General features: G+C 34.0%; 2 protein-coding genes, 1 long non-coding RNA gene and 1 pseudogene across 3 annotated transcripts; 3 read left to right on the plus strand and 1 right to left on the minus strand.

The window, feature by feature from the left end:
• Positions 1 to 4,351: 4,351 nt before the first annotated feature.
• LOC149413616 (cathepsin O-like) lies at positions 4,352 to 21,548 on the minus strand. Its single transcript, XM_089644673.1, has 5 exons — positions 21,238 to 21,548; positions 13,691 to 13,965; positions 7,695 to 7,827; positions 6,955 to 7,151; positions 4,352 to 5,983 (listed from the first exon to the last, which is right to left on the minus strand). Exons 1-5 carry the CDS (start codon positions 21,421 to 21,423, stop codon positions 5,677 to 5,679), a joined length of 1,098 nt encoding a protein of 365 aa, XP_089500799.1. The 5' UTR covers positions 21,424 to 21,548; the 3' UTR covers positions 4,352 to 5,676.
• Positions 21,549 to 26,891: 5,343 nt separating this feature from the next.
• Positions 26,892 to 102,189, plus strand: LOC149413617 (putative cytochrome P450 301a1, mitochondrial). The gene is made up of 12 exons (XM_089644737.1): positions 26,892 to 27,110; positions 49,092 to 49,383; positions 81,577 to 81,742; positions 82,554 to 82,634; positions 82,772 to 82,888; positions 88,798 to 88,874; positions 90,735 to 90,930; positions 99,183 to 99,345; positions 99,860 to 100,029; positions 100,170 to 100,248; positions 100,520 to 100,768; positions 101,313 to 102,189. Exons 2-12 carry the CDS (start codon positions 49,128 to 49,130, stop codon positions 101,421 to 101,423), a joined length of 1,665 nt encoding a protein of 554 aa, XP_089500863.1. The 5' UTR covers positions 26,892 to 27,110; positions 49,092 to 49,127; the 3' UTR covers positions 101,424 to 102,189.
• LOC149413618 (uncharacterized) lies at positions 64,530 to 66,776 on the plus strand. The gene is made up of 4 exons (XR_016304217.1): positions 64,530 to 64,707; positions 65,978 to 66,063; positions 66,393 to 66,483; positions 66,588 to 66,776. It is a non-coding gene; the product is annotated as an uncharacterized LOC149413618 (long non-coding RNA).
• A 39,897-nt stretch (positions 102,190 to 142,086) lies between the features above and the next one.
• On the plus strand, positions 142,087 to 143,725 carry LOC149413619 (uncharacterized; annotated as a pseudogene).
• Positions 143,726 to 144,179: the final 454 nt, after the last annotated feature.

Here is a 144,179-nt window from a genome sequence, read left to right on the forward strand (position 1 = left end):
CATAATATTATTTAAGAAATCAATGTTCAATTGCCATAAATACAATCGTTCCACTTTGGACAGTGTGGACTCATCGTTTGTTTGTTGTTTTATATGTGAAGTGAGATCCGAAAAACAGTAATGTTTAATGATTAAATACTAAAGTTAATTTGGGTTCATAACAGGTGGGGAAAAAGTAATGTCATAATTCACATTATGAATATTTACTATAATATTATCTTGCATTGATCTTTATTCTGATCATAGACAATCGAAACATATACGCAAGCGTACCAACTGTCGCCGAGCTAACTGTCACAGGCTGACAAGGTGCCGCACTGCCGTGCGTAAATGCGATTTGTAGTAGTATGGGTAAACAATGTTTGCGAGACTTCGTGTGCGCGGTTTCATACTAATAATGGTTCATTGCCCATCTTCCTTGTTTTTATTATCTACGTTAAACTGCATTCTTATTCATGCTAACAAATATAAATACATTAAATAAATTTATATTGTTGAATTACTTTGGCATTACATCTATATTATAAATGAACGTCTGAGGTACTCATTAATTAACATACTTAACCCCTTGGGCAATTTTGGGAGATATTCTTCACAGACAAGAAACAACTGTAGAGACTTATTGGGAGAAATATCTCTATAAAGTTATGCTATCTTATTTCGTAATATGATTTAAGCAATGTTAGAAAGAGAGAACACAGTGCTTTCAGTTTGCACTATAAATTTAATATAAATGTTCCCGAAAAATTAAAAATAATTCCATGAAACAACATGTAGCATTTGAAAAATGTTTGTCAAAGTTTGCAAAATTCTTAGTAAATATTTTTATATTACATAAGCGAAAAAAAATGAAGTGACAATAACTTTTATAATATTTTTATCTAATTAAATGTTTTTTAATTTCGTGCAAAGCAGTAATTACAGTTTACATAATTAAATCATTGATAAGCAACTATAAAAACTTGTTTAAAAACCTTTGATTGCGTTCAAAATTTGAACATTTTTAATTGCATTCGTTTGATATGTATTGCTAAAATCTGAACGAGTCTTTTATTTGCTATTAACACATTGTAGTCGGGCGCTTCAAACAATAGACTCTAGCCCATAGCGGGTGTTTTTCGCGATTAGCGCATAAATATATCGCTTTCCTAAAATTGACACAATTTCTAAACCAAATAATATTTTCAATTGAAATTTTCAAAGAAATCATATATGACATTTGATCATCAAAAATAAATTATACTTAATTGCTTTGATTACATCATAATTTCACCACATTTCAAAGCCGAATATAAAAACCTGATATTAATTCAGTAAATAGAATTCAATATTCAATATTTGAAAATTCCAAGTAAAAGATAACATGTTTATTCATACCATATAGTTATATAATAAATAATAATATATATTTGCCATGCCCGCAATTTTACAATCGCTGGATGTGTGAAATCTGATCGCGTAAATTGAACAGTGTCGCCTAAGGTCGAAGGCGCACACTCAATAACTCATATGTTTAATTGCTTCTTGTCAAAAAAGAGTCTTTTGCGGTTGTCTCGCCTAATTGAAGAGCCCATTCCACTTATGAATCATAGTATTTCACGCTGATAACAAAACTGTATAATGTCGTTTCCCGCCAAAAACCGACAGTCGACAAAAACGGCATTTGCCGTGTCCCGCAGTTGACCGACAGTCCGCGAAAAATGGCAAATGCCGTATCCCGACGACAATGTGTTAAGAAGAGTATTTTATTTTGAAATACGTTAAAAAAGAGCAAATTTATCTGAAATTGAATTTAATGTGAATTTTTTATCTGCTTTCTGACATCGCAAAATGTCATAGGCTCTAGGGGTTAAAAATGAATTCACAAATAACATCAACCATAGTTCGGATTGTTGAATTGATTTAGCTGTAAGTTATTAGTTATTATCCAAGGTACTTTAATAAACATAAGCAATATAATATATTTGATTTCTAATGCACTATTATAAGAATAATAATAAAAAACTGTATTTTATTTTGTTCATAAATAAGTAATAAATAAAATGTAAACATACCAATAATTTTAATCAATTAATTATATTTTCATATTACGAAGGTCAAAAATTATAATTATAATGATTTTTTTATACATAAAGAAATCCTTACATATTCAAATACAATAAATAATTAATAAATTCACAAATATACTACATAATATAAAAAATAATTATCTAATTTTAATTTCACAATATTTCATATTATGTATAATAAGATTCCCGAGCAACTTTCCTTCTGAAATAATCTAAAATAAAAGCACTTCTAGAAGGAAAAAATTATCACATTTACAGGGGCCACTTCATTCTAGTCTTTATTTTTTTATGATATACATACATATTACATTATAGAAAAATTAAAGGAAAGTAAAAATAAAGAATTATTAATCTAATGATAAGCTTATATATTATTATAACAAGACTTTTCATTGATTTGTGATTTTGAACAATATTTGATTAAAATATTTTGTTCAATAATAAAAATAAAAATATGTTGATCTAGTTACATATATACAAAACGAAAAATTATTTTACAAAATAAGGCATTGTTCTATCACATAAGGCAACTCGAGGCACAACTAGAGTTTGTGATTAGAAATCTAATAAATTTTATTTTGAGAATTATCAGATTCACAAGGGCAAGACGTGTATATTTAAATGAATGGAAATTCTCAAGTTCACAGGGGTTAATTACAAGGCAATATGATCACAGCTGGAGCACATGCTATAGCAAAAAGGTTTATGTTACATATATAATATTATTTATCTAGTAGTTTATAATTTTTTTTAAATATTCCAAAAGGAACTGGTTCCATAAATAACAGGTACCTCAGAGAAATAAAACATCGACCGTTCCGGTGACAGCAATTAGAACTGCTTCCAAGTAACCGGGACAGATATATCGATCATCTCCAATCTCATTAACTCTTTACGCATGACATTTAAATGATGTGTTCGCAACTCAACTGCTCCGCATACAAGGGGTAAGTTTTATGGATGGAAATTCTTGGACGCAAGTGGTAAGCAACATAAGGAACAGTTACAGCAGCAGGGCTGTGATCGTTAATGGATGATCATCCAATGTCGATGAAATCGGCCGGGGAAGCAGAGAGGTAAACATCCATATTGGGTGTCGGATGACGATTGCAGTTACCTAATGACTAATTATATATATGATTCTTGCTCGTCTGATGCTTGCTGCTGCCTAGTTGCTTTAAAATGATTCTATACGGCCTCCAGGTGATAGATATCCTTAAGGTTAAACATAACAAACAATATAATCCACGCGTTCATAGATGGCGTTAATTTAATTATTTTACGAAAATACACTTTTTGCAAGTTATGCTTTAATATTAAAAGGAATTATTTGTTTGTGCCCGTACTTACATAATAAGAATATGATGAAATAGTTTTATCCGTATAAAAATTCAATTCTTTCAAGAAAAGCACACAAAAACAATGTTGTATCGGTGATTCAATTCAATATTGTATTTGTATGCCTTTTTTGAAAGAATTGAGTTTGTATACGGACAAAACTAATTATTGATAGCACAAAGGATAATAAATTATTATAAGCAATAATTAGTCCACTGTAATACATCAGATGATTTCCAACTCACCAAATAATTCAATATGTACTAGTACTTCCATCAACAATTACTGCTTATTATATTTTTACTACCTGTAAACAACCAACTTTATTTTTGTAGGAAAGGCTTTGTTAGTGTTAAATTTCCCACTAGATGGCGTTGAGACATATTATATCTACATTTGTTGGTGAAATATTTTGACTTGTCAAATATTATTATTTTTTTAATGATAAACTAATGTTTATAAGACAAGGTTTTTTTAGGATAATAAATTATTATAAGACAGGATAATAAATAATTGTCAGAAGGCGCAGGTTCAATTCCCGTCGGCGTCATTTATTTTTACTCGGGAGATATTTTCAATTTGTATTGATATTACAGGCGACTAATTATTGCTTATAATAAAAATTTTATTATTTAGAAATAGCAATGTTGATTTTAAACACATACACACCAGAAAGATAATTTTATCTAGTTTCAAAGACAGTATTTGATTTAACTTTTAAAATAAGATGTACATATATAGCGCATTTGAAATACACAGAAAACATTGCAAACTGAACAAATGTGATGAAAGTACTGAAGGGTTAATTAGAAATATTTTTTGTAGGTCTTCCAATATATCAGAAGTAGTAGGAACAGAAGGACAATCAATTTTTTTATGTTTCAATTCATTCTCAAAGACGCGATTATAATAATAAAATATTTTAATAATCGATACAATATTATTTGTTTTTAACGTCGACCGATTTTGAAACAACCATTTCTTCCTCACGGCAAAATATATATATAAAGTAATATTGTTTCATTTATTTACAATGGATAACCACATTCAAAAGTATATAATATTTTAATGAATATCATAAACATAAAGGTTATGTCCCCAGTAATATACAGAACTACTACATATAAACAGATTAAAACATAATATATGATACCTACACCAATACATATAATGATACGTATACATTGGCAAACCGAAACGCGAACTGAGCCATGAATTATGGGAAAGGAAGCAACAGCAAATGAAGGGAAACACCACTTGTAGTGAGTTGAGGTTCAGTTCGGAAGTTTGGCTCGTGTATGTATACATAGCATAACATACCCTGTACAGAATGAGCAGTTTACAAATTATGGCCATTTCACATTACATAGTAATTTATTCTAAATATTAAAAAAAGAAACAGTCTTTTATTTATTGCTTAAACACACACTTCCTACATAATAATATACATACATTTAGGGTAAATGGACAAATCAGAACGGTGACAAATCATTTCAGTTTTGAAGTGATATGGTCATAAAAAAAATTGCTTTGTCACTTCTGATTTGTCATGGAACCACATTTACGTATCGCAGACCTCAAAAAGGATGAGACTATAATAATTATGCAAAGTTATTGAATATTAGTGATTCCTCCACATTTTAAATATTTATCATTTCAACCGGAGATCTCAGAAATTGCAACTGGCACAGTCTGTCTAACTCTGGAAGATCTCCGAGATGTAACAGTCTGACATTATGGACTAATTTAGCATTAGAGAGGTCTCCAAGAAGTCACAATCTGACTTTGTGGACTAACCTGTCATCAACTCTACAAGGTCTCTGAGAAGTCTCATTACCAACTTATACGTGGACTAATCCATCAATAAGTCTGCAAGGTCTGTGAAATATCTCATAACTAACTCTGAGAGGCCTCTAAGAGGTCTTAGATTGGGGGCTTTGAAACTCCCTACAATACGATGACTATTAAATCAAAGATTAATGCCATTACGAATTTTTAACATTTGAACGCTCCTCCTTAAACAGTCTGTTTCAGCATTTGAACAAATTTGAATCAGTTTTGAATTAGCATACAAATATGACCTTATGCTTGACAGCTCATCACAATTTGTACAAAAGCTGAAACAGATCTAAAATCGGTATTTAACTGAGACTATTAAAAAATTTGAAAGAGGCGCCGATTTTAGATGTAATGTTCATCAAAAAAGGGTGAGTTTGAAAAAATCCAATGTAAGTCTCATTGCTCTGTTTCAGAACATACGTAATCAGACTTAAACAATATTAATCATGGACACCTCATTAGCAAGTCCGCACATATTTCCTCCAATCGCAAGATGAATATATCCATCTAGCCCAAAGGTAGGTCCCCAGGAGTTCTTGGCTATGAAGAAGGGGACCTCGGCAGTGAGGTCATAGCCGATAATCTGCACGGCGTGGTTGAGGGCGGTCTGTGCACCGGGACAGTGGTGTTGCACCACACCACCGAGGTAGTTCTGCCAAGAGAGGGCGTTCACCGCCACGGCAGCTGGACCCGTTTCGGCCACCCAGCGCACTATGTCCATCTCCCTGCCAACGACCCTAGATGTTATGAGATTAAGTGTAAAAGTTATATCAAATGTACACAGGTTTAAAAATATACATTTACATATGATTTTGCACAAGTATTCCAATTGCATGAAGAGGGTGTGAATATGGTATGTGTTGTAACTCTGAAAAAACTCCGGGATCAACAAAACATTGGAGACTGTTATTTGATGGATAATTGTAATCGAGCTTGGTTAGCCTGCAGGCCAATATCCTAAATTAGCAGGCAGTAGGAATAATTCTGAGCTCGAGACCTTCAATAGCAATGGTATTTCTAAACCTCTAAATCTCTGCATTATCGACAATTCTGCATTTCGTTACAACTACCATCTGTGATGAGCACATCTAACTAAAATCGAAGATGTCGTAAGTCTGAAGAAAGTGGGGAGGGTAAGAAGATACTGCCAGTATCGTCCTCGTGAAAGACCATGAATCGGAATCGAAGTACTGTTTGAAATGTCTTTAGCCGTGTTTAGTGACCAGATCTGAGTAGACAGGCACTTCTAATATTCTTAACCTTTCTCTTTCCTCCCATTTTTCTTATTTGTTTCAATTTAAAAATGTCTCTCAAATGTGGAAGACATAGTTCCATTGGCTCTGGGTAGTTGAACTTTTCAGAATGGAATCACCTAACATAGGTAAAGCCATTTAAAGCAATGTTTTTTTTCATAATAATTGTCTTTTAATTGGTAGCTCTCCGCATGGGTGAATTCAAGTACAGATGTGTGCAAGTTATGTTATAAAATAGAAAATGATGACATCAACAAACAAACATTAGAAATCAGTGGTAATCAAGTCAATATTGTATATAAAAAAATTAAAAACAGGAGCAGTACCAAGACAGATCCTTGGTGAACTCCGGACAAAACGAAGAACAATTAAACAATACCCAATATTGATCGTGTTGAAATCTGTTATATTTTTTTATTGCAATTATTGCAAAATGAAACTGCAGTACAACTTACATCCCACAAGTGAAATCCTTGATCCTAACTCCCCCGGCAGTCCCCTTGGGGGCCCGGCAGACGCTACTCTTGCCTGTGGTGGGGTAGTCAAGTGCGGAGCCCATGCTGATGTCATTCTTCGTCAGCCAGACCAGCAGGCTGCAGATGTCACCGCCCTTGCAGCCAAAGTTGCCATTGGTGGCGCAGTCGATGATTTGCTGCAGATAAATCATTTTAACAGATAGATTCTTAAATTAAATTTATAATGCCCTAGCGGGAGAAAAAAAAAATCTGGGTGTTTTTATATAATAGGCTCAATATAATAGGCCAATAATAGTCTAAAAAAATAGTTGAAATGTTCGCCAATGTTGCTAAGGCAGTTGTCATTAGCTAGAAAAAGACGGAGAATTTTTAACTTCCAATTTAAACAGGATTAAAGCCATACAGCAATAGTAGCCCGCTCACCGGGTGAAAAGATTATCTCCTCATTTATGCACCTCTATCCACAGTTGACACAAGAACAGGGAGAAATGTTCCCTGACACTGTTTACAAATGTTACAAATACTATAAAAGGGACATAATGGGAGAACTCGTGAGTGTGTATATCAATTTATCTCCAAGATTTAACTGTTGCGTCCAGTTGAAATCATGGAGCAAAACATAGAACGATTAAATAGTTTAGTTGCGGCAACAATTTAGAGCATGCTCGTATATTTATGGGAACACTTTTAAAGGTAAAAGTCACAATGGTTAAACGCACTTGCACGCTAAGGGCGGTGAGGTTCCCTGCCCTGCGAGCGGCCATTGCTTCAGCGGCCTGCACCGTGCTGTAGGCCCAGCACGCCCCACAAAGGCCCTGGTCCGCTACTGGACTGATCACACCAAGGTCTCGCCTGGAAAGAAAATAATCACATTTTTCAGAAAAGGTATTCAAAATTGCGAACAAAATATAATTTATGTTACATATACGTTTAATTAAAAATAAAACACTGTTTTTGGATATAATTAACGTACTTCAGGACCGATGGTCCCTTCATCAAGATACATTGTTAACTAAACTTAAATTATGTGTAGACATATTACGGACTAAGGGCATTTTTGCCAAAGTTTGTAAATTGCATTTTTGTCAGTTCCGACCGCTTTTTTGTAGTTACTGGTGTAGCGAAACTGTGACTGCACTGTATTAGTTGGGGTTAGAAGGTTCTGCTGGAGGTCCTATGCAACACAGCCGAATAACAAGTCCCAGAACTACATTCTGTCCAAGTTAAGAACAACCTGCTGTAGTACGAAATTAGGTATGTCGTCGCATTAATTCGTAGACTGCATAACTCCAAATTTTTCGAAAATACGTTTTTAATGCCATCTGGTGTTAAAATTAGACCCGCATCGACTAGTAAAACTCGAAAATTAAAAAAAAAATTAACCTTTTAGATAAACACAAATTAGGAAACTGCGTAAAATTACGGTGCCATTTTTACTCGCGAATACTTCGTAACTCCTTAATTCAGTATTGGCCAGTGAGCCGTGCACGCTTGTTGTGTTTTTGACTGAGGAAATTTATTTACGGTGTAATAGTTTTACCGTGAAATTAACTGAGATAAGTTGATTAATCAATTTTGAACATTTTATAACCTTAATTTTAATTGTGAAGTCACGAATAGTGTTTTGTATCTGTAGTCTAAACTGACGTCTTCTGCACCGTGTGACGATCTGCCGTAGCTCTCTTGTTTTATGTGCCTCTGCGGTTTCGTAAATACCTAATAGGTCCTTGTTCTGTGATTATCTCTTCTTCAAGGTCACCATCTCTTTGCAAGTGGATCTCCTCCTGATGCATATCCGGATCCGGTTCTTCACTGTCCTATTCAAACAAACCCAAAATATTTACGGTGGAATGTGCGGCAATTCCATCTCGTCTCTCCTCAGACACAGTCCGTTCTCTGTCAGGCATCTTCTGCGGGTCAAGCACATGTCTTGGTATGCCATCTACTTCGATGTTGTTGACTGAAGTAAGTCCTGTCACCCTTCCATGCACGATGTGCATCTCCCATCTACTGGTTTAACCGCAAGAAGATCGCCCACTTAGAGCTCAGTCAATACTTCCTCTTCTATATTCACTTGCGCAGAAGGGTGTCTCCACGAGTGTGAAGTGTGAACTATACTAGACAGCGCAATACCTCGATCATCCTGACTTTTTGCAGCCAAAGATTGTACCGAAACACTGCCTGCAGGGGATCGCTTCCACTTCTGGCTGCAGTTCTCTTTATTGTTTGATGATGTCGTTCAACTATACCGTTTCCAGCTGGTCGGTATGCCGCGCAAAATCTTTGACGAACATTCCATCTCTTACACTTATCTGTAACACTGTAGGAACAAAATGCAGTACCATTGTCCATGAGAACTACTTTGGGCGGGCCTCTTTCCCGAAACACTTCTTCCAAATGTCTGATAATCGAAGCTGCATTATCTGACTCGATTTCCTGCCACACGGCAAATCTACTTGGACCGCAATCGATAAATGTGAGTAAATTTCCTACCGAAATGAGTAACATCAACTGCCAAGTGACTCCAGGTTGTCACAACATTAAGATTACCCGCTTCATGGGATGATGGTGGAGGGTCAATTGTCCTGCATTGTACGCAGGAACGCACGCATCTATCGACGTCCTTTCTTCTCGCCTCGGGATCGACCAGCCGGGCAAGATGAAGCGTTCACTTTACTTCAAAGTGATGCTGAGCATGAAGAGTTTCTACGCTTAAAGCACATGTTTGCTCACCAGTTCCACTTTCAAGTCTCTCCCACCTATCTTCACACTCTGAGGAGTCTCTTTCACAACGTTTCCTGTCATGGCTACTCTTTGCCCGGGTCTTGCAAACCCTAGTAAGTACATCAGTTTTATTTCTACAGGACAACAAGGGTGATCGACAATGTCAGATCAAATTCTTCTACAATCTCCTTCATCAACTCCAAGCGTCACTTAACGATCATCTCTGACACGACTACTCCCGGTCAGTGTAGATTTCACCCAGCACAAAACCGTCGCCGAATCTGTAATGATCTCCAGAGTTTGAAGATTTCACTTGAGAGTCAGATTTAATCCCTTAAGGAAGGAAAAGTACCAGCATTTACAAGACTTAAAACAGACATTAGAAAAGGATTACCACTCCTTTAACGATAACCTTCCGCATCATTAAAATGCGTTAATAAAACACAACATTGTTGTGTTTTATTTTGTAAATGTAAAATTCCTATCTCCCAAATTTTCCGCTAGGTTGTTCATAAAACTGTTCGCAGAAAAGTATGTATCTTTTGTAAAATGCGTATCTCCATTCTCGGTTTTTACGTAAACTTCCTAACTCCGATTTGAAATAGAAAGCCTTAACTTACAAAAGTTTAATGATTGAAAATAAATTTCCAAATATATTATATGTTCGAAACATAAATAAAAAGAATAAGCCGTCTTTCATTTTTTTTCACTACGAGGTTTTTTGTGCCTCCTGTAAAATTTTACATTTGGGAGTTACGCATTCTACGAATTAATGCGACGATGTGTTGCACATACCACCCCTCCCGCTACGGTCCTTTCACCACCACTCAGCCGCGGCAAATCACTCCACCCCCAATTCATTATGTCGTTGACTGTCATGTTGTGTGCCCGCACTCCGAGATATTAACCAATTCAGACCAGGCGATAAAATGGATGTTCAGCCGATACGTCTAAATTCATTATCACCAATTACGAAGAACAAAAAATGACAGGTAAGCATTAATTAATCATGTCTTATATGTATAGCTATTCGAATTGCAACAATGTATTTTTATAAATCTAATGTTAGTGTTGATCAGTTTAATTTATCTTTATAGGTGGTGAACAAACCTGAACACACAATGATAATCAATATGTATAAAAAAATTATATCTGGAACCCTAATATCTCATAAACATGTGCCATTCATACTATTTCTGAGCAGGCGGGTATTGGGCTATACTCTGTAAATTATACAATTTTACGGTATACAAGAACCGGTGAAGTTGAATCGCCAAATAAAAAGAGACAGCGACTCACCTTTTTTTCGAAAATCGACGACTTCGATAAAAACGCAATCAGATCACACTTTTTACTTCTCAAAACCATATCCCACAATAAATAAAGTTTTGAAGGCTGTCAATAACGAGATTCCTTGCCAATTTAAGCGTAGTTCTTTCCATATGGTAATCAATGAATTGGGTTATTAATATTGCTATCTAAAAAGGGGCAGTTCGTTGTCGAAGCGTGAAGACTTAATTCTTTGTGGTAGAGATTATTTAAGAGCTATCGAGAGACACAGTTTCGAATTGTATGTGAATTGTCGCTTTCATTTCACTTTTCGTGATAATTTAAAAATATTCAAGAAGCCACTTTATAACTCTCCATTAGTATTCAACAATGAGAAGTACATGTTATGGTAGTTAGTCCCAAAATTGCTGCACTGAAAAAAAAATCCTGACTTCTAGAAATCTGGTATTGGTGAAAATTTAAAAATAAAATGTAAAAGTAAAGGAAAGAAACGTGTAAAAAAGGATTAAAATGTGTACAAACTTTGGCGAAAATGTCCATGCAAAAAACTGACAAATGGGTTTTGCATAAATGTGCATAAAATTCCCGTGGACAACTGATTGTGGTCAGAATTTATTATGATTCTATTTTCATGATAACTTACTTGTTTTTTTGCAAAATGATGTTTTCGTAAATTGTACCATCTTATTAGTATGTAATCTACCTTAAGGCGATGCACTACGTCGTGTAACATTTTAAATTGAGCCGCTATCAATAACAACCCTAAGTAGATGGCGATAAGGTTTAAATTCCTACTTAACACCATCCGCCTGTTTTGATTTATGCAAGAAAAAAACATGGCCAAAAAGTGCCTTTTATTTTATTTTGTGGATGTTCAGGCATAAATATTTAATTTTTTTCCGATCATTTTATAAATAACTTAACATGCCACATTATACAATAAAATCATAACCGAAAATGGGTTCGTAAGTAGGAGAATTTGAACTTTAAAGCAGTTTTCATAGGCCTTGTACATAATTTTTTTCTGGGCTTATAAAAAGACTTATTAAAAAAATACTCGCTTATTTCAAAGGCCAAGATGTATTCTACTCGCAGTATTTAATTAAAGCATCTGAAACATTTCTAGGTGATCAAATTTTCAAACCAAAAACACATGATTTTGCATTGCTACGTATGGCATTGCCTTAAGAATTTTCTCCAGAGTAGCTAGTTATAGTCCAAGAAATGATTTTTTAATAATAATAATAATGTTTCTTTATTTTATTTGAACAGAGCTGAGAGTGCAATACTCTGTCTGCCATATAAAAGAGTATGTCTAAATAAATAAATAAATTACATGATATTAGGTTCAAAAAAAAAAGAAACATATTTATCACTTGTACTATGACTACGGTGGCTTGAGGGAAATTCTCCATATACGGTGTAGGGGTGCGCCCTGCCACTGGGTAACAGCCTGGATAAGAGTGTTTTCCGATATCCGGTAGCGCTGACTCTTGGCGCATCAGGGCAGCAAACCCATGCACCCTTCCCTCTGTGAACATTTGTGAGGCACTTCATCGCTAAGGGAGACCGAACACCGCCCTGTATGCGTGGTTATACTGTACTCGGAGTGCGTTCATGATGCCATGTGTGTACCTTGTCCATAGTTCGCTAGTGTAAAACTCATGCATCATGTTTGGAATAGTTGCTTCACCGGAGGACTGCACCTGTTGAATCTCCTGTCAAGCATATTCGCTCACACGCTCAGTACTCTTCTTTGGCGTTGTATGTCCGGTCGGTGGCCGAGTTGACATCGCGCTTTGGTCCCACCCAGGCGTAGCGTGTTCAATTCCTCGGCTGGCTAAGTCCTCCATCACAACACAAGCAACATTTTCCGCTTTCTGTGGTGGTAGTAGGAGATTTTCAAATATTGTCAGGTTATTCGTAACACGGGAATGTTTGTCTTTCTTTTAAAAAAAAAAAAAAAAAAAAGTCATTTTTATCATTTAGGTCATCAGTGCAAAATGCCCCGAATATTTTATTTCATTACATATATATAAAAGTATCCTTAAGGATACGCTGGCGAATAAGAGGTTAACCAAGTAACTTTAACCCTTTCCGGTCCTATGTTTAGTATGTCTAGACACATTTCTTCCGCCAACTCCTGTCTCTCTTAAGTCTAGCTCGATATTACACAAAGCAATTTCTAAAATAACTTTTAATACGAATTGTATCTCAAATTGAGAACGACAATAATCTTCATTAATTAACTATTTAGAAATCAGTGTTGGGTAAATCAACAATAATTAGGGGGGCTTAGGATCACAGGGGCCTAGCTCCAAAAACTGGTGTTTTGAGTTAAGCTTTGTTTCGGTAAAGACATAATCATATTTATTAGTGACACAAAGCTCTATCTCATGCAAACAACTGCTTAAGATATATAATTGGGCATATCAGTTGGGCATGCAGTTGGGCATACATATTAGCATTCCAATCTTTATTTTTGTTTATCTCAAAACAATGTTTTTGTAGATAAACCCCTGTTATTCTAAACCCCCCAATTAAGGATCGCAACGGGTTGTCATTGGGTATTTGGTGATGTCCCCTGATTCTGATTTGAGCCTTTTTCCCATTACGGCGGGGAAATGACACCTTCGACGCATTAGATCACTGTATGATCCAAATTATAAAATACTGCACTGTGAAATTTCAAGAAACTTACCAATCAAACTTCAGAGGCAACCCACTAGCCTTTGCTGCCCTTCGCGTTCTATGGCCTTCATCTTCCCCCAGGTTCCACCTCTCCGGCACCCCCTTCTCAGAGACCTGCGCCTTGTTCTTGAGCTGGTGCTTCCGCGACAGCATCTTGACTCGGTCCAGATGCAACGCCAGGAACTCATCTTCTGTCAGGTCTGAGAACTTGGTCAGCCCATAGTTTGCCCCCAGGTTACTGTTCAGTTTTCCAGAGTTTAATTCTTGGATACGTGTGAGGGTTCCCTAGAAAAGAAGGTTGAAGTTGTTATGAATACATAGCAGCAAATAATTGTTTACTTGTTAAATGTTTAGGAATTAAACATATTCTAATGTGTGAAAAAACCCTATTTTAAAGTGTATTAGTGTATGAAATACAAGGTGTTCCGGGGCATTTTCGATACAAACAATTCAACTTTTGTACCTGAAAAACGTTTAAATTTAGAAATAGTTATAAATTTTTTTAATCGCACTATCATGTAGAATCAATCATCTCCCAAAGTTTGTGTATTTTATCCCCCGACACCTTGTATAATACGAAATGTGAAATAATCCTCCAGTTCTCCAGTTGAACGGTAACCAAAATAATACATGATTTTTAGAAAACATAATTTATTTAACCCTTCAAGCCATGGACATATGAATATTAGTAGACCTGCCCTAAGTGATTAAAAGCGTATTATTCCCCACTCCCCATACCGGTTCCATTGGAGCCGGCTGGGCTCGCGTATGGCTTCCCGTGAATCTTGAGAATGTGACGTCATCATTCATGTTCGAACTAGCGTCGAGCTATGGTCGAGGCATTTTATGAAATAACACGGCAAAATAGTGGCTTGTGATGTGAAAACTTGTAAAAATAGATGTGTAAAAGAGAATAAACCTAATTGTCGTATTACATTCCATATGTAAGCATCATTTTAAGCTTATTCACGTCGTATAATATGAATCAGTTGTAGAAACATATACTATCACATCGAGCCAACATTGGTCGAATGTAGCGATTCTCAAGTGTGCGCATCGTTGTTACTGGGAAGTAAATTATGAACACTTATAAAAGTGTCTTAACTAAATACGTAAACATAACGTGGCGAGTAATTTGCGCTCCCATGTAAAAATGTCTATTCATTCAAAAGCAGATTTTACTTTTAAGAACTAAATGTTGATATTATAATGCGAGATGCCTATATACTGTCAGATTGATTTATTGACGAATCACAGTCAGCTTTACCCCCTTCGTTCTTCAACAGTTGATCTTACCCCTCACCTTTAATTTCTAGTCTATATATTCATATGTCTGTGCTTCAAGCTAATTTGTTCAGTTTTGCGAACAAATAGCGGTTACCCGCAGAGTCAATTTGTTCACTTTTGAGAACAGTTCATGTACTGGACAATTACGCCAATGACATAGACTGTAAAATGCCGGTTTCCTCTCGGGGGTACCTTAAGGAAGGATTTGCAATTGAAACACAACTTTGCGAATGTCGTCGGACAACTGACTGTTTGGGTCAGTTGTTTTCGTATTTATTGGTTTAAAATTCAACAGTTTCTACATGTGTTAATGTGGAGCAATTATTCTTATCTCTAAACAGGAAGCACGAAAACTTTAAGGAACCAAGAAAAATAACCGAAATTTAATTACTACGGTTAAATCCCATTTGACACATAATACGTGTCCAGTGACATAAAGGGTTCGGCGTTGTTAAATGTGTGATTTCAGAAAATATTAATTTCCTTAATTATTTCAATAATTACATATTTACTCCCAGCCGATATATTTGCGGGAGTAAGGCAAGGAGGGTGTATGTCCCCCATCCTATTTAATGTATACATGGACGAGTTGTCAAGTCGCCTGGACATCAGAGCGGGCTGTCGTGTTAACAATGTATGTATAAACCATATAAGCTATGCAGACGACATGATCCTCCTAGCTCCGTCGATCAAGGGATTAAGATTACTTCTAAACATTTGTGAAGAATATGGAAAACAGCATAATATGATGTATAACCCGAAGAAGACGGAATTGATAGCGTTCCACCACGGAAAAAATCCAGATACAAGTAAGATGCTCCCCATATACCTTAACGAGGCAAGAATAAATACATGTTCGAACGTAAAATACTTGGGGCACATTATTAATCAAGACCTATCGAACGATGGCGATATTGAACGACAAAGGAGAAGCCTAAACATAGTGTCTAATATGATTGCCTGCAGATTTTGCAAATGCAGCAATACCGTTAAGAAAATACTGTTCAACGCATTCTATACTGGCCTGTATACGTGTGAGACATGGTGTCACTATCGAACTTGTTCGATGGAACGACTCCGAATTCAATATAATGACACATGTAGAATCATATTTGGATACCGAAGATACAGCAGCGCATTGACAATGTTCACGGAATTAAAACTAAATGGATTTGCCGGCCTGATGAGTCACCGGGTCACTGGAGCCAGGATGCGGCTAATGGCCTCTGCCAACACGTTGGTGACCGCAGCCTACCAGCACCGAACGTCACTCCTGAGTGACCGCTGGGCCCAAGCTCACCCGAGACCACGCCCTGCATAGTTGTACTCTGTTGTTAATTTATTCTTCTTCATATATTTTTCACCTATTGTACAAAAAATATGTATATATATATGGGACGTGTGGGATTGCACTAACCTCCCCACATCCTGGAATAAAAAATATTATTATTATTATTATGTACATCCACCTGCTGTCCAGTACAGCTCATATGTTCCCATAGAAATCGTTGTTTCTGTAATATTAGAAATGTGATCTTAACGGTGTTAGAAAGAGAAAACACCACGATTTATATTCAAATATAGAGGTTGACCACGGAGAAAAATTAAAATGTACACCCTGATGAAATATAGAAAAATTAAAATGTACACCCTGATGAAATATAGAAAAATTAAAATGTACACCCTGATGAAATATAGAAAAATTAAAATGTACACCCTGATGAAATATAGAAAAATTAAAATGTACACCCTGATGACAAAAAAGTGAGGTAACAATAATGTTTATAGTACATTAATTTGTCAAATAATTAAAAAAAAAATTGTTTTCAGTAATTTCAGTTCAGTTTTTGGTTGAAAAAACGTAAGGTGAGTCATTTTTAAAACTTGTTCACTTTCAAAATAATAATATTTCAAAAATTATATGTTTATATCCAATAGTAAAATCTGAAAGCGTATTTCATCACCTTTAAAATATAGTTTTTACACAGACATAGGAATTAATAGACGAGAAGATAAAGGCGAGGGGTAAAATCAACTGTTGAAGAACGAAGGGAGTGAAGATGACTGTGATTCGTCAATAAATCAATCTGACAGTAAATAGGCATCTCGCATTATAATATCACCATTTACTTCTTAAAAGTAAAATCTGCTTTGAATGAATAGACATTTTTACATGGGAGCGCAAATTACTCGCCACGTTATGAACAAATTTGCGAAGTCCAAATTCGGCAAAGTAAGGCAGCTTCTATATTCAGAGTCATAGTTAGTTCAGAGTATTTAGTTAAGACACTTTTATAAATGTTCATAATTTACTTCCCAGCAACCAACCAGCTTTGTGTTTCGCGTCCAGACGTTTCTCGATGTGATAGTAACAACTGATTCATATTATACGATGTGAATATGCTTAAAATAAAATAAAATAATGCTTATATATGGAATGTAATACGACAATTGGGTTTATTCTCTTTTTTCGCATCTATTTTTACCAGTTTTCATAGTACAAGTAAACATTTTGCCGTGTTATTTCGTAAAATGAACCGATGATGCCTGGACCATAGTTCGCACAAGAATGATGACGTCACGTTTTCAAATATCACTTGAGGCCGTACGCGAGCCCAGCCGGCTCCAGTGGAACCGGTATGGGGAGTGGGGATAATACGCTTTTAATCACTTAGGGCAGGTCTACTAATATTCATATGTCTATGAGTTTTTAGTTTTCAGATACATCCAGAAAAAATTCCATATATTTGGGTTTAATTGCAAAGCGAAAATACACAAAAATTCTTCGACCTTCTGACAGCGTCTTCAAGAAATATAACGGTCAATATGCCAGAGGCCATAAAAGCCTTTAAAAAAATTAGCTGTACATAATTAGTACCAAATAAACTTGAAATTTACCATTTACAATTCTAACTAACTAACTAACCATCTAATTTATTAATTTGCTTTCACTTCATCTGTTCGATCGCCAATTCCTATATAACCTAAAAATATGTAAAAATAATTGTTTATCATAAATACTCTTCTATTATTCTGACTATTGACATGGCCCTACTTAAGTATCTGATTCACTTGATCATGCCATGTCTTCCTCGGGCATCCCCAAATTCTGCTACCATTCACATTTGCGTCATAATTCAGACATAAATATCCACATAGAGCTTACTGCGGGACAATGCATTATTTTTATCAATATTTGAAGAGCTATTTTTATAAGATAAATCAAAAATTACCATTACAACACTCAGATTTGGCATCGACCATATATTAAATGAAGAGACCATTTTAATACATATTCAATAATTCCGTATATTAAATGAAGAAACCATTTTAATACATAATCAATAATTCCGTATATTAAATGAAGAAACCATTTTAATACATAATCAATAATTCCGTATATTAAATGAAGAAACCATTTTAATACATTAATAAATTAGAAAAAAGACAGTAAACACAACATAAAATAAATGCCAGACAACTTTAAAATGCAAGTAGGTACTCATTTAGTTACAGAAAGATTGCAAGAAATATATATTGTAAAGTGAACAAAACATACAAAGCATGTTTTGTGAATATTTTAATTGTTCAATCTGCAACTTGCAAGTGCCGTGATAAAAAAATTGATGTGTAATACACTAATATAAAAATGACTTTCTTAGGTATTATTATTATAAATTTATATCAGCCAATTCACATTAACTGTTTAGCTGTATTTGCATGCATATACAATACACTGATATGATTCATTAAGTGCAATAAATTAATAAACAATACTGATAACTAAGTCCGACTGAGACCTTGTTTTGTTTTGGAACACAAATCAATGTGTGTCATATTATTATTTATAATACAATCAATCAAAGCCAATACCAATTGAGATTTGCACACACACTAAACATCAAAAGTTAAGGCGATGCAATACGTCGTGTAATATTTTAAAATGAGCCGCTATCAATAACAACTCTTACGTAGATGGCGATAAGGTTTAAATTCCCGCTTAACACCATCCGCCTGTTTTGATTTATGCAAGAAAAAAATATGGCTAAAAAGTGCCTTTTATTTTATTTTGTGGATGTTCAGGCATAAATATTTAGTTTTTTTTCAATCATTTTATAAATAACTTAATTTGCCACATTAAACAATAAAATCATAACCGAAAATGGGTTCGTAAGTAGGAGATTTGAACTTTAAAACAGTTTTCATAGGCCTTTACATTATTTTTTTCTGGGCTTATAAAAAGACTTATCTAAAAAATACTTGATTATTTCAAAGGCCAAGATGTATTCTACTCGCAGTATTTAAATAAAGCATCTGAAACATTTCTAGGCGACCAAATTTTCAAACCAAAAACACATGATTTTACATTACTACGTATGGAATCGCCTTAATGTATTATTCTAAATAAATTTGAGAGGTTCAGGTGTATGGTTAAAAAATATTTTTATTTAACCGTTAGGAAAAGGAAATTCCTGTACCGCAATATATTATCATCTTGTAATAATTTTGACAAAGTCGATTGCTCGACAATAAAGTAGTGTTCTCTTATACTTTCTCTAAGAGATTCATTTTAACCATCAGCCAGAGGGAAGCATCTAAAATCATTTCATCCCAATTGCCTCTCAGGCGGGAGCTGTCTTAACTCATTTCTAGGTTTGAATCCTCGCTGTATTGTGTACAAGCATGATACAGAAGTCAAATTCATTTCTAAAAATTACCTTCTCATATCTCTAGCAACATCCCTACAAATATGTTCAGTAAATTTATTTGTTTATCTTGGGTAAGGATATAAAGGGCCCGAGATAAGTTTTCTCTTTCAGCTCGTTTCAAATTTGCAGCGTCGGTTCAAACGGTTTTGTTAGTGATGCATGCGCAATAGAATAGTGAGATATCAGTGGAACTGTGTGTCACTTTTGCAACCAGCGTATGCTAGAATATTGTTTCGTAATTTAAATATAATATTTTAACTAACGTAGTGCCCAGAAAACAGAATTTTAATTTGATTAATATTTAAAAAAATATGATTGTTCTTTCGTTGTAAGGGAAAATTTTTATCTTTATTCTCGAAGCTAAAAAAAATACTTATGTAAGATTGCATACCGTGCAAAAATGTTCATACACAAATATTTATTTAATAAAAACACCAGTGATATCGGCGCATAGATCAAATAATGTGATATAAAAATTCAAACTTAAACAGACGTAAGTATCAGTCGGTAAGGCCCAGTTAGCGTAAATATTCAGTAATGTTTTATCTGCTCGGTAATATTTAATTTTGTTTATATAAACATCGCCCGATCCAATTATTTTGAGTTATTCAAGATATGGATCGTTAATTTGAGCGAGGTTTACACAAAGAATGATCTTGTGAAATATATTTAAATACAGTTTTAAAAAGTATTATTGGTTGGCGAGACGAGATGAAAAAATGTGCCGCATGGAGTTGAAATCACCCATACATTTGAATGCAGCCTAAAGGTTGAAGGGGGTTGGATAAAGAACAGAATAAGGGTGATTCTTCATGAATCTTTTGGCGTCTAGTTTTGAACATAACGTTTTAAAGCTGGCAGCTCTCTTCAAACCCCCAACCCATACATCTGTGGACAATGTCTTCTTCAATGGCTTCTCTTTCAAAACCAAGGATGTCATCCAGTGATACTTTGATTCCAACAGACATCTGGCATAGCTTCAGAACAGTTCCATTTGAAGTGGGAGATTGTGTTGGTAATGTCACCCTCTTTAGTCTCGCTCCTTACCCACCCAATCTACCACTCGGCGTTTATTAAACATTAATCTAAACCTTAGAACCTAACCTAAACATTGCAGTAGAGGGATAATATTTCCCTAACCGCTGCACTTTTAATAGGCACAGATTATGGAAATTACACTTCCTTTCAACTTAATTACTACAAGAAACAAATTTGATCACTTGGCTGCCATTTTGGACTTTTTCTGTATGAAATCACACTTGCAAAAGTTTCGTTTCAATTTAAACATGCATAAATGATTTAATTAACCCAAAATAACAAATTAATAACCTATTTTGTACTTGTAAATAGTTGTTTCTTGTAGGAATGTTTGAAGCAAAGTGTATTCCACAATTTGTGCCTAAAAGTGCGGCAGTTAGGGAAACAATTACCCAAAAAACAGTGTAGCATTTAGATCATTAATAATTTTGTTGACATTTTTGCACTAAATCGCGATATTTTTGTGCGTAATAGAAACTTCTTAAGGTTAATATTACGAGATATTGTGGAAATTTATTCTTACCTTAAAATTATTAAATCTATTCGTATATTCTTCAGAATCGGGAAGATACGTTTTATTAAAGGTGTGAATATAATCATCAAATTCTTTTTGAATATCGGCGTCAGGGTTCTTTATCCTGATCGGAATACCCAAGAATAACAGGAATATGATACCTGTCCAATTGCAAACAGTTTTCCATGACGGCATTCTCAACTAAACATTAACAGGTAATTCTTAATTATTATGACGAAACTCGACTTCAAAATAAATTTAATAACTCCGAAATAATATTCCTATCAAATCACGAGTGATTGCTCCTGTCACTGTCATCCGCGGATTTGCGCGGATTCATAGTTCATAGCATAAATATACCACTCTCTAGATCGATATCTTCCGGCTTTTTGTATCCAACAGAATTATACAGTACTTAACCACAGATATACAAGCAGTACCTACCGTGCGGAGCAGAGCAGTAGACAAGGTAGAGGAAACTCAAGGCCATTTAAAAAAAGATGCGAACATAGACAACATAATTGCTCTCAGCCTACTCTATTCATTCACTAGCCCAAAAAAACTATTATAAAAATAAAAATGTCCTTGAAGCAGAAAAATGTCGAAATGTTTTCCAAGGGCAAGGTTCATCTGACTAAGAAAATAAACTTTTACAGTGCATTTCCTTAAGATGAAACTTGTTAATCTGAGAAGAAGAAACCCAAAATGACAAGAAATTTGCAAAAACACTGAAGAAAATTTCCAAAACATGATTGTCCGACAGTACGACGAAAAATTCCGACATTTTTCAGCCTCATGAACTCATGGTTACATATGTTTAAAAATCTTTAATTTCACCAAAACAATAAGATAATACAGGATAACACTAATCAATAACATGAATAAGTTTATCGATATAATAAATAACATTTATACGTTGTGGAGGAAGACATATGTCAAGTATGAAGCATTGTTCAAAAGACCGAACGAATAACCTAAAACTGTTAATTCACTTTAAACTTGAACTTACGTAGGTAGGTTGAATATAATATGTTTGTAACTCGCTGACACTATACTGGCTTATATTGTATTTTTATCACGAACAACTTTAACACGCAATATTTTCGACGGAAATGATAGTATTTCGGCAGCAAATGACAACCCGCGTGTATAAATAAACCACTCTCATTTTGTTTGAATGATTTGAAACTGTCAAACGGGAAAATTTCGTCATCTCTTTCTGTTACACGAGTCATTATGGTAGAGAGCGAGAGATCAAACCAATCCTTCTGTTCTCACCAATGAGATCTGAGCTTTTAGCCATATTATTCGTTTTCTATAAGAATTTTGAGGTGGGCGTGGCGGTTTCAAATGAGTTTCAAGGCCAAAGCTTAGTTAAATGCCCCTGGTTCATAGATATCATGAATAAACCTAGATATAGTGCGCGGTTTGCTGCGATTTTTTTATTCGTAGACGTAGACTGTTCAACGTGCACGACTGGGAGTAAAATAAACAATATGGGGTACTATTGAACATAATGAATACGTATTCGAATACTTCAAAAAGTTTGATAACTCTAGTTAGGGAGTTCTAATACATTGTTTATGAATGCATAACGTATGAACAACGTCAAAAAGAGAAGCCAAGTAATTGATAAAAAGAAACCATTTATTTATTTTTTACATTAGATACATTTAAAGCAGACATAACAGTAATAATATAGCACAATGAGAGCATATATTTAAAATGAGTAGGTACAAGTGTTATTACACTTATTACGTTTTGTTAGGTCGAATTTAGTTCCTAGCTCGGCAGATTGCCTGTTCTAATTCTAACAATACAAAGTAGTAGGATTAATATTTGATTTTAATGGGGTTTATCTTAACTAGATACTTAATTTATTTTTAAAAGTATATAGTCTTTGTGCTTAGTGCTTAAAATGTTTAAGCATTTCCCTTTGTGATGCTGTCGTCTGTGAGTCCGCACGTTCACACTCACTAACTAGTTATTCATGTTATGAGTCGGTGACGCAAAATGCACAAAGTCCAGAGATGTACAGGCTCGCGGGTCGGACATGGCAGCTTCCTCGTGGGAGTGGAGATCAGGAGCTTCCTGGTTGGAAGACTCGCGGTAGCTCCCGTGGGCAGCTTCCTGGTCGGAAGGATCGCGGCAGAACTGAGGAGGGCCGCTTCCTTGTAGGAAGGCTCGCGGCACAACTGAGGGGCAGCTTCCTAGTCGGAAGGCTCGCGGTACAACTGAGGGGGCAGTTTCCTGGTCGGAAGGATCGCAGCAGAACTGAAGGGTACGTGCAACTTCCTGAGCGGGAGGCTTGCGGTGATTACTTAATTATAAACCACATATTTAATGTAACATTTTAAAATTTCAAATAAGGAATCATACAATTGCTAAAGAAACGTCACTATCTCTTAAAAATATAGTCAAATACCTCAGTCAAGGATTACAAAAATTAAATAATGTGATGTTTGTGAATGAAGCCAGGAGTTAGTGTCAAGACCATAGACATCCAAATTGAGAGATTTGCCCTAACATGAAATCCGGGAATTATTTCCACGAGTTGGAGGCAAACCACGTAACCATATTTTTGGCAACAGGAGGGTTCGATAATGTTTTGTACAATCAGTCAAAGAACACCGAAGAGCGCACATTGAAATAACCGGACCCTGCGCAGAAAAGTAAAGATTGCTAAAGTAAGGTAACGGTTTGTGGGGGACTTTTCTGCGCAGGCTTGAAATGTTCGTAAAAAACCGAACCAACTTCAAATCGGACGAATTTAGCGACGCTAAAAATGAGTGACGTAGGTAAATAATAATACATTTATAAAAGTATCTAACTAAATAATGTAACGAAATAAGCAGTTTCCAGCCTGTCAGTCCAAAAGTTAGTCATACAAGATGGCTGTCAGGCAATTTCCCCTCACAATAGATAATTGTGACCTATAAAGCCTTAGTACGATTTTGTATGAATGGCATTGAAGTCAAATCTTGGAAAAATTGCCTGACAGCCATCTTGTATGACTAAATTTTAAAATTAACTATTCTAATTTTATTTTTGGTTGTTAATGCAGTTATAACGGCTTATGATTTTTTTGGGAATTTGACGAGACAAGGAATAAGACACATAATTAAAAAAATTAAGAATGGTTTGTCATTTTTCATACATCTTTCCTCTCAGCTTCAAATTGTTTTCGAATAACTTGGGCTCAGGGCTTTTTAGGTTCATATCAACGTAATATATCATGTATCTTCTGAGTGAGAGAGAACTTCAGAGAACCCTGCCAGTTATAAATTGTAAATATTACGTAAAAGTTTATTATAACATCCTATTATTATGATAGACATAGCACAAATTGTTATAAAATCTACAAATATGGGACCTGAAGGGGCCGATTTACCAAAAATAGAATAGGATATGTTTTTGTGCAAAGCGTAAAAAGGTCCTACTACAAAAATGGTTGCCTATTTAAGTTCTTCGAGATGGGGTATCAAAGGTAGTGGTTCTTGGGCGAACGACCCGGTTAAACTGGTTTGTAAATAATGACAACATAAATTTGACTAATTAAATTGCAAACCGAAGTCACGAGGTTCCTTATTTGTTTCTCTAAAAAAATTCTAGTCACAACTTGTAGCAAAAATGTTAATTATCTTTAAATGTTTGTTACGAAATTTTCTACTCAAGCGAAACGATAGGAAAACCTTCATTTTATCTAAAGCATATTTTTTGTTATTCATAATGTACACCAATTCGTTATAAAGATTAATCAAAATAGTGATTTAGCATTAAGCTTCGCCTGAAGTTAAACAAACAAATGTAAATAAAATGTATTTATTAATAATAATTAAATAGTATAAAATAAAGTCGCTATCCGCGTCTGTATGTTTGTGCGCTTAGTTCTTCTAAACTGCTTAACGGATTTTGATAGGGTTTTCACTATTATTTAGAGAATTTCTTCCGGAAGTTTTTGTTGTTTGTTTTTGGGGTGTTATGCCGTGTTGCGCTAACTCCTTCTTTAGCCGACGTTTCGGACAGCGTTGCAGTGTCCATCATCAGGGCAGATCCGGTAGATCCGAAGATGTGAGATGTGATCACATCTTCGGATCTACCGGATCTGCCCTGATGTACTAGGGAATTGTATATCTCAAAAAGGCGTACAGAAAATTCCGTTCTGGTATATGTCTATCTCGTAAGGATATCACCCAGAGACGCCTGGTACACGTCAGCTAGTTAAGAAATAAAAAAAAGAAAAGTGATAAAAATAAAATAACGAAGTCAGTTAATTAAGCAATTTGTATGTAATTATTGATCCGGTTGTCTATAATATGTGTACTATGTACGATTTTTTTTGTTTTTCATTCTTTAATCCGTATCTTTATTTAATATGTAGCCTTGCATTATTTGCGAATCTCCACATTTCTCACACGATAATACATGGTTTTACCACACATATGCCTCAAAAATCTCATTTCTACAGCATTCAGTGTACTTTAGATTTTGCTCTGCCACTTACATGACTCATTGTCATATATCACTTTAAGTTCTAGGTACCAGCACACCATTATGGACTTCTAGATTCGCTTTTTGGGAACATTTGAAAATTTTTTTGTCAGCGCCAACTGCGTTCTGTCCTCCATTAATGAAGTTTCCTGCATTTACCCTTCTTTCAATATTCCTATCAGCCTTTCCATCTCCCTTCTCTCGTATTAATCTGAAATTAATATTAAGTTAATTTCATAGCCGAAATGAATATTAAGTCAATTCCATAGCCGAGATTAATATTAAGTTAATTCAATAGCCGAAATGAATATTAAGTTAATTCCATAGCCGAAATGAATATTAAGTTAATTTTATAGCCGAAATTAATAGTAAGTTAATTCTATAATCTAAATGAATATTAAGTTAATTTTATAGCAGAAATGAATATTAAGTTAATTCTATAGCCGAAATGAATATTACGTCAATTATATAGCGGAAATGAATCTTAAGTTAGTAAAATATTATTGAGTTCTTCCAACAATAGCAGTCAAGTGTAAAATATTGTCGGTAAAATCGATTGATCACAATGTGAAAATGATCGGGACAAGCGGTGAATGTTGCTTATGCAATGATGGAGGACTTAGCTAGCAAATGAATTGAACGCGACGGCTGGCTGGGAATACTGTAAAATAATTAAAACTATGGCTGAATGATTTAGATGTTGACACACAATTTCAATAAATTCTACGTAAATTTTTATGTTTCACTTAACTACAATTAAGGACGGATTGTTTCACAAAATTTGAATAATTGCTCAAATTTCAAAGTTGTGAAGGTTCTATTCAAGTTCTGTGATTATATCATTATGGACCAGTCGTTTTAAAAAACTGAAATATAAACAGAACTTGAATAAAAACAAAAAATTTTAGCAACCAGAAATTTTTTGACTCTTCAAATTCTGCGAAACATCCCGTCCTTAGAGTGCATAAACATACAAACTGTAACGTCAATAATTCTGTTATATTGTTATTGTTTTTTTTTGTACTAAACTCTGAGAGTTTTAAGTTGGTGTTAAATAAGACGCCATCGCGGGGTGGGGCGTCGCGACGCCCGTTACGCGTCGCTGCAGTCTTCAGTACCTACCCGAGTAGCCACAGCCTCACGTCTCACAGTCCCACAGTCTCATAGCCAACGTTGTTCAGTCGGTTTACTGTTCGCAGTACTTGTCGGTTCAGTATCAGTGTCAATTCCAAGAACAACAGAATTCGCTCGCGTTCACAACAATAGAACATTTAATTGGCTCCATATAGGCCGTGCAAAAAATACGTTTTTTAAGTGATGTAATTAAGTTTTAGGGATTTGTGAATATTTTAGTGTGGAAATAACTTTATTGGATTATTAATCAGAATAAGGTTTGTAATATTTTTCTTACCGATAATTTTTCTATGTGAAACGGCATTAATGTTTTAAAGCACATATTTTTTGTTAATTACAAAATAAGGCACACTTACCTACGATGGTGGATGAACGTTGTATATTTGAAATTAATATATAATACATATTTTTCACATAAAAAAATTATGTTCACTTAAATTATAAAACGTGAATTCAATTAATTAATATGAAAATCCGTATTATTCGATCATTTAGTAAGAAATAAGATGTTGAAATATGGGCTGAGCCAGGTAGTAAACACATATTTTCTCTTACAAAGGTTGAAAAAATAAAGTTTAACTGTGTTTTTTTTTAACATCTAGTATTTTACATTGAATACTTGTCAATACTTTCTTTTGTTTGCTCCCCTTTTCTCCTTCATAGCTTGTTCGGTTATTTGATAAAAAAGTTCTTACGTTTCATTTTGACACAGTGCTAATTTAGAATTTTTTACAAGCAGTGTTTTCCGCTTACATCGATGGTAGTAGGAGGAAATGAAATAGTTTCTTACTGGCAAATGATTTTAAGATGCATTGTTCCTGGTTCTCACTGATGTACCAGCGGACAAAATCAAAATTATGGACACTTAATAGGTGTATACTCTTTAGAATAAGTCGTTAATTCTAATTACCCCATTGCTTACATCCGGGTGCGCCTTTTATTAGGATGAGATGATTTGCAACTTAGAGCCAATGGTGAGATTTTAAGGTGAAGTTTAGTTTGTTTAAGGTTAAACGCAACGCTCGTTGTATTCTACGTGTTCACAGATGGCGTTAATTAATTAATTTTGTTTAAATACGCTTTTGCAAGGTATTGCTTTACAATATTAAGACAAATCATTTGTTTGCGCCCGTATATACGTAATATGAATATGAATCAATAGTTTTGTCCATATAAAAACTCAATTCTATCGAGAAAGGAATACAAATACAATATTGGATTGAATCATCGGTAAAATATTGTATTTGTGTGCCTTTCTCGAAAGAATTAAGTCTTTAAACGAACAAAACTATTGATTCATATTCATATTGCGTATATACGGGCGCAAACAAATGATTTGTCTTAATATTGTAAAGCAATACCTTGCAAAAGCGTATTTAAACAAAATTAATTAATTAACGCCATCTGTGAACACGTAGAATACAACGAGCGTTGCGTTTAACCTTAAAGGTATTCAATGTAGAATCTATTGAGAACGACAGCAGGCGTAAGGCAATATTTTTATTTTTTATTTTTTTTTATTAGGTACAAAATTTTTTACAATTCAAGTTTTTTAGTAATGTAGGCCTCACTGGGTGGCTTGCCCGTGCTGAGGCCTTCATTTTATAATATGAAAATATAAACTACATAATACATTTAAAGAGAAAAATTATACATTTAAAATTAAAAATACATAATAATATATTTAAAATTAAAAAATAGTACATTGAAAATAATCTTGTGTGTTTGTGAGTGATGTGTGTTTTTTATTGGTTTTGTGTGTTACGTGTAGGTTTTATTTTTATTTTATGCTATGAAATTTTGGTAATATTGTCTTTTTTGTTCTTTAATCCATTTTGTAATTTTGTGTGTGAATTTATTTTTACTTTCCTCAATTTTAATTTCAAGTTTTAAACTGTTGAAAGCTTTTATTGCATGGTATTGGTAGTGTCTTTGTCCAAAGCTTGAATTTACTGTCGGAGTTTTTATGTTTTCTTTGTACGCTTGTCTAACTGGTCTGTTAGTGTTATTTTGTGTATGTTGAAATTTTTTTTTTTTGTAAAAAATGTAATTTAGTAGTGTTTTAACGTATAATTGGCGTATATCTAGTACGTCACAGCTGTTGAATATTTGGTCTGTATCAGTCAGTCTATGTTTTTTTAGTATTACCTTTAAGATCGTTTTCTGTGCGGTTTCTATGTAATTGATAGCCGAGTTTGTTGCTCCTCCCCAAGCAATAATTCCATATTCTATTATTGATTGGCAAAGTGCAAAATATATTGTATTTTATAAGACTCTAATAAGGGGGGTTTGCTCCAAGCTCACATTTTAATTGTTTCTGAAGATATTTATATTTAAGATTAATAAAAACAGGATCTTACTATTAAAACGTTTTATGTAAAACGGTTTGAAAATTTTATAAAACGTTTTTCAACTATAAAATTTTATTTTTCTAGTCGATGAATTAGTATTTTCCCTATAGAAACATTGGAGATTTTAGTAATACGTTCATCAGAAAAAATAAAATAAACTTCACGGTTAGATCGATTTTCTAGGCCTGCTAGGGAAAAGTCGACCGTAGGACCGTCCATTACGCCGGGCCGCGCGCCGAATATTGTTTTTACACGACTTCATCACTTATGTCGTTAAGATTCCTACATTATTTTAAAGATGCTTTGTGCACTGCTGCTTCACTTATGTCTTTAAGATCTTGGCTTTATTTTAGGGTATTGTCTCGTCTTAATTAACTACAAACAAGATCCCTGAGGTGTATGTGTGATAGAACCTTATCTGAATTATGAATGAGATGATTTGAAAGAAATGCAAGACTACTGTTAGTATTTTGAATAAGATTGAGAGAGGGGTGCTTTGAGGTTATGGATGGGATGGAAGAAATACGAAATTTTATAATGTAAAAACAGGTGAATGACAGAAGGAGTCGGATGACGTCAAGAGTCAAGATATGCAAATGGGATTTATTCACAGAATACATATGTAAAATATTCAAAGACCCTCAATCAATTCTAATCCTTTACAATGCTATAATTCTTGATAAGTACTACATTATGTCTTAGCAATATTTAGATAAATGTTCCCAATCGACTATTTTAGCGCTCTGAGCCAAATGTGTCGACTATATATAATAGTAAGAAATAGTGTGCCGAAGTACACATCTTCGTCGATAATTTATACGGATTCAGAAAAAATGTTCTGCTCAAAAATATGCAACAATTGTTGAGCTAATTATATTATGTCATACTTGTGTCTCACTTTGTGTCTCTTGAGTCTCTCGTATTATTTGTCATTTGAGTGAATTTTTATGAAATTTTAATTTAATTTCTTGTTTGCGTAGGTTTTTGTATTTTTTTCTACCTATTTGTAAATTAACTGAGTTTTTATATCTGTAAGAACCCCGTATAAATAAATAAGATACAAAATTTGTCGTCACGGGATGTCTGGCAGATGTGAAACTAAACTAAGTCTTTATATTTTTGATAGTAAAACAATTATTTTATTTTCGTTAAAATATAAAAAAGAAAGACAATAAAATTCGGTTAAATTTACCGTCAGTTATATAGTAAACGAATCATTTATCAACAAAGAAATACTACAGATTACTCGAGGAAGTATTGATATGTAAGAAAGCCTTACTGCACAGTAAAAAGGTTTACTTTTGTCTGAAAAAAATGAGTTTAGCTTCTGAGCAACAAAACATCCCACAAAGCTTACTCTTAGATGAGTTCCCCCGCACAGAGTTTTGGCGGCCGGGCGGAAAGATCTGACGAATCACGAGGCTGGCCGAAAGAAGGATCGTTCCGTGCAAGAGCATCGTCCCGTTTTGCCACGCTTGCTACGCAGGAGTTGGTTTTACTCTCCTAGGCGCTCCAAAAGATGTTTCACATAAAAAAATAATAGAATGTTTGAATTTGAACCAGCTGTATAGCGTATATCCTCTCTACCAAAATCATGTAATAATGTAAGGAGTGTGTGCAAAGACGTTCCATCTTCTCTGCTTACGTGTTCGCGGCAATGGCGTGATGGTTAGTTAATTAGTCCTTATAATAATTATATAATTAAATAAGCTGTTGTATATTTTACACGACTGTGGTTTGTCAGACAGACACCGCGCCGGGATATTCATTATTATATTTCTACTGTCAACAAAACCTCAAGACACGGAAACACTGAATATAATTGTACGAAATTATTATATAGGCACACCGTTCTTCATCAATAGGGCTGCAAAAACAACAAAGTATCTTTAAAATAAATACGTTACGTAGGGAAGAGAGCTTCTGATGAGGAAGTTACTCAATCAGAGAGGTTCTACTCATAATCATCATACTCTATCCCTGCGTGTTGTGGCGGATCTATTTAATTGCACGGAAGGTAGGTACAAGAAGGCCATACTAGCGTATCTTTTCAATCCTTTTAGAGCTTGACTAATAATACGTCAAAGGCTTGAATTAATTTTACACTGTATGATCTGATTGTACGATCTAATGCCACACTTATTTTTTATAAAAAATATATTTCTATGACGATTTATTATGCTCGTATTTAATTGTGACATGTTATTATTGTTTGTGGTATATTTAAACTGTTGGTATTAAAAAAATGAGCAGGCAGACATTACGAGCCACCACAAAACTCACATTCATACATATCTATCAATTCTTGACATGAATACACTCAAGTTTTTGGTTCTATTGATCGTGCCATATCTTGCTCGTGAATTCCTGACATTTTAATAAAAACATTATTGTATTGTATCTCACTAATTATAACGCCCGTACAAAATATGATTTACAGGTGAAAAAACCATAAATATACACGGTGTTAAGGACGTACTTGACTTACTTTAACCGGTGATTCTTGACAGTATTTGGAGTAAAAAAGAAAATTAAATTTTGGTCTCCGGTAACATTTTTCATGTTTTTTTTTTCAATTATATTTTTTTCAACAAAATCATGGAAAATCGGTATCGAAATTGGATAGCTACAATTCATGTGAGGGGATCCTCGGTTGAGAAAACAGTGACGAAATATGGAAGAAGGAAAAAAAAGTTATAATATAAAATTGTTCAAAAATGTGGAAAAAAAACCTAAAAAATGTCATTGGAGACAACTTTTTTTTTACTCGAAATAATGGCAGGAATCACTGGCTAAAGTAAGTCAAGTACGTCCCCTAACACACTGTATAATGAAACACGTTTGTTGGCAAGTGATAGCTGAACTATTTTGTTTACTACAATTTACGGTAAATCCACATCAATATTTAACGATAAGTTAACGATTTATCCGACATACTAGCAATGTGTAAATATTTTTTACATTATTATCAACCGCTTCAATCTGCTTTCAGAAATTCTTTAGGACAGCGAATCGCATCGTTTTTCTTTTCAGTTAAGTATATGTACCGCAATAACGGTAAAAATGGATTTGCATTTAAATTTTTGTTGATTCTGCAGAATTTAACTGGCATTTTTTAATGAATTCAAAAACCCGCTTTTTGTCCTCATATCGATTGATCATAAAATTGATGAGCAGGTTTATATAATATTATTGGAATGGACAATCCGTTAAACTCTATTTTGCCTGATTAGATGGTTGAATGTAGTACCAGTTGTCTACTAGGAAAAAAATAATAGTTTCTATATTCAGTGTGTGTAATAATACCTCTACCTCCAAATGTATAACTTTCATACATTTTATTCTCCACCCGAGATATAACAGATCATAACAATCACGACAAAGGTATTCGTGAGATTTAACCCGTTGCCTAGACTAGATTATTTCAATACCCTTTAATCGTATTCCGACGTGATCAGGTCTTTGAAACATTAAATTAGATAAGGTTATTCGTACCCCAAGAGAAAACTCTCTCGAGGTAACCACCAAGTTTCTTCTTCAAAATCCTATGAACCATTTGAGCTTTTTTTATCCTTTGGAGATTATCATGGACTTTTATATTATCTGCTTAATAACGTGCGTGTTAGTGCACACGATACAAGATAATCATTGAGAAATACAAATAAAGTTGGAGACAGAACAAATCCCTGTGGGACGCCAGCATTTATTAAATACGAGGAAAGGTAAAACCGCTAGCCACCGTTTTAATTGATTTCTTCCTAAAAAATGACAATCCATGTACAGGGGAATGCGGGCAGCCCATAAACTGGCAGTTTGCCGACCATGGTGCCTTTACTTCAACTTTTACGAACCGTGAAGCTAAAAAAAGGACTGCTTCAAAACTTGTTTTAAAAGTAGGGTGAGGCGGGTGGTCGTTTGAGTTTCGGCAAAAGGGGTTCTGTCTGTATATGAATGCAGATTTGTGAACGTAAATTAAACAGTGAGTGTGTTTTTGTCGATGGACTATAGTGATAGTGTAGTTCTTATCTGGTATGTTGACAAAATAATCGAAGACACCCATACCTACTGCCGTTCAGAAAATTTATGCATTATTTAGGAAGTTATGTTTTACCGAATAAGAGTTACAAGAGTGGAACAATGGCGTTTCCATTTGAGGAGCATTGAATGAAGTTTTGAAAGATAAAATAAATAGGAAGATAGGGCACCTGGATTTCAGATCTAGCAAGTAAATATACTCGTAGATCAAGCCAATTCAATGAACTGTAGATTAACGATAAAACATTATAAAACAAAAAAGTGTCTAATATAAATAGAGATTTTACGGCCAAAGTATAATGGTGATAATTTGTTTGGGTTATTATGCAGTATTAATAGAGACGACGGGGTTAGGATTAATAGTTCTTGGTATCCGGTAATTGACGGCTACACCCAAACTAAAAGCCGAAAACTACATTAATTTAACTATCAATTTTTACACCGAAATACTGGACCTAAGAGGATTAACGTGCGTAATCATCTGCACATACATAAGCACTCACTTCACCACATCTGCCCTGGTGATAGATACTGTAAAGTTTGCTAAAGGGGGAGGAAGCTCATCACGGCATAATAATACAAAAATCAATCACCGTAAACAAAACGTCTCATTAATAATAAAAAAAATAATAATAAATAATAATACAAAAATCAATCACCGTAAACAAAACGTCTCATTTTAACAGATCAAATCAGTTAACCTTTCCCTAAAATCAATAAAAATATTAATGAATCAATGCACAGGCGTATTATTAATGCAATAGCATTATATTTTACATTAAATTGATTTCTACAGTAAATAAATGCTTAAAGTATGTCATTCGCATTAAGCCATGCAAAACCGGCTTTAAAAATTCTACTAAAATAAGTATAGCGATAAAAACACGCATAGCTTTATTGCTAGTTTGGTTACCTACACATCGTACTATTAATTTTATGATATTTTCTTCTTATTCTAAATGCGTGTTAAATTCTCAAGAGATTAACATAATGTACCATATATGAGTCATTAAACTAAGCATTATTATGAAGCATGTCTTGAAAATTAGACTCATTTGATTTCGCTGGAATGTCTCTGGAAATTTATGTTGGTATAATTTTATTTGAAGCAGCAAAACATCAATCGGTAACTTCTATCGTTATAAAATTTTTGCCTGATTTTTCAGTTCGATGTTTCTAGGTCACACAACTAATTTCAGCTTCAACTACGAATCTAGAGGTCACGGGTTCGAAAACCCGCGTGTACAAATAAATTTTATTTGATTAAAGTGAAGTAAAATTTTTATTTGCAGCACATTGACGGCCTTCGTGGACGAGGGGAAAGGCTCCCGACTAGCAAACTTGAGATTGCGGGTTCAAATCCCGGAAGTAATTTTATTTGACTAATTTGAGTTATTTCACAAAATTACTTATTTACCTGTCAAATTGTACCTGTCTGATCTAATCGGTAAGCGTAAAAAAATGTTTATCATTAGAATTCCACCACGAATTGACAGTATCAAAAAATGTTAATATTCTATACGTTTAATTTTTCAAGGGCGTAACTCGACACAATGCCTATAATAAAATAATATAATGGTTCGCGCCACTAGACCGTAAGAACGTTAATAATAATTTGTCTCGAGTCAGATTTGAAGACACTCCTCTCACTAAGACACATTCAGATTAAAGATCTCAATAGGCGTTTTGCCCGACAAAGAAATCACGTTTCACTAAACCTGACGTCATGGTACCTTTAAACTCAGCGTGGAAGATTTTGACGAATCACCCACACGTATCAAACAATGAATTCAAGATTCTCATGGCCAATAGTATTTTGTTATTTGACTTGTAGGATATTAAGGCGTGTTGTGCTTCCTTCATCATCGTGAGAAATTCGATATATTATATTCTAATAGTTTCTCTCTGTCTCTGACTTCTTCCGTCATTCACTACTGTGTATCACAAAGTTACTATTAAAAAACTAATTGGACTCCGTATCTTATTCCGGCTCAGAGAAAGTGCGAATGAGACAATAACAAAAAAGCTAGTTAAATATACGTTGAATTTGTTGCCACCAAATTCGGCTTTTGAAGCAAATAAAACTTTTTTCAGTGAAGATTCAAATTTTATTGTATAGTTCATTATATGCCTGAGACAGGATGTGTGAGATTTTATCAAAAATATCTTTCATTTGGTCACAAAAAAATTGCCAAAGATGCCTCGTAAAATCATGTAAAATCGTCATCTTCTGGGGCCTATATTCTATAATTTAAGGCAAAAAACGAAAATCTGATCCACATCCATACTTTATATATACCAAGTCTTTTAATTAAAAAAAAAAACAACATTTTACTCTAGTATTTTAGCCGTAAATCCAAATTTAAATTTTATATGAAACAGGCACCGCAGCCGCGGTCTTCCCCGACTTCTTTTAACATTCAAACCATCTCTTTAAATACTCCTTGTACTAATTAGATCAAACTTTGAAATTTTCAGCGATATCGTTCGATTACTTTTCGATGATTGCGAGCTGACTTTTAATATTTACAGATTTAACCATACATGGAACCTTTATTACATGGAAGCTTTAAGTCGGGGGTCACCAATTACTTTCATTAGGGGTCCGTTTTTTTACATACATGACCGTCGCGATCCGGAAGAGAAAAAGGCTAACAACCTCTCCCCCCGCGGCTTAACAATCGAAATAATAAAGTGTACAGTGTACTATTTAAATATGTGTGGATACAATATCAATAAACGAATAAAACGAATGGGTTCCGGAACATTATTTTATTAAATAATAAACAAGTGTTATGAATAAAAAGAAGTATAATGAGAATAATGACATTTTTTGCTTTGGACTATCCGTCTGAAGTTTGGACTAAAGTTTGTGCAGGCTATTGTCATTTAATCTTGGAGATGTTCATCGGTAAGTCTGCTCCGGAATTAATTTTTAATGAAGTTTATCTTGGAAAATGCTGCTTCACAAACATACGTTGACCCAAACAATGTGAGAAGTTTCAAGGCTATTTCTTTTAATTCTGGGTATTTATTACCACAAACAAATTTTATCCAAAACTCTTGACAAGAAAATTCCTGTTTTTGGTGTTTTAAAACTGCATTTTCTTGGAAATCTATCATTTCCATCTGGAGAGCAGCTTTATTACTCCCGTAAATATTTGCAGCTTCATTGCTCCATACGTCACCGGGATGCAGTGAGTAAATGTTACTGAGGATTTAGACAACATTATCAATTTTCTTAAAATCTGTGAATCTATTTTGTGCGGACCTGTTAACACAAGGTCCGCACAAAATAGGTCGGCGGTCCGGATCCGGACCGCGCTCCGCCATTTGGTGACCCCTGCTCTAAGTCCTTCGGCAGATGGCATAAGGATGCAATTAGCAGTTACAAATTCGTTGTATGCCGCCTGTTTTAATTCTTGCAAAAAACTTAATTTGCTACATTATACAATAAAATCACATTCGAAGAGGGATTCAGAAGTAGGAGATTTCGCATTTGAAAGTATTTTTTATAAGTCTAGTACTATATTTTTTGTTGGCTTTTAAAATGACGTGTTAGTGCACACGATACAAGATTTGCTTTTAGCGCGGCCTTCAGGGTTTCAGATAACCTGTCAATATACACTACTTTTTGGATGATGTCGTTCGTTATGCAAAATAACTGGCTTATTAATGAATGGAGGTGAACTAACTTACCTCTTAGAACTGATAGAAATCATATACACGATGCATAGACTTTATTAATTCATCTAAGACGCCATCAATTGATTTCGTTCCAGCTTCGAGAAACAAAAGTTTTGAGTTATGACGAATGACTTTATGAATTAATGAACTCCCTTTTTAATGTCAAAAATACACACGGACTGCCAATGAATATTTGAGTTAATATTTAAATTCGATATCGTCAATTGATTAGTATGTTTTACTTGTAGCCGTTTGATGTTTAGGAACGTCAATTTATAGAGAGTTGCGCCGGTGTTGCCATCGTATATCGATTTATGATTTATTACGATATCAAAATCGGTATGGCTCTCAACAGCGCGACCGTGCTTGTGAAATCGGTATAATCGATGCGATATGGTAGAGTTATCGATTTTACTGTGATAGACCCTAAGTATGACATAGTAGGTAACGACCCACAAGAAGTTTAAAACCAAATAAATTATACAACATCGGGTTTGATCTCACGATGCCAATTTGTAAAAAACCAGTTCTGCCAAACGTTTCTTAAAACCAGTTTTGCCGAAATTCTATGGCAGCTTTTTAATTTACAACCTTCGAGGTCCCTTTTGCGCGAGTGAACGGGTTTTTTGTTATTATGCTAATTCCGTAAACATCACCTATTCTTCGGTTATATATTCGCAAATATGGGCAAAAAGTAATACATAGCATTATCCGAATGTATCTGAAACGCTCTACGTGGCTCCAAGTGCAAAGTTTACTTGATTTAATAAACTAGTGGCGTATCCAGTATTTTTACAGAAATATGAAATGATGATTATCTTTATATTGTTATGTTTCTTGTTCCTTTTCTTGTTCTGCTTCTCTTTCCGTTTTGTTTCTTGTTTTGTTTCTCGATATCATTTTGTTCTGTTTCTAATTGCGTATTTTGTTCTGATTGTCGGTACATTTCTCGTTATCTTTCTTGTTTCGTTTTTGATTAATTCCTTGTTTCGTTTCTTGTTCCATTTCTAGTTTCTTATTCAAAATTCAAAATTCAAAAAAATATTTATTGCACAAAAAGAGTACAAAGGGTATAGCTTATAGGTTACATCCTATTTCTTCCAGCTAACTCAACAAATACACATTATATTACATAACCCAACAATTACATGTTAACAAATAAATAACAGTCCATAAAAAACAGAGGTATTTAATTGATGTAAGGTATTCATTTAAGGTGTAGTGACATTTGTTTAAAGGAAATGTTTTTAGTGTTGATTTAAATTTAAGTATGTCGGTTATTTGTTTGATGCTACGTGGAAGGATGTTATATACTTTAATGGCCATGTAGTGTGGTCCTTTTTGAAAAATATTCTTGTTCAAATAACTAATATTGACGAAACGACTTGTTACATTATCTTGTTTCCACACGATGAAAAGTTTATTCCAATTTTTCTAAATGTTGCGCTATTTAAGGTATCTACCTACATGTCAATTTTGGTAGAAATTTCGTTGCATAATTTCAGTGACATTATTCCCTACGCAATGTGAAATGTCTTTCGTAATATTTGATTTGCTTGGGACTCTAAACCTGTGGGTCCAACAAAATGTTCTTATGTCGACAGCTGCTAAACGTACATTGTAAAAAGCCAATTAGGTTTTTATTGGATAATCTTTTTAGTCGATACTGTAGAAAAATATCACCTTGCTCGCCATTTTAGTTGTAATGCCAAATTTTTCCACATTATTTCTGCAATTGTGCAGTTTAAACCCGTCTTTCTTCATTTGCAATTTTTTTTTTGCGTGAATACCGCACAAGAGTACCAACTTCTTCCAACCATCTGGAGCCAGCGCCAGTGGGACTATGGCATGCCCAATTGGTGTATGTTGTGATGCTGATTGTAGCGGGGAGGGAAAGAGACGGGGAAGAGGAAACTGTGAAGACTTAGACTAAACGCCAAGAATAATAAAAAAAAATTGCTGGTAACCGAGATAAAAGATTGACTGCCTCCATGGTCGGGGGTTTAGACTCTCGACTAGCAATCCGGAGGTCGCGGGTTCAAACTCCTGCGTGTGGTAGTAAATTTTATTCGATTAATTTGTGTTATTTCACAATTTATAAATTTAAAATTACATTTAGTTTATTTGCGGCATGTTCTAGAGTGTAAGATTATCTTAATATCGCCCTGGTGTAATACCAAGATTAAGAATATTGAACAGTTGCTTGAAATGGCTTTATGTATGTTTGGCGACCAGATCTGATCCCCTTCTTTATCTACCACATCTCTTTCCCCTCCCCACTAACTTCAGCTTCACAACATACCCAGATTAATTGTGGATATTGTGAGGTGAATGGAGTATGACTGGCTCCAGACGTTTGGGAGCTGTTGGGACTCTTGTGGTGCATTCACAAAATAAATCAGATTTTAATTTTTTTTACTCCAAATAATGCCAGGAATCACTGGTTAAAGTAATTCAAGTACGTCCCTTAACATCCTGTATAAATGTGTGGCGACCAGTACAAGTTTGGGAATCTGTGGCCTAAAGGGACTGCGTTGAGGTAATTTGTCATAACCGTGATGAATACAGGTAATAAATTTGTCATAGCTTTTAGAAATGCTGCTATGTTATTAGTACGGAAATCACCTTTGTAAGTACTGTACGTACCAACATTTCCTAAATGCTAATGTTGACATATATTTCCTCAGTACCTACATCTATGTATCTACGTATTAGAATTATGTTTTTTACATTAACTCCCGTACAGGAGGTTAATGTAAAAACAATATCACCTTGGGTGGCTGTGTTGAGGGTCTTTTAAGAGGAAAGGAAGTAGAGGAAGTTCTGGGAAGGTATGAAGATTGAGTAGGAATCTAGGGATAAGTGTGTCCAGGAGTGACGGACATATGAATATATCACTCTCACTGCCGCGCAAGGCGATTGGTCGAGAGACTATTTGAGTGGTCAAAGGGTCTCTCCAAACCAGCTGGTGGGCAAGCGCATTCTGAACACACCTTACCCGATGAACCAGGGCACCCCTGCTATATCACCAAACGTAGCGAACAACTTGGGGTGACCTTATGGCAGACGGAGCGGCGGTACCCAAACCCACCTACCAAATTTTAGAGTTTATTTATATGATCTTTTCAATAAATAATTTTTAATCCACATTTTACAATATAACGCCATTTTGCCCCATCTTTCAATAAATACGATGAAAGGGGTGGGGATGAAACTACATATTCATCATAATTTTTTTGTAAAATATCTAGCCGTGCTTGTATAAATATTGTTACGAAGGATATTGCTCCAAAGTACGTAAGACCAATGAAACGATAAACTATTCGTAAATTATTGTACTAATGTCCCATGACAAGTAACGTAATTTAAAGCAACCTCAAGCATGACAATCGCCGAAAAAAAACTGTTGATTCTTGCATAATATTCAGTACAAATTTGGTGTTAACAAATCTCTTGAGTGCTGCGCACTGAGGCAGCTAGTAGTTTGCAGGTCTACCGCTCTGGAGCCACTAGTATGTTTATAAACCTAAGAAATATTGCGGAAGATCCCATAGGTGCTGATATTCGTACGCACCTATGAGATTTGGGATTCATTTTGGACTCGCTCTTGGGAAATACAAGTATCATTCGGACTGGTGGATTTTTCAAAAGGCGCACTGTTTATTCACTCAGTAAACTATTTGATAGAGCCACTGAATACATTCTTCCTGGAATTGTTATTTATACCAATTTCACAGAAAACTGAGCCAATTTATCAAAAGACATTTTGACTTCTAGTCACGCCCACAACACATTTTAAGGCTTTATATTCAGCGGATATAATAAAATTCTATAATCGCTGAAATATCGAATTTTCACTGTTTTTTTATTATTCTAACGTAATTAAGAAAAATACGATATGAAGGTTTTTTGTGTCATATGTAATTTTCAATTTTCTGCCAAAATGAAAATGTTGGTTTTCATTCGTGAATTCGGCGGCGTTGACGTTTCGCTGAGCGACGTTGGTGACAGCCGTCTTACCAAACATTGGCGTTTTCTATGTTGTAATTACGTTGTGGCCAGTTTGAACCGTTTCTGAAAAAATAGTTATGAATGAAAATATTAAAATGACACATTTTGAGTTCAGTGACCAGAGCCAGAAAAATAAAATTTAAATCTTCCACACCTTTTTAACGGTTTTATTAATTTGTGGAAATACCCCATTACGCAGTGTCAAGGACAAAATGATACTACAATTTAACTTTTTGTTAAAAATTTAAGATTGCACACGAAAATAAATTTCGACACGAAAAATTATTGGAAAATTATGTAAATTATTATTCAAAGCTGAATTTTATGTTTCTCATTATGGTGTTGAGGGGCCAACTAATGGGCTAGCTGTTGTTTTTTGTGAGACACCAGTCTCACGTGGCAGGAGATTTGGATATTGATGTCAGACATGTAATCATCTCACAGTCACGGATGTTTGTTGTTGACAAATTGAATGTATTGTATAGAACACAGACCATAAACGGCATTATCCATACGCATCTACGCAATACTTTTCATAAAGTAGAGAACGATATTATTATCAAAGAACAGCATACACAAAATAATAGTTTACATAATACTGGTACTAATTATTGTGTAAATGTATATTTTTAATAACGGGGGTCATGGAATAAAGCAGTATTAAAGATTTTAATGGAGTTTGAAAGTGAACACTGTCTATATTTGTAACGTATAAATATTCACGTTTTTAACTAAATATTCAGTGCCTATTAAGAACTCTTTCTTCTCTGCCAATATTTGTTTGGTTGGTAGTGCCGGCGCAGTAGAGAACGCGGGAAAGGCAAGATGGCTGAGGTAAATTTGTCGGCCTGATGGCCAGAGTTTTGAGGGTTTTTTCTGGAGTTCTTGAGAAGAGCCTCTTGCCAGTGAAGTTTCCTTGGATTCATGTAAATTCGTAGTTGGCCTGTGAGCCCGATTTTGTTTGCTTTTTGTTCGCGATGCTGTGCGGCGAATTTATGAACTTTTGGATAACGTGTCGGTGATCAGAAGACAAGATCTGTGATCTTGAGAAGCGCTTTGAATTGATTGCGAAGGATTATTCGTATCGCGCCGGAGGTCCTGTCAAAGACCTCTAAAGGTGCTGGAATTGATGGCTAGGGATCATTAGGATCGCGCAGTTTTCCTCCCCACGCTGGAGTTTTCCTGAGCCCAGAATATCAGAGTTTTATGCTGGACGGAGAACCTAGGTACCTGTGGACGCCCTTCATAATTTATGAGGAACTCCCTCGTGATGACTACTTTGTGGGCGGATCAGATGTTTGGAAGGAATGAAGTAATTCTCTCTCTCTCTTTTTCTCACTTCTAAAACTAATAATCGCCCGCACTTTCTGATGTGTTGCTTATGATAATTTGTTATCTTTTGTGCTATGAATAAAAAACCTCGTCTTATAAAAATTAGTTTATCATTAAAAAAATAATAATTAATAACTAACAAAATATCACATCCCCGATACACACAAGCCTACTATAATATTGTGGAACATCTTATGTGAAATGATTTCTATATTATATCAATACATTTTCTGTTAAATTGTGTAAGATTATTATTTTTAAAACGTAAAAAAAATAATATGTGTGGTAGAATGTGTGGTATTGGATTAACGAAGAAAGGGCTGTAAGCAGAATGTATGACAAAGAAGTGAAAGATTGAATTAGTCGGGGTCGCCCGAGGAAGACAATTCTTTACAATAATATTATTTACAACGTAAAACTGCACCCAGTTTTCAGCTACACCAGAATTCACAACCGCAAAACTTTACTAACAAAACATTCATAATTCCGTGCAACGCCGGGTACACGCCAGATGGAAATATTTGTAGAATAAAAAAATGCAAGAAATAATGCGATGTGGGCGTGTTTCGTGATCTAAAAGTCTAACCATTCTTTGCTTAAAAATCTAATATTAAAAACCATTTCATCATTATTATGAAATTTTCGTTTCGATTAAACGGTATGGCGATACACGATGTGTACAGAGCGCTTGCTAAATGGGCTAGATCAAAATAGTATATTCGAGTGTACATTGGATTTGGATATCACATTTTTATCACGCCACCGATTGGAAAACAATAAACTGATGATTTTGTCTTTTTACTTGATTAAAATACATTTATCACTTTTTGAAATCAACAACTGGAACAAAGTCCCAAAGTTAAAGTCATAAAAAAAGCCGTCCATCGGTCATCATTAGTTTTTTAATTCAATGAAGAATTATGTTTTATGCATAGACCTGCCCTAACATGAAATGTGGGTATTATTTCTACCAGCTGGAGTCAAATCACGTGACCATATTGTTGTAAACTATGACATCAGTCGTACATCGACTACTGAAGAGCGCACATTGAAATAACCAGACCACGCGCAGAAAATTAAAGTTCGCAAAAGTAAGGCAAAGGTTTGCAGCACTGTCCATTGTGGGACTTTTCTGCGCAGGATCTGAATGTTCGTTCTTAAACGAATCGCATGGCGTAACGACGTACGCTAAAATTGAATTAGGTGGGTAAATTATAATACATTTGTAAAAGTGTCTAACTAAATAGTGTGATAAAATATTACATTTTGAACACAAGCCCGATTTGGGATACTTAGTGAAATTTTTTCCGCAGCCAGCAATTTGCGCCTCATTGTAAAAATCACTAGTAATTCGTAAGAATTTTCGAGGACCGAATGGTGGATATTACAATGCGAGTTGTCTGTGTACTGTCAGAATCGTTTTTACACGTTTTCCACGTCAGTTGGTTTGTTCCCATTTCCCTGATTGGCTCGTCTATTAATTTTAATCTATGTCTATTTCTATGGTTTTATATTAAAACATCGATATCTGTTATATTTTGACATTCTGTGAGGATCTTGTCCTAGAACTTATCCAATTTAGGAGGTCAAAGGTCATTCTAGTTGACTTGTCACCACGCCTCTGGGTTTAAGCTTTTTACAATATGCGTGTACAAACATTTCTTCACAGTTAAAATCAATTAATAACATCATTTTATTCACCACGTTTCCTTGCACCTGGCAAAGGAGCCATGTGTTTAAAAACCAGTCTTCTAATTTATTTAGCCTTTCAAATTGACGTCATGCCCAACCCGACGTTCAAGGACCTTAGCAATAAAACCTGTAAAAAGCATTATTTTTGTGATGTTTGTTTGTTGGTTTTCAACACGATTCGAAGAGGCTATTATAAAATTTAATTCAAGCCACAAACACTTCGTTATTTTGAATACAGATTTTTGTTAACATCTCATCGGCACGATGTACATTTGGAGATGTGACCATATTATCTGTGTTTGTGTTGATATTTACAAATTCTCACATTACAAGGGGAAACATAAAATGAGCCTTCAACTGGAGTGCTACGACCTCTTCGAGAAGTTACCTTCTCGAAGAGGTTTTCAATTTTACCAGTTATCAAGATTCAAAGAATGTGGTCATAATTTACTCCTTATAAAACATTATTGCCTGGCACCATATTTTTGGATTTAACATTATAAATATTTAATTTTTCGGATGATTATAATTACTTTATCTTACCTATATAATTTTTAATAAAAACATAGATTTTTTAAAAAATATTTTATTTTTCTTCTTATAATATTATTGTTATAAATAACCTACTGTCAAAACACTTGTGAAAATAGTACATGTATTAATAATAAATATGTACAATTCCACGAAAAGTAAATTGTAACCGCCTTTAACTAAATCTGCACATATACCCAAGCATTGGCCTTGCTTATGTGGGATTTTTTTGTATGTACACATTGTACATGAACATTTTATAGATTTATTTATGTTTAAAATTATATATATATTTTGGTAAGACCTTGGTACGTCGTAGGTAGGGCTTGGTAATGTTTAGTAAGGGCCCGTTCCCACTTCCGTTTTCAAATCGGAGGCGGGTCCCGTTTTAAAAACGGATGCCCTAGTGGCTGTAGTGGATGTATGGAGCTGTTCACACTTGTCCGACACGATTTGAAAACGGATCCGACATTTTTTGTCGGACGGCTCGCCTACGCAGTGCGTCCGTTTTCAAATCGTGTCGGAACACGCTCGCTCATAGTGTTGTATGGAACTGTTCACACTTGTCGTCCAGTCGTTCCGGCAGAGTCCCCGCCAAACCCCGACCCCTCCCCGCCCGCTCCCTGTCGCAAGGAAGCAGGCACGCTGGGTGCTTGTATTTGGTTATTTTGTTAAGTAAATAAATCAAAACTACAATAATGGATAAGGAAATAAATCCCGAAAATTTAATACCACTGGTCGAAGAAAGAGTATGGTAATATTTTATCTTTAACTAAATAAAAACAAAACACTTGGTGTACACAAGTTTTGTACATCAAAATTTTTATTTTTTAAGTTTACTTTTTTTAAATTTAAAAGCTTTAATGAGATGCACGGAAGAGCGTATTAGTTTAATAAACACATGATAAAAAAATATTTGAGTTGTTATTGTTTTCTTACTTTAAAATATCGATAGCCTTTCTTCAGGACAAATGCACTTTCTCAATTTTGTATTTTGATATGTTAAGCTCTCTGAAACTCATTCCAGTAGATGGTTAAAGGAAGTGATAGACATTTTCTTAAGCCATTAAGCGCCCTTGAGGTGATTTTTCATGGTGAAAACGGCGCTATATAAATAATCCAACCATTATTATTCTAAAATAATTAAAGAACTTTAGTTCATCACTTCTCAACTCACCAATTAACACTTGGAAAATTCCTACAGAAAATCATTTGGCTATGATTGGGTGTACCCAAAATTTTCTTTTCACTTTTTTCCTTCTTTTTAATAAGTACAACATGACAACAAGAGCTTCATCGTCGTCCATTGCGCACCATTACTGAAGAATGAGCAAATAACATGTTTTTGTTGAATCTACAATTATTTTTTTTCGTAGAGTATGTTCCGTTTTTAAAACGGATCCGTTTTTAAAACGGTAGTGTGTACAGGGCCATTGGCCATCCGTTTTTAAAACGGGACCCGCCTCCGATTTGAAAACGGAAGTGGGAACGGGCCCTAAGGCCTTCACCTTACAAAATTTTATGGGTAGTACCTACGCACTTAGAATTTACAATTACCGTTTTAAGATGTTGCGAAATACAGATTTTATCACTTTATAAAAAAAATTATAACCGGTTAACCTTTGCTAATAAATATTTCAGTTAAGTAGAATATCTTACACAATTTTTCAGATGAAACACGATTTTTCTTAACTTAAATGTGAACTGTCGACCTTTTAGTAAATTCAAATATGTATATTATTTTCTTTCTTTCTTATATTCCTTAATGTATTGGAATTGAAACCTTCAGAAAGAAGAAAAAGCACAGATTTAATACTCTTAATTAGTAATTAATTTACATCCATGTTCCGAAACGATCTTACCGACATGTATTACCCTTTTACTACAACAACACAAGGACACTGGCTTATAAAAATTCTCCGATTCCGAAACTTCACAGCCTCGGAAATAAATATTTTTACTTATAAGATACATTTCACCTTAAAACTAATCAATATAATTGTTTCAAAAAATAAATAACTTTGTACACACCACTATTTAATCAAAAAAGGATTGATATGTTTCAAAACCAATGGTTTCTTCGTCAGGATAAACGTATAGTAAGTTATAACCTAATGAAAAAATCATTGGTTTCGAAACATGTCGATCCTTTTTTATTATATAGTGTTGTATGCAAAGTTATTTGTTTTATTTAATTAAAATGATTTTGCAATTATTGAAGAATATATAAATGTTGTTTATTGCCTGACTATTATTTTTCTACACAAAAACCTACGTTTATACCTTCTATTATTTTTGTTATATTGGACATCAGAACCGAATGAGTTATAGAGTAAATCAAATTCGGTGTGCCGATGTGAGGGGTGGTATACGTCAGCGTAATCTCTTCGGTTTTATTTTTATCCTTAATTTCTGTTCACATTTTTATCTTTGGTTTCTGTTCATATTTTTATCCTTGGTTTCTGTTCACATTTTTATACTTGGTTTCTGTTCACATTTTTATCAATTATTTTATATTTTGGTTAAGTACTTTTTTAATTTATGTATATATTTTCTTAAATTGTTTTTATCATTATGTATTTACTACGTTTGGTGCAACAAACAACTTGTAAAATACTATGTGAAAGCACATGAGCGCGTGTAATAAATTCATGCATATAGTTATACTACGCAGAGCATCAAGAAATATCCATTATCACTATTATCCACTTGATAGATATACGTGCCAAGCACAAATTTGATAATGACGAGACATTACCCCAAAATAAAGCCCTACGCAAGTGAAGCGCCCGTGAACAAAAATATGCGACCCGCGTTCGTGGTGTATTGGACTTACCTGCGGTTGAATTATGTAGCCTTAAGATGAATTAGATCAGGCCTGGACAACCCAAATCCCACCACGGGCCGTATTGACGACCTATAAAATTTCCATGGACCGCACATAAATAAGAACAATTATTGCAATAACGAGTTTTAAAGTTTTGCATCTTAATCCCGAATAGCAGTGGCGTACAATTCATAAAGACCGAAAAGCTGTTCGAAAGACGAACCATACAAATAAACTAAAATACGATAAAAATAAACAATAATTGATTTGCTGATTTATAAATGTGGAAATTCTAACTATACAATTGTAAATGTTCTCCAAAATGCCCTGGAAAGAATCTCAGACTTGTGATGTCCCGAAAGAAACCATTCATCTGTTCTAAATGCAATTACTAATGTTATCCAAATTGACCCTGGTAATAAATTACATCTTTGCGATTCCTTCATGGATAAAGAAACCATACTGTCACTTCGAATGCAATCAACAATGTTCTCAAAATTTGTTTTGACAGCATCGCTATTCCATTGTAAGAATATTATGTACTAAATAATACACAATTTGGCTGTCCAGAAACGGGAATCCTTCCCAGTTGGACAGACAAAGGTTCATTTTCTTTGTAATTTATGTATAAATAAAATAAATAAATTGAATTTAGTAAGGAATTTGTACAAACATTTATTCAGTTGTTCACAACAAATAAAGGCATTTATGCTATTTGTATATTTAATGTTGATAAAAATCAATTAAGATTTTCATGTGTTTATTATAAATTGAAATTATGGCTAGTAATATTTTCTAGTGTAAGGCTTGAGATAACTGTATTTGACTGATGTCACTTTTATTTTTAAAATCCTAAATTGATTTGTTGACAGCCTTGCATTGTTGCAACTGATTTCATATAATGTTCCTGATAGAGTCACGCGAACTAAAAACGCATTTCACGGTACCAAAAAAGTCAATATATATCCGTTTATAAACTTTCTCATACCACGCATTTGCAGCATAACCAGTATGCAGAAGTAGTAGATATTTTAATAGCACCGAAAGAACTTTAAAAAAAGCATTTCACGTATTGAAAAAAGATATTAATTGTTATATCTCTGCTTACTAGCAGATTTCTGTGTGTTGGGAACCCTTGATTAAGTTAAAGGTTCTTTACTATAATTTCGTGTATTTACGTTACAATAAATATAAGTCTGGATTTAACTACACTGTTAATTACCCGAAGGTTGGTAATTCTCTGTTTCTAGAAGCTTCAAGTCGCACAAGGATACCCCACAGGCAATTGCTACACTTTAGCGACATCTGTCGGACTCTGGAATAAGCTTTATGGCTGGTGCCATCTATCGCTTGAATACCCAACTTATTACCATACATCACACCCTCCCCGCCCTATTCTAAAACCCTAGGCTACAAAAATTACAATAGATAATTGTTACAAGTGATGCTATACAAACAAATAAATAAGATTTTAAATATTTCACTTTAACACGATTTTACATTCTAAATTCCACAATAAAAGACATGATTTTAAATATTTTATATTAAGTATTTCTGTTTCTCTACATTAATATGTTTACTTTTACACTGTATAATTATTTAGATTTGATTTTTCGCGTATAAATACATATATTAGTAGATTTATAGGAATCTAAAAAGTTGGTCTAGAAATATTTATCCATTATCCCATTGTGACTTGTGGCAGTTTAGAAGTGGGAGTGCTAAATAACTTCTATTATTAAATATACTATCTTAAATTCGTTATTTTTCAGATAAATTCTTCTCTGATCACATCAACAAGTCACACAATGCCATCAGCTACAAAACTGACGAATAGATTGGCGCAACTCCGCCTTGTCTGTGATGGTGCTTCTCCAGGAGTTGCTTGCGCCAGGAGATGGAAGTCAAGTGCTGCTCCTCAGGCCAACTTCATGCTGGAGGAGTTCCCGGAGACCAGAAGTCTTGAGGATATGGAGTGGCGGAGATCGATACCATATTCTGAAGTGCCTGGCCCAACGCCTTTGCCGCTTTTAGGGAATAACTGGAGATTCTTGCCATATATTGGTATGTTTTTTGTATTAACCTTTTTTGATCTTTGTTTTCTTTTGCTTGTGTATCTCGTTTTTGTTCCGATTATTTAAATTGTTAAAATTTTCTTATTTATTTATTTACGCCCTTAAGACTTTTACACAAAACAAATCTCAATAAATTACATTAGAATCAATAAAACAATAATTAAAAATAGTTTATTTACGAGCTACTTGAATAGGATATGCAATAAATTTATCCATAGGTATTAGCAAACAATAGTAAGTCAGATCATGATAATGTCAAAAAAATCGTAAGGTGTGCTCAAGATGGGTCTCTCGAATATGTTTATTTGAAATGTGAATATCGCAAGAGAGTCTTAATCGCTCCCAACCGTCTGGAGCAAGTGAGACTACGTCATTATCAGTTGGGGTATGTTGTAAGGCTGAATGTAGTAGGAAGGGGAAGGAGATGGAAAGAGAAAGGTGTGGGAGTACCTGGATTTTCAGATCTGGTCACCAAACACGGATAAAGCCATTTTTAAGCAACATTTACAGGGCGATACTGAGAGTATCTTCCACTCTGGGACGTGCCGCAAGTAAACTATATTATATTATTTTTAATTGATAAATTGTGAAAATTACTTGCGCGCGCCGAAATTTGAATCCGCGTCCTTCGGATTGCTAGTCGAAAGCCTTACCCCCTTACACCTTCCATGGAGACCACAAGACCCCAAAAGCATTTTAGAAATGATCATAAGGTGAAAGATGAGGTTCAACCCTTCCTCAATGACATGGCGGCAAGCTAGTATGACATGGGCATAGAGAAAATGACACAACGCCAGCACTGTTACAAAATCGCATCGACCCTAATAGAAATGCATCTAAATGTTTGAGCTTCAAACGGCATAAAAATATATATATTTCCTTGGATTTCAAAAATATGAAGAACTTTCATTTGGAATCAATATATTAACACGAAGCTAATTTTATCATAAAATTCTACAAAGCTGTTGGTGATAATTAAAGAAACTGTGATAAAACTCTTAAATAACGACACATTATTTAAATTAAAACAAAATGTGGCGAAAAGTTTTGTGCAAATATTATAACGTTGAAGTAAATTACTTAAGTAAAAACTTAGGGCCACTTGTGTAGAATATGCACCAAAAATACTACTAAAGACATTTTTAAAAGTTTAATTTGATACTACCACGTACGTTACCGCCCGCCATATGCATTGAAATTTAATTTGATACCTGCCCGTCTGTTATCCACCTATATCCATGCTTTACAGTTTAATTTGATACCTCCACGTCTGCTACACGCCTCCATACATGCTTTAACGTTTTATTTGATACCTACACGTAAGTTACCCGACTCCATATGTTTTGAAGTTTCCTGATCACGACTGCTACCCGTCTCCATACATGCTTTAAAGTTTGATTTGATACCTGCACCTGCACGTCTGTTAACTGCCAATATACATGCTTTAAAGTTTAATTTGATACTTCCACGTCTGATACACGCCTCCATACATGCTTTAACGTTTTATTTGATACCTACACGTACGTTACCCGACTCCATATGCTTTGATGTTTAATCTGATACCTGCACGACTGTTACCCGTCTCCATACATGCTTTAAAGTTTAACCTGATACTTGCACGTCTGTTACCCGCCTCTATACATGCTTTACAGTAATTTGATACGTACACTTGCGTTAAACGTCTCAGTGAATGCTTTAACGTTTTATTTGATACTTACACGTACGTTACCCGCCTCCATGTGCGTTGAAGTAGTTTGATCTGATACCTGCACGTCGGTTACCCGTCTCCATACATGCTTCAAAGTTTAATTTGATACTTACACGTACGTTACCCGCCTTCGAAGTTTAATTTTATATCCGCACGTCTATTACCCGCCTCGATAAGTGCAAAACATGCTGTATACATGTAAACGGTCTAAGGCACTCTGCCAAAAACTTAACACAACGACCCAGTTTAAAAACACAACATTCCGGATTTAAATATTTTAAAGGTTTTTAGTGCACAAATAAAAAAGACGTTATTTGTAATTAATTAATAATAAACTGAGGTTAGACTTTCTGATTGAGAAGCGGGGTTTAAAACTCGTTTCGACACCAAAACTATCTACCATTAGCGGTGCACTTAAGTTTGAAAAAAAATGTATTATCCTATCACGTATTTCGATTTGCAAAACAGGGCTATTAAATGTTAGATCTGGCTCACTATTTGAATATTTGTGATACACGAACTCTCCAAATAAAAAGGCACGTGTTTGAAATTTTGTTTCTCAGGTCATGGCTGAAAAATGAATACAGCCATAAAATAGATGAAGAAAAACATTTTTTGAATATGGGAGCGTAGAATTGTGTTGGATGTGACGAGAGTATTTCTAAAGCATTGTAATAATTGCCCAGATGTCTTAGCTTTTCACCCTAACCGTTGTTGGGTAAGTTTTAAATAGGCGATCGTAAGTTGAAATTTAGCCCGTCTAAAGATGCCCACAACAAGATATTTGATTTGGAAGGCGGTTTTGGGTACCGCCGCCCCGGGAACCATTTATTGGATAACCAATACCTCTGCCATAAGTCACCCCAATCGGTGATTTAGAAGTGATGCCCGGGCTTATCGGGTGAGGTGTATTCAGAATGCACCTGCCCACCAGGTGCGTGGCGTGCCAGATCGGGAGAGGCTGGTTTGGGGAGACCCTTTGACTTCTCCAACTGGTCACTCGATCTATCGTCTTACGCCGGACTAGAGGGGATATATTTGTTCGTCTGCAACTCCTAGACGCGCTGATACCTGGATTCCTATCCACCCCTCACACCCTTTTCCTTCTCAGAACTTCCTCCACACAGCATCCCCAAAGATGGAATAGACCCCGAAGAAAAATATTTTCATCACAGCCTCATGTCGGGTCAAGTGAAAAATGTAACAATTTTTTAAATTCTACACAATAAAACACATTGTTTAATATTTTTCCGTTTCGTTAAATAACAAAAATCTGCACGTAACGATATGTCTACACGCCTTACATTGTAATTTACAATACAATGATTGGTTAAACGGTAGATAAAAAAATCGTTTAATAACCTTGGCGTACATAATTTTAATAAAAAAAACTTTCCACCGCATAGTTAACTAACCGTGGCACAAACAGAATATCAACTTTCCCACAAAAATATTTCAAAAGAAATCAATTCGTTCTCAATTACACGAAAATTCTCATTACAGACGCGTTTACGCACAAGATGACAAATAAAAAAATTAATTTACACGTCAAATTGGAATTTCACTTTTATTGAATATCGTTTCTTGTCACATAAATCGATTCATATTACGCCTATCTTATGGGGCGTGTTTTATTTTCGCGGTTCGTAATAAAACGTGTTCGCAAACAAGTGACCTCTTTTCGTATCGTATCCGGAAAGATGATATCAGGCAGAGTAGTTGTTCATCTTACTGATTCGAATCCTTCACCGAATATAATCTACTTTCTTTTTTTTTACGCCGACATAACTGTAGCACACTGTATTGAGTACCTCAACTTTTTGCCAGTTAATGGGGATACAATAACGAAACCTGGTTTGGGTTGTGGACGTTGTGGTTGTACCTTAAAAAGTTCATGGGCTCGGCTCATTATGACACATAGAATAAGAATTATTCACGGACTACTATTCAACGGGCTCTGGGGGTTTAGCACGGTGAAATCGATAATTTTACAATATCGAATCAATAGGTGTAACTCTCGATGATTTTATACAGATTTCCCGTGCACGGTCGCGCTGTTGCTAGCCAGACCGATATTGCAATAAATTAGGAATAGAAACGCTGATAACACTAAAGGTATTTTCTATAAATTGACATTCCGAAATGTCAGACGACTAAGTTAAAATAGTAAAAAATTGAAAAATGCGAATTTGAATAATAAGTTTTATGCACACTGGCACTTCGCATGTACTTTTTTACACTAAAAAGGGATTTAATTGGTTTATGAGGTCTTTTCCAGGCTGGAACGGAATCAATTGATTATTAGATGAATTCATTAAGTAAATGGAACGTGTATGATTTCTTTCAATTCTATGAGTTTATTTAGTTCACCAATGTGCTAGTCGTGCATATTGGTAGCTTATCCGACACCTTGAAGCCGCTGCTTTTGACTTTTGTCTACCGACTGTCGGAATCATATTCTGACCGTGCTCGCAAATATCGCTACTGATCATAGATGACGGATTTTATCAATAACATATTGACATAGAGCTTTGTCGATCGTTATCTCTAGACCTCCTGTACCACGATGCTGACGGCAATAATGATATTCAAGTACAAATAATTCTTCTGCTAGATATTTTTTTTAACCTAAAAATTAATGGTACTATTTACTTTCTCCGTACGCACGACTTAAAGAGTAAACAATGGAGGACCAGCACTGACCACTGCGTGACCAATTCAACATTTTCATTTTGAAATATTAGTCTAATGCCTCTGTGAGGGAAAGGAGGTCATGTTTAAGATACCCATCTCTATAAATCCATGGTGTTGCGTTACGCACTGAAGACGAAATTCCATTTTTAGAAATGTAAGCAACTTGAGTAAACAAACCTTACCATCGATGGTTAAAATAAATAAAAAAGCTGAATCCTAAAATGTCTTTTGCTGTTCTTTATACAAATACCCGAACTCACACAACGACCTGATTTGAGTACTATTAATTTCTATATATATTAAAATATTATGATCTTTGTTCAAAGTTTTACTGTTCTCCCTTTAAAAACAAAAAAAGTTATAACAAATACATTTACAGTTACATGTCTGTCACCAAAAATCTATTCACGCCGTTTTCTCAGCTTTATTATTTTGCAACTTGGCGATGATATGAAAATAATGGTATCAAAATTTTGGCGCATGCCCTCATGCAGAAAATTTACTGATATAAAATATTGTCAACTTTTTAATAAGAATCTCTTCAAATTATTCGTGATTCGATTAAAAACGGGATTGCAGGACCCTAAAAAAAGAATTTATAGGTTTCCTAATAAATTTGGTAAAATATTAGCGTATTATCACGATGACGGAACACGTGTTCATAAAAATCCCAATGTTTCTGCATTTCGTCACTGAAAATTACTAATAGTTTATCAAAAAACGGCCTGCAAACAATTTTTAACCGGTTACCAATAATTTGAAGAGATTTTTGATGAATTTTCAATTTTCTTCGTATGGCCTTAATATTTTTATCACTCCAAGCTTCTTACTTAATGATACTCATTTGTATAGCTTCTTACTTCATAATAGTTGCGTACAGCGCCCTTGAGGTGACTTTAATTTCTTTTAGTAATTATAAAATACTTTAATGACACCAGAGATCATTGTTCGAGTATATTTACTTTATTTATTCAAACATACAAATATCAGCGTTACACTTACGATGATGTATACTGTAATATCAAGAGAGACATTTTATTCAGAACGGGTTTCGTTCCTGCAAGTGTACCACGCGTTGAAGTATTTTTTTGCGAACTTTCGGACCGTGGTTGTTTCGCCGGACTTCAATGGGGCAAGTCGATCTTGCATTTCGATAGGACGGCACATGGAATGGATTCTTTAATTGGAATGGATCTAAATAAAGGAATGCAATATTTTAAAATGTACACATTTCTTGAAAACATTTCTTATCATCACTTAACAAATTATCATTAAATTATCAAAGATTACATTACAGCATTTTAGTTGGTTGGATAATGCCCCATTTATTAAAATTATAGACGTCTACAGTTCTGACCGTCGCATATCAAACACACGTGCGCAAGGCTGCCTGCCATTAGATATTTAAGTAATATCGTAATAAAAACGTTTTCCAATCATGTAAAATGTTATTTATATTCGATATTACAAAAAAATTGAGGTGCTTGATAGCTTTTAGGCCAATGAAATGAAAGTTAATATCGAAAGTTATAATGAAACGATATATCTGGTTACCATAAGATGGATTGATTTATAGTATAATTTTAAGATTTTTGGTGACGATCGTGTCGTAAAAAATATGGCCATCTAAAATTGTATAAATTAACAGTGGTGTATAATGTAGACGCACCTATAATCGTGTTTTTTTAGATTTTTTGTAATGTCCGCATATGATGTGTACTTTGTTTCAAAGATTAATCATTATGTAAAAATCTTCAAAAATTATATAAAATTTCTTTTAAATTTTCCTTGATGTGAGGATGAATGACTGCATTGGGTGATTTGAATGCCGATGAGTTTAAATTAAACGTATACAATTAAAACCTCCTAGAATACAAGGCCGGAACACTGAATCAAATCAGCCTCCTTACGTGTATGTGAACCTTCAAAAATGTTTTTTTTTTTTTTTTTTTTTAATGAACTAAAACATTGTAAGATGTTTTAATAAAGAGAATAAATTTAAAAAAAAATTGAACCAAATTTTTTGTAAAATCCCTTAAAAGTTGGGAGGCTGCTTTGAATAAGTGTCCCGGCCTAGTGATCTAGGAGGTTTTGATACAATACGGTACAGGGCAATTAAGAAGCCGCTAAAAAAAAATTCAAATTTAATTTTTTTTTTAAATTTGGACGATGTCCGTTAATAAATAAATAAAAACGATTGATAAAGCGAAAGTTTCCAGGAAGGAGAGCAATGAACAAGCATTTTTCGAAAACGGAACGAAAGCCAAATAACTGTCGTAAACACTTGTTAAATCGATTAGCTAAGCATTAACGATACATCAAAAATTATTATTTTCTCGCCGGGCGACCTTGTAACACAATGAATTTATTTTGATTTCTGTTAGCTACTTAAATTAACATCAAAAATAATTATTTGTAGTATATTTGCGGCAGATTTCAGAGTGATTGATACAAGTATCTCACCCTTGTGAAAAACTACATTTCAGAATTGAAACGTTATTGAAATGGAAATAGACGTAACTCCATCTCCTTCCACTCCCTACAGCCTTAAAACATACCCATTGAAGGGACTTCCACTGGCATTGAAGAGTTGGAACTCTTGTGTGGAATTCACATAATAAAATAAAGGTAATTTACACGTAGTAAATTTTTGTTGTTGTTATTTACTTGGGATCATTTGATTATCTTAACGCTTGTAAGGAATGCTGCAATATCCCCTAACGGTCGGTTACCTAGGTAAGGATCTAAAGAAACGGATTGCAATCTTTAAGGTACAGGCAATGCTTTCCTTGACTTACCGGTATTTCTATGGAAGATGCTATGAAGAACTAGCGTCTTTGATCTCTTCAGCATCAGTGCATTTCGGAAAACACACCAAACACGTGCCCAAATTTGTACATCGATCACTTTCGTCACACGAGAACGGGTCGTTTCTACGACGTATTTTTGAGTATAATAGCTCGGCTGGGGAACGATTCGCCAGCTTCTGTGTTTCTTCATCCTACAACATGAATCTCTTCGAGTTCCGTGAGAGAAATGATTGTTCTTAAGGCCTTCTGTGTTGAGTTAATGTAATAGAGTAGGCAAAAGGTATTATATGCTACATTTTTAGAAATAACCATGTAGTTGTATTTTAATTTTAATAAAAGTAAAATGCAACCAAAACCCATTAATTTTTTAATTGACGGCCTCGATAGTAAATTTATTATGACCTTTTATAATCCGTTTATTCAAATTGCTATATATGTTCTATGTTGAAACAAAAACCAACATTTTTTATGAACAATCCAAAGGTGACCTACTTAGTGTTAAGAAGAGTGGTTTCATCTTGACAGATACAGTATAATTAATAATTAATTCATTTAATACTGTATAATTTTATTTGCCTGTCCTTCCGTCGGGTTGAATGTCATTTGAGTGTAGAAGAAAAGTCGTGACTCTTTAAATTCGTACTTTCCATTTATAAACTTAATAAATTTATAATTCCTATAAAGGACGATCTATGCCAAAAGTTCCCGGCCGTCATTTAATAATTAAGATGACGAATTTTGATAAATGATAAGTTTCTTGTTAAAATTAGCAACCATGGATGAAGAAAAATCCTGGTCCTACCGCAAATTAACTGTACTGGATTCGTACTTATACGTATGCTATTTAATGGTCATAGTTTTGTAGAAGTTCAAAAAAGTTACAGGAAAAATTCTTGTTGGAAGTCGATCACCATGAAAATTAAGGTTTAAGTAGCTCCCAACCTCAAAAAGGTTGGATGCCTTTGTTCTATACTCACGTTTTGTGTAGGTTTTGTAATCCGTAAACATATTTATGCCTTTGTCAGACGCATATATATGCCTGTGCTATACGCATCAAGCGTTTTTTGGTCGCGGCCCATAAAGATTATATGATGTTGTGGTGTCACAAGAAGCTTTATATATATAACCATCTTCCCCTCCTTAGGATGTGGTAGAGGGGAGTAGGAGAGGACGGAATACCATTTCTTTTTACCTTAATAAACTAACAGTCGCGTCACAACGGCAGCTCCCTAATTGATCTGAACTCCTCTCCTGTAGTAAGAGTGAGAGTGGATCGCATCATTTTTAAACACTGCCCGGCTAGCAGATCATGGCACATCATCTAGGCCACGCCTACACTTATATAACATATCATATGGGATTGTATGGCGAGTAAATCTGTCTCGTGTGACACGTTTGTAAATCATTATATTGGTTCAATAAATAAAAAAATACGTTCAAGTAATCTCCGAATTTGCTAAATTCCATAGAGATGTGCGCGCTACGTCTCTTTGAGTAACGCACCAATTGAATATTTGCTATTTTTGTAGTACCATCATTTTTGTTTTCTCATTAGTTAATGGGCCTTCTAGTATGAAATACAGATAATAGAATTGAATATACAGATATAGACATACTTTATATTTATTTAAGAAACGAACCGGTGTGCAAACTTCCTGCTATAAACACAGTTTACCTAATAATGGACGCTAATCTTCCATCTATCTATATGAATAAAAATGTAACTGTTCGTTTGTTCACAATCTTAAATCTCCGAAAATTCTTCACCGATTACTTTGAAAATTTTGACAATACGTTGCATTCGTATACTCGTGTGTTTTTATATACCTATATTATATAGATGTCACCTGACAGGTAAAAATATGCTTTTTAAAAAAAATCGCCATCTGTTGGACGTAAAACGCGGCAAAGAGACTTTGTCCATGCCTTGTGAACCAAACCATGACAGGATTGCTTCAGGGCTCTTCAGTACAAACTAATTTATTTTTATATTGCTTCCACAAGGAAATAATTTTCTCACTCCATTCGCATATTGATTATTAGCTTATTATATAGCAGTATTTCAATAAAAAATGCAATTCAATTTCATGTAGAGCAACCATTTTAATTAATTAATTGAGTAGGTATGTAGATTGAGAAAGTTTTTATGGCTCCATTGTTATGGCGTATTGAACACTGGGAATGTATGTTTATTGTACATGCGGCTTTTAATATGTTATCCTGATTCTTTTATTTAAGGCGTAGTACTACGAAGAAATGCAAATACATGTGCTTTTGGATTGAAAATTTGATCGCTTTTTATGTTTTAATTAAGCACTCCGAGTAGAATACACGCACTTTGAAATAATCAAGTACCTTTTTGATAACTCTTTTTATAGGAAAATATAAAGGATCGGGCCTATAAAAACTGCTTTAAAGTTAAAAATCTCCTATTTGCGAACCCCTTTTTGGTTTTGTAGAAGTTCAAAAAACTTACATGAAAAATTCTTGTTGGAAGTCGATCACCATGAAAATTAAGGTTAAAGTAGCTCCCAACCTTAAAAAGTATTGTATAACGTGACAAATTAAGTTATTAGAAAATGATGGGAAAAAATAAAATATTTGTGCTTGAACTTTGCAAATCAAATAAAACACATTTTTTTCGATGTTTTTTTCTTACTTTAATCAAAATAGGCGGCTTTTGTTAAGCGGGAATTTAGACCGTATAGCCAACATAAGGAGTTTTATTGATAGTGACCCGATTCCAAATATTACACGGTTTTGCCCGACTTTACACGCCCTTTTTACGAAATCTTTTTTTCTCGTTGAACAATTGAAAAAAAAGCGTATGTTAAAACTGGTGCGATAGGAAAGTGTTCGGAAGTTTTTTTTGACAAACAGAAAGTTTTTATATTTTATACATAAGAAACATACGGTTCTCCAAGTTTGATCCCGAAGATCACCGGTTTGACCCAACCAAAACTCGGCCCGTCCGGTGCATTAATCACAAAAAATACTTTGCAAAAAACTTGAATACGCTCGATAAGTCCATGGTTCCAAATTATCATTTTTAAAATTTAATTTTATTTATTTACGTTATGAACAGTCTTTGTATCAGTCCTTTTGTTGTTGTAAATTAAAACTATTTAATGATTGGTAAACTGGTATGTAATAAGCTACAATTCGAGAATTTTGGCCATATTGTGAAAGTTTGTTCGAGCAATTTTTTTCATTAAGTTTATACGGTAGACCCACTTGGTAGATCTACATATTGACATCATTGCAACCACTAATAAAGTTTATTGTTATAAAAAATCTATAAAAGAATCATATAAATTCCAGTACAATTATTAAACCTCGTTTCCACTTAAGGGGAACGGCAGCGCGGCCTTTTTCATACAAAACTTAAATTTGGATTTGAGGACAAAATACCCAAACAAAAATTTTTTAATCCGAAGTATTAGCAATTTGCAACTACGGAACTATCCCGTTTCATTTTTTAAATATTTAAATATGGGCCATTATTAAAATCAATTTTGGGTGATTTTAGGAAAAAATTTGGATTTTTTTGCGAGTTAGTTGTAATTATTAAAAAAATAATCTTACACTACTAACATAGTTAATATAATGATTAATAAATAAAAAAAATATTGTAAGAACGGCGTTTTTTGGCCGTAATTTCAGAGAAATGCGCGTTTGTGCAGGTATGTGTGCGTAGGTGCCACCAAAAGTTGATAGAATGCGTTGTCATCGACAACGAGTCTATCTGCCAAGTTTAAGCTCGATCAGATGCCAGAAGTGGGCTAATATACACTTCGAAGATTCCATTTCATTCATTAATTCAATAATTCAAGAAAACAAAATCGAAATTCAAATAGAAGCATTTAACAAATATCAAAATATCCCTTTATTAATCCCGTTCATTACGCTTACATTGGCCTTACATTCCTTTATCTTGTTCATTACATTTACATCGGCCTTGCATTCCTTTATTTGTCTTGTTCATTACGGTTACATCTGCCTTGCATTTCGTTATTTATCTTGTTCATTACGCTTACATCGGCCTTGAATTCCTTTATTTATCTTGTTCATTACGCTAACATCGTCCGTGCACTCCTTTATTTATCTTGTTCACTACGCTTACATCTTGCATTCCAGTCAAATCGCGTCATTCCTAACTGGGTAATACATGATTTTGTTATTTTTTTCCATGAACATGTACTAAATTGTGAACATACATAATATTAGCTTACCCTGTTTAAACAAACCGTTTTGCACCTAACTTGGAAGATACCTAACTAATTACTTTGTAGGTGTACTTACTAATTAGCAGGTTTAAAATTTAGCGCATGTAGTACAACCTACACTCATCGAAAGTGTACTGTTTCAATGTTAGGCCTTTTAGATTATTGAAAATGCATGTGATAAATTAGCACCCACTTTCGAAATCCGATAAGTAAATATTTTCATGATTGTCGGCGGGTTTTATTTGCAAAACCTAAAATAGGCCGACTCCCAAGGACATACTAGTATTATTGAAGCATAGAAAACTGTTGTTTTATTGAGATGTCTGAACTAGAGTTTCAACTGACTAATGGTAATACAATCATTCATTGCTTGCATTGATAAGCTTTCAGATTCCAATACGCAATCCTAGAATTCGGGATTTATTTCAGTGCACAAATTCTGGGACTAACTACCATGTGCATTTCTACGTGTTTACTTATGGAGGGAAATAATTATACAGAGTCATTGGACATCTTTAACTTATCACTTAGCAAATAGAAAATATTTTTATTGAGGCAGTTTAATTATGTTTAATAAATATATACGGTATAATTTTATAATTCATATGTAAAAGATTCTAAAAAGGGTATTAATAAATATTTAAAAAAAAAATAATAAAAGCTAGTGTTTATGTTTAAAAAGGGTAGAAGTTACTGGCTATTGGCTATTTGGATTTGATCCCTAATCACGGCTAATGCATTTTCGAGTGATAATCATTTATGTATCATATTTACATGAGACATGCAGCGAAAAATAGGTTATTACCTCCAATTGACCTCCAACGCTTCCAACGCTCTAACTTAAACTATCAAATACGGTCTACGCGCACCGCTTATCGTGTTTTAATAGTAGAACATATTTCGGCGAAATATTAGCACGCAATTGCGCCTCTAATGTAAAGCTCGATGGTAATAATTCGATTCTGAATGGTGATCTATGATCTCCGACCTGGGTGTTATGAGAGAATCTCTCTTGGACGAGGCGCACAATATCACTGTGTTAATTTAAATAGTAGGGTAAGGGATAAAAAATTAAACAATACTAAATCTAATATACAAACTACATATCAAGAGGTGGGTCAAATCCCAAAACTGGAAGGAATGGAAGAAGGCACCCGGAATGAGGCAATCTAAAGTACTCATAAACGGACCGGACCCTAACCGAACCAGGCAACTACTCAATATGGACAGAAACTCACTGAGGGAACTGGTAGGACTATTAACGTGACACTGCCATCTCAGGAGACACATGCAACTGTTGGGAGTGGAAAACACCAACATCTGTAGGAAATGTGAAGAGGAGGAAGAGACTCCAATTCACCTATGGTGCCAATGTCCCGCTCTGCTGGGAATAAGGCTCAGATACCTGGGAAGACACAGTGTGGAACCAGAAGACATCGCCATATATCCAATGACAGCCCTGGTGAACTTCATAAAAGGGACCGGGTTACTGGCAAGGGAATGAGGTAAAATGGGAGATAGTACAATGGGCCTATGGCCTAAGTGCTCGCGGGGAACCGTACAACAAGCCCTGCCCAGCCGGTCTGTTTCACTGTCGGAACGGCAAAAGAGTGCAAAGAGTGCAAAGAGTGCAAATCTAATATAAATAATACGCATTTGAAAATACACAACTAAAATGTTGTTTCGCATTTGAACTCAGCACTTTTCTCTATCCATAGCTTCAACCCTCATCCCAGTCGCATTCCTCTCATGCACAGCGTGTTTTTAATCTATATTGGTTGAAATCAATGTGGATCAATGACAACACCTCTTCTAGGTGGAGTTTGGAGAAAAGATTTAACAAAAAAATTGTCGGAAAATGCCAAGTTCTGGCGATTACAGGTATTGTCTACAGATTAAGATTGAGCAATTTCAGGATCTTTCCAACTCGGCAAAATAAATTCCAGCCTTATAAAGGAGATCTCCAACGTAGTTCATTGTCTGGTTCGAGAAAGTGACAAGTGTTTAAACATCGCGTGCTTCACGTGAAGGCAATGGTATTCCTCAGGCATTAGAGCCTCACAACGAATCATGTAATTTAATGGCGATCATCCGAGACTTTTCTTTGGACACGCACTGGTGGTTGCATCCAACGCGCTATTTACATACTTACTCTAACTACTAGCCTGTACAGTGTACAGGGACTTACCTACATACCATAAGTAAATGGAAACTAGAAATTGCAGTGTATAGTGTGGAAATTGTCTGTGACAGGCAACGTAATATTATGGTTTTTACTGGGAAATGATTTCCATTGCAGGTAATTATAGTGTGTACTTACTTAATACGTTTTTGCAACCGTTCTATAAACTGTCTAATAGAATGAAGAAGATAACAATAATCGCGACGTTGCCGTGTTTCGTGATATACAAGTCTAGCGAATCGGGATTTAAATTTTCAATTCAAAAACAATGTTTTATCGTCATTATGAAATTCAAATCGGATGACGATACGCGATGACATCCAAGTGTGAAAGAGACAGTGGCGATATTGGTTTCCATTCAAATCCACATGGAAGGCATGTCTAGTGTGTATTATAATCTATTCAGTGCCTGCTTTCGTCGTGGCAAACCATCAACATGGTTCGCCTGAGTAGTTTTTATAAATCAAAAATCTACTAATTCTATTACTTTGCTGTGCAATATTTAACGTTAATTGTATGAGCACGCATTTGAGAAAAATCACTAAACATGGTTAAAGAAATTTTAGTGAAATATCTATTCTATATGACGGTTTCTCATAATGATGATACTGAAGGTATATTTTACCATGGGAAAAGTAAATAAAAATCTCAGTGTTTTTTTCCGAACGAGGAGGCAGAGATGATATAAGTTCAGTCGGTAAAATGAGTGTTTGAAAAAAATAGAAATTCTCGGTAAGCGTAAAAGAAATATCGATATTATAATGTGACAAAGCTTTTGGTAAGCAACAGTATTTATGGACAAAAAAGAGATATAAAATTATTATATGAGTTAAATTTATTATTAGTCATATTGAGGGATATTATGGTTATAATTGAATGCCAAAATTGTCGGATTCCATATTTGAATAAAAAAGTAGATCACACACAACACAATATTTTGTCAAAATGAAGCCATTCCAAAAATTACTAATAAACACAGCCAACGAACATAATTATTATCTTGTACCTTTTATATGTGATAAGATGCCAATGGATGTAAAAAGCGAATCAACCTTCACAACTGAACTAAAAAAGCTAAGAGAAAATTGGTTAAGGCGACACAATACCCTGATAACGGGGATTTGCCCCGACGCTCACATTTTAATTATTTCTGATGAGCTTATTACTAAAATCTTAAATGTTTCTAGAGGGATTCGAAGGGATGCAAGTTATTTATATTTAAGATTAATAAAAACAGGACCTTACAATTAAATATATTATGTAAAACGATAAGTACATTTTATTAAATGTAAAATGTTGTAAGATAAGCGGCAAGTACCAGATTTTATTTTTCTAGACGATGAATTAGTAACTTCCCGACGACTCCCTCACAAAAGATTAGAGATTTTATTAATGTATTCATAAGAATTAATTAAAATAAAAACACTCGCGAAAATCCAATTTCTGGCCAGATACACGAAAAACGACGGCCAGTACTTCAAAACTCTCTATTGTGCGTAGTATATTTGTGTGCGGGTTGACAAGGAGTTACTACGTATTGATTCAGACGCCGCGAAAGTTCCGGCCTGTAAGGTTGTGTCACCCGGCCGGTCGCTCCGGTCATTTCTTTTACGTATTTTTTTATTTAATCAAACGATACTTTGAAATCTATTAGTGAAATTTTCTGTTTTTTATAATTTAACTTCTTCCTCAAGTGAGTAAAGGTTTTTTTTATATAAATAATAAATATAAATATGAATAATAACCAATACAAAAGAATACATTGTTAAATGCGTAAATGTGTAGGCACTTGAGAAAAAAGGTGACACTAAAGTATTGTCGTTATGTTATTATATATCATTTCTAGCCCAAGTAGACTTTTTTACTATTAATCTTTTTTTTCACGCGACGCGGCTGTCTGTCCGGTTGTCACAACCAGCGGCACAGAATGTTATAGAGTGCCCCTTCACTAGAATCGTTTTCCTAGTTTTATTTATTTACGCCCTACTGGGCTTTTTACATTAATTTCTAATTATACAGTCATGTTAGTTGTAACAATGGAATATCTAATAAATTATGGTAAAATAAAAGGAGTTTTTTTACTAAGGAGTGGTATTCTCTTATATTTCAATAAAGTGTTTGTGAAGAGTTCGTTTCATTACTAATACTCCAGGGCAATTACCGATTCGCGATCGTAATTATTCCGGTAGTCCCAATTTTTTTATATGTTTATAAACTGGTCCCCTGATGTAAAATCTGAGTTTCCGACCTTGGCACACCTGTGCTCGCGCCGCCATTTTGAAAAAAACCGGCCGAAATCGCTCCAAAATCTAGTTTTTCCAAAATATCTCATTCCCAATGCAAATTTCGGCTAAATTAGCTAAACAATTAAAGTAGAACATAAAATTACTTACTACTTTTGTGTAAACAATTTTCTTCAATCTCTAATAGGTACCGAGGTAGAAAGTCGTAAAGGTGCGTATATTTTTGAAAAAAACAAGTTTTTTGCGCGACTAGCTTTTGTTTTTTGTAAATATCTCGTTTCCAGTACAATTTTGTGAAAAAATTATTGATACTAATTTTGTAGAAAATAAAATTTCATAAAATAAATAGGTATTTAATTTATGTGTTTTAACTCTAATATGTATCCAAGCTCTTATCCACCAAAACCAGTTAAATTACCCAACAACAAATTTTTGAAATTCGAAAGTTTTTTTCCATAAAACAAAAACTCTACATCGAAAGTTTTTCTCCATACAGACAATTAGACATATGTCACCTATAAAGTACCTAAAGTCATTCGAATATTAAAAAGAGTCATTAATATTTTAAGTTTAGATTGTTAGATCATTTGTTGTAGATAGAATTGTGCAATTATCTCCCCAAGTTACTGCACTTACTTACGTTGAAATGATTTTCAAATTTAAGGTAAAATTGAACCAATTTATAATAAATCTCTTGGCTAATATATACTTACGTTTCAGTTAAATATGGGAAAACAGAAGACAAAAGGAGTTTTATCCCGAACAAAATTACGGCACCAAGGAAAATGTTTAACGGAATGGAGAAGGTACTACTTAAATACACACATAAAAATAGATCTTTGGGATACGTTTTTTACAGAACATAATTGTACAATGTCAGCTTAAATAATTTTATATATGTAGATATATACATATATACGCAGTCGATAAACTTCTGAGCATATTGAATTTGGAATATAAGAAGTAAATTAATTTTGATTTCCGGTGACATATTTTTATTTTTACCGAAATGCATTTTTTACACCAAATAAGCTCAGGAATTGTTGGTGAAAGTTTGTCGGGCATGTCTTAATACATCTCTAAATAATTAGGGAATAGAGACAGTATAAATAATTAACAATATTTCTCATTTTAGGAAAAATTCCGCAAAACTTCATCCAGATAATATTGCAAATAATAAAGAAAATACGAGTATTGTGTTAAACACTATACCGACACTCAACATGGTAATTTTTTCACAATTTCTGTAAATATAAAGTAAATAATATTAATTTTATATGATTAAATAAGCGATCTAAAAAAATTAACAAAAACTGACATTATTTTTCAGCACGGACCAGAGATGAATGAACCTGAAAAGTTTTCACTATTTGCTGGCTCTAGTTCTTATGACACTAACGTGCATGCCGTTTCCAGCCCCTTATAGCTAGGTCTGACGCAGGCATGACGATTGTTGTCAACTGATATGTTCTCACAACAATAATTGTTGAAGAAAAATAAAATTAAGGAATGAAATTTAAAACACTTTACCTCTGTTTCAATTTTTGGCCTGGTTTTGGTGGATTAGAGCTTGGATACGTATTAGAATTAAAACACATAAATTATATACCTATTTATTTTATGAAATTTTATTTTCTACAAAATTAGTATCAATAATTTTTACACAAAATTGTACTGGAAACGAGATATTTACAAAAAATCAAAGCTAGTCGCGCAAAAAACTTGTTTTTTTCAAAAATATACGCACCTTTACGACTTTCTACCTCGGTACCTATTAGAGATTGAAGAAAATTGTTTTCACAAAAGTTGTAGGTAATTTTATGTTTTACTTTAATTATCTAGCTAATTTAGCCAAAATTTGCATTGAGAATGAGATATTTTGGAAAAACTAGATTTTGGCGCGATTACAGCCGGTTTTTTTTTAAATGGTGGCGCGAGCACAGGTGCGCCATGGTCGGAAATTCAGATTATACATCATGGGATCAGTTTATAAAACATATAAAAAAATTGGGACTACCGGAATAATTACGATCGCAACCCCCTTTTTGGCGCTATGTGTACTGGCCTATAATACGGAATCCCCAAATATATCGACAACATTCTCACATTTATAACCCAGATAACATGTAGGTACGTTTATAATCAACAAATCAATACAAAAACCGACCAATATCATATAACAACAAAGGCAAAGGCATATGGCAACAAAGAAAAAAAGAACAGGTATCCGCTAGTAAGCAGGGTGAAAAAAATCAAAGGCAGAATAAAGAACACAGAAAAAATGTGCAATTAATGCTTGCTTCTAGACTCAGCAATATACCACCTCTATCTATATTACAGCAGGTAATTTATACACTTGTATATACCCGTCTATACGTACTTATACGCTCGTGTGTATAATTCCAAAATTTGATTGAAAAGTGAATTAACATAATGTTTCTAATATTGTTTTTATTTAATCACGAAAATACTTAATATATCAATAATCCGATGCCGAAAGGACCGATTTCACCGGAGAAAAATTCTGATTTAAACATATAATTTTATTATGAACGTATTGAAGTCGTAAAAAATTTTCAAATACATATTTCCCATACATATTGTTTTCAATTATATATCCGTAATAGAAATTTTAAACCGTTAAATATTTATGTTATAAACAGAAAGCCTACCTCAAACATTAACGAATTCTTAATGTATCATGAATCTATTTTAAATAACTGTATAGATGATACCCTTATCTTTGGTGATTTCAACATTGACATTCTTCAAAAAAATAATACATCTCTTAAATACATCAACACTCATACAACTGTTTCATATGTAACACATCCTATCCTACACGAGTAACAGATACCTCTACTTCTCTAATAGACCATATCATCTCAAACAGACAAAATATTTCCTCAACTACTGCAAATATAGATGCCTACCTAAGTGATCATAACATTTTGATATTAGATTACCAAAACAGCTTGAAACATCACACTAATAATAGAATACATTCTTTTTCAAACAACACCAAAACCGATAAAAACATGTTAAAAACATATGTAGAATCCCACAACTTTCCACACGAAACCACCAGTAATGCCAATGAAATCTATAATAATTTTAATGAATACATCAAAACAGCAATAAAATCATCCCAACATAAATCTGAGTTACGCATAGGAGACCAACGGAGGGGTAATACTCCATGATTTGATGCAAAATTAAATGCACTTATCAAACAGCGCAACAATGCGTTTAAAATCTGGAAAAAAAATCAGCAAAGTGATATATTCACAGCACTGAGAAATAAAACAAGAAATCAAGTTACCAACTATAGAAGATATGCTAAAACCAAATACTACACGACTATATTTAAAGAAAACCTGCGTTATCCGCGACAGACATGGAAAATAATAAATGCAATTCTAACAAATAGCTCGACACCCCAGAAAGATGAAATTGAATGTCTTCTCATTAAGAATGAAGAAATAACATGCCCAACACAGATAGCTTCAACTTTTAACAACTTCTTTATATCAGTTGGGGAAAACTTAGCAGCTACAATTGCATCATATCCAGATGATTCTATCACTATAAACACGGATCAAAAAGCAATCCAGTCCTTATACATGGCCAAAACAAATAAAACAGAAGTTCTCAGTATCATCTCTCAACTAAAGTCTAATGCATCTCCAGGTTTAGATGGAATTACACCAGTGTACCTGAACTTTTGCAAAGATATATTAGCTGACCACCTTGTTTTTCTTATTAATCAATCCCTGAATAGTGGAATCTTCCCAGATCAACTAAAGATAGCAAAAATAATTCCGATTTACAAAGATGATTGCAAAAAAAATCCTTCTAATTACCGTCCTATATCCATCCTCTTTGTCGTCTCTAAAGTTTTTGAAAAGGTTATTAAGCTTAGGCTCACTAAATATCTCCTATCAAACAATTTACTCGCATCCCAACAGTATGGATTCAGAAACCAATCTAACACAAAATGTGCTGCCTTCGATTTTGTATACGCCCTCCAAAAGCATATAGACCAGGGTAAGCATGCTGCAGGCTTATTTATAGATTTAAAAAAGGCTTTCGATACGGTTGACCATGGGATACTACTAAAGAAGCTAGAACACCTAGGCATAGTAGGCACTCCCCTGAAGTTACTGTGTAGCTACCTCTCTAACCGACACTGTCAGACCTTTGTTGGAAAGGGGACAAGCAGCATGGGAACGATGAAATGTGGCGTGCCTCAGGGCTCCGTACTTGGACCATTACTATTTTTAATATATATAAATGATATTGCTAAATGGGGACTTAAGGGTACAATACAACTCTATGCAGATGATACAGTGATTCTTTATCACAATAATGATTTAAACGAACTTGAAAAGGAAATGGAAAGTGATGTAGCTTGCCTGGCAAACTGGCTGCGATTAAACAAACTTAGCCTAAACATAAAAAAAACACATTACATACTGTTTGCAAATAAAAAAATGTATGTCTTAATATAAGTCTTGATAATAACCGCCTTGAAAGGGCTGATGTTACAAAATATCTTGGCCTTTTCATTGATTCACAACTCACATGGAATCACCAATTTAAACATGTTCTATCCAAAATTACTCATATAACTGGTGTTTTATATAGACTTCGCGGGTTACTTCCTCCCTCTCTATTAAAATCGATTTACCATGCTATGATTCACTCACATCTAATATATCTCGCCGGAATCTGGGGATTTGCTACAAAAAAAATGATTTCAGAAGTCCAAGTCGTCCAAAATAGAGCCCTGCGAAATATTTTCAGTTTACCTTGGGACACACATGTCAAAGACATCTACAGAAACACCCAAATACTTCATTTTAATACCATTCCCACTTTTGAAATAACGAAAACTATATTAAAAGTAATTCAACACTCGGCACATTCCAACACTACACTCTATTACAATTACGACGTACACCAACACAACACAAGAAATCACAACAAACTACATATACCAAAAATCAAATCAACAAAATATGGACTAAGATCCCTGGAATACATAGCTCACACAAAATATAATCAACTACCCAACGAGATCAAATGTGCAAGTCAATGTAAAAAGACCCAAAGTAACATGCTCAAACTTCATCTTATTAATGACTATCTGAAATAATAATGTTGTGTATGTCCCATCATGTGTCCATTTAATACATACAGCTATATGTTTCATGTAATGCGTATCATTCCCGCAATGAGTTTATTAACTCCTGGGAGTACAATGCTTTATATAATATACTATATTCTGTATTGTATACTTTTAATAAAAAAAAATTAAAAAAAAAAAAAATTGACGTAAATAAAGTAAAAGTTTTGTTTACACAGGACGAGAAGAAACCCGTTATTCTGGAAGGAAGGAGAATAGAAGACATATTTTTTCTTTAACTGTATTAAATAGAATTTCGCAGCACGACTCTTTTTATGATTGTAATTATCTAACTTAGAGATAGTTGAGCGTATACTTCGAGATGACAAGTTCTGGGAAGAAAAAATGCTTATTAAATTAACTAATTTTTAAATGGATTGCATTCTTGTCGAGCTTATCGATCCTGGAGTCACAAGGTCTATGAATGTTCGTGATCCTCCACATATCTTAGATATTGTATGTAAAGAACGTCAATTTGGAAATCGTCGTTTAGATTTCGACGAAATGCTATTTATTGAATAATTATTTTCGTTTTTTATATAAAATTATTTTTACTATTTCTAACTTATATTATAATAAATGATGGCCTTTATACAAAAAAAAGTTGCATCTTATGCTTTTTACATTACATAATTATTTGTTTTATGTAACTTTTTGTAAACGATAATAATAAATATTGAAAATGACTGATATTTTATTTATCTTGTCAATATATTCAGATATAATTATGATCAGATATTATGAAAATGATTCGTGATTGAATACCGTATTGCTTTGACATCTGTCAATGAAGAACACGTCGGTTACGAGTCATAAGTTACTGCCTACCGTCTAGCAGTATGGTTACAGAAATCTGATAAGAATCATAAAATCATGAGCTCCTTCTGCAATAGGTAACGTTTCTATCGAAATTTGCCTAAAACATGCACATTCAACTTAATATTACTATTCACATAGTTTGAAAGACGCCCATTATTAAGCATTTCATGTTCAAACCTTACTCATGGGTACCATCTAGTGGATTTCATCGCTGCTCTGACTTCGAACTGTTCGTTGTGTCGGGTGTTCCCCATTGCAACGTACTTCATTCCCCTGCACCCCGAAATATTATAATATTTAATTCGAGCGGAGCGCGTGTGAAACTAATTTGCTTCGCCCACTTAAATCGCGTTCACGCCCATAACTGATATTTTTTTAGGATCTTATTTCGTCTTAATGGATCAAGATTTTTTCCTTATTTATATTGTTTATAAACGTTAGTATCAATTGATGGCATGCATGTAATTGTATAAATATGCCTATGAGCAGTATGGTGTATACACTGTATACCTTTGAGTGTGTGTATGCGTATGAGAATGTTGATTATATTATATCTATTGTACCTGTCTATGTATTTTATGCCTTTGTATTGTATTTATTTGAAATGATATTCCGCTTTATCTATTTTCTATATTGTGGCTTCTCATTATATGTGTGCTTTCGTGTTATAATTAAGGTTGGCGGGGGCTTGTAATGAATAATAAAATAAATAGCGATTACTTTGTTGCATATTGTTTTAAATCTGATTTTTTTTCAACGAAGTTATGTAATACTATGATTTTTATACTGAAATGCGAACAGTTTTGAGGATCTGTCAGTTGCTTTGTGAATTCTCCTCGAAAGCTAATTTTAATCTATTTTTTCAAATCATGGAATTGAAGATCAATTTTATCGAATGAACGGAAAACTTTTCTTTTGTACATTTTCGTTTATACGAATATAACGGTACACCTCAATACTGCAATAGTTGTGATTCTAGTTTTAACAAAGAATAAGTAGTAGATTTTGTAGACATTAAACCCAATGATAAAACATTAATTGTGATACTTGTTTCAACAAAGAATAAATTATATTAAAACATAAATAAGTTTGTTTACATCACTTTAATACATTTAACCTCTACATGTTTAATGAACAAAGTTCACATCATCAGGTGCAAGTATACAGGAGCAAGTATATACTTGCTCCTGATATACTTGCTCCTGATTGCACGACGCATGTTTCATGAGCCACGAGACATATTTCATGAACAAAGTTCGCATCGTGCAATCAGGAGCAAGTATATACTTGCTCCTGTATACTTGCACCTGATGATGTGAACTTTGTTCATGAAACATGTAGAGCTTATATATATTAAAGTGATGTAAACAAAGTTATTTGTATTTCAATATTATAAATAATGACATCACAAAGTGATAAGCGTTCAGAAGAAATTTTATTCTAAAAAATTAAAGAATAAATACTACATTTGTAGACATTAAACCCAATAATAAAACATTATTTGTGATATTTGTATAACAAAGAATAAGTATTAGATTTTGTAGACATTAAACCTAATACTAAAACATAAGTTGTGATAATGGTTTCAACAAAGAATAAGTTTTAGATTTTGTAGACATCAAACCCAATAATAGAACATAAGTTGTGATACTTGTTTCAACAAAGAATAAGTATAAGAGTTTGTATATCAACCCAATAATAAAACATTTTGTTCATTTGACTACCTACACCGGAAGGTGCCACTATTTGTGCAAAAAAAATCGCGTGGTATTTTTAGGACACGTAAAAACTGAAAGAGTTATCTGCCTCAGTTTTTGCCTATAATAAACAACTTTTTTGTTGTAAAAACTTTGGTGGTGCAATATAATCAACGATAAACTAGATTCCGACGATTCTACAAGAAACAAAATTGAATTAGTTGACGTGAGGCACTTAGTAGGATTTTATTTACGGTCATCTGTACCTACAAAAATGTTACTTTTAAAGAAATTTTGTGAGAAAAAGTTACACATACCACGTGTATCGACTATTCATAATGACGAAAAAGATACGAATTGTAAAATTTATGAAAATCGCACAAGTAGGTATACGGTATACACAAACCACAATTATTTTCCTAGAATGTGATGCTAACTTTTAAAACTTTCAATTATTAAAAAATTAATTATTTTATAAGAAAATCAAAAATTCTAATTTCGGTTGTCATTGTATCTGGCATAACTCTGATTCAATCAACTCAAATTTGCTTTTGAATTTACGTGTCATTTTCATAATTATTGAAACTGATTGAAAAGAAAAGACAAGTGATAAAGTATCTACCTATTATATAATATTTTTACCAAAAATTATTTTAATTGTAATTTTAAATTGGAACTGATTTTCAAGAATTATGACTATCCCGTGATTTAGAAATAGTCAGAAATAATATCCGATTCAGTATCACTTTAAAAGGGGTTCGAAATTCATTTGCGATTTCATCTTGCCGATTGGCCCGACTCGTTTTTCACATTCATCAACATGATAACCCAGGTTATTTTCTGTGTCTTTTTCTCTTTCATGCTTCATTAATGTTTTGTTAATTTTATCTACTTCAATGATGAAATATTTATAAAAAAGGTTGATAAGCATCAATATCAATTTGCTAGATGTATCAACTGGTTGATCCGAACAATAGTTTTATCAACCGACCGGTCCATTCGTCCGATTCAGAGAGAGCCCATGGGAGCACCAGTGCCCTCACCACCAATAAGTTTGTTTATTTCTTTGTTCACCGGAGGCCCTCCGAGTTGTAATTCGTGCAACTTCTTCGTCTTGTCTTGTCGGTAACTATAACTGTAATGCGTTACAAACACAAATATTGATTTTTTACTAATTAATTAAGAATCTCTTAAAATTATTCGTAATCCGGTTAAAACGGGATTGCAGGCCCTTAACGAATGAATTGATAGGTTTCCTAGTAAAATACGAATGTTTTATCATGCTGTAGGAACACTTGTTCAAAAAAATCTTAATATTTCCACTTTTCGTCATTGTATACTATCAAGTAAAATACAGGTGTTTCGATCTGTTTGGAATTTAGTAAAAGTTTATCAGGAAACGGCTTGCAATCCCATTTTTAACCGAATTTTCAATTATTTTTCAATAAATAAGCAATACTCATTTGTCTCCGTGTATCTGCACTAAATTAATTAATCTTTAATTATTACCAGATTCCAATAGATCTATGTGGAATTCACAATAATTTAACGACTGACCCCAATACTCGCTAAACGCTAAAAAGGACGAGTTTCTGGAAAAAAAGCTGACAACTTTTACTTTTCGAATAATGCTAAACTGTGGTCTACACTGGCATGCGTAAAAAAGCTTGCAGAACTTGATTGATTTCTTAACAATAAAGTGTCTCACTAAAAGTGTGGGCTCAAGGGTCATGAAATTTGCACAAAATTCTCTGTCAAGAATTTTCAGGTGGAAACGTTATTTCCGTCACGAGCCACGGGGCTTTAAAATGCTTGTTTAACTCAAAAAATTCGAGACGTGATACTGTTTCTTGCGTACCTTAAAATTGTTTAAAGGTGACAAACGAAGCCCGATAATAAGTAACTACTGGTTAAATAATAATAATAAAGTAAATACACAAGTAAGCCATAAATAATAACTAAAGAATGTGGAATGGGAGATTTGTGATGAATCATTGTGATTGTATACTACTGTCTTTAGAATAATTTGGAGCAGAACATTGATTTTCTTTATGGACGAAAATACGGCTTCCTCAAATTCGTTCTGCAGAAACATGCAATATTATGCTGTTTGTAAACTAACGACCAAAAAAATATGATCAAGATAATATGACAAGTACAAAAATGATCATTTGTGATTAGTGTCATCATCGTGAGGCTACACCCCAGGGTGAAATTTGGCCCTTCCACGAATTAATGTCGAGTACCTCATGCAAGATGCACAACAAATGTCCCGTACAAAAACATTAAATGTTCCGTCACCTTACCAAACATATTTGTCAAAATTGTTAGTAACTCTTTTTATTTTTATGACTACAAAAGGTTTTGTATTAATGCAAATATTTTAAATACTACAAATGTTTCGGATGTTTGTGTATTTGTACTACGTTTTGATACACACAATTTATGCCACCCCCGTCTCCAGGATACGAAGATATTCTCGAGAAATTTTCAAACCGCCCCCCTCTGCAATATTTTAGCTTCTTTTGGCTCTTTCAAATTTCACACTTCACTTCATTTGAGGTGGAACACCTTAACACCTTAAATCAGTATTTAATACCCCGCACAAACTCATTCTGAAATCGTGTCCTACCCAAAACTACCACAATTGATCTCTTGTGGCTGCGGTTCGTCGTCATCGCCTTCAGTCTTCACATCAGTCCTTCCCGTCCTACAGCAATATTTTCCCCAATCTACCTTTTGGTCGACTCCACTGGGATACCCACTTTTTCATGATTTCTCTGACCTTTCTTAAATATTTCCCGCGTTTCGCAGTCTTTGCTACCCACATAATTTTAAAATGGATTCATGCTCATTTAGATTTTCAAGTTCATTTTTCATTTTCAAGTTGTCAACACGACGTTTTAATAAGTTTTTCTAACTATCTTATGTATTTAATATTTACAAATTAGCTTGCGTATGTTTACGCTCGCCAAACTCTAAAAGTAGTCGACCGATATCGCTGAAAATTTCAAAGTTTGTTCTTATTAGTGCCAGCAGTGTTTAAAGAGTGGTTTGAAGAAGAAGTCGGGGATGCCAGAAGAATACTTAATGCAATATATCTGCACCGGAATGAGACGAATTAATGCACTTTTCTAACTGCAAAATTGCGTAGTGATGATAGATGGAAGAAATCGGAGACGCCCAAAAAAGACATTAGCAATAGCAAAGCATTGCGGGATAGTTTCTTATACAAAAAAGGTTTACCAAAGCAAAAAAGCCAGCTGAACTTATGATTTTTAATTTTACAGGGACCATTAAAAGTTTCAAATGGTTTTACAAAGTTAGAAATTAATATCATTTCTAAAGTTATTTTACTTGTGGGGACATTCAAAAACCATTAAAAAAGACGCATTGAACAGAGTGGTCAGCCTGAAACACTTTCAAATGAAACGATCAACTATGTGATACTTAGTTTATAACGACTTATTGTTATTGAGTTACTAACAATAAGAAATAAAAAAAACTAACAATAGAATTTTATTTGGTTGTGTTTTAGATCTCGAAAGCCATCAAAGTTTGCGGATCTTGTCTATGGCGTAGGAATATTACTAATTCATTGTCTCATCGTAAACTCTCCAGCCTTCTTTTCCTCGTCTCCTTCTTCTCCCCACTAATTCGAATTTTAGCCGGAGTTATAATTAGCTCAAACTTATACGAGTGCCTGTAAATTCCTCCACCATAGAAGCACTATTAAAATAACCATATCATCGAACATCACAACCAACTCTTCCGTAAGTCACATTTGCGAATACCTATCTTTATGGTTCAGCGAACAGAGCGTTAATTTACATAGGCACGTACCTGCCTAGATTATAACCATTATAATCTAACCCATGTGTCGATAATCTACGTGAATATCGCATATTTATGCTTATTTTAATGAGGGATGCCATAGTCACGTTGACTTCAGACCGTTGGTTGGGAGGTTCGGACTATAGGCTGTAACCACCACATGTGGTTGACTTAAGTAAAGAAAGTCGCAAAAAAAGACGCATTAAATAAAAAGATTATTTTTTATGTGAATACCGCACAAGAGTCCCAACTGGTTTCTACCGTCTGGAGCCAGTAAGACTATAGCTTCCTCAATTGAGGTATATTGTGAGGCTGAAGGAAGGGAAAGATAGGTAGAGAAAGGTGATGGGGAAGAGGAATGTGGGGAAGTAAGTGAGGAATTTCAAATACGAAAATTACATTACATACAATACAATTTTTTAGGCTATTTCGAGAAACCTATTATGAAATTAATCCAATCTCTCATAATTACAAATATCATTGCAATATTTTACATCAAACTTATAAAAAACAAATAACCAGTTTCACATTAACTTCAAGATTTTCGGTTATTTAGTTTTATATTTTTATTTTATTTATTTATTCCTATAGATTTACACACAGTACAATATGATACAAGATATAATTACAATATTTTTAGTGATTATAGATTATTATTGTACCTTATCAGGTCGAAATTATTGGTTTCTAACTAGGCAAATTGCCCGTTCCAAGGAACCAAAATATGTGAAAGTAAGCGTGTGATTTGTCTATGTGTATAATATATCTCATTAATGTTTTAATTTGTGATGTTTAATCGTTACAATCTTATGATAGAATCGAACTTGAGGTGTTGTGTATGTTTCAGTTGTGTATGAGCAATAATTAGAATAGTGGAAGATACATATAGTGTGTGATTAGTTTATGTCTATACTATGTCTATTTATTATGTGACGTTTTTCAACATTTTTTCAGATTCTCTTCTACCCAGTCCAATCAACCATTTAGTCATTATTGGGCCTATGTAGGAAATATTACAAGATTTTATGTTTAATTCATAGGGAATTTTGTTGTACAGTTTAGGTCCCAAGTATGTGTGTGTCTTTTGATACTTTGCCGTATTGCTCGTTGGGATCATAAGGTCATTTCTGGTGTGGCTTCTTGTGATATGTTTATGGTCAATTTTATTAATATTATCTAGATATTTATGTGCATGGAAAATATTATATCAGATATTTAGTTTTACGAATCAATAAAGATTCTTTTTAGTCGTATCCTGTAAAGTTTTCTATTTGTGGCTTGAAGGGTTTTAAAAAATATCTATCATTGCCACCTTATAACGTAATAACCAATTCGTGTTCGGAACACATATTATACACGTCTAAGACTTGTTCGTAACGACAAGATTGATCAATCACAATTGAAATCTATACATAATTATTTTCGTCTAATACAAATCCTAACAGAATATCTTCAGCAGTTCCAACCCTTTTGGGACTACGCCAACGTGAAACCGAAGAAATTTCTAACCACGAAGATGAGAAAGGATAGGAGATAGCAATATCAACATTTTCTACATCACTTTTGTCGCCATCTTGCGGTAAGGAAGTATAAAGTACGCGGGGCCTGAGGGTGGATTTAAAATTGTCACGCCCATCCATCTAGCGGTCCACCGGCAAAATATAATGTAATTATATTTCTTGCCTCCATGGTTCTAACAGATAATAAAGAAGGTGTTACAAATTAGCGATGCTGTTCTGAAGATTAAGCAAGTAGTCTTCGAAGAAGTTCACTGCCCACAGGAAAAATTAATGGATAGTATGATTGAGTTGGTGCCACACCTACGTGAGGAATGATCTGTGATTTGGAGAAAGTACCTACCTGCCTCATTGTAATATTTGGAACTTACCGTTTGCATTAAAAACCTGATCGTTACGTGTTACGACAGTCGTTGGCCTAAAACGGCGACCAAGCGCTTGCGTTGATCCAGTTTCATAATGCGGCATGTTATCGCCGAATGTGAGCAAATTAACCTGGCAAACGGCTACATTATTATTAGTAAAAATATTATCAGGCCGTAACTTAGATTGGCTGACACTGACCAAATATTTAACATGATTGACGTACTAGATATACCTACGCGAAATATACAGGAAAACACTACTAAAGTTAATTTTGAAAACATCAAAACATCAAAAACTCCGTCGATCAGCACAATCTTTGGACACCACAAATACCAGCCAATAAAATCATTCAACAATCTTATACTCGGTACAAAAAAATGAGGGAAACGAAGAACATTTTACAAACAAATTTAAGATATGGATTAAATAAGAAAAAAGTGTTATCTTAAAGGAATAAAAAATATAAATAATAGAGATATTACACACAACCGTATCAATAATTACATACTTATCGCTTAATTTTTTAATACCGCTTTTTTTTCCGACTTTATGTCCGGGTTAAATCTTCTACACAGGAAAAACTAAACCCTTCCACACACTTTTCCACAAATGATCATCTAATCAATCCACATTATGTAAGGGCATTATATAAACATAATAAATACAAAATATATAAATAGATCAAATGGGAAAATAATTCACCGACTCCAGATATTTTCAAATCAGAGGGTTCGGCTCAGTAGAACTTCTAATTAGACCTTTAAATCCCACTGATCCCCCAATATAAATATTTTAAAAAATCTTTCGTAATACATGTATTTAAAATGATTGATTTGCATTTTTATGTATAAATTCTTTGACAGAAGATCTAATACGCCTACATTTTGAATGAGAGAGCTAGGTACGAAGTTCAAATAATACAAAATAAAATTATAAAAATACTATTTAACTATAGACCAGATACCCCCACCAAAAGAGTGTACCAAGAAACTAACTTACTTAAAATTAGAAAACTGTACGAATACAACATATGCCTATTAATTCACAAAATCCAAAATGGCCTCATACACACAAATACTTAATTAATGAAAACATCACAAGTACATGACCACCACACAAGACAACATAATAAATTATACACAAATTCAGCAAAGACAGAGTGTGGTAAAAGAAACATTGGCCATGAGGGTGTACACATATATTATCTCCTTCCTGAGAGCCTGACAACCGTAAATAGAATAAATATATTTAAGAAAAAACTGTTTGCCCTCAAGATCAATGAGCAAAACAAAAATGCTCTTACTTAAGAAAAATATGTTACTTAGGTAGTAAACCATAATTATTAATATATATATTATTTTTGTTTTAATCAATGTACACTTAAGTTAACAAAGCGAAATATGTATGTATTTCTTTTAACTTAATAAATAACTAAAAAATAGGTATAATGCCAGTAGCCGAAATAACAAATGGTAATATTTTTATAGTCTGAGAATGTCAAATTCTTTTTATTTCATTTCATATCTGTGTATTTTCTTATTTTTATAAATAGATTTTTGAATATTATTAATTTGGAATAGCGACATCAATGATATACGTTACTTTTTAAATTTTGTCATGTATAACAAAATACCTACAGCCTTCATTATTTTTTTATTACTTGATTTTATTTATTTTAACGCAGTTGGCGCTAACAAAAAATGTCCAAAGAAGACAACCTACCCTTATGTATAGAAGTACTAATTTAGAAAGGATGAAAATAGACTGAACGCTGTAGAAATGAGATCCCTGGGGCGTATGCGATAAAACCATGTATGATCATGTGAGAAATGTGGAGATCCGCAAAGAGTGCAAGGCTGATGTAAGCGTAATGAGTTAGATCAAGAAAGGGAGGCTTAGATGGTTTGGGCATGTAGAGCGAATGAGAGAAGAAAGGAGTGTAATGAGAATATATGATACTAATGTGAATGGTAGCAGAAGTCGGGGACGCCCGAGGAAGATATAGCACGATCAAGTGAATCAGATACTTGAGTCGGGCCATGCCAAGAGTCAGAATAATAGAAGAGTATGCATGAAAAGATGTATGAATGTGAATGAGGCAAGGAGTGTGTGCCAAGACTGAGTTGTTGGAGGTCCGTCCTCTCTGCCCTAAGGTGCTCTCTGATAAGCACTCTGTGTGGCTCACATCACCAAATAATGTTTTATAAAAAAATACCGCTATAGTATCAATATCAGCAACAAAAAATAATAATGATCATATAAAATGGGGTTGACGTTCAGGAATAACTTACACTGTCAAATTAACCCGAAAAAATATTTTGAGTAAAGGGAAAGATTGATACGAACTCACCGAACTGGCATACAATAAACGAAAAGATGTTGTTTAGGACATTGGAGGGGACCCACCCTTTCTCGACGGCTGTGTGAGGAAACTGATTGTTTAACCTCCTTAGCCGCACACGTCAGGACTCTATTTTTTTTGTAAAAAAAAGCTAAATTTATTTTAAAACGATTCTAGACCCTCCAATGTCCCTGCATGCATGATTTTTAGTACGAAATAATGTATGCATACTTACATTAATGGTAACACAAAATAAGAACACATCTGAAATGTGTTCGCCTGGTGGTTTGGCATCTAAAATTAAATAATAAATAAGGAGAAGAATATTTACAAGTGGAAGTATGATTGAAACATAAAAATATACAAGCCGCGTATCGAGGGCAGTTTACCCCACTGTCACGGGGCAGTCCCGGCAAAAATGAGCGTGGCAAGCGGCCTGGCCACAACGATCCCAAGCAAGTTGTTTAGAACAGTTTTACGTTGTCAGTTCCTTTTTTGCCCACTTGCAGAGATGAGTATCTCAACCTTGACTGATGTTTGGTAATTTTTTGTTACAGGCCACTTCCGCATAGAGCAGTTGGACAAGATATCCCGCTACCTATACGACAACTATGGATCGTGCGTGAAGCTGGCGGGCATCATGGGCAGGCCGGACATTGTATTCATCGCGGACCCTGACGACATCGAGAAGGTGTTCAGGAATGAAGACCAGTACCCTCACAGGTAATTTGCGCTCGTTCGACTCGTCAGATAGTTCATGAGTCTATTTGAATCTCTGATACCTAATCAAACTCAAGAAGGGACGATTCAAACGTATTAAATGCATTACACCAGTGAGTGCTGTCATCATTATTCTAATAACTTATGTTGTAGATATTTAAAGCCGTACTTCTAAATATTTATCTTTATTTCTTCTTCTTCTATCTACCTTCTTTCTTTCGCGACTGCACGGATTTCTTTTTTATACAAATCTACAGTTTTTTTCGAGATTGATGAAATTTGGCACACTTTATCTCCAAGACAAGAGGAACAGGTCTACGTGAGATTTTGAAAAACCATTCCCACTCCCCTTTATCACCCCTTAAAACATAATTTTATCACTTTTGATGAAATTTTGGGTTCCATGATAACTGATCACACCTTTAAAAATGATATTAAGTCATTAAAACCGATGAAAAAAAAACTAGCATATAAACCTAACGTAACCTAACCTAACCTAACCTAACGTACGTAACTATTTAATCTAGTTTTTGGTTCATTACTTTTCATGACTTTTTAAAGGTGTGTTGAATTGTAATTTTGATGAGTTATCTTGTCACCGCAATTTTGTACACTTGAAGTTCAAAATAAGAGGAATTATTATTTACTCCACACTGATGAAAGAGATGGTTCAAATAATATTGTTGTATTGCCCAGGAAAGTAATTACGGGCACCATTATCTTTTTTCCTACGCAAAAGGCGTATGGAGGGATATGGGGTTGCCCTTCATATACGCCCTTGATGATTCTACTCTTACCTTGCTTTTATTTTCAGGCCATCGATGCCGTCTCTCGTATATTACAAGACTGTCATGCGAAAAGACTTCTTTGGCAAATATGCTGGCGTTCTGAGCGTGTAAGTTATATACCCAACATATTATATTTAAATATCACTCATCAAAGGCTAACTAATTAACCTTGTCGTTCGTGAAGCTATCCGAAATGTGAATAGAAGTGAAAAATGTCCGATGTTAATCAAAGTATTGTATTTAGACAAGGAGAGAAATGGAGTTCTTTCCGTACCAAAGTTCAACAAGCCATGCTGCAGCCCCGGACTGCCAAACTCTACATTGGAGCCATAGAAGAAGCTGCCACTGCTTTGGTTGAAAGGTAATATCTCTTTGATCATAGATAAAAATTTTAAAGAAAAAACCGCACTACATACAACTCAATTATTGCTCCACATTTTAACTACTGCTCAACGATTATTTTCTTATGTAATGACAGAGAACCAAATAAGTTTGTAAAATTTTCAAAATAAAGTAATGAGAATAATACAGGCGTTAAATACAGGGTTTTCCAAATAGAGGTGTTATTTTTATATTCAATCGTAAAATATCAATGGTTTCGTTGCTTGTGTGGCACATAGCGCCGTCTTATTGAAAGAAAAAAACGTTGTCCAGATTAATACCATCCAATTCCGGTCATAAAAAATCATTAATCATCTCTCAATAGCGATTCATTCACCGTAACTGTTGCTCCAGCCTCATTTTCGAAAAAGTAAGGTCCAATGATTCCGCCAGACCATAAACCGCACTAAACAGTCCCACGTTGAGAATAGAGAGGCTTTTCAACAATAACTCTTGGGTTTTCCGAGCCCCAGATGCGACAATTTTATTAATAGAGTAGTTTCTACTTGTCAAATGTCAAAAAATGACAGCTTCAAAAGTAACATCTACCGAAATAGCTAGCTATTCAAAATAACACCTCTTATTGGAAAACCCTGTAGATTATCAAAAGGAACTAAATTGGCTAACAGTATAACAGATGCTGACCTTGAATACGATGATATTTATAATAACAAACCTATTACCAAAATCCTTTTTAGAGAAAATTATGTACAAAAAGTACATAATTTACAGAATAAAATTATGCTACCAAAAAAGACAATACACAACATATTTTACTATACATAGGCCAGTGCAATTAGCGATTCGCGATCGAAGTAATTCCGGTAGTCCCAATTTTTTTATATGTTATATAAACTGATCCCCTGATGTAAAATCTGATTTTCCGACCTTGGCGCACCTGTGCTCGCGCCGCCATTTTGAAAAAACTGGCCGAAATCGGGCCAAAATCTAGTTTTTCCCAAATATCTCATTTCCAATGCAAATTTCGGCTAAAGTATCTTAACAAGTATAATAGAACATAAAATAACCTACAACTTTGGTTAACAAAAATTTCTTCTATCTCTAATAGGTACCGAGGTAGAAAGTCGTAAAGGTGCGTATATTTTTGAAAAAACAAGTTTTTTGCGCGACTAGGTTTGGTTTTTTATAAATACCTCGTTTCCAGTACAATTTTGTGAAAAATTTATTGATAATAATTTTGTAGAAAATAAAATTTCGTTAAAGAAATAGGTATATAATTTATATTTTTTATCTCTATTACGTATCCAAACTCTAATCCACCAAAACCAGGCCAAAAATTGAAACTGAGGTTAGGTGTTTTAAACTTGGCATTCCTTGATTTTATTTTTCTTTAACAATTATTGTTCTAAGAACATATACGTTGACAACAATCGTCATGCCTAGCTATAAATATAGTAGATAGACTATTTCAGCATATCGGTCGCCATACATTCCCAATGGGAAGACCACTAAAATAGGCCAAGCCACTACATTTGTGCTCGCAGCTTGGTTTGACATGCCTATCAACGTAATCACAACATACATTTAAGATTATTAATACAATTAAGATGATAAGGTACATAAAAAAGATAAAAAATTGGTATTTTCGTAAAATTAACATTTATTGACATTCTTTTCTTTATTAGTTAAGTTGTCAGCATAACAAAAAATAAAATTAATGGTAGATCAGTTTAGACAGAAGTACGAGCCCTTGACTATAGTTTCTTACTTCTGGCCCTGAATAGCTTCTTCATCTGTCTTATCACCCAAATTTGTGGCGACTGGGTCATCATATTCCTGTCATCGTCATCAACGAAGGCTTCTACAGCATTCTCGCAGGAGTTGCCATTGCAATGAATGCAGAGTAGGGAACATTTCAAACCCGACTTTCTGCAGGTGCACTTTCCAGCGCAACCTTTTTTACATTGACATGATATGAAGTTCAGCAAGGCCTGAGGTGCAGCTTTCTTCAACATTGTTACTGGAGTAAGTAACCCAACAGCATCCTTTTTCCACCCCCATTCAGTCGGATCTTTATCGTGATCAAGCCAAGTCTGCACTTGCAAGTATGTTCTTGAAGCGTGTTGCTGGACTGCATCTTTGGTGGGTGGTAGCCTGGATAAATTGAATTTGTTCTTTTTTACTCCTTTGACGAAAATGATGTACCTTAAATTTTCCAAATTTGATTTCTCGTTGCCGCCATACAAAAGTGCAAATAGTTGTTCGGCAGCCAAAGTGATTGTTTCTGTCTTTGCTTTTGGGTCTTGAAATACACGAACAAGTTCATTCACTGAGTGGTTCTTGAGAAGAATATTACAAAATTTGTGTTTGCCTTTACCGAACGGAGCTCCAGTTGTATCGCTACCACTTATGGCATGAAGTAATAAAATGTTTTCAACTATTTCGATGTGTTTAAAACATTTTTTCGAGTACAACGCGTTAGAACTTTTTGGTAATATACGTTGAGAGGTGAGAGAGCTGTGAGGAGTACCAGCAGATCAATATCCTGACCAACGATTATGACTACATCATGTTGAGATGACAACGAATTTGCTGTGTTCACTAAGAGAACGTCAGGATGCTCTTCAGCTTGTACTGTCGTTATGTAGGATCGTGCAAATGAGGTTCTGAGTAGGGAAATAAAACGAGACTTGTTCTTCTCGTTTCCCAGAAACTTTTCCTGTGGCACTTGTGGGTGCATGCTTTCAAAAAACAAAACTTCAGCAGAAGTTGTAACTCTGGCACGCCGTGCTCTTTCCACCCCTTTAGTGCTTTTCTTTTCCATAGAATCTGGGTATCCATAGTGATTTTGCACATATCTGACATATTGCTGGGAAATTACTGAAAAAGGATGAGCACGAGCCCCATACAACTTTGTGCAGTAAATATCCTCCATCAATTACCTGTATTTTACTGCTTCCCAGTTCTGTATTATTTGGTAGAGGGTTTAATGATGAATAAAATATAGACTTCGTTCTTTTGCGCATGCCTTCTTCTGAGAAAAGAGACAATGGTACAGGAGAGAGTTCATATTGAAAATATTATTTAAGTTCACTTTCAGATTTTTTGGCAATACACATACGATGGAATAGCATTAATGGATCTATTGACATAGTCACACCCTGATTTTTGACACTGCTGGTCACCGCCGCAAGAGAAACTATTGCATCATACGTTTTAAGTGTAGGTTTCCAAAGTTCTTGTTGATAACTTTAGACGTAGCTAATTTCCCCATATTTTCAGCCATGTGACAAGTGACAATCACGTTTGTTTTAGGAAATGGTTCATGGCAAGCAAACCAATCAATGAGAGTTTGAACGTCTCGATCATCCCTCTTAATTCTTGCAGGCCTCATCTCTGCATGTTGCTCTGACGTTCCCGATTCAATCCCACAAAATGACTCGATACCCTCACAAATGTTATGCAGATAAACGAATCCAGCAGTCCAACGAAGGATGGAACTGTCTGTGATTCCCCGTCCTTGGGTCAAACCTCCAGATGTTTCATCGATCTCATCAGAGTTTGTTCGATGGTCATGTCAGACCAAATCCCTGACCAAAATTTATGAGACCGTCGGATCGTAAAGTAGCCCTCTTTTGTAAATCTTTCATACTCGATTGCACTGAATCATTTCGAACTGAACGCTGCTGTGACACTGACGCTGTCAAGCTCCGCTCCAGGCTCAAGACGTGATACGCGGCAACTGAAGGGAACCGGAGGGGAGGAGTAGAAGGGTGGGGGGTAGCCCTCCCCATACCGAAGTGCCCTCTAGTAAATTTATAGATGTTTGTATTTAAAAATGCAAAAAAAATCTAATAACGTGATAATAAACCGTGATAGATTTTCTGTGCGTACCTACTTGGATTTGTTTATTCTTTATATCGGTAAAAAACTATATAAACATAAAAACGGCACAGCTTTCTTTGAAATTTTATGTTCTACATAATTGGTATCAATAAAATTTTCATGAAATTCCACTGGAAACGAGGTATTTATAAAAAACCGTTAGTCGCGCAAAAAACCTGTTTTTTCAAAAATATACGCACCTTTACGACTTTCTACCTCGGTACCTATTAGAGATAGAAGAAATTTTTGTAAACCAAAATTGTAGGTTATTTTATGTTCTATTATACTTGTTAAAATACTTTAGCCTAAATTTGCATTGAAAATGAGATATTTGGGAAAAACTAGATTTTGGCCCGATTTCGGCCAGTTTTTTCAAAATGGCGGCGCGAGCACTGGTGCGCCAAGGTCGGAAAATCAGATTTTACATCAGGGGATCAGTTTATATAACATATAAAAAAATTGGGACTACCGGAATTACTTCGTTCGCGACCCCCTTTTTGGCGCTAATTGCACTGGCCTAACAAAGGAATACAATATTATAATGCGCTACCGGTAAACATAAAGTTGGCACAAATTGATAGATTCAAGCTGGATTCTGGAGGCAATATTCAAAAGAAAATGCAATAAATAATGAAAATGTAATAATGCACGTAGTTAATTAATAATAAATTTCACATTTATAAACTTGCTTGCACATATGGCTTAAGTAAAATTTAATAATTACGTATGGTGGAAATAGACGAAATCATGAGAACAAAATATTATTTAAGTTTACAAAAATACAAGTGATACATACTAGAACTGCTACCTTTCCCAGACTTTTTATGACCCAGCACATTTTATTTGATTAAAGCATGTTATTTCATTGAAAATTATAATATATAGTACCTATACTTGCGGCACTTTCAGTGTTCCACTTTTCGGTAGTTGCTTTCAGCCCTGGTGAGAGAGAATGGTTCAGAATTGAAACGTTGCTTGAAATGGTTTTAGCCAAGTTTGGTGACCAGATCTGAATAGAAAGGACACTCCGAACCGTACTCTTTCCATCTCCTTTTCCTCCTTATGCCCTTCCAACTCTCTAGATCCAGTTAACAGGGGGTTAATTGGGACTCTATTGCGTTTTTCTGATAAACAAAAAAGAATAATAATGAAGTTTTGTTTATCTCTACATCGGCTCATTCTGTAATTCATAGATACATAGATATACATATATACACGTAGATATTTTACAACAACAAAAAACTTATTTTATTCCAAAAAACCCCACATTCCAGCTAACCGATGCTACAGCTAATGTTTTTTCACTACAACGAAAAAAGTGCCAGATATTCATTATTTATTTGGCGTTTGACAAAATAGTTCCTTCCTTAAATTTTACGTTTACCAGTTGGAAAAATTCATTGGCATCTTCCCGCTATTTTGGATTTAAACGGACTAAAATATGGATGACTTTTATCGTGTTCATTTCCATAGTTAGCCTAAGGGTTAGTTATTTCACAGAATTTGAACAATTCATTAAAATAAGACTTGGTGATGAGTAAAACCACAATTTCTATTATTTAATTATTGAAGAAAATATTAGCGATTCCTAAACGAAAATCTGAAACAGATTATATCTTTTTCTGATTTTTCTGTTTCAGATTTTCGTTTAGGAATCGCAAATACTGACTTCAATAATAAAAAAAAATAATGAATAAATTTCTATGTTCTCTGAGAGTTTTATTCAGGTACTGTTATTATATCGCAAAGGGCCAGTTATTTCACAGAACTGAAATACTAATATATCTGGATTGAAAATTTCACCGAACTTGAATTTTGACTTTGTAAATTTTATGAATTGTTCAAATTGCGTGAAACTACCCGTCCTAAGACAATTAAAATAAATTGTCAGCAGAGATTCGAGTAGGTGCTTTAAAAAAAATTGTAACAACCCGGAAATTTTACCGTTGATGGTATTTTGTTTAGGAATTAATTATCTAATGCATTTAAACCAACTCTTTATATACGATTAATTAACAAAACTGATTTTAATGGCATTTACAGAGCGCGCAGCATTAAGGATGAGAACCAGGAAATGCCGGCAGACTTCATGAACGAATTAAACAAATGGTCACTTGAATGTAAGTACCAAGTAAAATGAAGTTAATTGAATCCCAGAAACTTAAAAGGTAAGTACCAGAAAAAATATTCCTGAAATGGTCACTAGAAATTGACATCTCTAATTATACCTGGCACTTACGATATTATACTTATATAAGTGCAAGTAAGTGCCAGAAAAAAGGAAAACGTGTTTTATGCATGAAATTGATAGTTCAAATAATTTACCAGAAAATGTTTAAAAAATTTTAATGGCGTTTTACGACCTTTTTAGTTTCCTGCATTCACTAACTGTATAGTAGTAATACGTATAATCGTTTTGATATTTAATTTCACAGACCATGATTTCTTTCCCAAGGTCTTAGTTGTTAGTGTTTCGATTGGTATTGTTTCGTTGTAATTTGAAAGATTTACGCCGGTTTTCACTTTTACGGTGGGAATAAAAATTGCGAGTATAAATTACAATGAAAATGTGCAATAACATATTCTCGATTACATTCATAACTGTAAAGAAGAAATCTGTTTGGGAGTCCCACTAAAAACTATTGCTTATAAACATAATTAATGTTATTCTACCTACGATTTTATTACAAGTTAGTTATTAGTAAAATTTACATCCTAAAGCAGAAATTCTTCTTTATAAAGCAACGGTACAGATATATCAAAAGTCGAGCAAAAGCTTCATGAAATTTTAGTAACTTTATCTGTTTAGAATTTCTAGGGTAAAGCAACAAATTTTAACACATATCACTCATTAGATAAAGAGATTTGAACTTACAGTTCTTACTTTGGTTGTATCTATCTATATAAATAAAAATTTAAAAGTTCGTTCAAAATCTTAAATCTCTGCTTTGAAATTTTGACACAACGTTGAATTCGAATACTCGTTTGTTTTTATAACCTATACTATAGAAATGTCACTAGTGACAGGTAAAACATGCTTTTATGAAAAACAGCGCCATCTGTTGGACGTAAAAGCAACACGTGTTATTGTTTATCTATCGGCACAGACAGACTGAGCCAAAAACGCGTGGCATGGCACAGCTAGTATCATAATATGTTTTGTGTAAAATATATATATTTTTTTTTTATGTACTTTAAGCATAAGTTTTTATTTTATTTGTTCTGATTGGTTGATAATACAGCGCAAATCAGAATGAAGATTTTTGTAGTTTTTAATGGCGTGGTAAATATAAAGTTTTGCCGTTGGGTCATTTTAAAATTAGGTGGAATAATAAATTGATTTCCTTTTCGCATTAGTTTGTAATATTCCTGATATTCTTTGATATTTTTTTCTTACCCAATTGGTACTGAAAATAGTTTATGTCCTATAATGCCGTAGATAAGCATAGAACGAAAAAGGGCATAGCACACATTTATGATTATTTTCACATAACAAATAATTCTTAACTCATCTAGTGAAAAACTATTTAAAAAAAAAGAAAAGTATTTTCCCCCCTCACGCTGTTTGTTGTTTTAAATCGGGTCTTTTTTATGGACATAAATAACAATTATAACAACCCGTAAACAATCATAGAATAGTCTGAATTTGACACATCAGTTCCAATTTTAAAAATTATACTTAAATTCTGAACTAATCCGAGTTTTAAAGAGTTAAAATCACATACAAACCCACAACCGAAATTAGTATGTTTGATGACATTTGTACTTCGTTTTTATACGTTCGATACTCTTATATCGTTTAACGTGAAAAAAACCACCGGTCAGAATCGGAACGCTGATTGGTTGCTTGAAATGACTTTAGCCGTGTTTAGTGACTAAATCTGAATATCTAGGTAGGTACCTCTCAACCTTCCTATTCCCCATCCCCATTTCTAACTTTTGTCACTGCCTTGTTTTGTCATGGGACCGTTTTGTCGCAGCCATTGCCAGTATCGCCCTGGACTCCCGACTGGGCTGCCTGGACGACAGGTGCCCCGAGGACACGCAACAACTCATCAACGCTGTCACCAAGTTCTTCACCAACGTGCGCACCCTTGAGGTCAAGTTCCCCTTCTGGAAGTTTTTCAGCACGCCCACCTGGAGGAGTTACATCAGTGCGCTGGATACCATCTGGAGGTACATATCTCACTACTAGTTGACCTAAATATTGACATGGCCTTCACCTCACCGTTGACCTGATTGTTGACTTGACTATTAATTGACCTAATATATTCATTGACCCAAAATATTTATTGAACTAATATATTCATTGACCGAATATATTCATTGACCTCATATATTCATTGACCTAATATATTTATTGAATTATTATATTTATTCACTTATTATACTTATTGACCTAATATACTTATAGACCTTATATACTTATTGACCTAATATAATTATAGACCTAATATTGACCTCACTGTTAACCGCATTGTAGATATCACCGTTGTCCTGATTGTTGACTTGACTATTTATTGACATAATATATTTATTGAACTAATATTCATTGACCTAATATATGTATTGAACTAATATATTTATTGACCTAATATATTTATTGACTTAATATATTTATTGACCTAATATATTTATTCACTTATTACATTTATTGACCTTATATACTTATTGACCTCACTGTTGACCTCACTGTTGACCTCACCGCTGTCCTGACTGAGTGTTGACCTGAGAATTTATCTGAGCATTGAATCCACCGCTAATCCAACTTTTTACCTTTGTTGACTTTACTAACTGATTATAACTGGTGACTTTTTATTTGACGGTTTGCCCGAATGTTGACCTAAGTAATGACTTAACTCTTGATTTGACCACTGACCTGACAGTTGACTTGCCTGTTGATCCGACTTTTGAACTGATTATTGACCAGATCATTCTCCTCACTGTTGAACTAATTGACGACATGTCTTAAATGTTCACTTGATTGTCAACATAACTGGATAGTCTGTAACTTCGTTTGCGTTTTCCATTTCGGGTTCAAGTTGGTGGCCGTGTTGGATACTACCTTTTTATTCCACCAGAGTACGCACGAGCGTGACGAGCTGTCAAATCAGAATAATTAATACTACGCGAGGTCTTTACTTAGAACTACTGGCCCTTCATGCAATTTTTTATTCGCTTTTGGGAACAACTCATATGGTCTAATAGTACGAGAGCCCACGACCAAAATTTTTGTCTCATAGCAATACGGCCAAAACCGCATCAAATCGATAGATACGATTATCCTGAACTCGAAAATACCAATATCAGACATTTTCCGCGTAGCGTTTGATCTGACCGAATTTTAAAAATTGTCAAAGAATTTTACCGAACTGCATCATAGCAATATGTCTGATTTGCAGACTGTAGTTGAATGATAGTTCTGAGATACCGTAAACATATTTTTCAGACGTTAGTGGTGTAGCGCAAACCCGTAAAAACACTTAAAAAAATGAAAAATGAGACAAAAAAAATGTCTCATAGCAATACGTCTGAAAATCTTTTTTATTAGTAAATTTTGGTTATTTGATGCGAACAAAACAATTTTCAGACGGAAATGTGAACGCATTAAATTTTGAGACCGTTTTGAAAATGTTAACAAATTTTACCGATCGGTATCATAGCAATATGTCTGAAAATTGTTGGACATGATAAAATAAGTTGTCCACATGTGCAAAAAATTTATATCAGACAAATTAAGTGTAGCACCTTCTTTATCAGACAACTTTTCGATACTCAGATATCATTTAAAAATCGTATTGAGGCATCTTGAATTTTCTGTTACAAACCAATGAATACGTTGCGACCCTGAATTTATTAGATGATAATTAACAAAGAATTTACCCGAAACCGTAACATTGAAGTTGAAGGACTAAAATAAATCGCACAAAAGGAAACTGGGATGAAGTTGAAAAAAAACGGTTTATTCAAAGTTACAAAATATTCTCGTATTCAATCGCTGTCGGATTCGGAATCGTCGTCTTCGAAATCACTCTTTTAAATTTTTTTTTTTTTTAAAGCAAAGCGGTTTTATTTAAAGCACACTTGAGTAAGTTTTACAAAAGAAATAAGTGATGACATCTGTCATCTGTCAAAGTACATATAATAGACAAAGGAGATTCTTGAATATCTATGAAGGCTGTAAATTAAAAAAAAACATTTAACAGAGGCGTCGGCCAGGCGACTCCGAAACGTTATTTTCGTTTTTGGGAGTATATGCTACACTTAAAGTGTCTGAAAACAGGTTTTTAGTAATCATGGCAGCAATACGAAAAGTTGAAAAAAAAAATTATCCGTATTGCTATGATACAGGTCGGCTAAATTTGTTGACATTTTCAAAAATGCGCTCATGCTATATGCTACGCGCAAAATGTCTGAAAACAAACTTTTTCGTAATACAATTATAATCATCAATGCAATCATCTTACAAAATAATAAAATACTGGATACAATAACCTTCATGAGCAAGCAGTATGAAGATATTCTCCTCCGCGTGCGGGAGTTAGAAGATAAAAATATGGTGTTAACAAAACAAAATTCCTCTTTAGAATCCCGAATTGACCTACTAGAAGGCCAGCTTGAAAATGTCGAAAGGTCGGCAAGAGCCAAAAATATAGAGGTGAGGGGAATACCCGAAATAAAGGGAGAAAGTTTGAAAAATATATTCCACAATATATGCCAAACCATTCAATCAAAAGTAAATACTTCAAACATTGAAGCGTCCTACAGGACACAAAAACACAAAAATGGACCTATTGTTTTTAAACTGACCTCGAATCGCGATCGAGAACAATTACTATCGGATATAAAAGCCTTCCACAAACAAGCATCCAGTCCCGAGGAGAAGCTCAACACTCTGAACTTAGGGATTGCCGGACCAAGCTCACCAGTCTACGTTGCGGAACACCTGACATTTCGTGCTAACCACTTGTGGTACCTGGCCCGCAAAGCTACAAAGGAAATTTTTTTTAAGTATTCGTGGATCAAATCAGGGCAGATCTACGTACGTAGAGATATCGGAACACCTGCAATTCTTGTTTCTAATGCGGAGACACTGGCACTACTCTCACCAAATTCATCACAATTATAGTTCTAAAATTATCATGTGTAAAACTTTTATTGTATCGTATTATTATTTTTTTATTGTACTTGTTTTGAGGTATCACATATATTGTACTAGTGTCAGAATCAAGAATCCGGTAAAAGATACTATTCCTATTTCTATTGCTTTGAAACATCAACATTATTTTCCAACATTGCCAACAGTAAAAACTCTACATACAACTTGTTTTCTAAATTGCTCGCCAAGTTTTGTTCAGCTTCTAGTCTTCATCCAAAGTTTAGCTACCAACACCCTACACCAATTTAAAAAATGGAAGATAATATAAATAATATTTTAGACCAAGGCTGCCCAACCCCAGGCCCGCGGGCCACAATGTGGCCCGCGAACGAATTACAAGTGGCCCGCGTAAACATTTTCAAAAATCCCGCCAATTTGAAAAAGTGTCGCGGGCCTGCGCGCGGTTACCAGTGTTGCCGACGGCGATTTATCGCTATTTAGGCTTACTTTTGAATCAAAAATACACCGGTTTTCGCCATAATATTTTTCGCGTCGAAATGGAATCCTGTAGCCACCCCCCCCCCCATGGAATTCGAAAAATTGCTGTGGGGTATCACATATGATGTTTGGGTGTGCGGAATTTTTTTTCAGCGAAGTTCCGTAACAACCCCCCCCCCACGGATTTCAAATATTTTGTGGGGAGCACTCATTTAGAATTTTTTTTTCGTGGGGAATTTTGTTTTATAGAAATTCTCTAACAACCCCCCCCCCCCATGGAAATAGGATCCGTCAGGTATTCAGTGGCCCGCCAGTGATTCAAAATCGTCAATTTCGTCCAACTGCTAAAAAGGTTGGGCAGCCTTGTTTTAGACAATTTGTCGCAGATTCCATGTATCGAAACAAGTAGTTCTGTAGAAGTTCAAAAAACCCTAAATAAATCCAACCTAAAAATATTTTCCATGAATATCAGAAGCATGAACAAAAATTTCAATGAACTAATGATACTACTTACAGAACTTGACTCAGACTTTGACTTGATTATTCTGAGCGAATGCTGGATCAGAGATAACTATATTCCTAAAAACATAAAAAACTATAATCAATACAGTACTCAGAATAACCAATTACAAAATGATGGCGTTATTATATACATAAAAAATCATATACAATACTCTATAAAGGAAATCACAATAACTCACTCAAATTGTCTTAAACTTGAAATAGAAAATAGCGTTACTGTTCTAACTATATACCGATCACCGAGCACTTCCAATATAACACCATTTTTAAACTCGCTTAATCAGTTTCTGGCATGTATTAGAGATCATGAAAATGTTCTAATTATTGGTGACCTAAATATTAATATTATAAATACAATGCATCCCCAAGCAAACGACTACATAAATTTATTAACTCTTCAAGGATTTATCCCAGCTATTACAGCCCCTACTCGTGTCTCAGAGTTATCCGCCAGTTGCATAGACCACGTCTTTGTCAAATGTAAGCTAAATATCAAATCTCTCATATATCAGTGCACTGTGACAGATCACTACGCTACTATCACCTCCATTTCTCATAAAATTCAAAAATTACCAGCATCCACTATACAACTAAAGAAAATTTCTTATGACACTCTCTTCAAACTGGTTTCCAATGAAAACTGGTCAAATTTATACAAAATTAGCGATCCAAACTTAGCGTGTGAATCTCTCATCAACATCCTACATAAGCATCTGAAAAATGCCACATCCCACACACACAACAATCAAAGTAGTCGTACAATTAAACTAAAACCTTGGATAACTACTGGTATTTTACACTGTATCCGCAAACGTGATAAACTTCATAAATATTGTAAAAATAACCCCACTGATTACGAATCTCTCTTATTTTATAAAAGATACAGAAATGCCTGTAAAAAAATAACCTGTACGGCCAGAGAAGATTATTATAGGAAACAGATAGAGGAAGCTGCGAATGATAATAAAAAAATCTGGAACATTGTCAAAGAAATATGCTACACCGACAAAATTACCACACCCATAAATAAAATAACCATCACAAATAAAACACTAAATGCAACCGAAAATTCAGAAACAATCGCAAATCACTTCAACCAATTCTTCTCTACAATCGGATCGGATCTAGCAAATAATATTTTAAAAAGAAATAGCAAGTCTGAAAATAATCTTGCAAATACTATCTTTCTCGATAATCTGAGTTATGACCCTTTCAATCTCACACTAACAACAGAACAAGAAATCACTGAAATCATCAATTCACTCAAAAATACACACTCCACGGGAGTTGACAATATATCCACTAAACTAATTAAACACCTTAAACCAATCATTGCTAAGCCCCTTGTATACATCACAAATCTAAGTTTTCGAACTGGCCTTTTCCCAAACACTCTAAAACATTCAACAATTATTCCTATCTTTAAATCAGGGGACAGATCAATCGTCAATAACTATAGACCAATATCTCTACTGAGTCCAATCTCTAAAATAATCGAAAAAACAGTAAAACAAAGGCTCTACAAGTTTCTCGAAGAAAATAAAATCCTGTCAAAAAACCAATACGGCTTCCGCAAAGGTCTTAGTGCATCAGATGCAATTGCAGCTTTTACTAAATTAATTTCTGATAACCTCGATAAAAGTCGCAAGCCCCTCGCTGTATTCTTGGATCTGGCTAAAGCCTTTGACACTGTATCTCACCGCATACTTTTGAAAAAACTCTCACAGATAGGAATAAAAGGTGTTCCTCTTAAATGGTTTGAGAGCTATCTAACAAATAGGTCCCAGTCAACTATTATTAACTCCGCTAAAGAGTATAGAAGTACAAGTTTGCCAATCACATATGGCGTGCCCCAAGGCAGTGTGTTGGGCCCACTTCTGTTTCTAATATACATTAACTCGTTATGCAATTTGGATACTGGTGGCACTATAATATCTTTTGCCGATGATACGGTTATCATATTTGCAGATGAAAATTTGAATTCAACATTTGAAAAAGCAAATCATGGTATAAATGAAATAAAACACTGGTTAGATTCCAACCTCCTCACTCTAAATATTGAGAAAACTAAATACTTACTTTTTTCCATACGCAAACCTAATCTCCCTCAAAACTATCATAAACTTACCATACATTCATGTTCACAGAACTTCAACATGGCTACATCACCTCACAAAAATTGTTCATGCGATAACCTTATAATATCAAACGAAATTAAGTACTTGGGGGTCATTATAGACAATCAACTGCGATGGGAGGCCCATATAAATTCTACAACAAAAAGGCTTCGCAAATTATGCTACATTTTCTACTCTCTCAGATCTATCCTTAACCTACAAACACTAAGATGTGTATACTTTGCACTTTTTCAATCAATTACTACATATGGTATAGTGGGATGAGGAGGTTGTGCCAAAACGATTCTTCATCCCATGGTTTTAATTAAAAAACTGTTACTAAGGATAATATTCAAATGTAAGCCAACAAACCCATCAGAACCACTTTTTAGAAAACTCAGAATATTAGATATTCGACAATTATATGTTAAGACCATTCTCATATACATACGGAAAAATGACTTGGTGAATAAAACACAACAAAAAATTAACACCCGTTACTCGTCACACCTAAAATGTAAAATTCCCCAAACGAAAACAGCTTTCGCCCAGCGGCAGTTTTCTTATATTGCTCCCAAAATATTCAACTCGCTGAGTATTGATATCAGAAAATCAAAAACTCACAATTTGTATGTCATAAGTGTTCAAAATTGGTTATTTATAAAGGGAAGGAACTTTTTCAAGGAATGCCTGCCATCATTAAATTAAGCTCATTTTCTTTATTAGTCATTTTTGTTTTTCATTCAATTCTGTAAAGAAAAAAGTTTAATAATTAATTAATTAATCTTTATTTTCATTATTTCAACAAGTTCATTTTCATAATTTCTACTTTATTTTCATTATTTTAACAAGTAAAGTAACCTATTTATTTGCTGATTGTGTTCATTTTATCTCATTAATATCAACAGTTTAAAATACGGTTGATGTACACTTGAGCAATCTACTGAACTGGGAACCAGTAAAAGTGTCACCTATTATACACATACATTGCATGTAAGAAAAAAAATACTTAGATTAACAAGTTATCAAATATTACATTTATATAATTATATAAACCTATGTATATAAATTTCGACTACCATAATACGGGCGTGTGTCTAGTGTGGTAGTCGAAAAGCATGTAAAAACTGTACACATTAATATTTCATGAATAAAGAAAAAAAAAAAAAAAAAAAAAATCTATGTACATTTTCACTATCAGACGTATTGCTATAATACCGACTGTCTTTTTTTTGACACAGCAGAAATGGCCTCCCACGCAGTTGCTACACTTTCGAACTACACACCTAGTCGGGTTCAGAATCATACAATCTAACGATTTTATAGGGTTTTTGCCGTATTGCTATGAGACATGGTTTTGGTCGTGGGCTCTCGTACTATAATAGAAATCGTTCCATCTCCCTTATTGTCATGGTGAAAAATATGATCTAAACGGTGTTAGAAAGAGAAAACACCACGTTTTGTATTCAAATCTAGTAATTGACCAGCAGAATTAAAATGTGCGCAGTTATAGAACGCAAATTAGGAAAAATATATTCATCAATTTACTTTTATATGTTTGTCTATAATTTTGTTTATCAGTAACTTTATTTGCAAAAAACGTAAAGTGAGAGTATTTTTTTTTTTTAATTTATCAACAACTATATTTCTTATTTATAATAATACAATTAGAAAGCATATTTTATCACCTTTCAAAAGCAGTAATTAGATTTCGCATATATTTAGAAATATTCCAATTATTTGGATTTTATTGCAAAGCCGAAATACTCCGACCTTCTGTCAAAATATGACAGAGGCCTGAGGAGCTAGTAAATATACGTCATTTCAAAATTCGAAAGATTTTGAATGTCTGACTAAAATATATTGGAACAATAATTACGATTCTGAATATAATCGAATAAAATTCAAACAAACAGGAAGAGAATTTGGTTGACAGGAGCGACATCTCTGTGATAACATATAGATCATTTTATCTGAATCTATCGTGGCTACTGACAGCATTGATTGAAGTGATTGCCGGTAGATGGCAGTAATGCTGAAAACAATGTCACCTCAAGAGATTGGAAAATAACTTCGATAGATAAATAATAATATTATATTAGTATACAGCACCTTTAAATGCGAATATTCCTATGAATATTGTAATAGGTAAACATTTGTATTGTGACAGTGGTGTAAATTTAATGTTTCAGAGTATCCCTCCATCACATCGAAGCCGCGATACAGAGAACGAAAGACAACCCATACAGCCAGAGGGATGTGTCCGTACTGCAGAGGCTTTTGGCTGCCAACACCAATGACCCCCACGTGGCTGTCGTAATGGCTCTCGAGATGTTCATTGTTGGCATTGATACTGTGAGTTCTTATTTCACATTTATAGAGAAGACATCAGTGAAGAAATATGTAACATATATGGATATGCACCATGCTTAGTGCAACTCATTTGAGCGTCAAACCAACATTACAATTACCACTCTTTGTGATACACGACATCATCAGAAGAATTCATCAGTGCCTTTGTTCCAAAGGTAATTAAAAAAACAAATTATGACCGAATGAGGGTAGTTATTCTGATTGCAAATTCGTCGTCAACAATAAATCCATCACGGCAGAATAAGAAAATGATCTTTACTCTCACTTGTTCTTACATAAAACGACAGATGAAAAACCCATGTGAAGCAAGTTACTGGTAATCATCCATCTTCCCCCATTTAATGCAGATATCTTCACCACCAACATAAACTAAAAAAATCTATTAATTAAAATTATAAATAATATTTATATAGTTTCCCGGGTTACAGAGAAAAACCAAAAATGTCCACATGGGGACCTTAAGCAGACAACTGTAATAAAATTTGTTGCATTATAGGTTTCAACGGCAGTGGCATCCACAATGTACCAACTATCACAGCATCAAGATGTACAAGACAAGCTATACAAAGAGATTTCAACAATCCTGCCAACTAAAGACACACCTATCACAGCTGCCCGCCTAGAAAGCATGCACTACCTCAAGTCTTGTATCAAAGAAAACTTCAGGTAAATTTATAAATAATATATTGGTTTCCATGATGTACCTACTTTCTAATTTACATTCACTAAATACATGTGATAAATAATGAATTAAGCCATCTGATTTCTTAATGGAACTAAATGTTTTCGAACGATCTAATTTTCAGAATGTTCCCAACAGTCTTGTGGAATGGCCGACACTTATCCAAGGATACAGTTATTCATGGATACCAAATACCCAAGGGGGTGAGTAAATATTCCATTATAGAATCCCAGGGTGGTATTATTCCATAAAAGCTCTCCACTGGTGTCGGTGCCTCGCCAATCACCTCCAACCTTTCAGTCGTTTTACTTACATTCTCTTCAACCTAGTCTATCCATGTCTTATACCTCTTCCTCTGGGTCGCTTCTAATGGGACATCCAATACGAATACTACTAAATATGAGATTCTATAATAAAATAATTTACTTCTCGTAACAAATATATACAAAGTCATGAATTTCTTTTTGTTTCCAGACCGTGATCATTTTCCAGAACTACGTGGCGTCCAATCTAGATAAGCACTTTGCCAATAGTTCCAAGTTCTCTCCAGAAAGGTGGATGAAGTCGTCATCATCTATTGAACATTCCCCAGAGAGTAGGCAGAACAAGGAGAGTGGATGTCCTCATCATCATGCCTTCTCTTCGTTGCCTTTCGGTTATGGAAAGAGAATGTGTCTGGGAAAACGGTTTGCAGATCTTGAGATGCAGACGGTGATTTGCAAGGTAAGTTGCTGATGACGATCAGATGATTTCCATTGAGGACAGAGGAGGTTCCTTGGTACATGCATTTCCCAGTCCTCAGTCCTTCCCGTCCTGTTCCAACCCTCTTCAACACAGTGTATTCCTCTTCCTTAGTCTACCTCTGGGTCGCTTCCACCTGGGAACCAACTTGGTCTTACTTTTCGACATTCCAACATTTGGCATTATTTCTAGAGTCAAGCTCATTGCAGTCTTTGTCGTACAGTATCTTACAATGGTCCATAATCCTATCATCTGGTATTCTTTCCACATGTCTAGCCCACTGAAGTCTTTATCTTATAGAATCTTACAATGGTCCATAAGATATTCGAGTTCATGAATCATCTTTTTCATCTACTATCCATTTTCTAGTGTAAAAACTTGCATAAATGGTGTGACTTTACTCACTTCCTTAGAGAAGACGAACATAAATAAATTGAAAGTAATGTATGTGTACCTCGTTACAGAGCGAATGATTCTCTCGGCATTATTCTGGTTACATTATAACTGGTTACGTTGTCTTTTGCAGATGATCCAGAACTTCAAGGTGGAGTACAAACACCAGAAATTGGACTATGTGATGAGCCCCATGTACATGCCCAACGGACCCTTGAAATTTAAACTGACTGACCGAGAATAGTTATGATAAGATTAGGTTAAGTTAAGATAAAATTCATAATACTATGGACATATTTTTTGTCCACAAAAAAGTTAATGGAACACAAATGTGTGGCACACACAGGGCACTGTAAAATATTATTATTTTATAACAATATAAGCAACTAAATACCTACGTATGAATGTTGATGTGATGAATATTCTTGATGAATAAAAAGTTATATGTATAAATGTAAGAAGTGGTAAATTCGGAGAGTATTCTGCTTGAAAATAGTGCAATATTAATAGGATTAATATTTTCCTAGTCGGGAATGGGAAAATACATCTTATTGGAGTTGGCATTGACCATCAAGGGATTGGAATAATTTTTTACCAAAAAAAATAGTTGTATTTTTGCTGATTTTATTACCTTATTAGGCTGCTCATAAGTAACATACAACTATAGACCGAATGCCCATGTTATAATAAATTAGGATATAAGATAATAATACATTATCACATAATGAAGTTTATCAAATTTAGTCTACATTTTTACAAGTTTTTGATACATAAAATGTAAATTTGTTAAACTGATCGAAGATTATTGTAAATAAAAGATGTTATCATAAAAGGCAAGAGATTTTATCTAAAAGATAAAATACTTAAATGTCTAAAAAATGCTAGCAGAGAGTAATCAACAACAAAGTGAGAAAATTTGGATATGAATAATTTGTTTGCGTCAAACATATCATGTTATTGTTAAACTTAATTTATATTAAAAACAATGTCTTCCTTGTTTTTTAAATACGAGGCCTTAAATATAATAAATGAGTTATTTTTTTAAAAGGTGTTTCATTTACCTAAGTCTAAAAAATAAATGAATTATAACCTCCCTTATTTTTATAGCCGTTTTACACTTTTAGAGATTTTTGCACAACTTATGTTAGTACTCGTACATAAAATATTTGATGTGATATTGATTGGTTCTTAGGATTTTCATAATATTCCAGAAATTTATTCAAATGTAATATTTCACCTTTAAATAGGCTATCCATGTAATTGTCTTCATTGCAGAGAGTTAAATCATAAAGAAATATATATAAAATTTGATCGTTTGATTAAATTAAAAGATTTGATACCCTTGGACCTTGTGCTTTTTTAAACTTACATTCATTTTCATATGAGCCGTCTTGGTGTTGCAATTTAAAATCAAAAGATGGCAGCGCACTCTCAATTTTAGTCTACTATAATGTTAATACTGTTTATTCCTTACTTTATATATAAGTATATGTATTTATTTCTACTTATTATATAATACTTTTGTACTAACTTATACTTTTTTTAGTTATTCTATTCTTCTTTCATATGGTGGTGGGGTCAGAGGGGGACATCTGGGTCTGCGAGCCAGTCTTGGATCCTGCCAGGGAATTAATGGAGTGGGCATTCGTTGACCACATGTTCGGTGGTCTGCAACGCACCACATTCACACATCGCCGACTCTTTAAGGCCCCATCTGTGCATCATGTGGGCACAGCGACTATGGAAGCACCTTAACCTATTGATAGCGACCAGGTTTTGCGAGTCAATGAGAACCCAGGCTGTCTCTCGGTGATGTCCTGTATGAGATGGGCATTTCCCACGTTGGCTGTTAGCCACTCAAGTTTCCACCTATCTTCTGGGGTGAGAGGTAATCGGAAGAGCCTCTCTCCTTCCGCCCAGAAGGGCTTTTGCAGCGCCTTCTTGTATTCCCTCAGTGTTGCAATTTCTCGCCTGATGTTATTAGGTTATTCTATACTTTACACTTTTTACACTTTATAGTTATAGTAACTTATAACTTTATACTTGTGTTAATGGCACATGTTGTGTCGTATGTATTAAAATATATAAATGTCAGACCTTATACATTAGAACACTTATACAGGTATCTACGTATATTTATACAAGTACATACAGAATAAAAAAGAGGCATCTATGAGAGCTTTGTGTATTTCGTTTCCCAGTTACAGTAGCAAACCATTGACCTAAAAAGATCAGGTTTTTAGTTCATGTAGCAAACACGGGTTGCGTCTTAGCTATAAAATAGCTTTTATAATTATCCGACAGGAATCTGCAAAACAGACAAATGAAAGAATGATTTTAGAAGCTGAAAAAACTTGTTTCATATTTTTTTTGCCAAGAGAAATTATAAATTTTGAAAAATGAAATTGTCATTTTACTCCAGCTTTGAAATCTTTTGTAATAATTTAGTTTTTGTTAAAAGTTTTGCCACTGGCCGTCAGATGGCAACAGTACTAGAAAATAAAAATATTTCATATCATTATTATGCTTTATTTAAACGTAAGAAGAATAATGTTGGATGAAGAGGTAATAGGTAGTTACAATAATTCCAAAAGCTCCCAACAATGAACGCAAAACAATGCAAGCTTCATTACTTAGCGTGAGACGTAAAAAAGTACGGACAGTAACTGAATTCTCCAATAATTCCCAGATAATTAGGAGAATGAAATGGCTCAATTAGGGAGGCGGGTATGGGTAACGCCGCCCCGGAAGCATTTATTTAATCACCTCTGACATGGATCACCCCGAGTGGTTCGCCACGTTTGGTGACTTGGCAGGGTTGCCTGGGTTCATGTGGAGAGGTTTGTCCGGGTCTTGGTGGCGTATGCGTCTACCCACCAACTGCTTGGCACACTGAGACCTTTTGACCTCTCCAGCAGGTCTTCCTCTTAACATCCAGAAGAGGGAGCGGTGGATTAATATATCCGCCACTCCTAAACACATTTACCCCCAGATTCCTACCCAGCCCTCATGCCCTCTCCTTTCCTAAACTCCTCTCATTTCTTTCCTAAAAATACCCTCCACACAGTAACTCCAAACATGACGTGCGGGGATAATGTAAAATAAATGGTTCGGTTGCAACATCAGCTGTTTTTGGAACGAAGTGTCAAGGATCCCGGTCTCCATGATGTTGTACAACCTACAATAGGATCGGGTTAAATAGAAGAAGAATTACTTTAAGAAGTAATTTAGTTTTTTGACATGAGGCCTAATTTCATACAAAAGGAGTGGCGGTCTATCTACTCTTTGCAAAGTCATCTTCCACTACTAAATGTAAAATTCCTCTTGTTGATGATGATAACATATACACGAATGACAAGAACACGTGTCAGCTTCTAGACTTAAGTCAGTCACAGGGCAGTCACATAAACAAAAAGAGATAAACATGTATTCATCATGGGTCATGACATTGTGAGTAAACCTTTATCGGAGATTACTCGATACAAACGACTCGCGGTGCTCCAGATCAGATGGCTAATGCATGGACTTTTTATTATAATTCTCGCATCAATTTGCCAGTTTACACTAGAGGTGGGTGAGTTCTGCATTTTTCCGGAGGCATCCGAGGACTGCTTCCTTTTAAAAGAACTCGAGTTCTTGGAGTGGGTCCCGGGTCCGAGTTCTTGGGTGCGGACTGGGTACTGGGCGACTACCGGGACGCACGGGTCCGGCCAAGGACTCGGCACTCGGACTCGGATAGAACCCGCGAAAGAACTCGGACCCGTAGCAGGACAAGGACCCGCACAAGAACTCGGACCCACACGAGAACACGGAGTCAATCCCGTCACCCATCGCACCCGAGTCGCGAGTTGTGCAGTTTACATTTTGGCGAAGTTCAACGAAATCCATTCGTGTCTTGTCGTGTTCCAGCTGATTGGGCTACGGCTAATGCGAGGCCGTAACGGATGTAGTATTAGGTTCCAAGTTCCAGATGATAATTTTAGCACACGCGTAAGCAGTAATAAATCAAATGTAGTAACATAAATTTCGGTTGTCGTTGAGAATTTGTCGTTTTCATAATCTCTGTCCATCGATATAGATAAAGGTACTTGGTCGAAGCCTCTATCAAATGAAACTCAGTAAAGGCGAGATGTTTTAAAAACAAAGTCAGGAAGTAGTTAGGTACAGCATTGAACTATTAAAATTTTAACAATTAACAACATGTTTTAATATCTATTTATTCCAGTCCATTTTTTTTTTACTTTTACAATACATACACACTTTGTTCAATATATTATTGTAGGATTTGTGTATATTATATACTTGATTTGTATATTTTTCCTTTTGGTTTCACAAATATATACATATATATGTCTCAGGATCATTAAAAATAAACATTTGCCAGAAATTTGCCTTTCGAATGAACACTATTACGACATAGCTAAAAAATTTTAACAAAAGATAGCCATTTTAAATAAACAATTATTGAATAAAATAATCTTGGTACCTAATTTATCGCTTGTCTGAATCTTTCCAATACCAGTTGACAATCAGTTCCAATTTTTTAAATCAAAGCAAATCCATATTCTAGAGTTCATTGAACCAGAGTTACGGATACACAGACAGACACCACTGAAATTTGTATTTTTAATAACACAAAAAATAAAAATAGTGAACGATAATTAAAATAAAACTTTAAAATAAAACAATAATTTTTACTTACAGTAGGTACCTAGCGCCTACAAATATGAGGGGCTAAAATAAAAATATAAAACATCAAAGAATTGCGATAAATCATTGAGATTTTACATAAAAACCGTTAAACTAATCGGCAATATCTCAAAATGCCAACGTGTTGATTTTTAAAACAAGATCATGAAACAAAAGAAACATAAGAATTGAACATAAAAATAATAAATCAGTAAGTTTTTTTTAAAATTCTGAATCCGAAAAAAAAAATGTACAAATAGGCATAACAGTCAAAAGAATCATAAATAAACTCAAAATATCTTCGTATTGAATTTTTTAAATCAAGATAAAACATAAAAAAATGAACATAAAAAAATGTAATTTTTTTTTTTAAATTGCGAATTGAAAAATTAAATTATACAAATTGTTACAAACAGTTAAAAGAATCAGCAATATCGCAAAATCCCCCCGTATTATTCATAAGACATAAAAAGCATTGAAAAATAAAATCAGTAAGATTTTTTTTCATTCATTCCGAAACGGAAAATAAAATTTTACAATCAGGTATAAACCATAGAGTTATAATACAACACAGTTATAATACAGAGGTATCTTTTTGTAAAACAAGAATAACATTAATAATAATAATAATAATTTATTCCAGGATGTGGGGAGGATAGTGCAATCCCACACGTCCCATATAGTTATACATATATATAGTTATACAAATATTTAGTAAACAATACAACACATTTTAAATATTCAAAGTAAAGCAGGTAAACAGAAGATGTCTTCACCACCAGAACTTACCACTCACTGCAGGACTCGCGAGGCCGGTGGTGGAGGGAGGCATTCGGGTTCGAGACCCCGAGTCCGAGTTTTCTGGGAGTTGTTGATTAGAGGCATTCGGGTCCGAGTCCAAGTCCTTAGAGGCATTCTCGGGTCCGGGTTCTCTGGGAGTCGTTGATTGGAGGCATTCGGGTCCGAGTCCCAGACCGAGTTCTCTGGGAGTGGTTGATTACGAAAAGGAGTGGGAGTAGGACCCGCTTCCCGCAAAGGACTCGGGCTCAAGGACTCAATCCGGCTGAACCTACACATCGCTAGTTTACACTACTAAAATCTATAGGGCGATGGTGAAAAAACTAAAGAAGATACCATCCTTGCATTTTCGAAACGCGTTACAGTTTCGTTCAGAGCAGGAAAGATAAGATTATGAGGAAGTCAATATGTAGCAGCGGCATGGAGTCACATGGATACATTGAAGCATGGTCTTAATTCACAAAATAATTCCTGAAACAATGAAAATATATATGTGGGTAATCATAACCTTAAAACAATCACACTGAACATAATTATCTATGGTATAATAACGTTTTTTGAAACAGTATTTTTCTTCGTAAAAGCGATGTAACAGTTTAGATTATTATTAAGAAATTATCGATGTTCTTGGAAACAAAATATGAATAGAATAATGCTATTCAGATTAAAAACTGTTATTGCGGGTAAAAACGCGAATAACAAACAAAAAAATGTTTAAAGTATTACCATACAAGGTGTGAACGGCGCTATTTTCACAAACGATGCAACTAGAGTTAATTGCTGGAGTCCCTGTTCGAAATCAGACGTAGACAGTGGTCTCCTCTTGTTTTTAAGGTTGAATGGGAAAAAATACATCAATCTTGGAAAACAACTGTAGATTTGTATAAAAATCAAACAAATGTGGCTCGTCGGCCGCCACAGAAAATCTTCTTTATATAAATGTATAGAATTCCTGTTGCCTGATGTTACGAATCAAATTTCATTACAAGTAAATTTCAATTAATAAGAAGTAGTGTGATGAGTATAACTCGCATTGTGCGTCCAAAGGCAAAGAAGCGTTGACAATAATGGGTTACAAGGAGTAAAAAGGAAGAAGGGAGATGTCCGAAGTACATAGAATACGGACAGTCAAGTGGAGATCGAGACAAGTGTGGTGGTAGAACACCAAGCACGAGTTCCTCGTCCAACGGCGTGATGCTGGACGGTGGATGAAGAATATGCCTAGTGCCAAAGCGCGAAGACAACGGTGCTTGTAGGAGGAGACTTTGATGGAAACTCGGCTAGGAAGGCCTGAATAATGAATCCTAGTTTTTTTGCAAGGTTTCCATCAATTCAAGTATGAGCATATCCATTATTTATTGCAATAGATTTTATACTATTTGATTATAGTTCTTCATTATAGTTAGTGTTAGATAGTGACAAGTCTGTGGACCATATAACCGAAAGCAGAATGTTTATTGCAAATGGGATGGTTTGAAGTTCTATGCTTATCTATATCAGTAAAGGTAGGTTTTCTATAAATATTGAAATTGAATTTATTATTAATAATAGATAGGCTCGGATAGGAATAATGAAGGTTCAGGTTTTTAAAAACCAAGTTATTTGATTCTAATTATTATATAATTTTTTAATTAAAAGTTGTTGTTTACCCGCCTCACTAAACAAAGTCTGTTCTCAGGTGGGTAATAAACACGTAATTAATTATTAACATATAAAAGTTATAAAATAAAGAAACTTAAATTAAGTTATTACTTATTATCACAATTAACTTAAAAATAAACTCTTTAAATTTATATACGCGTAATACAAAATAAAAATAAATTATAAAAGATATTATGTACATGGTTTTCCAATAAGAGGTGTTATTTTGATATTTAATGGTAAAAGATCAATGGTTACGTTGCTTGTGTGGCATGTAGCGTCGTCTTGTTGAAAGTAAATATTGTCCCAATCAATGCCATTTAATTCCGATCATAAAAAAATCATTAATCATCTCTCGATAGCCCAATCCATTCACCGTAACTGTTGCTCCAGCCTCATTTTCGAAAAAGTAAGGTCCAATGACTCCGCTGGACCATAAACCGCACCAAACAGACACACGTTGAGGATAAAGAGGCTTGTTGACGAAGTTGACGAAGCCATCGAGGTGGAAATGGGCCTCATCACTCAAGATGATTTGTATTTGATTCACTCAAGTGAATTTTAATAATTTCAATGTGTTGTTGAAGCGTGTATCGTTCCATTTTTATTAATGAAGTAGTTTCTACTTGTCTAATGTCAAAAAATGACAGCTTCAAAAGTAACATCTACTGAAATAGCGGGCTATTCAAAATAACACCTCTTATAACTGTATATTTAATAAAGCATGTTATGCTTAAAATATGATTAGCTACTCGTTATTTACATGATCCGATATACAAATTGAAAATATCTCCCGAGTAAAAATAAATGCCGCCGACGGGAATTGAACCCACACCTTCTGATGTCCAGTCAGGTGCTCTGGACCACTGAGCCACGTCGACTTATTCTCAACCCGCAAAATAATTCAATTATGTATAAGTACTTACTCAATTTGTATACATATTTCAGGCGAGTAATTAATGCTTATCCTTTGTGCTATGCATAAAAACCTTGTCTTATAAATATTAGTTTATTGTTAAAAAATTATAAATAATGATGTTCACCTCTCTTCTAAACGCATCAATTTGGGAGGCGGGTATGAGTGCCGCCGCCCCGGTAACATTTTATTGGACAACCAACACCCCTGCCGTAGGTCACCCCAAGTGGTTTGCTACGTTTGGTAACTTAGCACGGGTGCCTGGGTTCATGGGGTGAGGTTTGTGTAGGTCTTGGCAGCGAATGATTTTGCCCTCCTACTGCGTGGCGGACCGAATCGGGATATATTAGTTAATGGAGACCTTTTGATCTCTCTAGCCGAACTGTCTCAAACCATCGCCTTGCACTACAGTGGGAGGGATGGATTGATACGTCCGTTGCTCTTAGACACATTGACCCCAACCCTCATATACCTTTTTCATTTTCAGAACTTTATTCATCCCCAAATATGACATAGGCCCCGGGGGAAAATTTTCTTCCTGTCTGAAAATGTCTCCTGTGTGAAGCTAATGTAAAACAAACACAAACATTTGATTGTATTTCTATTAAACGAAATTATTGTTTTTAGTTAATTAGTGTAATGTAAATCATTTTATAATTCATGTTGTCAACATGTTGCCAATAGAAACAATTGTGTCTTTTTTCTGTAAAAAGAATTGTGATATCTAAGAACCCTACTTTCGATTATCAATCATAAAGCTGTGTCTTCTACACATTACCAACCTCACCTACAAGATGGTTCACTCTCCCTTATTGTTCCTCAGAGTGCCGTGCCCACTAATGCCACACCGCTAAAGTGCCATTGATGTGACGACAATAAAGCGGAGAGGGAATGATGTAGCTAGTACAATCTCCCAACCACCCTGTACTTTAGTATGGTCGTTAATAAAATGGCACACATCATGCTAAGTTGGATTGAATTTCGCTTACGAGGTTATGCATCGGGGACTTTTAAAAAGAGATTGATTGGTCCATTACATAAAATTTATTTTTTTGACGATACTAACGTATTCTGTGTGGAAAGTAAGAGTGCTCTATAAGGAATTCAGAATTAATTTTGTAACTAGGAAAAATCAACAAGTAAGAAATAAAGTTTTTTACAATTATACATTAATTTTGAATGACTTTTAAAACATACATATTTTTTAATGGTATCAATGAATATAATAGTCTAGCTATTATGTCTTTCAAAATTTGGAACAATTTTATCGAAAGCCCATTCCATGATTTATATGTACCAGACCACTACAGCCGAAGTCTATACCATGACTTATTCAGAGTACCAAAAGGCCAAACCGACGTCCTGGCAAAGCATAGCATGACGAGGAGAGTGGTGATATTGAACGAACTAGCACAGAATTTAGATGTAGGTGACTGTTCTCTAAATGACCTAAAACAATTATTGAAGAGTCACTTACCCAAATGCTGATGTGATTTAAAATTGTACTGTAACTGGAATGCATGTTCTTTTGTACAATAAAATATATATATATTGAACTTTCCTACCCAGAAAACTGGAGACGACATCTCTACTTCCAACCGAGCCAATTCTCTATTGGATAAGACCGACATTTATTTCGTATATTATCTGCTGTAATATTATCGAATTTTAGAGAAACGCGTATGGGTTCGCGTGTATGTGTGCGTGAATGCCACCAAAAGTTGATAGAATGAATTGTGATCGACAACAAGTCTATTTGCTGAGTTTCAGCTCGTAATAATTTGTGTATTCTGAATCTTTTTCTTGAAACTTCACTTCAATGATCGTCCACTAGGTTTCCTAACTTAGTAACTTTGTTTGTAAATAAAAAGTATTTATAATCCCATGCTCAAGTGATTATTATGGATCAAATTAAACGGTGACCGGATAACTCATCAAAATGACAATTCAAGACACCTATAAAAAGTGCTATAAAGTCATGAAAAGTGATGAAACAAAAACTAAGTTAAACATCACTTTTCATAACTTTTTTGGATTTTTTATAAGAGTGTTGAATTGTCATTATGATGATTAGAAACTTAAAATAAAGACAACAGTAAAAAAATATGCGACGTTTTTAGCTCTCAGTCGATGTAAAAAGTAAAAAAATTACGGAAGTTGATATGGTCGAAGTTACCAAGTGATCATTCTGGTTAGAGCACTAGCCCGTCAAGGCAGAGGTCCTGTGTTCAATTCCAAGATACGGTGGAACTTTTTTCTGTCGTTTTTGTTTCACATTTTTCATTTGAGAGAGGTTATGATTGTTTTCACTGATTAAATATTACAATTTGAGGTTTTAATTATTATTATAATATAATTAGTTGAAGTCCCCGGCGTTTTCCGGGCTTTACGCAATCTCACGTAGACAGTGACCATCTTCTTGTTTTGAAGGTCAACTGTGCAAAATTTAATCAATCTCGGAATGAAACTATAGATTTGTATCAAAATAAAGGCCGCCCTCCCGATTTAATCCACGCAGCCGCCCGCCTGCCACAGACACTCTCACAAGTAGATAATGATGATTTGTGAACTGTTAACCTTACAAATGTCAAAGTTGTGATGAAGTAAGGGTAAAAATGAGACCATCTTCCGATAGGATAAAAATAATAAAAAAAAACAGTCATGGAAAATGCAAATAGATTGATTGCTTTGAAGATAGTAAGCTTTTGATACGAGAAGATACCAGAAGAAGTATGCAACGAATGTCAGCGTTTATCCTACCAAATTCTCTTTCTCACTAACCAACTAGAACAACAATAACTCCCATACTTTGAACACCTGTTCAATGCAGTAGCAGCTCGTGACTTTTGGGTGTACTAGAGTGCTAATATTACAAAAAATTGGGTTATTGATGTTGTTGTAGCTGAAAACGATTTCTTAATTTTTTTTTTCGAAAATTCGAATTCTTGTATGAAGATTTTCAGGAAATCCGTGCGGCGCACAGCCAAACTAAAATTCTTTGTAATATTAGCACTCTAGTTCACCCAAAAGTAACGAGCCACCACTGGTTTAATGATGGATGTTCATGGCCACGAAAAGTTCCTACGTTCTACAACCCTTTCGGCCATCAACAATACAAAAAGACCTTAGTTTTCAAAAGACGACTAAATTTATGGATGAATTTTTCTCGCATATCAAAATTTTCAGTAAAGAACATAAATGAAAACGTTCCATAATTTAACTTTACTAAACTACGAGTAATTTGTTTCAACACAATATAAATCTTAATAACTCTTATACTAACAAAACCGTAGCGTTCAGATACAATTTGACAATAAATTACTAATTAATATCACGAAATACCAACACCATTTGTATTCTTAAACGCCCCACGAATCTGAGGGTAATAATAAAAATAATAATTTATCGTACATTAGGCTGAAAAAGCCCTCCAACCGACCATACGAGAAAAGGGGGATTTATCGCGATGTTTTTTCCCCAATGTATTTTAATGAATATTCATTTTTGTACCGAATACAAATGATTTATATGAATGACAGAAGCGAACGAGTAAAAAAACGCCAAAACAAAGCGAAATTCGCCATATTTTGCGTTAAATTTTCGATTTGCTAGGAGCCGCGCTGAGGAAAATGCCAACGGTTTTGGGGTCTTGCCAAATGGCTTTTCGAAAATCGTATTAATACGAATTTCACTATGCGCTAGGAGAATGTTATTTATTTTGTTGTTTTGTATGGGGACAGCGTGCTTTACTACTTTTTGTAAGTTGTCATATAAAATCATAACGATTTACAAACAGAAATCTCTCACAGTTTGTGATTTTGCGTATCTGCGGTTTCGTCTGTCCGCGGTTTCAATTTTACGCGACCAATAAAGAAACACAACAAATTTTTGTAATTTCGATTTTAAAAGCTTTAGTATCAGCTAATTGCCAGGTTTTACGAGATGGAACTTCTCAACTGTTGTGTTCATACAAACAAGTCTCCAACTCGTCTTGGAAGGAGTTTATAAATAAATGGTTCTTTTAGATTAATCATGGATTTATTAATACTCCGCGTATTATAAAGGTGACTCGATAGTCGACCTAACTAGAAGCTGGCTAATTGGAATCTGAAACAGTAAGTTTCTCTGAGAGCCTTACCACTGGCCCTGGCGACTACTGGCCACTGGCTCCATCTTGCGGACTTCCACGCAAGCTCTATGCACTGCCATCTGTGCGTGCATCTATGAAGCTCTTACTTCCCATCATCAACGAAAGTAGATGAAAGCTAAACGTAACGTATGTTGTAATCTACGCGATCATAAATGGCCTTAATTGAATTATTTATGAAAATACAAATTTTGCTAGTTGCACTTTAAAATATTAAGACATATTATTTGTTCGTGTCCGTACATACGCAATATGAATATGAATTATTAGTTTTGTCCGTATAAAAACTGAATTATTTCAATAAAGGCATACAAATACATTATTGGTTCGAATCAGTGATACAGGGTTTTTATTAGTAAGGCTGGTATATTGTATAATTATAAAGAATCCAATAGAATAGTTAGGTTTTTCTAAATAACATTTTAACTTTACGAGATGTTGGATTTTTTCAAAGCTCAGAAACCCAACGAAAAAATTATTTCTAAACAATGTTCTTTTATGATTAATATAGTCTTAACCCAGATAGGAGACAAGAATTCTAGAAGATTATGTATTTATATTATCTATATGGGCTTTTACAAACATGGAACAGATAATCATGTAGTAAAATTTGCTTTTAAAGTGATGTAGAACAACTGCAGAAGAATAGTGTTATTGGCTAGCCATAATTATAATTATTATTGAAGTATGTTATTATAACCTTCTTGTAACTTTATTCCATGTTGTCGAACAAATCTTAAATTTCTGCGAAAGTATTGCCAACTGCCTGCAATCTATGTACAAGCGATTATCTAAATGACTTTGTCCTGATATTGTTGTTGCAATTAAAAATAATTTTTGATCGATTGGTTCTAGTAGGTATGTTAAAGGTGATTAAGCTCAGTAAATCAGGGCTGTCTGTAAATCCATTGTGCATGGTAAAGTAAAAACAACGTAGGTCGTAGTAACATTCTCTCTCGCTCTATGCATACAAACAATGTGTTTTTGTTTTTATGTAAAACATGTTCGAATCGAATGGTACCTACGTGATAAAAGTACAGTCAGTGAATTGGGGAGTGAAAAATAATGGTGCGTTAAATGCACATATTTTCGATAAAAACGCATCGCATAACGCGCAATTGATTTCTGGCAACAAATCTGATCAGATATCAGTGAAAGCGAGCGGTAAAAATCAAATGCAAAAATGAAAATTAAATCGTGTTTAATCTTGATTTGAAAACTGAAACGTGCTTTGTAGATACATACACCCGTGAAAAAATCACGGAATTGTTTGAAATCTTGCCATATCGGTCCCAATTTTGAAGATGTGTTAAATATATTGTGTTATAGATAGATACCTACTTTGACGCTTGTCTGGATTCTTCACAAAATTAGTTACAATTTATAAAATGTTCATTGAACCAAATTTAACGAAGGACTAACGCACAGACACAGAGAATGAGTATTGCTTATTTATCTTCAAATTATTGGTAATCCGGTTAAAAACCAGATTTCATGCCATCTCCTGACAAACTTTTAGTAAATTCCAAATATGTCGGAATACGTGTTCATGCCTTGATAATGTATAATGATGAAATGTGAAAAGATTAGGATTTTTATGAATATTTTTTATGTTACGACATCTTATACAACTTTTAGTACATTCGAATTGTACTAAAAGTTTATCAGGAAACCTATCAAATCATTCGTTAAGGGCCTGCAATCCCTTTTTAAACAGGATTACGAATAATTTGAAGATATTCTTGAATGAAGGGAATCGAACTAAAAACGACTGACAATTGCATTAAGTATTGAAATTGTTTTAGCCGTGATTGGGTAACCTGATCTGAATAGTCACGTACTATCCAATCTTCTTCTTTCCAATCTACTCTTCTTCACAACCACATTAATGCTGAAAGCATATCCCAATTGGAGATGATATAGTCCCGCTGGCTCCGAACAGTCGGGAGTATTTGAAGATTTCGATCTTGTGTGATATTAAGATAAAAAAAGCAAAACTACAGGGAGAGTTTTTTTAACTCTAGACGCAGAGAGGTTAACAGATGATTGAAACGTCTTTAAAAAAAATAAATAAATTTACACACGTATTTGAAAGCAAATATCATGCCACTGCTATTCCACTCGAATATCTAATTTCTTCACCTTGGATTCTAAAAAACATTTTCTATTTCATTCGTACGTATGTCAAATGACAGAGATAAAGTAGGTAGGTGAATTTATTTAATTAAAAAATAAGTATAGTGAAACGAAGATAAGTCAATACAATATTCAATATAACGTTATTGTCGTCACCCGAGTCGATGAAACAGCGAGGGGTATTTATTAACTAGATCCCAACTAGTTCTAAGATTTTCAACTTTTGATTAAGACTTGTTAGTACAGGGGTGATCGAGTGAGAGTTTTTCTGAGAAAAAACGTGACTTAAAAAAACCAAAAGTTCTTGTCTAAGGATTTCAATAGACCACCATAAAAACGGCGCTTAATGGGAAAAATCTATATTCGATTAATCTTTACCACGAATTACTTTACATTATGAATACAATTTGGATAAATTTAAGCTTTTCATATCGTTACGCTTTAGTAGAATTAAAATATAATTGTTAATTACTGTGTTAAAAACATAAGCATAGACTATTAAAACACGTGGGAAATGCCCATCTCATACAGGACCCCACCGAGAGACAGCCTGGGTTCTCATTGCCTCGCAAAACCTGGTCCGCCATCAATAGGTTAAGGCGCTCCCATAGCCACTGTGCCCACATGATGCACAGATGTGGGCATAAAGAGTCGGCGATGTGTGAATGTGGTGCGGTGTAGACCACCGAACATGTGGTCAACGAATGCCCGCTCCATTCATTCCCCGGCGGGATTGATGAGGTCCAAATGGCGACGCCTGAGGCCTTAGACTGGCTCTCAGACCTAGATGTCTCCCTCTGACCCCCCACCATACAAAAGAAGAATTAACACATGTGGCCTTTCATTCAAAATGTATGGACGCATATAAGAAACAACTTAAAATATACAATTTTATGGCAAAGATTGTAAATGAAGTTTAACTTGAATAACCTTTATCCTGTCTTTTAAAATTATTCTTAAAATAAATAAAATCCACTTTTCGCTAAAATCAACCGTTGCCTAATACCTATTTTCGTGGTGATATAAGGCACACTAAGAATATACACAACTTTACCATGGACATTCCTCGCTTGAAATGGCTTTATCCATGTTTGGTGAACAGGTATTAATAGCCAATACCCAAATAGATATGCCTAGACTATAGTCCTACTATGGAGAGAAATTGAGACTTGCGCGGTAATCTCATAAATATGTAAATAAAAACATGGTATATTGCGTGACGTATTGCATAACATGTGAAGGAAGATTAAATACGTGGTTCAATCTGATTTATTATTTTGCCATGCATATGTCTGAAAAAGTAATAAACTGTCGCTAAAAATGATTTCATGCAGGTAAAAAAATTGCATGTTTTAATAATAGGGATTATATTTCACGGAAGTTCTTGGAAAAAGCTTGCATGGAATGAAAGATAGAAATAAACATCACGCCAGTAGTAAATTCGTTTTGAGTACACTTTTCTTTTTCAGTATGTCCATTATTATTTAAAACAATAACTTAACATACTTTATATAATGTTGGCCTCACTGGGTGCTTTCTTTAACCGTGCTGAGGCCTCCATTTTACAATTTAATAATATTTAATAAAAAAATAACATGAAATAATAATAATAAAAAAAAAAACAATAATAGAGGTGGTAATTTGTTTTTGTTATTTCGGCTAATGGCATTATACCTAGCTCTCTCATTAAAAATGTAGGCGTATTAGATCTTTCGAAGAATTTATATATAAAAATGCAATATTCAGTCATTTTAAATAAACGAAGGATTACAAAAGATTTTTTTTAATATTTATATTTAGGGATCAATAGGATTTATAGATCCAGTTAGAAGTTCTACCGAGCCGAACCCTCTGATATGAAAATATCTGGAGTCGGTGAATCATTTTCCCATTAGATCTCTCTGGTGATTTGACGTGTGTTTCTTGTATTGTTTTGTATTTATTTTGCTTATATAATGCACAATGTTGATTGACTAGATGATCATTTGTGGAAAAGTGTGTGGAAGGGTTTATTTTTTCCTGTGGGAAAGATTTAACCCGGACATAAAATCGGAAGAAAAGTTTTCTGTTTAATTAACATGTTTTTTTCAGTTTTGCACCTTTTGTTTTTGTCTCTAAAACTTGAAACGAAATTTAGTATCTGTAATATAAGATGTTGTCTATTACACACCTGAAACAACCACCTTAAAAAAATCTTTTTTGTAAGGAAATTCGCAATTATTCGCTCCAATATACGAGTAAGTAATGTATCCTTCCGTTTTAACGTAATATTTCCTCTTGAAATTTTCCTAAAAAGAAAGCGTTTAAAAAAGCAGAGCTTTTCTTTATATCCAATTATGTACCTTTGCCTTTGTAGAAGAGATTAAAGAGATATTTTATTTCCCAATAGAGGCGCAAAGTAATTGAAATGTAAATCGTAACCTTTACATATTTAATCTTAACAGCTTTTCTTAAACATTTCACATTAAAAATAATTTCAACTTTTTCATTACTATTAAGAGTAATAAAAAAGCCTTGTTTGGTTGGTTATAATATATTGTTGAAAAACTTCCCTGAAAAGAGCAACAAACTAAATAATGTAGTCGTATTTATAGTATCGGAAAGTTTAAAGTAACCTGCAAATGGGGATGAAATACGTCCAATGAAATTGCTTAAAGTAAATGGATTCTTACTGTCAGTAATACTTTTAAGGTACTCCGTCACCACGGTCTACGTATAGCATGGTTAATTAATTTATGAATACAACACAAGAGAACAACTGCGCAGAGCTTGTAGGTCAATGGCAGCATCAATTGAATGTTTTATGGCATAAAGATACTGCGAAAGGAAATGACAAGAGAAGTAAGAATGAGAAAGTTGGAAAGTAACTAACAATTCAGTTTTTTAAGGCAATATTCTTATTAAAATTGATTATGAATGATAAAGCCAAAGGTTTTATAATCGAAAAAAATCATTCATAAAGTTTGCAGAATAATTGGTGACCTTGCAAGTTCATAAAATCTTTTCAGCGACGCATTAAAACCTATTGGAAGGCGAGCTTTGGCGACATTGACCATTGATTTACTTAAGGCCAGTTATTTTACAGAACTTGAACAAGTCATCAAATTTCAAAGTTAATATTCAAGTTCTGTTAGTATTCAATTGTGGGTCGTTGTTTCACAGAACTTGAATAAAACATTCAGAGGATTTTAATATTAATTTTGAAATTTTATTAAAAATAAGATAATAACTTGATATTTATTTTGAATCCATAATATATCCATAATCCATAAAATTAAATTAAATTAAATTATTAATCTTGCACAAAAACGTTGCTCTACAAATGATCGAACTATTATTTTAAACTTTACTCTGTGTGCAATCCGCTTTGCCACGGAGCCAGTATCGCATCGTACAGTTCCCATGCACCGCCCAACTCGAGAGGTGAGATTTCGTAGCACCTAATATTAGGTACGTTCTACATAGTAACAATTCCGTGCCTCCGGGTTCAACATTAGGTGATAGGGTAGTTGCCAGCTACCTACGAGGTAGGCACTAGCAAGAGGCAGTAGCGCTACCCCTCCTGGCACAACCGCCCGCTGCCCGACCGAACCCGCTTTTAATTAAATTCGTACCACCGCGCATAAATATGGCCCGTGGCGGCAAAACACCCCTACTTGGTCATACGTAATATCCTCTCTGTACTACCCACCTTGTAATACTAGTTTATTATGTACGTGTATTACTAGTATATGTACATGTATTACTAGTATACGCACTTGTTTCCAAATTGACTTTTATTTTATTATAAACAGCCCTGATTTACTAAACCTCAAATCAAAAATTCTTTTTAATTGCATCTAAAGATTGAGTCACTTAGATACTCGCTTGTACCTAGATTGCATGCCGTAGGCTTTCTCAGAAATACAGTATTCAACTGCACGGAATTTAGTTATCAGAAGGCTATAATAACATACCTCATAAATAAATATATATGTTAGATTGTTAGAGGTCTAGCACGGATAATCTATAAAGCCTTATATCAATACAATATTGACTGAATCCGTTATCTATGGTCAGTTACCGATATTTGCCAGCATAACTTTTTGGATAAAGTCGTTTGTTATGCAAATTATCTGGGTTATTAATGAATGGTGGCGGACTAAATAAACTCTTAGAACTAAAAGAAATCGTACTCACGATCCATACACTAAAAATCATCTAATATCCGATAAATTGATCCTGTTCCAGCATGAGGAAAAAAAGAAGTTCGTTACGACTAATGATCTCATGAACTAATTAAATCCCTTTTTAGTATATGCGGACAGGAAGAGTTAATATTTCAATTCGACATTGTCAATTGATACATGTGGACTGCCAAAGCATACATAAGTTAATATTAAATTTCGACATTCTCAATTAATACATGCGGACTGCCAATGTAAACATATGTTAATATTTCAATTCGACATTGTCAATTTATTAGTATTTTTAACGTTTACGTAGCCATCTGATGTTTAGAAATGTAAATTCATAGACAGATGCGCGAGTGTTGCCAGCGTATGTCAATTTGTAGTATCAATATTTATCTGGGTATCAACTGTATGATTGTGCTCTGAAAATCGGTATAAATTGTCGGTAGTTACGGCTATCGATTCGAAAATGCAAAGTTATCGATTTCACTGTGTTAGAGCCTGTCATCTTTGAAAATGCTGTGTGGAGGGTATTTTTAAGGAGAGGAAGTTTCAAAAAAGGAAAAGGTTTGATGGGTGAATCTAGGTATCAGTGTGTCCAGGAGTCACGTATAAATATATCCCGACCACCAGTTGGAGAGGTCAAAGGGTCTCCTCAAACTGGACTCTCCCGATCTGGCACGCCACGCAGCTGGTGGGCAGGCGCATCCCGAATACACCCTACCTGATGAACCTGGGCACCCCTGCTAAACCACCAAACGTGACCTAAAGCAGTGGTGTTGGTTATCCAATAAATGGTTCCCGGGGCGGCGGTACATAAACCCGCCTTCCAAACTGATGCAACTTGACGATTGACTCTATGCAGCAACAGGAGGCCGATTAGTCCCCTATCTTAACAGTTTGCAATCTTTAGAGCATAGGCGTCAAAAACGCGCGCTAACATCATGAAATTAATATCAATCAAAATACTATAAAACTTTAATGATACTTCGGAGGACAGTTGTGAGATTGTGTAATTCTACCCTAAAAACACACTTATCAAATCCCCGCCCGCTCGTATTACAAGCCCGCCACGGCGCTGAACTTGCTGTACATAATAAGATTTGATGGATTCGGCCAATGATGGCGTTCGCCGAATAGGTGCTCAAATATCCATTACAATTTTGGCGAGGTTGTGGAGTTAGTTTCACGGCTGCATGCTTATTAAGGGTTAGATAACTTCGTTGGGGAAATTGGCTGAAATTTACACAGTTTATGGTTTATGAAATTGGTTTATAAGTGTTTAATGGTCAGATATGAATACCCACATACAAACAAAAAAAATGCTCATCACAAGATTAAAATTTATTTAAAACAGCATTTTCTGGTGACAATTGAAGATGTTAAAATGAGATATAATATCATAAAAATAAGACTGGATATAATACTAATTAAGTTCAATACATGATTATATAAAACAACAAAAAATGACTCTTCTGGTTGTGCATTCTGTAGTCTGGAAGTGGGAACTTTAGATCACATATTTTTTGGTTGTCCCTCTCTAAACAAATATCCTCTCTTCTATTAAGCCTTATCTAAAACTGCCTCCCCTCCATTAAACATCTCATATCTTCTAAGTCTGAATTCGACTCCAATCTTCCACATAAAATGGAAATTCACAAATTAAAAAAAATATAAATATAAATTTACCTTCCCTCTTTCCATTATTTGAAACTATGACCTCGAAGGGTGAAAACCAGATACATTTTAAAAAAATGCAAAAAAAAATCACTCGGCAATAATAATATGGAAAAAACATTTTTTTAATGAAGGTAAATATATATAAATAGGTACATATGTAATTATTTCTTATCATCATTGGCAAACAGTACAAAAATTAATTAAACGCAAACTTTCCAAGAATATAATAAACACTTTTTCGATTAGACTAATTCGAATTCATTGAAATTTTTACTCTACATAAAATATATAAAAAGGAAGCGACAAGCCAAAAATGTGTATATTCTTGGTAAACCTTATATTGTAGGTAATAGGCATTAAAATCGCTTGACAAACGGAGTCTAGCGTTCGAGTTCAAGCACAAAACTGGTTTTTATTTATTTTGTAAATAATTTTATAAGAAAGCAAAAAAAATAATCAACTGAAACTGTCACAGATAATCTTAGCTATTATACTGTATTTTCCTTTACGCGTTCATACATTTCTTTTGAAAAAACATTTTTTTTTGTAGTTCACATTTATATTTTTTATTGAGTAATTTTTTTTTATTTGTATTCTGCTCAAGCGGAACGATAGGAAAACCTTCAATTTATCTAAAGCATATTTTTTGGTATTCATAATGTACGTCAATTCGTTATAAAGATTAATCAAAATAGTGATTTAGCACTAAGCTTCGCCTTAAATACCCATATCGTCAGAAGCTGGGGCGAGTTATCATTTCGGAAAGCATTGCCTTCCTCATATTCCTACCTAACTACATGTCTTGCTATCTGTCCTCCTCGGTTATTTGGAATAAGATATACGGTGAATATGATATGGCTAGTTATATGTTTTTACAGTTATTTGAATATTTCAAAGCTCTTTAGCTAGTAACGTATGTGCTTTGCTTTTCTGCCAAGCGTTTATATGTCATATTCTGTTATAACATCCGATATGATAAATGGTTCTCATGTGTTTTATTTAGAATATGATGAAGAGATAATCGGTATTCGTGCGCATACATCCGGCAACGCCACGGATGTCAGAATTAAGAATAAAGGTATTTATAGGCATTGTAGGAAATTTAAGGCTGCGTATGAACAAAAGAAAAAAAACCGTTAGCCTAATCATGAATTACGGTAAAGAAACAGTGGCGCGAAACGTCATTGTTTGCAAACTGTTGCTTGGTTCCTTTCCCATACGCGGAGAAAACTTACTGACATAAAATACTATCATTATTAATTTTCTTGCTAAAAACAGGACTGCAGGACTTTGACGAAAGAATTTAAAGAGTTTTATTTATTTATTTGTTTGTTACAAAAATATTACAGCATAGATTTTGACTGTCCAACTAGGAAGGTTTCCCGTTCTAGGACAGTCAAATTGACAGTGAATATACTTAATGGTGAAATCACCGATACAATTTATTTTGAGAGATTACAAGAGTGAAAGCGAGGATACGTGTAGCCTTTATATTACTATATTTTAATACATAATAAAATAAACAGTAAAATAATATGAAAATAAAAGAAATAAAATAAAAATAAAAGAAAATAAAATTAAAATAAAATAAAAATAAAAATTTAAATTTGTAATAAAAATTTAAATTTGTAAACATAAGAAATAAATCAGGCGCTTGTATCATATCATACAATATTTTTTAACATCTTATTTTTTAACGTAAAATAAAATGAAAATAATAGAAATAAAACAACTGAATTGTATTGGTGAAATGTAATTGTCAGCCGATAGTCCTTAGTCTCTACCTGCATTTCAGGCATCGAAAAAATTAGCAGCAGTTATTTTGACAATGCTTAGATCGATAAATAATGTTAGCGACTACTTTTATCCAACGATGATTTTTCTGTTTAGAGACAGTGAGACAGTGAGACCCACTTAACATCCCCGATTGGGGTATGTTGGGAGGTTGAAGGTAGTGGAGAGTGAAAGGACATGGAAATGAAGAAGGCGGGGGACGGAAAACAGGCCTAAATCCAAAAAACCATATATGAATCCAACGGAAAATCTCCTAATTACAAATAATATACTAGATATTAGGAAACTATTCATTAAAAGATCATTCAAATAAACTGCATAAAATCCTCACCATGCCACGTAGCTCACCCACATAACACAAGGGCAAAATCACAGAATCAACTTCAAGTGCCAAAAATTAATTCAACCTTTGCCAAAAAGCATGAATCCTTCCTAGCACCCTACATCTTCAACAACTTCCTAAAAGAAACCACTTACTGCAACACTCATAAACACCCAAACAGTTTACTTAAACATTTCAACACATGGTTACTACACAAAAAAAGGTCATGCATCAGCAAGTTTCTAGCAATCCCTTCTTTGTCCAATTCTCATTCCTTATTTACATACTTATTGTGTTATTTACATTTATAGGGATTTACTCTTTCTTATTAAAACTGCTTATGTTTTACGCATGCCTAGTTTATCAATACCTAATACTGTTGTTTAAACTATTTTTTGATATGTTATTGTTATGAGATTTAGACGCTACCATTTTGTATATTTAAAGTTCCTACGAAATTACTGTTTTTATGTAACTATATATGCATGTAACTATATATAGAATGCTCTATGTATATATTGATTGAAGAGATAAACCTGTAGAAGTTTTAAAGGGCATGTGCGTGTGGCCAGAGTGAGATAAATTTTCCTCACTTCTGTGGAAATGAATAGTTTTTTTTAAATATCAAAGTTCTTCTTGAACCCAAAACCAATTTGTTCGGCCAGTCTGTGGCATTGGAGTCGATATGTCACATCAGTTTTCTTTTGCATCAGTGCTGATCACACTATCAGGGAGTAACCATGGCAACAGTGTAATAAGATTCTTGGGAGGGGTAATATCTACCCTTAATCAAGGATAGGTGCGGAATATTTCATGGATTAATGCGTCAATGTCGCCCGAAGGTTTCTGAAGTTACCCTCCCGGAAGCGGAGGAGTGGAGGAGTTGTAGTCAACATTTCCGCCGGCCATTGCTATATCATTTTGTTTTAAGGCTCCTTTCGACTGTACAAAGGAGGCCGTCATCCCGAAATATTCGAAAACACCCTGAATTGTTTCAAAATAACCAAAATGATCAAACGATTGACCCCCGGGTAGAGTACATTATGGAAATGAGTTTTCTGTTTTTGTTTAATCCAAAGGTATGGAAATTATGAGATAGAATAATGCGGTAGCGAAAATGAATGTGGTAAGATGAATAGGTTAGACATTTTCGACCCGATCACTTCGCTAGTGAGTCTTGTAAAATGATCGATTGATCTAGCTCTAGTTCCAAATATGACATGCGCAGATCAGTGTAATTCCATCATTGTGAAGAAAGCGGCATCTCCAATTTTTCGAAAAATTAGTTATATCCATTTTAAAACAAATCTAAAGGTGATATATTTTTATGGCTTTTGAGAAATAATGACTTTAAAAAATGCGGTATCTCCGCATTTTACCGTCAATTTATAAATAAAAAGACGCATCTTCAGAAAAATACGTTGCAAATCGGACCTTCAATTCCAATACAAAACTGTTTTTCATCAACATTATGAAAATCAAATGTGATCGCGATTTACAATGTCAGGATAGTATACGAGTGAAAGAGTGCGTGCTAAATGGGCTAGAACCTTAAGGAATTAATTTTTTTTTCAAATCTTAATGTAAGTTATTTTTAGTGTGTATTATCTATTCACTGGTATTTCGTATTTACTTTCACATTAATCAAATAAAATGATTTAAAGGATCGGGTAACGCGTAAAAAAATATCACTCAGTAATCATGTAATGCTTATAACTATTGGAGGCCTCATCTGATGTTTTATATGTCATTGGTTGAATTATTTATTCTTGGATTCACACACTTTTGACGTTAATTATTTATGCGGTGGTAAATTTTGTTTATTCAGGCTTTCCAAATCACAGCCTCCAATCAAAATTCACACTCTTACCATTCGTTTGCGCAAATAAACATCACAGAATTCACACTCTTACTATTTGTTTGCGCAAATAAACATCAAAGAATTTGTATAAATATTTTTATTATTTTAATCGTGAAAGTAACCATTTCCTCGTAATTTTAAAATTATTGTATTTATATTTTTATATTTATACTTGTGTACCTACATAATTTATATTCAATAAGAATATATTTTACTAAAGTAAATTTCCAATTTACGATCACCTAAATGGTGCATTGTTTGATAAACTTACCTATTAAAACGCATTTATAATTAATTAATCAATTGCACCTCATAATACTGTCTGACAGGAGACAGACCTGGTTGTATTACAGTCAGTAATAATTTAATAGACAGCCCTGCTATCGCCACCACTATAAAACTCCATTAACCGACTAGGAACACAGGAACAGACAAAATGTAACATTCTTCTGTAATACAAACATAACCAACTATCAGACACACTCATTAATGAATAGAATTCATGATCTAGGCGACAAGTTTGGGGGTATTATTGATATTTTTAATGACACCATTTGTAGAATTAAGCGAAATCTATAACAGAACTTTGTTGAACCCTTCAAGTTATAGTAGCGTCGGTAATATAGTTTTAGTAATTTGTCTCATATTTAGTATTGCTCTAGTTTCTATTTTATTTTATGTTACTGTTACGTTTAACTAATATTGTTTAATACAGGATTTTCCAATAAGAGGTGTTATTTTGTTATTCAAAGAAAAGTGCCATTTTTTAATATAAATGATCAAAAATTTATTTCATTATAAAGAAGAAGGTATGCCGTTAATAGTGAAAAATAGGATCAGTCAAATGACCACCACGACCACGCCTACAGGACCATATCCTCTTCATGAAATTTTTCTTAACCAAATCGCAAAGTGGCTGCCTTATGTCTTCGATAGCCTCACGAATTCCATCTTTGAGGTCTTGAATCGACGCTGGGTTGTTGGCGTAGACCTTATCTTTTACGTTGCCTAAAGGAAGAAGTCGCAAGGTGTTAAATCACAAGATCTCGGTGGCCAATTGTGATCACTTCTTCGAGAGATAACACGGTCCGGAAACTTTTCCCGTAAAAGATCAATGGTTTCGTTGCTTGTGTGGCACGTAGCGCCGTCTTGTTGAAAGTAAACGTCGTCCAGATCAATACCATCCAATTCCGGCCATAAAAAATCATAAATCATCTCTCGATAGCGCAATCCATTAACCAATAACACCTCTTTTTGGAAAACCCTGTATTTATTTTTTTAAAATTAAAACTTTACAATTTTCGTTATATTCTCATTATACTTGTTTTCACAGTTTTATATTTGTGTATTCAAAGATCTATTTTGTATCGACTTACAATGAATTGCATCTAAATGCTGTTATTATTTCCTATATAATTCAGATATTCTCCTATGTACACTGCATCACGTATCACTTTTACGTAAAAGCCTTTTGGGCGTATTAACAAATAAATAATTATATATTTTTCTAACCTTTAATTACTATATTTAAATTTTTGAAATCTTAAGGCGATTCCATACGTAGTAATGCTAAATCATGTGTTTTTGGTTTGAAAATTTGGTCGCCTAGAAATGTTTCAGATGCTTTAATTAAATACTGCGAGTAAAATACATCTTGGTCTTTGAAATAATCGAGTATTTTTTAGATAAGTCTTTTTATAAACCCAGAAAAAAAATAATGTAAAGGCCTATGAAAACTGCATTAAAGTTCAAAATCTCCTACTTACGAACCCATTTTTGGTTAAGGTGTTATTGTATATTGTGGCAAATTAAGTTATTTATAAAATGAAAAAAAAAATGTTTATTCCTGAACATCCACAAAATAAAATAAAAGGCACTATTTGGCCATGTTTTTTTCTTGCATAAATCAAAACAGGCGGATGGTGTTAAGCGGGAATTTAAACCTTAACGCCATCTACGTAAGGGTTGTTATTGATAGCGGCTCAATTTAAAATATAACACGACGTAGTGCATCGCCTTAAGTAGTTACATATGACATATAATTAAAAAAATTTAAGTGAAAATCATTTTTTTATCGTAAGTTTTGATAGGTATAACATTGGAACAGTTATACAAATAAAAATACAATATAGCACGTAAAAAAAATTCCACAAAGGCAAAGCCTGTGCGTGGGTGTTACTGTGTTTATAATAACACTTCTATGGTTTGAGTATAAAGCGTAATAACTGTACATTTAATTTGAAGATAAAATTTATAAAATTAATTTATCAAAAAATCTTGATACGTAAAAAATCAGTCTGGGTATGATTGCGCTCGCAAGACTCAAAATGTAGTCGACCGATATCGCAGTTTCGTTCGAAGGTTTTGTACTAAAGTTTCATTCTTTTCTTTCTTCTAGGAGTGTTTAGAGAGTGGTTTAAATGGTAGAATAAGGGGGTATTTCACTATGTCGGGCTAAATATCTGACTAGCTATCCGTTGGCTGGATTTAAAGATCAGAATAACTTCGTTATTCAACGGCGACCGTTTCACCATTGTTTCTAGCTTCCGGATAGATAACACTCGAAATAGTCTGGCAACATCGCAAAATGTTTGCAGTTATTCCATCTTCTGCCACGGCTGTCATGCGTCACAGTCCGTACACCGCGAAGTGTGCATTTGTTTGGTTATGTTATGTTGATTATCAGGTCATTTTAGATAGATTCGTTTCGAATTAATACATTGTTTCTTATTTTGAACACAATCAAATAATTCAGGATGGATCATACAAGCATTCAAATTCATTCTACAAAATTCGACTCACTTCTCAGCTGTTAAACTCGGAATGTTTTGACGCCATCTTTGATTCGAGGAATAGCGCCTAACGTGAAGTTCGAGCACTGATTAGTCAAATCTAACTTTAACCCGAGCGTTAGCGTTATTCAGATATAGTGAAAACGAAAAAATGACTATTCCGCGGATTAGTGCTTGGTCAGAACATAATCAGAGATAGTGAAATACCCCCTAAGTCGAAGACGCCCGAGAAATACTTAACGCAATATCTCTGCAACGAAATGAGACACGGATTGAAATACTAGTCCATGTAATGTAGTTGGGCGACATAAGACTCTGATAACGGGGATTTGCACGACGCTCACATTTTAATGATTTCTTATTAACGTATGACTAAAATCTCTAATGTTTCTAGAGGGATCCCTTACGATGTAAGTTATTTATATTTAAGAATAATAAAAACAGGAACTTACCATTAAAATATTTTATGTACAACGGTTTGAAAATTAGCTGTTAGCACTAGATTTTATTTTTCTAGACAATGAATTGGTAACTTCCCCGGGATTCCCCTGGAAATATTTGAGATATTAGTAATACGTTCATCAGAAATAAATTAAATAAACCCCACCGAGAGATCGATTTTCTAGGCCTGCTAGGGCAAAGTCGACCGTAGGTCCGGACTTCATCAATTATGTTGTTTAAGAATCCCAATTTATTTTAGAGATTTGATAGGGAAATTTAATGCAGGTCTGTCCAATACACCAGGGCCGCGCGTCGCGTGTTTTTGTGTGGCTGCTTCACTTACGTCGAATATATAAGTTTTATAAAACTGTATAAACAACGTGCAGTCAAAAACAAATAACAAAGTTATGCTTGTATGTATGGCATTGCACAACAGATGTAAGTATAAATACAGATGACTGTTGATTTATAAAACAAATGAAAAATTTATGAGATGTAGAATAGATATAAAAATTTTGTTAGTCCTCCTTTCTAGTAGATCCTTTACTGAGTGGAACGAGCGTTTTCGGTGACTTCTTATTAGGGTGGGTAGGAATCTAGGGATCAGTGAGTCCAGGAGTGACGGACGAATGATCTATCCATCCTGCTCCAGCAATGCGTCAAGAGAGAACAGTTGGAGAGGTCAAAGGGTCTCCTATGGCAGAGGTGTTGGTTATCCAATAAATGGTTCCGGGAGCGGCGATAACCAAACTCGCCTCCCAAATTATTTTTTTTGTTAATACTAGTCAGTTCTTCATCCGATTGATGAGCATTAATAAAGTAATTTTTTGTTTTATTTTGTTTGAGTGAGTCAAATAATCGAGTTTACGTCCAAAGGTAGTTTTTCAGAAGATATATTTAATATGTCTATTTGCTTTGCTCTTGTTTTGTGATTATGTGAGGTGTTTGCCGTTTTGTCTTTTTGAGATGATGAATGAATCAGAATATTTCTGGCATAGATTTTCAGTATACTTGGAATGTCAAGCTATTAAAAAAATCTGTTGTTGACGCAATTATTACACCCTACTATTCCATATTTAAAATGAGAGTGGCATAAAGCATAATTTATATTTTCCCTCTTTAGATACCTAGTTGACAAGATATTTCATTTTTTTAATAAATAAGTTTTATCAGCTTTTTGAGGTTCCATTAATGTATGATGCCAGTGGAGTTTGTTGTCAATTACGATCCCAAGATATTTAATGCTTTAAGTTTGGGTAACATGCGGGCAAACACATCGAGGAAAATTCTTTTTCCAATATTAATTAAAAAATAACCTAGAAAAAATATTATGAACCATCAGCCATTAAAAACTTATAAGCTATCTTCATATAAGCGACTGACGTATCGCCAGAAATTATTTTTCAAGTATTATTTCAATTGTGGAATCTTATTAAACAGAGCAATACTTAGTCTACTGCTTTGAAATGAGACGCAAACGTTAATTTAAAAAAAATATATATCTTAGTTAAGAGACGTATTTTGATTCCTGACATTATTTGGTGTAAAAAAGAAAAATTACATTTTAGTGTCACAGGAATAACTAGTTAATGTAAGTCTAGGACGTCTCTTAACATCCTGTGTATATAAAATTACTGTTTCTTTATTTTTCCCCCAAAGACTACAGAATAAATTTCACAAATTTCACAAATGGAAATATCAAAGTTTGTTCTTATAGTGCCAGGAGTGTATAAAGACCGGTTTGAATCGTAGAAACAGTCGGGTACGACCGAGGAAGACTTTAAGCATTATTTCTGAACTGGAATGTGGTACGGAATCGAATTAAAGACGAAAAGATGTGGATTTCACAATACTACATGATGCGAATGGTAGAAAAATTCGGGGACACACGAGGAAGATACGGTACGGCACGTGTAGTGAAATATCTTTGTGTAGTAAAATATCAATTCCTAAAATATTTTTGTTATAGGTCATTTGTAAGATTTAATAATTATGCAGAGACAGCTTCATACTTTAACATTGATTCACTGAGTGTACGGAGGCATAAGAAAGATGCACTATTGCTGTATAAAGTAGTTAACAATAATATTCAATGCCCAGAGTTGCTAAATAAGATTCAATTCAATGTACCTGCACGTTCAACACGCTCTTCTGCCCTGTTCAGGGTGGATCGATGCAAAACGAACTATATAGCAGAATTCTTGCCTGAACAGACTATGCAATAATAACAATAGCATATTATCCAAGGTGGATACTTTCAGTTGCGAACTTACCAAACACAAGAGGTTCATTTAAGAATATTTCTCTGATGGTTTGTGAATAATGTTATGTCTCTATTGTTAATATTTCTATTATGATTTGATTTATATCTGCAACCTCTCTCCATGGCTATAAATGTTTAGTTTTGTGAATTTTTTGTTTTACATAATATTTTGTTTTGTATAATTTTTTTATTTCATATTACTTTCTTTCAAATTTAATTTACTTATTCCCTATTATGCTGTCTCAGTGGAGGTAAAGTTACAAGGAGGATATCCATAATTGGTTTTATATTGGCTACATAATACTTATGGACAAACTGAAATGAATGTAAACTACCAATTTCCCGATAATTAATAAATAAATAAATAAAATGTAGCGTATGCAATGAATGAAGAAAGGGGTATAAAGAAAATAAGAGTAGATGAAGTGGAAGTATAACTTTTTAAAATTCTTTACAATAATATTATTTCCTCCTCACAAATGCACCCAGTTTTCCAGTACTAGACAACACTTCAAAACCTCACTCCAAACTATCCCGAGCAACGCCACTAGTGAATAAATCAAGAATAATAATAATTATTTCACTTTACTGTGGTTTAAATCCGCGGACTCATTGCGAAGATTTTTTCGTTCTGCCACTAAACTTGCTATGCAAAGCGTCCGGAAGTAAAGTCAACCGTATTACCTCTAGGCTACGCTAATTCCCTTAGCATTTTATATAACATGTTCCTGTTAAATTAACTTCAGGAAAGTTTCAATTAAATTATAACAATTTTCTCAAAATTATAGCAAATCATTTCAATTTAATTTCGCAAATTATTTTTCATTTATTTATAGTTAACATTACTAAGTTATTCATTAAACTGTAGCCTTAATTCTTTTTATTATTAAAATTACTTAAAATAACTATACAAATCTCTGGTTAGAAGTCGGGTAGAATATAGTTCATGCGTTTGGTCTCCTCATTCCAACTCGCATTGCTTACATATCAATGAAATATTTGATCTCCTTTTAAAGTGTAAAATTGTTTACTTAAGATTGGACTGCCCTGACGCTATAAATTTTCTGTCCTTATAAATAGAATCATAATTGAAGGAATATATTATATCTCACCAATAACTTCGTGTTAATTTCTGTCATGGAGAGAATGAATGCATTGTGCAATCAATTAATAGTTGTCGCTGATACATTCGATTTAAATTTTGACACATTCAAAGCCAAATTATTTCAGCACTTTTTAGTAAATGTAAATAATGAGTAATTACAATTAATGAATACTCTTAAGAATTTAAAATATTTATTTGTTTCATTTTATATTAATCGCTTATTAATTTCATGGGAATATCACCGATTCCAGTGGAAGGCTGTTGTAATTCATCAACAGATAATGTTTTTCATGCCTCAATTCTTTCATAATTTTCACTCATCTCACACGACTTTCAAGAAAACGAAAAAGACAGAAAACACTAGAATGTCGAATGTTTTCAATCAAAAACTCGTCGGAAATGAAAAACCCGTCTTGTACACTTTACTTAGTGAAATAAAATTATTTTGTAAGAGATTCATTTACGACCGGTCACTGTGTTTTCAGCGCGGTTTATACTTTATACATTTAATGGCCTTCCAAATCATAAAAATAATTTTTAAATGTAGTATGACAATCAGTGAGATTTAATCTAAGAACGAATTAATGAAAGAAGGTGTATGAAAAAAAGTTTAAATGTAGGGACATTATAAGTAAAAGTTGTTGAAGGACACGTGAAAAATATCCACATTTCCTGCGAGGCAGTTAATTGACCTGGTACACGGAGAAAAATGATCCTGTTAAAAAGTGATAGCATACCAATTTCCTGATCAAATTTTAGTCATTCAGAATATATCGAGGACACGTGATATTTTCCTAATTAATATAATGACAAACATATGACATATCAGTATTTGTATGATCACGTGTTCCACCGTTCTCATAAAACATTCGCTTGTAACTGATAAATTGTTAGGAACTCTATCAATTCATTTGTTGAAGGCCTGCAGTACCGTTTATAACAGGAAAAGGAATAATTTGACCAGATTTTTATTAAATTAAAAATAAGTTTTCTCCGCGTAAGTATGATGAGTTAGTTCTGCGAGTGGGAAGTATCCGAAAGGTGTGTTGGCGGCTTCGTGTGAAATTATTCAGGACATAGAATCCTATTGTATCCAGAATGTCTCGTATTGATAATAAACCGTTCATAAGCTTAAAAGCTATTAGTAATGCGACATCCCTCTTAGAACTAATGCCTGAATTACAAATGCCGAGTGCTCGGCGGGAAAGATGCAAGGCACAATTACTCGGTCATATAACTCCTCCACCTCAGTCAGTACTGATCAGCCGAGTCAGTCATTTAAAGAATATCAAAATTTATATAAATTATAATTTTGTAGGAGTTCGTAACGCTTGTTGTTTTAAAACTCTCTCAAATTTTCTATTTTTCTTCCATCAAATTGATAATTTTTTTTTAAAGAAAAATAAACATTCCCGGGTTACGAATAACCTGACAAAAATGTTTGAATTTTGAATCTCTCGTATTACTATTACAGTAAATGGAAAATTTTGCTTATGTTGTGATGGAGTACTTAGCCAGCCGAGGAATTGAATTGAACAGACTATGCCTTGGTGGGACCCAAACGCGATGTCAACTCAGCCACCGACCGGTCATGATGATCACCTATATTCTCCGATAAGACGCTCGGTCGAGCAAACAGAGCGAGTGACTTGGCCGAGCACTCGGCAGCTGTTATTTGGCCTTAAGGCAGCAGATACCCGGCATTCCCGAGATAAATACTGTTCAAAACAGCCATGGGTAAAAACTGAACTCTCACATGTAGAGGTACCGTAAAAAATTCTTTATTAGGTAGTAAAGATATTGTATAAGGTAGTAAAGATATTATATAAGACAATAAAGATATTATATAAGGCAATAAAGATATTATATAAGGTAGTAAAGATATTATATAATGTAGTAAAGATATTATATAAGTTAGTAAAGATGTTATATAAGGTAGTACAGATAATATATTAGGTAGTGAAGACATTATATAAGGTAGTAAAGATATTTTATAAGGAGGTAAATATATTATATTAGGTAGTATAGATTTTATATAAGGTACTAAAGATATAATATTAGGTAATAAAGATATTATATTAGGTAGTAAAGATATTATATAAGGTAGTAAAGATATTATATTAGGTAGTAAACATATTATATAAGGGGTAGTAAAGGTATTATATAAGGTAGTAAATATATTATATTAGGTAGGTAAATAACAAAATAAGCAAAAATGCAGCTCCCAAATGATAAATATACATTTATTTATCGGTCCACATTTAAAATAAATTTATATTTTTTAAAACTAAATCTCATAATAATGGAATAATGGACTACTAAATAATAATGTTAATGAAAAAAAATATATATATAAAGATACAAAAGTCGGTCATTTTGAATACATGTAGGATAAGAAAGATTTTTTAAATATTTATGTTGAGGGATCAGTATGATTTATAGGCCCTGTTAGGAGTTCTACCGAGCTGAACCCTCTGATATGAAAATATCTGTAGTCGGTGAATTATTTTCCCATTTGATCTCTGGTGAGTTGACGTGTTGTTCTTGTATTGTTTTGTATTTATTTTGCTTAAATAATGCACTTGCATAATATTGATTGTCTAGATGATCATTTGTGGAAAAGTGTGTGGAAGGGTTTAGTTTTTCCTATGGGGAAGATTTAACCCGAACATAAAATCGGAAAAGAAATAAATTGATAGAATGTAAATTAGAAACTAAAATATGGAAATTGAAAGCAAAATTAATTAATTGACGGCATCAATCCTTGGCTACAATTCGTATGTCATGGGTTCTATTCCCGGCAACGCAATACATTTTATTTGACGAATTTATGTTATTTCAAAATGTATTAATTTAATACAAAACATAATACACAATAAACAAAATACACAATTTAAAACAATTTTTTTCTTTTTTCAAGGTACATCTAAACAGGGTGTCTGGGAAAAAAGTGCGCCAACTTCGGGGGTGATTCTACATGACAGTGCAAGTAAAAAAGAAATGTGACTTGTGAAATTCCAACGTTTTCAGGTAGTTTGTTGACATGAAAGTTAAATTGTATGTATGGGAAAAAAAAAATTGAGTTCCGAAATAAGATAGTTGTCTTTTTAACTTCTACCATCATGTAGAATCACCTCCCGAAGTTAGCGCAATTTACACCCAGACACCCTGTATAAGAAAGGCTTACATATACTTTGCCCGTCTCAAGAGGGATTGTTATTATAATTAATTATGGATTGCTATTGGTGAGAGGCGTTAACCGAATAAAGCTGACGATGGAGCTTTCATAAGTTCTTATATATAAACAGATTGTAGAATTGTATGAAAGAGCCAAGCACTTCGTAAAATATTATGAATGGTCTAAAAATAACCACAAAGCCACAAAAAAACAAACGATTTTCCTTGTTCCCTCTGGGTACGGAGACCAGACATAAATGATTTCAATCCCCCGAAGCTATGGCTGTATTGCATCTGAAGTGCTATTCTGCTGCACAAGTAAATTGCATGTAGATAGAGTATATAGGACATATCGTACGTTTGGATCGATGCAGCCTCGTGCACAGAATGAAATTTCAATGAACAATATTATATTGTGAAGATTTTTATTATATTGGAAATTTGTTGCACGTTTTAATGTCGGAAAAATAAACTCAATAATTTTATGTTGGGTTGAAATTGCTGTGTTTTGTGTTATTGGTAAATAAAATTATTAATTCAGATAATATTTATATTAACCTACGGCATATTTGCGGAGTAAAATATAACGTTTCTGAGTAGTAGATACTCTCAGTATCGCCTTGATGAAAGACCACTGTTATTGTAGGAGTATGTGATAACAATTTAAATAAATTACAATTGAAATAATAAGCAATTAATTTCAATATTCTTAAATTTAATAGCCATGAGAACTGGATTGCAACTGCATTTGTAAAGGGATTGGGTATGTACAATCAGAATGAAAACAATTTAAACATTCTAGATTTATATTAAAAAACACAGACATTTTAATATTGAATTCTGCCTGGCAAAAATAAGGCTTGTATCATAGGGTTAATTATTGTGCGATACCGTGCAATTTCGGGCGATGTTTAAGGTTAACTCCGTGGCACGCAGAATTCGGCTGCGGAAAATAACAAACAAATAAACATCCTTCCCCAAGAGAGCGGGAAGCTTTGTCATCAGCTCTTTTCATAAGATATGCCAGTCCGGACACAAAATGAACAGATGTCTTGTGATTTCCAAATCCAAGGATGAATTCTCCGGTTAAAAAAAATGATTTAAGCGAGAAGACTAGTCGATCTTCAGCCAATTGGGTGCTCCTTTACTCTGGGTTATTGAGCAAAATTTGAACTTTAAGGTTCGGTGGTTCGATCGCACCCCAAAATGAAGGGTTGGCAAAATGACCAGTACTCAAATGCTTCAATGATGGAAGTGTCACACATAGAAACCATAGACAAAAAGACAAATAAATAGATCTACACACTAGTTATAAACTCCTTTATATAACATCACAATTCATAATTGAAACGCTTTAGCCGTGTTTAGTGACCAGATCTGAGGTGCCATAGTTTCTCTGCCTCCGGATAGTTGGGAGCATTTGGGACCATGGTTCGTATATAAAAAACGTAAAAGAAATACACATTTTATCAGGTTAAAGAAACTCAGGAATGGTTAGCAAATTAGATGGTTTATTCTGTAAGCATTTAAGAAAAAAATACCCAAAATAACGTCGGAACCTTAACGGCGTAAGCGAATAAGCGATGCACAGAAATATGCAAAGCGCGGCGCGGATGTATTGGATAGACCTGCAGTTGAATTTGCCCTCACAAGTCGCTAAAATAAAGTGGGAATCTTAACGACATAACTAATGAAGTCATGTAAAAACAATATTCGGCGCGCTTCTTGGCGTAAAGGTCGGACCTATGGTCGAATTTGCCCTAGCAGGCCTAGAAAATGTATCTTTCCTTGGAGTTTAGTTAAATTGTTTCTTATGAATGCATTACTAGAATCTCACATGTTTCTAGAGGGATCCCTCGGGAAATTACTAATCAATAAATTCGTAACTTAGATAATTATTTATTTTTTAAATTTAATTAAAATAAAATTTATTAATATAATTATTAAGTTCTGCAACCATTTTCAAGGACAGTTTGAAAATGGCCTTGAAATCCGAAACAGCTGTAACAAAAATAAAAACCAAAAAATACTTGCAGAACTTAATAATTATATTATTGAATTTGATTTTAAATAAAATTAAATTAAAAATTAAATGGAGTTCTACGAATTAAACACAAAAAAAAAAAATAGATAATTATATTTTTTAGACAATAGTCTAGAAAAATTAAATCTTGTGCTTACCGCTAATTTTGTAGTAGAAATGGGTTTTAAAAAAAATTTCAAATCGTTTTATAAAAAATATTTTAATGGTAAGGTAATGTTTTTATCAATCTTACATATAAAAAACTTACATCCGTAGGGATCGCACTAAAAAATAAATATATTCGTAAAGAATTTGTTAGAATTAATTCAAATGTGATCCTCGAACCCTCCTTATTGGAGTCTTGTATCGCCTTAATGTAAATAAATAAATGTTTATTGTAACGGATAAAGATAAATCAAAAATGTCATAACCAGAAAATAGACTGCAACAAATTGATTGCATCCTATCAAACATCTATAACACGCAATCAAAAAATTGAGAGTAATTTTCTTCTGTTATAATAGCTACCTAAACTAATCAATTACTGTGCGTTTAATAAACTTAATCCACCAAAGGTGTCAAGTGAGACTGATAAACAAAAGTAAAAATTGTAATTGCGCAAACAATATTAATAGATTTTAAAATATTTTGGTGTCTAGACTCGAAGCTTTAAGAATATTAATATTTTTTTTAATAAAAAATAAATGACGAGTCATCAAACTATAAAACGATCAAACTATCAAAAAAATCTAATAAAATTTCACCGTCATATTTAACATTTAAATAGGTATCGAACTCAAACAAATTGCTCGGGGCTAATGCTCCTGGGAGGCAATACAACTGTCACAGGCGGAAATTCGCTTCTGACTAAAAATATTAATAACAAATGTTTTAATTGGTGTTTAATATTGTATAATAAACAAAAGTCAATGGCATTTCACTTCCAATTACAATTTTAAATTTAAACGAAGTTAATGAAAATACAATGAAATTATATTAAGCCATAATTTTTTTTTTATTTTATTTTTTTTTATTTAGTAGCTATATTATACATTTTTTTAAAATTTTTATAAGAATATATATATAAAAAATAGATGTTGATTATATTCATAGTCCTCCTCACTAGGAGATCCTGTGCTGAGGGGTACTAGGTTTTGGATAAGTTATTCAGCGACTTCTATGGTATGACTCCATGTTTTGGGTAAGGGTTTCCAGAAACTTCTACGACGATGTTTTAAATATGCTAGTAAGTTCTTTTTCCGGTAATTCCTTAAGCCAAGATTTAATGTTCTTAATGCAGTTGTTTTTTGTTTTGATTTGTTTGATACTAAGTGGGAGTTTGTTATATACCTTTACTGCTAAAAATTCAGAGCTTCTTTGTCCAAAGGTAGAGTTACACTTTGGTATAGTTAGTATCTCTGTTTGTTTGGCTCTCTTTTTATGAGTATGTGAGGTGTTTTCCTGAGAATTATTTTTGAGGTGTTGTACCAAAATGTTTTTGGCATAGATTTTCTGTATGCTTGGAACGTCAAATTGTTTAAAAATTTCTGTTGTTGACGTCCTTATGGGAACCTTTAGTATGGTCTTTATGATGCAATTCTGAGTTACCTTCAGCTGTTTTATATGTTTTGATACTGCTGAGCCCCATCCTATTATTCCATATTCCAATTTGGAGTGGCATAAAGCATAGTAAACTCTCTTTAAATCCCTAGCTGACAAAATGTTCCGTAATTTTTTGAAGAAGTAGATGAGTTTAGTTAACTTTTTTGAAGTTCGATCAATGTGTGAATCCCAGTGTAGTTTATCGTCAATTTCAATACCAAGATATTTTATGCTTTTGGTTTGAGTTATAATCGAGCAGGAACATTGAGGAAATTTTTTTTGACATTCATGTAGTTTGAGTATATGCTCATTCATTGGTTGTCCTCTTTTGTTTTTGGAGAAAATTAAATATTTGGTTTTATTCACATTTAATGTAAGGGAGTTTGCTTTAAGCCAGTTTTGAAGAACAGTTAGGCCATGTTCAGCCTCCTTATATGTGCTTGTCCAATCATGTTCATGGAATATAATTACAGTGTCATCTGCAAAGCTCATTATGTTTCCTTTGATGGGAAGATTCACAAGGTCATTTATGTAAATTAGAAATAGTATATGTCCTAATACGCTTCCCTGGGGGACACCGTACTTAATTGGTAGAGTTTTGCTCCTTCTTTTACCAATTTGTGCAAATTGTTCTCTTCCCGTTAAGTAACTTCTAAGTAGGTTTAGGGTTGTTTCGGTTATTCCATTTTTTTTAGTTTTAAATACAGTATTTCGTGGTCAATGGTATCGAAAGCTTTTTGAAGATCAATGAAAACTGCTAGGCATTTTTTGCCTTCATCCAATTTTCTGATAATTGTATTTGTTACATTAACTATAGCGTCACCAGTACCCAGGTTTTCCCTAAAACCATACTGCGTAGATGATAATATTTTATTAGAATCCAAAAATGTAAGCATTTGTTTTTTATAACTTTTTCTAATATTTTTGATAGTGTAGTTAAAATACTAATTGGTCGATAATTTGATACATCATTTTTGGGACCGTTTTTATATATTGGAATGATCGTAGCAATTTTAAGACAAGCAGGAAAAATACCATTTGATATTGACAAATTTATAAGATACGTCAGTGGGTGGATTAACTCATTTTGTAGATATTTAATTGATTTGCTTGATATCAGTTCATTTCCCGATGAAGTATTTATATATAGTCGTTTATTAGTAGAGCTACCGGCATCTGTTTTTCCTCTCTCCTATAATCCGAGCCTCTTCAAGGCCCGCATTAACAAATCCCTTCCTACAGCCCCTACCTTATTCCGCCTCACAACGCCGCCCAACCGGGTGGTGACATAGTTCCCCTGTCTGTATACTTGCACAGGCAGGGACGCTCTTGTGAGGTGTCACATAAAAAAAAGTAGTTATTAGTAGTCGTTTGCTATATTTGAAAAAAAATATATTTGAACCAAATTGTTTTCAATCGCTGCCTTTATATTTGGATCATTGAGTACTATAGGTTATGGGTCATTCCGCCGTTTCGTTCAAATCGCATGTTCTTGCAAAAAAGTCATATGAAAAATAATGTTTTTCAAGAAAATTTTATTGGAAAATGTAGTTATTTAAAAAAGGAAAAAGTAGTATTTACCGGATTAGGCATTTGTTACTTAATAACTTTATGGTATACAAAAAACATGCTAAAATCTCATTACCTTCCCCGTGTAAATGAGGGACCGGTAAATTGATCAATAAATAAGAACATTTTACACTAGTAAAATCACTACATTCATTAATCGACCTGAATGTACAACTAATTTTGCATATTTATTGGTGTTTAATTTATTTTTAAAGTTACTGTATCATAGAAAGAATTGAGATTTTGTTTTTGTCCAGAAAAAATCGCTGTCGTCTTCCGCCAAAGCGGTAATTAAAATTGTGACCGTGTTTGTCACTGTTCGTCAGCTGTACCCCACCCCGCGCCTCCGTTACTAATCAGTGTACCGCTATATCTGGACGGGGGAGGACGTGCGTCGCTGAATAAAGAAATATTTGCGATCTCCGTGCTCGAAAACGACTTTGTCACCGACCAGGCATCATTACCTTCCAGCATTTTTTAAAGTAAGTACATGTTTTAAAAATTCGAATCATGAACCTATAAACTATAATTAGTCGGACTATTTTTTATTGAAACATAAAGATTTGTAATTTCATTATTAAGCGAGTTATTAAGGAAAGATTGTCAAAACCTCATTACCCTCCGTCTCATTACCTTCCGTATCGTAAAATTTTTTGCCGGATGGTAATTTAGAGGTGTGGAGGGTAATGATAAATTTGTAAGGGTTATTTTTACGTGCATCTGGGACCATGTTTGGGGGTTCATAAAAGTTAATATTATCAATAAAAGCAGTTTCTTGCGTTCTAGCGTCGGATAATTTCAGTTTTGGTGAAATACATATTTTCGTTTTATCTATTTACTGATATGGAAAAACAATCTGTTAAAATTTACCCTGCGAATTTTTATTTGAAAATCGATTTTTTTATTCAATGATATAATTATAATTATTCAAATGTAAACGAATAATATATTAAACAAATGGTTTAACTATTCCCCTACAGTCACAATTATTTTCATTACTTATCTTCATTACTTCAGTTGTCTATTAAAACAGATGAATTTTTACAAAATTTCAAGTTTCTAAACAAATCCAGATTTGAACAAAAATCTATATAAAGGGCATTATTAAGAGTCCAACGCAAATTTCTTGATTAAAAAACCATATCATTACTGTTAGATTTTAAATCATTTAGGGAAAAAAATATTAAACAAAGATATAAAAGTAGTGTAACAATTTTTGGGCTCTCCTGTAAAAGTAACGAAATTGAAATTATCCATATTTGTTATTCAACTTCTCACTTGATCCGATACTTATGATAATTTTTCTTTATTATTTGTTACAGGCTAAACACCATAATCCACAATGGCAAAGTTAAATAAAAAACTGAAAAAAGAAGAAAAGTTATCCAAGGACAGGCTGCGTAAGCAACAAAAATATGCTGAGATTAAAAACAATCCGGAACTGTACAGTCTTCAGAAAGCGAAAGAAAAAAAAAGATACTTAATGCGAAAAGCGCAAAAAAAGATTTGCAGCATTGAAGATATGAGTGAAAGAGCCCAGAGAGAGCAAAGACGAAGATGGCGAAAGAACTCTGTAAATTATTGGAAGAAAAAAGAGGAGCAGCGTAAAATAGAAACGATTACAGTAGAAAATATGCCTCCAATTCATGAAAATGTCAAGGAAGTACCCAATAATGTGCAAAATACTCTAGATCCTGACCCTCTCGCAGTCGAGAATGAACAACAAATCATTAAAAAAATGTGCGTGGTCTAACAAATGTTAGAAAATTGAGGTATAGATCATTGAAAATCATTAAGACGTTACAGGACCAGATAAGCAAACTCAGGAACGAGAAAAGAAACGAACAAAAGAAATTGAAGGCGTTGCAGCTACAAAACGTAAATAGACCAATCGAAGATACAGTAGAGAAAAAAGTAAACGACATAGTTAAATACATCCCAATGAATAAAGTCGAAGATGTAAAAAAGAAATTGTTGTTCAGTGAATCGCTGTCTCGAGGATTAAATGAAAAATACAAGGCTTTAAAAAAAACAGAGAAAAGACAGTTTGCGAATGAAATACTGAGAGACAAGAACAAGCTAAAGAAATATAAAGTACTCAGTAAAGTTCCCTTTCAAATCAGAAAGACTTTAGCTGAAAACAAGAATAACAAAACAAATGAAATAAAACGGAAGATACAAGATTTTTTTGAAGAAGATGTAAATAGCCGGGTAGCTCCCGGAAAAAAAGAATTTGTGAAACGCAAAGGTTTAAAAAACAGAAAAGATATATTACAGATAACTTCAAAAACCTCCACGACAAATTCTGCAAAGAACAACAAAAAATCAGCTATTCGACTTTTTGTAAATATAGACCCTACTGGACTGTTTTCCCCAAAAAAGAACGAGACACTTGCCAATGCAAACTTCACTGTAACGTTGATCTTCTCATTAAAGCTCTGAAGAAAGCAAAGATAATTGTAGAAGGATCAGCGACAGAAGTATTGAAAAGCCTGTGTTGCGATACTAATAATAAAGAATGTCTAGAAAGATCATGTAGTTCATGCAAAAATAAAACATTGAATTACGGAGAATTTAATAACAGCACAAACATTAACTACTATGAGTGGACAATAGAAAAACAAACCTACAGGGGAAAGGATGGAATCCAGAAAATGAAAACCATAACAACTAAAAAGAAGCTCGAGGACAACCCTCGTAAAATAATCGAAAAGTTAGATGCCACCATGGATGTTTTCTTAAAACACACACGAAACATCGTAATGCAGTACTCCGCTATCAGAGAATTGAAAGATAATCTGACAGACACGGAGGTTCTCATACATTTTGATTTTAGCGAGAACTATTGGTTGAAATACCATGAAGAAATTCAGTCCTTTCATTTTGGTGGCAGCCGAGGACAAGTCTCTCTTCATACAGGAGTACTTTACTATGTAGACAGCCAGACGGGTCTTCCTTCAACCAAATCATTTTGCACGATGAGTCGGTGCCTCAATCATGATGCTTCAGCTATATGGGCACATCTAGTACCTGTTCTGAATATGGCGCAGGATTTGGTTCCATCGCTTGCAACGATTCACTTCTTATCTGATTCGCCATCTAGTCAATATAGGAATTATTTTTCCATTATTTTTTAACAATTCATACAGATATTGCAAAAGCATAAGTAAGCAGAACTGATTACGTATGAAAAAATGTATTTATTGTCTCCAATGTTCAAAAGTCTGAATAAAGCATTTAGTTTTTCACTATAATAGGTTTTTCTTCTTTTTCCTAATCCGCTCACCACGTCAAATGATACTTAGCATGATTTGAAATCTATTTTATTATTCAATTTCTATTCAAATTTCATTATTCACAGACATTTTAAGAACCTTAAACATGTTCACTACCATCTATTAATATTTCATTACCAAACTTCATTACCATCCAAATTTTTAAATTACCATCCAACAGTTTTTCATTACCATCCACACCTTCATTACCTTCCATCAATTTTCTTCGAATCCAAGTGTCACACAAAGGTGCCCTTTTCACTTTTATACATCTGATAGGTACGGGAACCCATTTCTATAAAAATATATAGTAAAAAGGCAAAAAAAAAAAAATCCGCGGAAACAGGCAAATTTGAACGAAACGGCGGAATGACCCATATAAGAGATTATCTAAAGTGAATATGGGACAGATTTTTGGAACAAATACAAGGTGAGGCAAAAGTAATGTCATAATGTGAATGTACCATAATTTTTGCAAATGGCCTCAAATGTCATTGTGCTTTTAGATTTGTGTAGAAGACAGATATAGGCAGATTCCAACGCAGGTGGGCCAAAAGTAATGTCATAATGTGCATTGGCTGCCGTTTTGTTAGAAAT

Source organism: Hesperophylax consimilis, chromosome 21 (genome assembly GCF_061612785.1).
Source record: "Hesperophylax consimilis isolate HC1 chromosome 21, BYU_Hcon_1.0, whole genome shotgun sequence".
NCBI lineage: Eukaryota > Metazoa > Arthropoda > Insecta > Trichoptera > Limnephilidae > Hesperophylax > Hesperophylax consimilis.

Excerpts from the sequence above, each read along its gene's own strand:
- LOC149413616 (XM_089644673.1), bottom strand. The coding sequence starts at position 21,423 with ATGCCGTCATGGAAAACTGTTTGCAATTGGACAGGTATCATATTCCTG. Across the intron at positions 7,828-13,690 it reads TTGCCTCTGAAGTTTGATTG|GCGAGACCTTGGTGTGATCA; the intron begins GTAAGTTTCTTG and ends TTTTCTTTCCAG. Across the intron at positions 7,152-7,694 it reads TCACCGCCCTTAGCGTGCAA|CAAATCATCGACTGCGCCAC; the intron begins GTGCGTTTAACC and ends ATTTATCTGCAG.
- LOC149413617 (XM_089644737.1), top strand. The coding sequence starts at position 49,128 with ATGCCATCAGCTACAAAACTGACGAATAGATTGGCGCAACTCCGCCTT. Across the intron at positions 81,743-82,553 it reads GAAGACCAGTACCCTCACAG|GCCATCGATGCCGTCTCTCG; the intron begins GTAATTTGCGCT and ends TTTTATTTTCAG. Across the intron at positions 88,875-90,734 it reads AAACAAATGGTCACTTGAAT|CCATTGCCAGTATCGCCCTG; the intron begins GTAAGTACCAAG and ends GTTTTGTCGCAG.